This window comes from Homo sapiens, chromosome 2 (genome assembly GCF_000001405.40).
Source record: "Homo sapiens chromosome 2, GRCh38.p14 Primary Assembly".
In the NCBI taxonomy this organism is placed as follows: Eukaryota; Metazoa; Chordata; class Mammalia; order Primates; family Hominidae; genus Homo; species Homo sapiens.
In genome coordinates, this window is record NC_000002.12 from 101,395,948 (window position 1) to 101,540,126 (window position 144,179).

General features: G+C 44.3%; 1 protein-coding gene, 1 long non-coding RNA gene and 2 pseudogenes across 17 annotated transcripts, besides 5 other annotated features; 1 reads left to right on the plus strand and 3 right to left on the minus strand.

Annotated features, from left to right (window-relative positions):
• Positions 1–1,411: 1,411 nt before the first annotated feature.
• RFX8 (regulatory factor X8) lies at positions 1,412–79,165 on the minus strand. Of its 16 annotated transcripts, none has more exons than XM_047445739.1 (15): positions 78,691–78,769; positions 70,830–70,953; positions 56,438–56,499; positions 54,647–54,733; positions 33,009–33,072; positions 26,415–26,525; positions 25,777–25,830; positions 22,904–23,017; positions 21,587–21,737; positions 18,907–18,965; positions 16,968–17,124; positions 14,672–14,766; positions 9,996–10,110; positions 6,489–6,805; positions 1,412–1,777 (listed from the first exon to the last, which is right to left on the minus strand). In XM_047445739.1, the coding sequence occupies exons 2-15, from the start codon at positions 70,899–70,901 to the stop codon at positions 1,601–1,603; spliced, it is 1,635 nt and encodes a 544-aa protein (XP_047301695.1). In that variant the 5' UTR covers positions 70,902–70,953; positions 78,691–78,769; the 3' UTR covers positions 1,412–1,600. The 16 variants fall into 16 exon arrangements, with proteins under 16 accessions (XP_047301695.1, XP_016860340.1, NP_001354438.1 ...); XM_017004851.2 differs by lacking the exon at positions 78,691–78,769 and adding an exon at positions 78,255–78,331; NM_001367509.1 differs by lacking the exon at positions 18,907–18,965 and having other exon boundaries at positions 25,753–25,830; positions 78,689–79,165.
• Positions 23,218–23,287: a silencer, noted in NCBI's record as "silent region_11826". NCBI's record gives its function as "represses an Ori minimal core promoter by ATAC-STARR-seq in GM12878 lymphoblastoid cells {active_cell/tissue: GM12878}" and the evidence as "EXISTENCE:reporter gene assay evidence [ECO:0000049][PMID:35858748]".
• Positions 63,342–63,935: an enhancer, noted in NCBI's record as "H3K27ac-H3K4me1 hESC enhancer chr2:102075751-102076344 (GRCh37/hg19 assembly coordinates)". NCBI's record gives its function as "activates a minimal SCP1, AML or CMV promoter by ChIP-STARR-seq in naive H9 embryonic stem cells {active_cell/tissue: H9 hESC(naive)}" and the evidence as "EXISTENCE:reporter gene assay evidence [ECO:0000049][PMID:30033119]".
• Positions 67,939–69,138: an enhancer, noted in NCBI's record as "BRD4-independent group 4 enhancer chr2:102080348-102081547 (GRCh37/hg19 assembly coordinates)". NCBI's record gives its function as "activates an origin of replication core promoter dependent on BRD2, P300/CBP, MED14 and CDK7 cofactors, and independent of BRD4, by STARR-seq in HCT116 cells {active_cell/tissue: HCT116}" and the evidence as "EXISTENCE:reporter gene assay evidence [ECO:0000049][PMID:35650434]".
• Positions 71,249–71,836: an enhancer, noted in NCBI's record as "NANOG hESC enhancer chr2:102083658-102084245 (GRCh37/hg19 assembly coordinates)". NCBI's record gives its function as "activates a minimal SCP1, AML or CMV promoter by ChIP-STARR-seq in naive and primed H9 embryonic stem cells {active_cell/tissue: H9 hESC(naive and primed)}" and the evidence as "EXISTENCE:reporter gene assay evidence [ECO:0000049][PMID:30033119]".
• A 10,305-nt stretch (positions 79,166–89,470) lies between the features above and the next one.
• LINC01870 (long intergenic non-protein coding RNA 1870) lies at positions 89,471–92,604 on the plus strand. Its single transcript, XR_001739614.2, has 3 exons — positions 89,471–89,668; positions 90,787–90,877; positions 91,284–92,604. It is a non-coding gene; the product is annotated as a long intergenic non-protein coding RNA 1870 (long non-coding RNA).
• Positions 113,574–114,396, minus strand: RPS6P3 (ribosomal protein S6 pseudogene 3; annotated as a pseudogene).
• On the minus strand, positions 124,689–126,087 carry PRCPP1 (PRCP pseudogene 1; annotated as a pseudogene).
• Positions 138,032–138,821: an enhancer, noted in NCBI's record as "OCT4-NANOG-H3K27ac-H3K4me1 hESC enhancer chr2:102150441-102151230 (GRCh37/hg19 assembly coordinates)". NCBI's record gives its function as "activates a minimal SCP1, AML or CMV promoter by ChIP-STARR-seq in naive H9 embryonic stem cells {active_cell/tissue: H9 hESC(naive)}" and the evidence as "EXISTENCE:reporter gene assay evidence [ECO:0000049][PMID:30033119]".

A 144,179-nucleotide genomic window follows, 5' to 3' on the forward strand; every position in this document is an offset into this window, starting at 1 on the left:
GTACCCTGGGCCTTAATAAAGGCAGGTCCCGCAGGCTCAACCACAGGCTGGTTGAGCTCCCTGCTGCCTCCAGACTCCTCCTGGCCCTCCTAGTGATTCGGTGCCCCAACCTCTCTGGGTCTGTGAGCAATAAACTTCTGCTTCTTGCATTTTAGTTTCACCAACACACCCAAACCTTACTCTCTCCCCCACCCACCCAATCAGGGCTCTCCTAGACAGGCCCCAAGATCAACTAAGAAAGAAACCATACTAATACAAATCGCAACAGTCCCAGAAGTCCCTCCTCCTCTCTGTTACTACCCATCCTCATCCCCTATCCTAACGTCTAATGCTACAGAGAAACAATGAAAATTGTTTTCTTTGGTAAACTTGGGCATTCAAGGACAGAATGCCCAGAATGACTTCTGCTAGCTCTTAGCTAATCAGTTTATCCCAAAACATGCAAACAAAATTCACCATTCCCAGACTTACAGATCCTGTTGTTGCCTGTGTTCCGTGACTCAGTCCACCAACTGTCTACTTACTTATGAGCAAACACATGACATGCAAAGTCACTGAGCAGTGAGCAAAAGAATAAATGTCTCTCTGACTCATTCTTCGACAAAGAACAACTCCTCCCAGATAGCTTGAGATAATATATTAAATGTAGTTGAAAAGGGCTCTTAAATATGATTACTTTTTTATCCATAAAGATGAGTAATTCTTAATGAATCTACAGACATATAGCTCCTGTGGTTTTTTAAAAAATTTCCAAGCATTTGGGGAAATGTAATTCATTTCATAAGTAAATTTAATTCATTCCCTATGTAAAGATACAGGAAATTTAGTTCATTTCATATGTAATATGAGATCAATAAAATATTATCTATTTTTTCCATGTATACCGGAAATCATGTGAAGCACGAATTTTAAAATTCCTTTTAAATATTATAATCAGTTACATAAAAGTGGATTTTCTGTAACAATGATCTATTCCTAGTTTCAGCAGTTTTTAGGATTTTGCTACAAAAAGAGAACTAAAGAGTGATTCAAAGCAGGACATTAGCCTCTGCTGCAGACATTGTTGCATCCAAAATTCTCTCATTAAGGAAATCGGGATAGTGAACCAAAGGTGTTTAATGGACCAGTGAATGAGTTTAACAGTGATATCATATTGATTTTTTTTCTGTTCCTCACTGCCTGAGGGGATCTATCTACAAATTCTATTTCGATTGAGGCACCACCAAGGGGAGGAAAAATATTACCACTGGCATTTTACTGCTTGCACCAGTTGGTATTCTTTGAACTTTTTCTTTCTCTGGAGCCTTAACCATTTATTTACTCCCAAAAAGCATTCTCAAATTTCTTTTCTGCCATGTCTCAAAATAGAAATACTCAGACAGCCCCAAAAGAAAAGCAACAGAGGCAAAAATTATTCTCCAAATCAGTTTACATATTTTATCGAAACCACCTCCTTGAAATACATATAAACATAAAATAGACAATGCTACATCTATTATATACATAACATCATCTTTCGTCAATAGAAAAACTTTAGTATTTAATATTTTTAAGAATGCAAGTCTATCAGTTTTCTTATTCTCTATTCAAATAAATAATCTCACACATTAGCATTGTTTTCTCTGAAATAAATATCTTCAGAGCTTTGGGGTACATCTGATATCTGAATCACAAATTGTTGTCCATCTTTTAGGGTTATGAGGGCTTCTTGTCCCATAGGAAGGCTGAGTTTAACTGCGCTTTCAGTGGTTTCATCTTCCAACAGCACCTGGATGAGCTGCAAGAGGGAAATGTTTTAAGGGAAAAGATAAAAAGAGACAGATACTATTCCTTGTTGCAGGAACTACCATTTGAATTCTTCTACCAAGCCCGTGCTCCCACCCTGGGATGTAAAGGAGAAGTTCATGCATTTATTCCTTTTTTTTTTTGAGACGGAGTTCCACTCTTGTTACCCAGGCTGGAGTGCCATGGCGCCATCTCAGCTCACTGCAACCTCCGCCTCCTGGGTTCAAGCGATTCTCCTGCCTCAGCCTCCCAAGTTGCTGGGATTACAGGCATGTGCCACCATGCCCAGCTAATTTTGTATTTTTAGTAGAGACAGGGTTTCACTACGTTGGCCAGGCTGGTTTCGAACTCCTGACCTCAGGTGATCCACCTGCCTCAGCCTCCCAAAGTGCTGAGATTACAGGCGTGAGCCACAGCACCCAGCCCATGCATTTATTCTAAGAGAACTCCTGATTTCTCAGGAAAACACTCAGGGTCCAGTGAGGACTCAGTGGGAGGCTTTGCAAGGCAGGGATGGTGCAGGGGCGGGGAGCTGATGGGCTCTCTTTAGGGAAAGGCAGTTTGTGAGAAATGTCCTCGTGAGAGCAAACCAACACTCTTCCTTAACAGACACTGGAGAAAGAAGATGAGTCATGAAAGTCGGGAGGGAGCCTGTGAAAGGCACCCACGGTCTCCATGTAGCTGGAGACCCCCCATCAATTTGGGAGTCTCCAGACGGGTACTAATCCCCACATTCTCAACAAGTCTCTGGAGCTGACATAGTCAGTTCAAATTCCCACACAGGCTCTCCTTCCCCCATCCGTCAAATAAACCACTAAATGGGGGAAAAAACCTATGAAAACAGCAATCTGGTATTGGTGACTCAATTGGGAAGTAACAGATTCGAGAGGTGGGGAGGTTCTAAGTTAGCTGAAGCTCTCCTCAGCCACTTCACCTGACGAGCAAGTCTTCCTATCAGAGAAAGGCGAATGTACCATCCCTCCCTTAGCTCCAGGAAACTTGGTCATGACTACTTTAAAACCAATAGAAATGTATTCACTTGGTCTGATTTCATCAATAAACCTCCTATAAGCTAGTATACTTTGACAGAGATGTGTGCACCATAACTTCAAATGCAAGGTTCATGAAAGCATGTCTCACTCTTTCTCTAAATTCGACAAAAACCATCACCACCCAGTGAAAAGGTGTTTTTCTTCTTTTTCAAAAAATTGTTTTCACCTTTATCTTAGAGGTGAAGAGACACTTAAAAAAATTTGTTTTGCTCTGCTGTAATCCTGGAGTACATGACCTAAATTCGTTATTTAATATCAGTATAGTTTTTCACTTTGTTCTTAAACACGCCTTGGCATCTGACTATTTTGAACGCCGCTAGAATGTAGAAGAGGGACAGATGGGTATGGCAATCCGGAATGCTGACTTCAGTTGTTACCGGAGGTGCAGGCCAGCGCTAAATTGTTCAGGGAATGAGGCTGCCACAGCTGTGCAGCTGAATGGGTGTTAAACGGTGGCAGATGAATGCAGATGGGACATGCAGGGTGTGCTTTTTTGTTGATGATGAGTGCAAGTGCTGAATAATGGATGCAATGAAAATCAGATGAGCGTAACTTTTTGGTGTGATTGTTTAAGTCATTATAGCTAATTCAGCAGGCATGAATGAACAGAAGCAGGTTTAATTAATCTCTAATGTGTATTACCTTGGATTACCTGACATTTGTCTGCTTGTATTGCTTTATTCTGTAGTTCAATTAAGTATGTAATATCTTCTCTATTGTTTCCAACCATTAAATATAGGTCAAACCTCTTTGCAAGGAACTTCAGAGGAGCTAAGGGATTGGGCCAACAGTGTTAAGAGGAAGTGCTCAGCTTAGGAGGCCGTGGTGGAGAAATAATAACGATGACCAGTGGTTATTGGGTACTTACTACATTCTAGGAAATAGTCTAAGCATTTTACAACAATTAACTCATTTAAACCTCATAATGTTCCTGTAGAATTAGACATGAGTATCCCCATAAGTTAAGCAATTTGTCCAGTGTTCTATCTAATAAGGGGAAGAAGTAGAATTTGAACCCAGAAATGTATGTACCAGGATTGCCCTTATCAGATTTGAAGGTATTTTTAGTAATTAGTCCCAAGAGACCAATTTTGGAATTAAAGCAGATGGTAGAAAACACTGTTGGGGAGAGAGAGAATGCTGAGAAGGACAGTCTTGGAAGGATCTGTGGAGGTGTAAATTCCTGTTCTCCCACTGATTAGTGAGGTGACCTTGGGAAAATTACCCAACCCCTTCAAGATCCTCAGTTATGCCAGCTGTAAAATGAGGTTGATGATAACACCTATTTCATTGAGATGAAAAGATGCATTTAAACGCTCAGCTCCGGGAGACTGTCAGCGTCTGCTCTTCACGCCTTCTAACTGTGGCTGAAGACGTAAAAGCTTACTCCTGGTTACCTTGCTGACTAGGAAGCATGTGTATATAATTTGACTAACATTCTCCGCTTGGCTGAACTTTAGTCTGGCTCCTGAACCTTCTCCTTCGCCCACTTCCTTATAAAATCCAGTTTTAGCAAGAACCCTGCTGAGTCACTTTAGCGAGAATGCCCCATCTCCATATGTGATCAGTTTCCTCATCCTCTGCCAGCCTCCAGGTGATGTCTGGTCACCCCAGCTGGCTGGACTTCTACAAGAATCCTCTTAGGTGGGTTCAGCAGAATCCCCCTTACCTCTGACATTTCTTCTTAGTAAATTCCCATCCATTGACCCCCACCTGGCTCCTAGGCTATAAATTCTGCACCCGCCACCCTGTCCCTTCTGTACTCAGAGTTAAGCCCAATCTCCCTCCCCGGTTGCAAAAGCCCTGTGGAGATGGTACTGAATAAAGCCTTCCTTACAGATAAAGCCTCCCTTACGGTGCTTTAACGAGTGTCACTGCAAGATGTTTTTGTTTTTCCTTTCACAAGTTGTCATGCTACACTCCGACCTCTTGCTCCAGCCGGTGAGCGCAAAGAATTTGCTTTCACTTGGAGCTGAACACTGCAGCCCAGCATGAATGCTGGCCCTGCTAGGGCTCTACAGAATGCTCCAGAGTACACTCAGGCGCTTTCCACTGGTGGCCCTTGGAGGGCTCTGCCGCCAGGTACAGCAGCAGGGAGAGCCATCCTCCTAGGTATAGCCTAGCCAAGCCATCGCCTCTTCAGATCTAACTGGGCCTTCTTTCTGCCAACTGTCTGGAAACACCTGCTTCCTGAAAGCGCCTTAGCTGCTGCCAGCTAAGGAGGCCCAGCTCTCATCAGCACCCCCAAGTTGGGGTCAGTGTTTCGCTGCTGCATCCTTCATCGACCATGTCTGCTTTTTTCACATGGACACTCGTGGAGGAGGTGAGTTTCTCATTTACAGACAAACGTTGGAATCTACCTCACAGAGAGCACCGAATGCAGCTGGATACGTGACTTACTATCTCAAAGTGAGAAACAAAGACCAAATACAGATAGAGAACTGGTAAACCTGAGAGATGCATTTCCCCGGCTCCTGTTTTGTTTTGTTTTGTTTTGTTTTTTTGGTCTAGGGAGGTGTCTTGTCCAAGCATTGCTCAGTAACAGGTGTGCAGGATCTCTGCAATCGGAGAACTCGCAATGAGAGTCTGCTCAAGAAGGAAAGGGCCCTGGAAGGTTCCTGTTATTCTGCGGACTCTAAGGCATGAAGAGTTTTAGGCTGTGACTCACTGCCACAACTTGCTTCAGGTTGAATGATCGCACCTGCCTCAATTTCCTACTAAGCACAACTCATCTGTGCGAGAGGGGGAACTTGTGGGCACAAAAAGAAGAAGGCGGATAGCGGCTAAACATCAAATATGTGCAGAGAAATTAGCCCTAAGACAATCGCTGTCAGTTTTTTTTAACCAGCCCACTCCCCACTCCTCAATGGAGGCATTTCAGTTGTTCCTCCATCAGTCCAGCTCTGCTTCATGGTACTGAGGTCCATGTCCGACCTCTACAACCTGCGTCCTGCACTCCTCAGGGCATAAAACAACCTCCTGTCTAGGGTTGTAGGTGAAGAATGGACTTGAGATCAGGCAGGCTGGGGCTCCAATCTCTGTTCCACTATTTCCTCGCATTTCCTTGCTGTGTGACTTTGTGCAAGTCACTCAGCTTCTGTGAGCCTCAGTTTCCTCATCCATCAAATGACAATGACAAGAACAAATATTCTATAGGATGGCATGGCTTCGAGATAACATACATAAGGGCTATATAGTAGGTGTTAGGTAAATAGTAACTCTAATTTTTGTATCTTTCAACAGGTATCCCAATGTAATCTTTTCAAAATCCTCTGTTCAGACTATTCGACGTTTCCGTCTTTGAACACTAGGGGAATTTTCAGTGCATGCCACTCAGACGTTAGTGGTGTGCTACTGCTGAGTTAGTCTAACCAGGCCAGGCACACTCTGGGAAGGCAAGAAATACCCAGGCCATCAGATGGTCACACTTCTAATCATGCCAGGCATCTATCAATGTCCCACAAACCTGAGCTGACCAGTAATCAACAGATAGTGAATTAAACTCACCCCTGGCAAAATCACCTAGGGTAAAGATGACTGTAGAATCGTTTATCATTGTTTGGACAAAGTGATCTTGAGGGTTTTACTAATCACCTGTGGCTCTTATTCCCCTTGAAACAGCTGTGTGGAAGGGGGTCCTGGTGTCCCTACCTTATTGCCCATGGCAGTGTCCACCAGGAAGCCCAGGATCCTGAGGACCATGTTGCTCACACCCACGGGATATCGGCCCTGGCCCATGTGTGTGGGCATCACCCCCAGTGGCTCCATGCTGGGGCTGGCACACGCCTGCGACAGTGAGGAATTCAGAGAATGGAAAAGTGCCTGGTCTGGCTGGCCGAGAGTCGGGTCATCTGGTAGCATTTCCTTGACAGTCCCCATGTCCTCCTCCTCCTCTTCCTCCTCTAGGCATGACTGAAGTATATGAATCATATATTCCAAAAGCAACAAGTGAAACAGATGCCAGGAGCCTACATTTAGATAATAACCAAAAATGAATACATTTGATCGACAGACAATAAACAAATCATTGTGAAACTAACAACTTTTCTGGGGCTAACACCTGTGTACGTGAGCCTCGTTCCAATAGCTTACCCAGAAGAGGCCTGGGTCGGCCTCTTACGTAGCATCCATCAGTAGAAAACCCCTGGCAGGGCAGCTTTTGGACAGAAAGGACCAAGAGCTAAATAGCCTAAGTCATGAAAAGGAACTTAAAATCCATCCGGTGTGAGATGGGAGAAAAGCAAACCCTACAGGGAACTGGGTGCTGCTCCCAGAGCTGGAGAGGGTACCCCTCAACCTCATCGTGCCCCATGTATGATCCACAGGAATGTCCAGAAGGGGTGGGAGGAAACGGGGGCAGTGTGCAGAGGGAACCCTGCTGCTGTTTTGTGGTGTTTGAAACGTAGCGCCTTGCCCCTCTTGCAGACCCTGTGGCTGCAGCTCTTTGTGTGGGAAGTGGGTAAGGAGGCCAGCTGGCATTCCACCTGTGAGAGGCGTCTTCTCAGGTGGGCCTGCAAGTGCTGTCATCAGAGACAGGAGGGTATGTGACTTAGCTGAATGCTCCAAATCCCAAGGCCTTTGTGCTCCCAGAAAGGAAAACAATCATTAATGTTTGCTTGAGAAACAGAGGGGGAAATCTGGCCTATTGCAATTGTTAAAAGATAAGTTTTAAATAAAGGTAAAACCATGACTCTTATACAGATATAAAATGGACACATCAGGCTGGGCACAGCGGCTCACGCCTGTAATCCCAGCACTTTTGGAGGCCGAGGCGGGCAGATCACGAAGTCAGGAGATCGAGACCATCCCAGCTAACAAGGCGAAACCTTGTCTTCACTAAAAAATACAAAAAATTAGCCGGGCAGGGTGGCACGTGCCTGTAGTCCCAGCTACTCGGGAGACTGAGGCGGGAGAATCGCTTGAACCCAGGAGGCGGAGGTTGCAATGAGCCAAGATCGCACCATTGCATTCCAGCCTGGGTGACAGAGCGAGACTCCATCTCAAGAAGAAAAAAGAAAAAAGGACATATCAAAGGTTTTATTTAACTCATTAATTAAATGATGTATTACATCTTATTGCTACATCAGTAAGATGTTGCCACTGGTTCAAAAGAGAATTCAAAGTACTAACTATATACTATAGACAGAAAATAATGCTGACAGTGACAAATAGATGCAAAAGGGATCTGTCCTCAGGGTAGTATCAATCACAACCACCTGACACAACTAGCTTGTATTTCTGTGGATGAGGGTCATCTGCATTATCAGTTTGCTGCAACTTACAGGGCTGTAAAAATAACTCAAAGACAATGGAAGGTAGAGATAACCCAGAAGGCTGTGCCAACCTTTTGTCCATTTCAAAGCCTTTTGTCCATTTCAAGTAATCTTTTCATCCATTTCAAAAGCCCTTCACAGTTTTTTCCCTGAGTAGTGTTCTATTCCTCCACGGATCTGGGTGAGAGATCATTGCCCCCGTGGAAGGCATGACCTTGCCTGAAGTGAGCCTGACAACATCGTCTTTCCTATTTAACCTTGAAAAATCATAGTCCAAGTCCTGAAACCATTGTTCAAACTACTGGTGTGAATACATTGATTTCATATGGAGGTACAGAGAAGGTAGACTGGGAAAAGTAACAACTACAGACTAGATTTCTTTTCTTTTTTTGAGACAGAGTCTGGCTCTGTTGCCCAGGCTGGAGTGCAGTGGCACAATCTCAGCTCACTGCAACCTCTGCCTCCCTGGCTCAAGCAATCCTCCCACCTCAGCCTCCCAAGTAGCTGGAACTACTGGGCCACCACACCTGGCTAATTTTTTTTTTTTTTCGTAGTGACAGGGTTTCACCATATTGCCCAGGCTGGCCTTAAACTCCCAGGCTCAAGAGATCTGTGTCCCTCAGTCTCCCAAACTGCTGGGATTACAGGTGTGAGCCACCACACCCGGCTCAGGGCTAGATTTCTTCCCATGATGCATGTGAACTCTGCTGTCTCTCTGCTCTGAAAGAGCAGGAGCATAAAGCAGAGTCAGTTTGGACTTCAGTGAAGGGAAGAGTCCCACTATAAGTGAGTGTCACCTATATGGCAGCTGATAGCAGCAGCCCTCAGGAGCTCCAGGGTGTCTGCAAAGCTGGTCTAGAATAGGGCTTGCTTTCTCTTCCTTCTTGCTGTGAGAGTATCTGGCAGCTCTCTATGCAGGGATCACTTGCCATAACTACTGTGCAAACTCACAGGAGTGGAGACTTTATCTTTCCACTGCTGTATGCCCAGTGCCCAGGAAGGTGCCTGGGAAACAAGAAATACCTTTTGAAGGAATGATCCATTCCATGAAGCTGGTGGGCTGAGTGGTGAACTTCCCTTCCTATAATCCTTTTTTTTTTTTTCTTGAGGTGAAGTTTCGTTCTTGTCACCCAGGCTGGAGTGCGTTGGTGCAATCTCAGCTCGCCACAACTTCTGCCTCCCAGGTTCAAGTGATTCTCCTGCCTCAAGCTCCTGAGTTGCTGGGATTACAAGCGTCCGCCACCGCGCCCGGCTAATTTTTGTATTTTTAGTAGAGACAGGGTTTCACCATGTTGGTCAGGCTGGTCTCGAACTCCTGACCTCAGGTGATCCATCTGCCCCAACCTCCCAAAGTGCTGGGATTACAGGTGTGAGCCACAGCACCCAACCCCTACAACCCTTTTTATAAGGCAATTGCATCAAAGATGTGACCTTCCCCAACAGAGGAAGTGATTTGACCAGGAAGTTTGCAAAATGAACATTACTTCACTCTCTCTACCATCGCATACAATGGCAACTTAATCATTATTCCTGAGAGTTAAGTATGAGTGCTTCAAAGAACCCATTTTGTTCTCCATCTCAGTTGTCTCTCTCGGTGCTTTTCTCTAAATGTCACAAAGCTCATAATTCAAGAACAAGGAGAGTGTGTCTAACGATGATGAAACAGGAAGGAAAAGCATGGTCCATCTGTTTGACAGACTATCACACTGACACTAAAAATAAAAATTACTATCGTGTTGTATGGTTTGCTGTATCTATGTTATATTTTACATAGAAAGGTTAAAAGAAGACGGCTGGATTCTACATAGCAATACGCAAAATACTTATGCCATAATGACATTTTTAAAAGGTAGAATACAAAATACTTTCTTATTCTCTGACTTACCAAAACTATCTCTGTGGCAGAGGGTCATGGCTTTGCTTACAGCAGTGAGAAGAAGATTCCATCTCAGCTGGAAGCTGGCGGCCAATTTGGTAAACTCTTCTTTGCTTCTGCTTGTCTGTTAAGTTTTTGTGAGAAAAAAGGCTGCAGTTTGTAATAAAATCAAGAAGCATAGTATGTTTTCAAATGCACACATTTGTCATGCACACGCATTTTTAAAGAGCCAAAGAAGAGGAAGATGAAATAACAAAAGCGGGAACTGAGGCAGCGGGGCAAATGTCTGGTCTTTCTCTGTCTTCCATGGAGACGGTTCCAGGGCAGAGCCCTTTAAAGTTGGTGGAGAGAAGGAGGGAGGTAGGAAATTGGCTCACTTTTTCTCTTAAAATAAAAAAAAAGCAAATTTTTTTTTTTTGAGACATGGTCTTCCTGTTCCCCAGGCTGGAGTGCAGTGGCACGATCTTGGCCCACTGCAGCCTTGAACTCCTGGGCTTAAGCGATCTTCCCATCTCAGCCTCCTGAGTAGCTGGGACTACAGGCATGCACCACTGCACATGACTAATTTAATTTTGGGGGGGAGGGTGGGTAGAGATAAGGGTCTCACTATGTTGCTCAAGCTGGCCTTAACTTCTAGGCTCAAGTGATCCTCCTGTCTCGGCCTCCCAAAGGCACTGGGATTAGAGGCATAAGCCACCATGCCCAGCACCACACAGTTTTTAAAAAAGAGGTCACTTGTGATGTGTGACACAGAAACACCGTAGGGACAGCCTCATTGAAGTCCACTTTGGAATGGCCATCAAGAGGGGCAGGGGCTGTTTTATTCCTGCACTTCTGCATGTCAAATCTGATTGTGGAAAAGGGGCACAGAATCCCATAATAATGAAAAGCAGTGGTGCCTATTTGGAAAAGCTGGTCGTCATGCTTGCTGTGTAACCAAGCTCCAAACTGCAAAGTCCCAGCCCCTAAACCCAGTGGAACCAAGGTCATCTGACAGCCTCATTGGCACTAAACTGTGTACCAATAAGATGCTGCTGCATGCAGACTAAGAGATTCCCTCTACCCAGACAGAGAGCAGCCTTGGGCCACACTTGAAGCCATCTGTAAGCCATGAGTCATGGATTTCAAATGCATCTGTTGATATGCATGCTCCAAGCCTCTTCTCATCCTCAGTCACATGCCTGTGGACCCACCACAGCTCCACCACATGTCTTTGAGGAAGAAATAGAGAACTTGGCTACAAACAAAGAATGCCCTTTCTTGTCATTGCTTCTTTTCCCTTCTGCCCCAGTGAAATCCTTGGCACACCAGAAGGTGGCCCTGAGCTTCAGGGGACGTGAGGTCCTTTCAGTAGCATCCTCCTCCTCAGTGCTCCTCACCATCTGAGATGGACTCTTGGGAGGAGCTCTTCCCATCAGTGTTCAGCAGAGGGTTTTATGTTGAAGGGACAATGAGAGTACAAAAGCACAGGGATCCTGCTGGGCACGGTGGCTCACGCCTATAATCCCAGCACTTTGAGAGGCAGACGCAGGTGGATCATTTGAGGTCAGGAGTTCGAGACCAGCCTGGCCAACATGGCAAAACCCCGTCTTTACTAAAAATACAAAAATTAGCTGGGCAGGGTGGCACACGCCTGTAATCCCAGCTACTCCGGAGGCTGAGGCAGGAGAATCGCTTGAACCTGGGAGGCGGAGGTTGCAGTGAGCTGAGATTGCGCCGCTGCACTCCAGCCTGGGTGACAGAGCAAGACTCCATCTCAATTAAAAAAAAAAACAAAACACAGGGATACTTCCTAAAAGCATCGAGGGATGCAGCTCTGAGTGACCAGGGCTTTCTCTGCACAAATGTTTGAAAGTCAGCCATGAACACCATTGAGCTTTCTTCCCGTCACGTCCACAGTGTGGCACTTCATGTCCCCCAACGTAGAAGCTCCTCCAGGGCCCGAACTGCCCTCTGCTCGCTGACTGCCAGATGCTAACTGAAGCCATGGGGCATCTCTGACAAGCCCAAAGGTGTGCATCTTAATAGTCTGAGCACTTGATTGACAATAATCTGGTTTTGTAAAGATCAGCCAAGCTATTTTACAAAAACAAGTCCTTCAAAGGCACGCAGTTACAAAAACACCATTTTTCTAATTTGCCTCCTTTGTGAGGGCTGAAGGCACAACGATGGAGACTTGGGAAACACATAGCGCTCTGTGGTTTACAATGTAGGACGACAGGGTTGGTAGTGATGATCTCAGTGGGTTCATCTGATTAAAGCTGGAGGCTGGCCGGGCGCGGTGGCTCACGCCTGTAATCCCAGCACTTTGGGAGGCTGAGGCGGGCGGATCACGAGGTCAGGAGATGGAGACCATCCTGGCTAACACGGTGAAACCCCGTCTCTACTAAAAATACAAAAAATTAGCTGGGCGAGGTGGCGGGCACCTGTAGTCTCAGCTACTCGGGAGGCTGAGGCAGGAGAATGGCGTGAACCCTGGGGGCGGAGCCTGCAGTGAGCCGAGATCGCGCCACTGCACTCCAGCCTGGGCGACAGCGAGACTCCGTCTCAAAAAAAAAAAACAAAAAAAACGCTGGAGGCTGAGTTCCAGTTTCCACTTAACGAACAGACAATGGACAGCGCCTGTCTGTGAGGATGTATAATATAAGCCTTCAGCTAGCAAATGAATAAATGTCTCAGTAGCCATCCAGCTCTGGACATGGTCACTGCTGTTAAAAATAAGCTTTGCCTAAGATCAACAGGAGGAATAAAAACCATACAGAATCTGGGATAATTATTTTCAAGAAGCAAATGAGACCAGGCACCTGCCAAGGGTTGGAACTGGCTTTCCAGCTCCTTCCTGAGGATTTTTCTGGTTCATGTCTAGGAGGTTGAAGATCCCAAAGTCCCCTGCAGTCTTCTTGGTCTCAGTGATTATTTCTCCTCTTTCTTCTCAACTGAGAGTTCAGGGATACAGACAAGGCCAGGCAGGTGGCACAAGGGAGTGGCCACAACACGGCCAGAAGCTTAAAGAGAAAGCCCAGAGCCACGCTTCCAGCCCCAGGCCCTCGGAGTCTTTGCTCTCTCCACCAGTGTGGACTGCTCCTTCCTTCCTGGGTAAACTCACTCCTGCTCTTGAATGCCCGATCCCCCTCTCTCAGCTTATTTTAATCCTGCACATGCTTCATATCCCAGTTTTAAGTCCCACCTTCTCTTCAAAGCCCTTCACAACCACTTCAGCCTTGGCAAGCACAAAGTCTCAAGAGGTGGGGCCCGGGCTGCCTCATTTCCCTCTAGGTGTTTTTGTTTGTTTGTTTGTTTGTTTTTTGAGACAGAGTGTTGCTCTGCCGCCCAGGCTGGAGTGCAGTGGTGTGATCTCAGCTCACTGCAACCTCCAGTTCCCAGGTTCAAGTGATTCTCGTGCCTCAGCCTCCCGAGTAGCTGGGACTACAGGCGCATGACATCACGCCCAGCTAATTTTTTTGTATTTTTTTTAGTAGAGACGGGGTTTCACCGTGTTAGCCAGAATGGTCTCCATCTCCTGACCTTGTGATCTGCCTGCCTCGGCCACCCAAAGTGCTGGGATTACAGGAGTGAGCCACCATGCCCGGCCAGACGGAGTCTTTTGTTGCCCAGGCTGGAGTGCAGTGGCTCTCAGCTCACTGCAACCTCCGCCTGCTGGGTTCAAGCGATTCTCCTGCCTCAACCTCCCGAGTAGCTGGGATTACAGGTGCGTGCCACCATGCCCAGCTAATTTTTGTATTTTTAGGAGAGACAGGGTTTCACTATGTTGGACAGGCTGGTCTTGAACTCCTGACCTCATGTGATCCTCCTGCCTGGGCCTCCCAAAGTGCTGGAATTATAGGCATGAGCCACCGTGCCTGGCCTCCCTGTAGGTTTTAACCTGCAGCCCCTAGCTCTCCCCACCTGCCCTGAGCCCATGGAGTGAAGGGCCGTGGCCTCTCTCAAGGCATTCTCAGCTCTCCACTGCCCCCATGGAGGATGATGAAAATCAAGCCCAGGATCCCACTGAAGCAACTCCCAAGAGCCACATTGGTCGAAAGGATCAAACCTGCCCATATCGACAACGAAACCATCTTTGGGCTTTTGAAATCAAGCCAGACATTTTACTGGAACATGTCTGCAAAACATGGGCTGCTCTCCCCCTGAAATAGACAAAACCCCTCCTCCTTTTCCACACTCCCTTTGCTGCAATACACACCTGCAGACGCAGTCACCCACACCCACTTACACACATGCTCACACACACTGTCACACACATGCTCACCTGTACACACACTCATCCATGCATGCTCACCCACACATACATACTGCACACGCTCATGCACACCCACTCACCTGTACACCACGCTCACCACACTCACATACACACATGCTCACACACACCCTGACACACATGCTCATCACAGGCTCGCCCCTCCACACACACTCCCACACACCCAAACATATGCCCACACTCACACACACACACACACACACACACACTTATGTGATGTGCTCCACCAGACCCCCATTCTCCACCTGCTACAGAGTTCGAGGCCATCCCCTGCCCTCACACCCAGGCCAGCTTTGACACATTTCCGACCAGAGCCTAAGAAGCCTCTTTCCCATCCCTTAGGCAATGGGCACTCATTTATCTAGAATGGTCAACACACTTTTTTTTTTTTTAAGTCACAGCTTCCTACCTGGAACACAAATGCTTGGAGATGTGAAGACAGACAGCTGAGGAATACCCTGAGATCTGTTGATGTTCCCAGCAAAGAAATTAAGTTTCTTAAACCTACAAAGACACAAAATAAACAAACAAAAGATTGCATGCAGCAGAGCAGAATTTCTCTTAGGTATTTGTGTACTGGGTAACCTGGAAACATCACTGAACAATAGCTCGAAGGGACTCCCCAGGGCCTCATGCTCATTGTGAACACAGAGGATGTCCTGAGGCTGGCTTTGTCACTTCTGCGGTCATCTATTCAGAATTACATGGACATACCTGTTGTGAGCCACCTCTGCCACTTGTTGAAACAGAAATATTTTGAAACCATAACTACACCTTGCAATTATCCAGACCTTGTCTTCAGATGAGCTCATTGCACGATACAGACATGACCTCACCTATCCTTGCCATCTTCATCAAAGGGCTGGTTTATTAATGTCATTGAAGTGATGGCAGACATACGTCAAAGCTGCTGAGAGAGGGTGAGCGCCTTGCCTGCGGTTATGCACTCAGTTAGGTGGAGCCTGGTGTGACATCAGATTCTGGGTCCTCCACCTGCACAGGTAGCACTGACAGGGAAAGAACAGCCTTTGGCCTTCCCAGCTTTTTGAGTGCTTCTGCATACCAAGCAGAGTTTGGAAAACTGAGTCGGTTGCAGTGGCCCCTCTGAGGCTTGGTGGAGGTGCGCTTGGACTTGGAACTGGAATCATTTGCCTGCAGGTATCAGCAGTGGCTGGCAGTCTGCTATCTCCCTGCAGAACTCTGCATCTTCCTGTTGGGACTCACAAAGATGCCAGTAGGAGCACAGGAGCCCTGGCCAGACCAGTGGGCAGTCTGGAAGGCACCGGGCGGGGGAGGGGGTGTCTCATGCCCTCCTGGGACTCCCTGTGATCCAGCTGGGGGCAAGAGGAGGTTTTGGTTAGCCAGAGTGTTGGGAAGGGGACCTTTTGGGTTCCTACTAGTCAGAACTGCAGAATTACTAATCAGAATTAGTAATCCTACTAATAGTTCTGAAGCCTGCCAGATTAGGTGTTAACCTTTTAGTTGCTGGATTGGTGGGAAAAAAAAGTGCCCTATGGGAGGATCTGGAATTGGGGTCAGCCAAGGGACACTATCAAGGGACAGGACAGTAGAGGGGAGCAGAGGTCATTTACCAACAACTAGGGATATATTTTAGTATTTTAATAACTGGCACAACCCTACCAAGGCCAGCCCTACTTCAGGGTGAAAGAAAGAGGATGGGCTAATTTACAGGTGGTGCTTTTGTGTACTCCTGAATTCTGTATCCGTCAAGTCACGAAACACTGAAGTGCTCCTGTGGGCCAGTGCAATGCTGGGTGGCCCAGGGTGAATAAGACACAGTTGATAGCCTGAAGGGGTTCATAGGAACTGAGCGGGCAGCTGTAGACACAGCTGAGAGTACTACCAAGGAGTTATGCCCATAGAGGGAGAGGCCATTCGACTTACCTGGGGCATCTTGGCAGCGAGTGTTTGGAAAGGACACACACAGGGGAGCCTGGCACCCTCCCTGTAGCCATCATAGGAGGGCCTAGAGATGCCCATAATTCATAATCGGTAACCATCCTGCAGCTTCCTGCCTCCCAGGTCCTCCCTGAGTCTGGAGAGCTCCTGCTGCCACTATGTTCGCTCCCCAAGGACGCAACAACACACACCAGCCAGCAACGCAAGCTCTTTATGGAAGGGGGATTTTTTTCTTGAAAAACAATGACAATGATCAATAGCAAATGGCAAGAATATCCACCTGCTTCCTGTCACTTGTTTGGAAAGTAATGAAATATGGTAAAAGCACCATTGTTAAACTTCACATTGCAAGTAACAAGAGTGATGGGAGAATGTGTCGACGCAGACATCTAGCTCAAGGCAGTTTAGCATGATTGAGGAGACACAGGAGTCTGTGTGTGTACAACACAGATGCAGAAACTAAGCTTTTCCCCCACAGGAGATATTCTGGAGATAAATACTGTCAAGCAGCAAGCACACTCATCTGATCGTTTATGGACTCAACTAACAGGTATCAGCACTGCTGCCCTGTCTGGCCCTGGGGTAGGTCCTGGGAGCACAGGGACAGGGCGTCCCCTGGGGTGTTCATCACCCCACTACAGGAAGAGAAGTGTGAGCAGACAACTTAGAACATCGGAGTTATAAAGTTCTACCCCTATTAAGAAATTCATGAGTTAACGATGGCCATGCTAGCCCCAAATCTATGCCCAACACGCCAATAAAGCAAGCTGCAGAAGGAAGATTACATTTCATCTCTGGGTTGTTCTCCAGTTCATCTGCGCCACTCCGGTCACTTGCCAGGGCTTTCTTAGAAGTAGCCAAAGTGCCTTGATTGATGATGGCCTGTAGATCTGACTTCAAAACGCTGACACGCCTCTTACTTTTCAATACCATTCGCATAGTCTAAAGATAACAGGGAGGCATAATACTTAATTCAATCTGGTCATTTTATTTTTGCCTAACTCTCCCCCAAATTGCCAAGATTTTTGTTGTGGGGGAGAAAGAAACATTGATGTGGATATTACCCATTAAAAATGAATCTTAAACAAGAATGAAAAGGTTAAAATTGCACACATTCTGGAACTGCCCTTCTGGAAGGAGAAAGAACGCATCTCTAGGAAGATGCGTTCAGGGCTGTCTGGCACTGCTGCTGCTGCTTCTCTGCACCACAATCGCCCCACGCCCAAATGACTCTAGCGAGGGATCCCGGGGATTGAGCCTCTGCAAGGAAGGTGTAGGTAGAGCCTGCACCGATCCTGAGGGAGCGGCTGCGGGATTCGGAAGCTGGCTGTCCCTTCCTCGTGGGAGCCTTGGCCATGAGGAATTTGGCCTCTGGGAGGTGATATCCTCAGCTGTCAAATGGGGACTATCTAGTCCCCAACACTGTCCGACTGCCTGGGATGCACCTGGTTGTCCTCACAGCAGTCCTGGGAGAAGGCACGAGTTACCCCTCCCTTTTACAGAGGACACAGAGGGCTCTTGGGGCGTGAAGTAACTTTCCTGAGGGGCAGTAAGTGGGAAGATAAGGCTCAGAGCAGGGGCAGGCTTCAGAACCCATGCTTACTGCTCTGGTTGTGTTGAGAGGAAGAGCACACTGCCAGGTCATTTCCAGACTGACCGAGTCAGGACTGTGAGAGCCCTGGAGAACAGGACTGGCTGTGACTGACAGTGGGACACAACCCCGCTGAGCTCAGATTCTGGGGAGGGCTCTGCACTGGGAGGATGGGGCCCAGCTCGGGGTCATGGAAGCCACAGTTGGGATCCTCCCAGTGGAGACTGATTTGGAGCACAGTGATGGTCCCCAGGCTCTATCCCAATAGGGTGCTCACAGGACTTGAGAGAGGACTCCTGGTAGCCCACGAGCCGGGTGCCAGCATCATAGAATCTTTTCTTCAGCCCTTCTCAACCTTTCTCTAAATCACCCCAGGATTGAAAAGGTCAGAGCTGAAGTAACTGGTGGCCTGGCCACACTGAGTCCACAGGGCCCCACACACGGGTGAAGGGTGTGTCTGTCTGTCTGTCATAGGCTCTGCTATGACGCCCTGTTACCTCTGACACTGGCACCTCTGTGTGGGGCCTCCCTCTGGCATCTTTTAATTTTATTTTTTTATTTTTTTGAGATGGAGTCTCGTTTTGTTGTTCAGGCTGGAGTACAGTGGCACAATCTTAGCTCACTGCAACTTCCACTTCCCAGGTTCAAGAGATTCTCCTGCCTGTCTCCTGAGTAGCTGGGACTCCAGGCACACACCACCATGCCCAGCTAGTTTTTGTATTTTTTTTTTTTTGATAGAGACAGGGTTTTGCCATGTTGGCCAGGCTGGTCTCGAACTCCTGACATCAAGTAATCTGCCTGCCTCGGACTTCCAAAGTGCCGCGATTACAGGTACGAGCCCCCCACGCCTGGCCATCGGGCATCTTTTAAGTGTTGACCTGCCTTCCCTCCTGCCCTGAGAGAGCCAGGAGATTGGAGCCTTCCTGAGGATGGGTGGAAAGGGGGCAGGCTTCTAGCTTTGAGTCACGGGGGCCCACCTGGACTCCTCTGCCAATGGCCAGGCAAGGCCACCCTGCCTGCCCTCTGCCCTCCAGATGGACAGAGCAACCACTCACTCTTAACAGGGACTTAGAGCTTTCACCTCTTTTCAGGAAACTGCTTTGTTCCCTCCTATCTGCTTGGCTGAAGCCTACCTTAGCCATGTTGGAAAGGTACGTCTTTCTTCTTAGTCTTTTGACAAATAGAGTAACTTCTGTTAAGAACAACACACGTGGCCATTAATACAATAACTTCAAGTTCTCATGTGGGCAGTGGGGAAGAGAAGGTGCATGTTTGGGGTAGGAAGGCACAGCTGGCTAAACTGCAACTTCCCCCACCCCCGTGTCTGCTGGCCCTCTCTGAGTGGCTAGAAGATCCTGGCAGGGGACGCTTGGCTGAAATGTCCTCATGTGCCAGAAAAATTAAGTAACCCCAGCATCTGACATGCGTGCTACTATGATCTGAATGTGTCCCACACCCCAAATTTCATATGTTGAACCTCACCCCCATTGTGATGGTGTTAGGAAGTGGGGCCTTGGGGAGGTGATGAGGCCCCGAGTGTACAGTTCCCATGAAGAGGATTAGAGGCCCCAGAGAGACCCCTTGCCTCTTTCACCATGTGAAGACAAAGCAAAAAGACAGCCATCTGTGAACTAGTAAGCAGACCTTCCCCAGACACCCATCTGCTGGTGCCTTGATCTTGGACTTCCCAGCCTCCAGAACTATAAGCAATAAATTTCAGTTGTTTATATACTGCCACCTAGTTGGTGGCATTTTACTACAGCAGCCAGATTGGACTAAGACCAGTACTCAAAGGAACAACCCCAACTTTCTCATCCTACACTGCTTTCCTTGGAAAATAATCAAAGGAAAGGAAAGGATGAAAAGGGAACGCATAGAAACAGGTGTTCTCCTCTTGAACGCATTCATTCATTTGACAAATATATGGGAGAACACTCGTGCAGTGTTTGCTCAATAACTATTTGCTGGATGGCTGCTGAGCTGATGGACGGAAGAGGACAGCCCTTCCCTACAAAGGGCTCATGCTCCAGAGGGTGGGTCACCAGATATGCAAACACATCCCAAAAGCAGGCTAAGTGCTCCCATGCGATGTGCGAGCACAAGGAAGAAAGGGAGGCTGTCTGGAAGAAGGTATTGAGGAAAGCTTCACTGCGAAGGTGACATTTAATCTGGGCTTTGACGCATAGGTAGGAGATAGCCAGGAGTAATGGGGCAGGAGGCAGTCCAAGCATAGAAAATGGCAGGAATAAGGGCCTTTTCTGGGGACAGCCTGTCTAGTGTTGCTGAAGAGCACTGTTGGGTCATGGGAGTCCCTTGGGAGATGGAGACAGGGATGGGGCCAGAGGCCAAACTGTGAATGACTGCACAGCAGTGGAGGAGAGTGGGCCATCTGGGCAGTGGAGGCCAGGGAAGGTTGGTAATTGATTAATTGCTGCTTTAGAATGATCACTGGGGGTGGAGGGAGTGTGGCTGGGGAGGGGGGTGGAAGAAGGATGACCAACTAGGAAACCGCTGAAGTAGCCTACAGAATGAAGAGACAGAGGCTTGAATTCGGGCAGATGTTAAAGGAGCACAGGAAAACTGGAGGGAGGCTCTGCTCCCCACTCCTTGGACCGCTTTTGCAGCAAGTCCCAGTCTCACCTTCTGCAACGTCCCTAAAATTTCCAAGTGGGACAAACTGGATCAGGGTACCCAGTGTTAGTAGTGAACACAGCTGGGGGCGTGGGGTCGGGAGGAGTGGCGATTAGACATGGTCCTATGCTGTAGGCACTTTGAGAAGTCCCCTATCTGCACTACCTAGGAGATAATTGCAAAGGAAGCAAGACTCATAGAAATGTGGGGAAATAACTGGTGCCAGCTTGGTGACAAAATGACCCTGACCTGGCAAGGAGGGTGGGACCCCGTAGGGAGTTCGAGAGCTGCAGGCAATGATAGCAAAACTTCACAAAGGCAAGAGGGAGAAAATGGGTATTTCCAGGATGATCCGACAGGGCATGGCAGGTGCAGGCTGGCCTTTGAAGGAGCATGGAGCTGCAGGGACACAAAGAGGATAGATTTATAGGGAACTGGACCAGCTGACAGAGCAGTTCAGGCTCGCGCTTGGAAGCCACTGCAGGCCTTGAACAGATAAATAGCCTGGTGGAAGCAGCATTCAGAGACTGCTGCCTGGCAGCCAGACAGAAGGGGAAAGCATTCTAGAAACTCAGCAGAGAGATGGTGCAATTCAGGTGTGAGAATGCCCTGGTGAATATCCACACCTAGAACACCTTGACCTGCCAAAAGTCCATGTTATTATTCAAAAGAGAAATAGCTTAAAAGGGTGTGGCTGGATCAGCACAAAAATCCATCACCAGCACTAAAAGCCAGAAACCCTGAGCAGGCTGGGCCTTCCGGACTGTAGCTGAGTGCATGGGGCAGCAGCTGAAAGCTACCACCCAGGGTGAAAGTCAGATGCTTCATCTACGCTTACAGAATTTATTTATTTATGTATTTCTTTACTTTAAAAACAGGGTCTTGCTCCATCACCCAGGCTGGAGTGCAGTGACATGATCATGGCTCACTGTAGCCTTGACCTCCTGGGCTCAAGTGATCTTCCCGCCTCAGCCTTCTGAGTAGCTAAGACCACAGGTGTGTGCCACCACACTCAGCTAATTTTTAAAACTTTTTTGTGAGACAGGATCTCACTATGTTGCCCGGGCTGGTCTCAAACTCCTGGCCTCAAGCGATCCTCCTGCCTCGGCCTTCCAAAGTGCTGGGATTACAGGCATGAGCCACTGTGCCAGCCCAGAATTTATTTTTTTCATCGAAACCTACCTTTGAGTTTGGAGATCTGCAAGAGGGCTGGAACACCTTCCAAAGCATTAAGGAGCCACAGCTTAAATTTCTTACTAAATAACTGCACAGATTTCAGGTACTGAATAGAAACATCTTCCAAGAAGTCATGAAGGAGAACATCCTCAATTCCCTACAACAAAAGTAACAAGACACTATGATTCTGCTGATGGTGCAGGTGTGGCTGAAGCTTATGCATGCCACAGGGACAGGGCGGGTCTCAAGAAGTCTGAGAGCGGGTCCCCACCCAGGTTGAAGGGGCAGCACCATGCAACGTGGCCACTGCTTCCCATGCAGGATGTCAGGCTGGTGCAGCCACAGTTGGAATTTTTTTCCAATATTTTTGTTTATTTATTTGAGACGGAGTCTTGTTCTGTCACCCAGGCTGGAGTGCAGTGGCATGATCTCGGCTCACTGCAACCTCCGCCTCCCGGGTTCAAGCGATTCCCTACCTCAGCCTCCCAAGTAGCTGGGATTACAGGTGCATGCCACCACACCTGGCTCATTTTTTTGTATTTTTAGTAGAGACGGGGTTTAACCATCTTGGCCAGGCTGGTCTCGAACTCCTGACCTCGTGATCCACCCGCCTCAGCCTCCCAAAGTGCTGGGATTACAAGCATGAGCCACTGCTCCCGGCCTCAAATATTTTTAAAAGATTGATAACTGATTCAAGTATTTTTTTAAAAAATCACACAATGCTGGCCAATATTAGGTGGGTCAAACCAAATATATTTAAGGGCTGAACCCAGCTTCTAGTTTTCAAACTTTGTGTTAAAAACTTGGAAGTACTAGATGGTTTCCTTAAAAATAATAAAATAAAAGGTAAGGCTTGTGACACGCTGAAGGAGAACACCTTTTTAATCCAGAGAAGATATAAACCTGACCCTCCAAATACAACCCTCCAAATACAATCACTTTAGAGATAGAGCTTCAACCAAAGCAAAGCAAAACAAAACAAAACAAAAGCCCTGGCAGTTATGCATATTACAATTCCAATTATTCATTTTAGAATGTCTTCTTTTACAGAAATTCCCAGAGAAAGAACTTCGACTCAATTCGGACTTCACTGATATGGAACCAGAGGTTACTATGTGCATTGGCTTTTGGTTTCCATGAGGTAATTCACAAAGGAAAACTGAGTGTTAGGCAGAGATCAGAGGGCTCCTGGTCCATACACCCCACTATTCACTCCTCAGAGGACCATGGAGACTGCAGAGAGGTGGAGCTGTGGGTCCAAACCCAGCATTTGCTGCCAATTTCTGCAAAGGATATACTCTAGAGACTCACGCGTCCTCCTACCTTGTACAGCTGGACGTCGTAGCATTTAAAGAGCTGGCACACGTCAGGCAATGACATCAGCATGACTGTGTCTTGCTGCAGAGACTTCCAGAAGGAAGTAAGCAAGTCCTCCACCTGGGGTAAGTAACAGAGCATATCGCCAAAACTCGTTTTCCACCTCGCAAGACTAACCCCCCGCCACAGATACTTCCTTAGCCCCAGATGACAATGGGATGAATTTTGTTCCAGTGCGTGTAAAGCTTTGCCTCTCAGCTTTTCCAAGCTGTATTTTGATAGAATTCTTTCCAACAACCCATCTGAGAGCACCTGCCAGTTGGATGGGATAATGTAGAACATTATTAATATTTTCTTGAGGCAGTTTCTAGAAGGGAAGCTGTTTCTGACCACAAGGGGGCTCCAGTTGATTATACTAGGATGAGGACTGGGCCACAGGGCACAGCCCAGAGAGAATAAATGTTCATTGACTGACTGACTGACTGCCTCAATCATTTTTCAGCTCAGAGAAAGGTGTGATAGTACTTAATCTAAGAGACCCCCTCCTTGCCATCAAGTTAGAAGTCACCTAACGACTGTGGAAGGAAAAGGAGACTGGCGTGGTTCTACACAGGAGCCTTCTCTAAAGACTTATGTGGACTACTTCGTGGAGGATCAAAATGGCGGCTCCTCTTTTCTGTTTTTTCCCACGTTGACTTTTCAGTTTCCGTTCTTTAACCAGGTGACCGATCTGCTTCGCCGCCAATAAAGACTCTTGCCTGTTTGGGATTTCCACAGGCTCAGATACTGTGAGGCATCACAACCTTGTCGTATCTCCCCTGGTCCTGGTGCTAGGACCTGCCAGTGACACCAGACAAGGCGCTGGCCCCATGCCTAGGTCATCATGGAAGTTAGGGTCAACTCCCGAATTACATGGCCACAGGCGCTGATTTAAAATCCCGTTATCAGGGCATTCATTCTAGAGAGGACTTCTCCAAAGAGACTCTGAAAAATACAACACAGGGTGTAGCAATCCCTTTTCTCTCAGGCTGGGAACCTCGGAGCAAGGAGCTTTGGGGAAGGGGGGTCTGGGTGGAGCCACCACCACAGACCCGTCTCTGCTCACCCCTCACCACCCGCGTCCAAGTCACCAAACCCTGTTGCGCTTGCCTCTGAAATATTTCTCTAACCTGCCCTGTTTATCTCTGATATCACTGTCACTGCCCCAGAACCCACCCTTGTCGCTTCTCACCTCAACTGTGACAAAACCTCCTCGCTGCCTCTCTGTTCCACGACGGCCAAGCCCTATTGTCACTGCTCCCCCACTGTCTTCTCAACAAGTCAGAGTTCTTCTGGGGCATCCGAGGCCCCTTCTGGCATCAGCCTACTTTCCCACCTCCCCTCTGGCTTCTCTTCTTTAGTAATAATAAAATCTAGGCTGGGCGCGGTGGTTCACGGCTGTAATCCCAGCACTTTGGGAGGCCGAGGTGGGCAGATCACCTGAGGTCAGGAGTTTGAGAACAGCCTGGCCAGCATGGTAAAAACCCCGTCTCTACTAAAAATACAAAAAATTAGCCGGGCATGGTGGTGGGCGCCTGTGATCCCAGCTACTCGGTAGGCTGAGGCAGGAGAATCGCTTGAACTCAGGAGGTGGAGGTACAGTGAGCCGAGATCGCACCACTGAACTCCAGCCTCGGTGACAGAGCAAGACTGCGTCTCACACACACACACAAAAAAGAAAACAAAAGAAAAGAAAAAAAGAAATAATAAAATATAGTCATAGTGACCTTTTTGTCACATCATGCCCGTGAACATCATGCTGCCTTTACCTGCACCATGGGTCCTACCTGGAATCCCTCTCCTACCCCATTTTCTGTCTATTGCACCTCTGCCTTTCCTACTAGAGTCAGCAGCAACGTGGCCTGCTTTGGAAGCACTCCCTGGCCTTCTCTGTTACCCTTCTCTGGGCACCCAGAATAGTCTAATCATGCAGCTATTCTAGAACTTTCCACATTGCATCATATTTATTGGGTAATATTGCTCCTTTCATTACCAACTACTAACTTCTCAAGCCTTATGGAGAATACTTTCCTAGTCCTGGTAACGGTGTCGGTCACAGGGTAGGAATTAAATATGTATTTGATGAATAAGTGAAGAAGGAAAGGAATAATGTCAGACATCCAGTGTGGATGGATATTTGTAACATTGCATCAATAGGACAGGGGCCATCCTGAAGACATCTTGGTCTCTCCCTCACTACAATGCTTTACGCCGAGTAGGTAGTAAATGCGCTCGTGCTGAATGAGCGTTATCACCCAAAGTTGAAGTGCTTAGAATATACTAAAGCATCAGGAAAAAAATCTCATTTGAATGTGCACTTGTTTCCTTGGATTTTCATCTCACACTGCAGAAGATGAAACTCAGAATAGCTGAAAGATTTATTCATGTTTTCCACAGCCAATTCTAGGATTAAATCCAATCGTGACAATACCCATGCCAGATCACTCAGCTGCGAAGTCCTGCTCCATCTTCAGTTAGCGCGTATCAATCAAATGGCTCTTCGGCACCATTGAAAATTCCAGGGTGAATTTTATTACCAACACTTTATTCAAAATGAGCAGAATTAGGATCTAAAAAATAGCTGAATTTGTATTTAGAGCCTAAAGTTATCTGTATTAGCACCTTGGAGAATTTCCAACTGATTACACTGAATATCGATCTCACCTTCCAGAACTCAATGACTACAACATAGGTACATAGCATGTAAGCACTTCAGTGCAGTGGGTTACCATTGGACATCTGTTGACGGGGTCTCTTCAAATAAAAATGATTAATAAGGAGTCATAAATGCTTGTATTTTATAGATAAAACCCTACCCTCTCAAGTTCTCAGTTCCTCACATTTCGTAAAATGTCTCGACAATAGTTGCAGTATTCGTCAGCAAGGAAGGCCATCTAGGAAGAATATGGAAAATTATTTCAGCATGTGGGCCTTTTCAATAATGAACTGATCTTCACAGACTTTTCTGAAGCTCTCAGAGGCCGCTCTTGTTGCAATTCTCAAATGACAATAGCTGCGCTCTTCACTTGGGCCACAGCATTTTTTTTGTTTCTATGAACTAATGCAGACCTTGTAGGCTGATAGTTCATGTAGCTTTCATTTCAATGTCATAACTCATATTTGCAGATTTATTCTACCACTACAAAGGCCACCAAACTTTGACACCTTTTTTTCTAAACTTCAATTTTCCCCCTCCATAATCCCCAGCCCTAATTTCTAGAAAATCCATATATCTGTTTCTTTCTTTGTCTTGGGGAAGAGGCAGTCCCAGCGGGAGCCTTGCCATAGGATGTGATAGGGAACCCTGAACTTGCTGAGCACCATCAAGCCAGGGAAGGTTGCTGGTCCTCACGGGTCCAGCAAAGGCAAACATTATTCCATGTGACACAATCATGACCACAGGCACAAAAGGAAGCTATTTACTGCCCTAAGCATCATACAGCGTGAAAGGCTAATCTCCCCATGAGTGCAAACCTACCATATTACAGGAGTATTTCTTTGCCTGTTCTTGCTCCAGAAATGGACATCTCCTGAATTCAGACAAAGGGGATCCAACTGGGTCTGTCTTCATCGGTGAATGATCTTCACACTAAAAATCATTTGTGCAATGGATTATGTCTTTAAAATACAATACTTTTTTTGGCATATAAATCTTCTTATGATCACACTACTATAAGTTAATATTGTGTATAACCTTTTAGCCACACCTCTGCACACATTACTGATTCCAGCAGCTTTCCTCTCATATTGTATTCCAAATGCTGCTAATTTTTGTCTGTAATTCTATGAACGATGGCCATCAGGGAAGGGATAGGATTTAATATATTACCAAATGTATCTCTCTTGGGATCATCTATTTACAAATCCTCTATAGGAATGTACAATAAGACTATTATCTATGAATTATTTAATATCACAAATACACTTCTACAACCCTTGTCCATGTAATTGTTCCTCCTTGAAATAAAATCATCCCTGTTTGGGTCATTCTGCCTATATCATAACAACCGTTGGTTGTATCAGAAATCTCAGGGCCATTGCCAACAAGGAAAATGAGGAGCATGGACTTTCCTTTAGAAGAACCAATTACAGGCCCGGGCATGGTGGCTCATGCCTATAATCCCAGCACTTTGGGAGGGCGAGGCGGGTGGATCACTTGAAGTCAGTAGTTCAAGACCAGCCTAGCCAACATGGTGAAACCCTGTCTCTACTAAAAATACAAAAATTAGCCGGGTGTGGTGGCAGACACCTGTAATCCCAGCTATTTGGGAGGCTAAAGTGGGAGAATTGCTTGAGCCCGGGAAATGGAGGTTGCAGTGAGCCAAGATCACGCCACTGCACTCTAGCCTTGGCGACAAAGAGCAAAACTCCATCTCAAAAAAAAAAAAAAAAAGAAGCAATTACAGGATGGGAAGGAGGAAGAAAGGTGGCATGGCAGAAAGCAAGTGCGACATTCCTCCCTGCCTCCCTGTGTCACTCATGCTGCTGTCCCCTCTGGGCATGGGGAGGCATGAGGGCTCCTCCTGGTCTGAATAAAGGGTATCAATTTTATTTGAAATGATTTCTTCAGCATTGTCATAGACTGCTTTTGAATAATTTCCCTTACAATAAAGTAGGATGAAAGAATTCCTCCAAGTTGAAAATTGAGCAGCCAACCCTGCTACGCCAGACTGTGACTTTTCATTTTCTCTCAAACCTCATGACCCGCTCTCTGACCCTATAGTTCCAAGGTCAGCATTCCATCCTTAGCCTGCCCAGTCTTTAAGCACCCTAAGCCTCACTAAGCTACTCACTTATAGAATTGCTTATGTGGGTTTTGGTATGTTCCTGTCTATAAGACATCTGAGGGCAGGGCAGCTTCTCTAACCACCTGTGCCCACCCTTTAGCAGAGGAGTGAGCTCAGACACCATCCCACACAGTGCTGCACACACCGGAAACAGGCACCACTGTGTTTTCCTCCTCTCCGATGCCCCAGTATCAACCAGTACTGCATTGAGGATCACAGAAGTTTAGAGAGCATGTTTAACTGTCCTCTCAGTGCCCTAAAATCTATACTTCATAACTCTGTTGTGATTCTGAACCTCTTTGAGAATCTGATGAAAGCAACTGACTCTCTCCCTGGAGAAAATGCATACTACGCACACAATATTATGAAGATGCCACGTTAAAACTTCCCCCGTTAATACTGTTGGAATGATGTAGGGGTATAGATGTCTAAATAAATACATAAAGCAGGAACACAGAGGGGACAGCTCAAAGGGGTCTCTCTATTGGGTGCTGTCTAAACCTCATTCACACCACACTTTACAATATTGGCTTTATTCAGAGTCATCAGAAGATGGGTCTTCTTGACATTTATGCAGCCAACAGACACATGAAAAAATGCTCATCATCACTGGTCATCAAAGAAATGCAAATGACAACCACAATGAGATATCATCTCACACCAGTTAGAATGGTGATCATTAAAAAGTCAGGAAACAACAGGTGCTGGAGAGGATGTGGAGAAATAGGAATGCTTTTACACTGTTGGTGGAGTGTAAACTAGTTCAACCATTGTGGAAGACAATGTGGCGATTCCTCAAGGATCTAGAACTAGAAATACCATTTGACCCAGTGATCCCATTACTGGGTATATACCCAAAGGACTATAAATCATGCTGCTATAAAGACACATGCACACGTATGTTTATTGCGGCACTATTCACAATAGCAAAGACTTGGAACCAACCTAAATGTCCATCAATGACAGACTGGGTAAAGAAAATGTGGCACATATACACCACGGAATACTATGCAGCCATAAAAAGGATGAGTTAATGTCCTTTATAGTGACATGGATGAAGCTGGGAACCATCATTCTGAGCAAACTATCGCAAGGACAGAAAACCAAACACTGCATGTTCTCACTCATAGGTGAGAATTGAACAATGAGAACACTTGGACACAGGGCGGGGAACATCACACACCAGGGCCCGTCAGGGGGTCGGGGCCTGGGGGAGGGATAGCATTAGGAGAAATACCTAATGTAAATGACGAGTTGATGGGTGCAGCAAACCAACATGGCACATGTATACCTATGTAACAAACCTGCACGTTGTGCACATGTACCCTATAACTTAAAGTATAATTTAAAAAATAATAATTTGAAACAGAAAAAAAAAAGAAGATGGGTTTTCTTGTATGTGGGTATGGGTGATGCTCACGTTGATCATACTAAAGGATGGAGCTATTCCATGAAGCTCATTGGCCTGATCATAGGCGCTCTGTTAGAGAACTGAGGAATCCTCAATTTCAGCTCTGGGCTAATGTCTCATAATGAAAGACCCCAACTACATCCATATTTTCCAGAGCACTCACACCCTGGTTATGTCAATGTTCTCTGGGTGTTACTGCTGATATTCCCAAAGCAGCATTCTCAAACACATCAGAATCCCTTGGGGCCCTTGAGATCCATGTTCCTAGGCCTCTAGTGAATCTGATGAGACAAGAACTCTAGATGTATAACCAGCTTCCCTACTGAGCCTTCTGCATGCCCATGTTGAGAACTGCAGCTTTAGGCAGACAGTTCTTTATCGAATGCTACAGAAATGTCTACATTTCACCATGGCACATACAACACAGTTTCGCCTGTTCAGAAGAAAACATCTGACAATGTACTGTTAAGATATTCAAGAAACAATTACAAGGAGAATATAAAAGTGTTTTATTACACAACATAATAAAGAGCAAATTCATGATTTCCTGAAGTCAATCCCTGAGGTCTCTTCCTCCATAGACATTACTTATAGGCATAAACCTTTCATTAAAAACTGTGAAAAGAATTGTTCTTTCACAAACAATATTTTTAAAATCATAAATGGAAATATTTCCTTTACAACATAAACAATCAGAAACCTAAAGTAAAAGTAGCGTACAGAGCCACTAACGTGTGGACCCTGCAGGAGATTCGCTACAGCAGAAGGCATTCAGGAAGCATGCTGAGGAATTCCAGTGTGGAAACAATAATTCAGCAAAGCAAAGAAGAGGATGGAGAGAAGTTGATCAATGGGTACAAACAGACAGAAGAAATGAGACCTAGGCTTTGATCAATCTAGTAGAGTGACTATAGTTCACAAAAATCTAGTTGATATTTTCAAATACCCAGATAAGAATCATTTGGCTGCCTCCAGAAAAAGAAAAGATACCTGTTTAAGGCAATAAGTATCCCAATTATACTGATTTGATCTTTACACAGTATAGAAATGTGTCAAAATATCACGCATATCCAGAAAATATATACATCTATTATATATCAGTCTTTAAAAATCCACCAACTTTTAAATAATAACTGTGTTGAGTGTGGTGGCTCATGCTTGTAATCCCAGAACTTTTGGAGGCTGAGGCAGGACGATTGCCTCGGGCCAGGAGTTCATGACCAGCATGGGCAACATAGTAAGAGCCTGTCTCTACAAAAAATTAAAAAAAAACAAAAACACAAAAAACATTTCTGGGCATGGTGACATACGCCTGTAGTCCTAAATACTCAGGAGGCTGAGGTGAGAAGTTGGCTTGAGCCTAGAAGTTGGAGACTCCAGTGAGCTGTGATCGTGCCACTGCTCTCCAGCCTGGGCAAAAGAGCAAGACCTCGTCTCTAAAAAATAAAATAAATAAATAAATACTGCATAATGACAAATATGTATAAACAAAAGCTATATCTAAAAAATGACCATTGAGAAATTCTACGTGGATTCTTTAGGTATATTAAATGCAGTTTGAGATTTTGACAGACCCAAGAAATGTCACTGGAGTTACATGCTACCATTCATCTACTCATTCTTTAGTGAGCATGCACTAGGTGTCAGCCCCTGGGAGTCTGATGTGTGCCACCTTTCCACCATCACCTGCTCCATCAGGCACCATCTGCCTCCCCTGGGTTACTCCATCAATTCTCCTGAATGACTTTGATCCTTCCTGAATCCTTGAAGACACTGTTCCCAGAATTATCACCCCCCAAAGCAAATGTATCCTGTCACTCTCCTTCTGAAGATGCCTTGATGGTGCCCCACGGTCTCCTGGGTCAAATCCAAGTTCTCTGCCTAGCATCGACAAGCTCTGTGCCCTCTGGTCCTCTCCACCCACCTCGCCCAGTGTGCTGCTCCCCAGCATATGCACGCTGGGTTCCACACACGTTTGTCATCACCTCCCGGCTCCAATGCAGGCTACACCCTCAAAATGAACACCCTCCTAAGAGAGAAGCCAGTGACCCCTTCCAGGACTAGCTCAAGGATAATATGACAGGCAGAATCAGGCCCCTCCACCCCAAAAATGTCCACGTCCTAATCCCTGGAACCTATGAATATGTTCCCTTGCATGGCAAAGGGACCTTGCAGATGTGATTAAGATTAAAGACCTTGAGATGGGAGGTTTTCCTGCCTTATCCAAGTGGCCTCATGTCATCACAAAGGTGCTTTAGAAAAGGCCACCTTTCCCAGCTGCAGGGAGCCAGAGAGACTGCAGCGTGAGAAGGATCCGGCCTGCCTTTGCTGGCTTTGAAGATGGGGTGGAGGCCGTGAGCCAAGGAATGGGAGGGACCTCTAGAAGCTGGAAAAGGGAAGGAATGGATTCTTCCCTAGAATGTCCGGGAGGAACACGGCTCTGCGAACATGTTGATCTTAGTCTGGTAAGAATGGTGTTGAAATTATGACTTCCAGGGCGTGTGATAACAGATTTGTGTTGTTTTAAGTCACTGACTTTGTGCTAATTTGTCACAACAACAGTGGGAACCGCACTCTTCAGTGCAGCCCTCTCTAATCACTCTTGCCTCCCACAGCCCCTCTCCCGGACCCCCAATTTGGAGTTCCCAAACCACCCATGGCCTGCACTGCCCGCTCGACATGGTACCCATTGTTCCACGTCTATCTTAGCTTCCCGACTACAAAACTGTGTCCTACTTAAGTAGAGGGACTTTGTTTGTTTTTAGCGGTTCTTTCACAACCCATTCAGCCCTCAAGAAGGCTGGTCACTAAACACGTTTATAAAAGGTTATCTGTTCAATGACACTTGTCAACAAGACAGTATCTGTTACGGACAGAATGTTGTTATCCCCCCCGCCCCCCGCAGGGTCATGTGTTAAAACCCTAATCCCGGCTGAGCGTGGTGGCTCACTCCTGTAATCCCAGCATTTTGGGAGGCCAAGGGGGGCAGATCTCTTGGGGTCAGGAGTTCGAGACCAGCCTGGCCAACTTGATGAAACCCTGTCTCTACGAAAAATACAAAAATTAGCCGGCGTGGTTGCAGGCACCTGTAATCCCAACTACTTGGGAGGCTGAGGCAGGAGAATCGCTTGAACCAGCCTGGGCAACAAAACGAGATTCCATCTCAAAACAACAACAACAAAAAACCTCTAATCCCATGTGATGGTATTTGGAGGTGGGGCCTCTGGGAGTAATTAGGTCACGAAAGTGGAGCTCTCATGAATGAGATTAGTGCTTGCTCCCTCTCTTTCCACCACGTGAGACACGATGAGGAGTCGTCTGCAACCTGAAAGAGGGCCCTCCGGTAACCTGGCCACGCTGGCACCTGGGACTTCCAGCCTCTGGAACTGTGAGAAATAAATGTTTGTTGTTGAAGCCATCCTGTCAATGGTAATTTGCAGCTCGCACTAAGACAGTATCCAAGTACTATCATATCGTTTTGGCCCACTAAAATAAAATCAACTCATGATGTCATACATTAGTTATTCATAGTTCTGGTGTCCTAATTCAAAGAGCTGTAACTGTAATAGGGAGACACTTCAGACACATTTATTGCCAACAGCCTATATATCCTTTTTAATTTTAGCTGAAGAAACACAGTTAAGCAGGGAATGTGCAGCCAAACAGTACGTTCCTTAAGGACAGAGACTATGTCTGTCTTGGCACGGCATGTGGAAAGTGGTGGCACTGAACATTCATGGTCAGATGGGTGAATGGTTAGGGGCTACCTAGAGTCAGAAGAGTACGCACAGAAAAACAGCTGGATCGAATTAAGCAATCACTGGTATTGCTAGGTCTGGGTCTGTTATAGTAAATCTGTTTGATTAACACTCACTGTTGCTTCTTGTTGGATAATGCTGTTATAATTAGTAGATTTTTCAAAGGCAATGGCATCTCCACTGTGAAGGAACAGAAAACAGAGAAGTAATTTTAGCAAGACACCTGTCTCTGAGCAGAAGCACGAAGTTTCTTTTGCAGCAAGGTTATTTGTTTAGGGGTATAACTTTTATTGAAAAACCCTCTGCCATGTTTCTATCCACGAATGGTAATTATCACAAGCTTGGGCTTTAAAAAATTCATTTCTGTAACTGGGACAACCACGCATTTATTTTTAAAGGTTTCTTTCCTTCAGAAGCAAGAATATGATATCGTCATGGGTAGAATTCGCTCCTGTGGGAAAAGAAAAATCATCATGAACGTGAATTCTTATTACTTTTTTATTTTGGTGCATTTTAAATGATTGATACAGAAATGATAATATCCTCTAAATTGATGGATGTAGAAGAACACCTTTACAGAGCAAAGAAACTGGTAATTAATAATAGAGATGTAAATTTCATTTCACCATGCCTCTTGGATTCATATAAGATAATGGAGAAATTTATACATAATGGAGAACAGACTGGGTCCTATCTATGCAGTACGGTGCATTTTTTCTTTAATCATGGGCATTCGAGAAGCTGTGAGCCCAGTTCACTTGCACCAGGGAATGTCCATTCTCAAGATGCCAGAGGTGGTGGTGTCTCCTCCCACGTCCCCGTCACTCAGCTCCAGAGTTATGGCTGAGCCAAGGGCAGACATGACTTTGATGGGTCCGTCCACTCCAAGTCAGCACACATCCTCATGCCTGATGGTTTCAGCTCTACCTGAACATAAAAAAGAGAAGAGGAAGCCAGCAGCCTCTTGCTGTGCTTCTGGAAGCCGGGCAATTGTCATCCAGGTAAGGAGGACCTGGGAGGAGGTGGGAGTCAGAGGGGAGGTAGAGGAAAATGGCTTTCCTTCCAAATAGGATGGTTCTACGTCCTCCCCAGCCTCTTGAAAGCCCCAGGGGCTCTCTTCTGAAGGTTTGGGTCAGTCCATTCTCCAAACCAAGTCATAGAAAACTGGGCAGAATGCTTGATACCCATCTGATAAATGTTTCCACATAATGTTATATTTCAAAACAGGGCACATAGATTCAGGGTCTGGACACGAACCCACTAGAAAGGCACTCTTCATCTTTTAATAAGAGTTGTTATCAAAATAGAAATTTTACCTCAGACTTTCCAGTGGCTGCAGGACACAGCATCTGTTCAACCTGAAAGGGTATATGGATAAGCCCTGCACATGCACATAGGGTGATGGGCAATGCTAGAGGAGCCAAAGGCAAATAATTTGGAGTGTCTTAGGAATTCCATTTGTCATGTGTTATGGACTGAGTTGCCTTCTCCTCAAATTCCTACATTGAAGCCCTAGCCCTCTATGTGACAGTATTTGTAAATAAGATCCTTAAGGAGATAATTAAGGTTAAATGAGATCATAAGAATAGGGCCTTAATCCAATCCAGGACTGGTGTCCTTATAAGAAGACCAGAGAACTTGCTCTCTTTCTCTCTCTCTCCATGTGAACAAAGAAAAGAACATGTGAAGACACAGCGAGAAGGCGGCTGACTGCAAGCCAGGAAGACAGCCCTCACCAGAAACCAAATTTTGGGGTACCTTGATCTTGGACTTCCAGCTTCCAGAACTGTGAGAAAATAAATTTCTGTTGCTTAAGCCACCCAGTCGGTGGTATTTTGTTATGACAGCCCATGAGAATGCATCATATCTCAATGATATCTTGGGTAGGTGTGACAATTATGCAGTTTCTTCAGGTAAAATTTATAAACAGCCCATTGCCACAGATTTTGGGACATTACAGCAACAAAAACAACAAATAATAAATCAAACTTAGAATAAAGACTAGAATGAAATAAGACAGAAGAAAATATCAGAAGTGAAATTTCACTAAATAAAGGGCTCACAGAAAAGAAATTTAATCAGCAAAATATGGTCATCACTCTTTAGAGATGTCTAAAAATTAGTTGTGAGACTTTCTTCAACTAAATTGGAGGAAGGGCAATTTCTCCCCAATTCCACATTGTGTCAGCATGCTACTCCTAATATGTTTTCTTTGGAAAATGAATGCAAGACCACAATATGAATACACTGAGCTCCATCCATCCATTCATTCATCCATCCATCCATCCAACCAACCATCCATCCATCCAACCATCATCAATCCATCTCTCATTCATTCATCAGTGCCTACTGAATGTCAGGCATTGTGCCAGGCCTTGGTGGATATAGCTGTGATCCAGGGAGACAAGGTCTGTTTTCACAGAGGTTATAGCCTATTGGGGAGGAAAAATGTCACACAAATCATCACTAATCACAAAGATGTTGGGTGAGGGTTATGACAGCTGAAGTGTCGGGTGCTAGGAAAACGTACATCAGGGGGCCATCCTATTCTCTTGTTAGTCCAACAGTGCACATCTCTGTCAATTGGCAGCTTGATGAGCTCAGGAGAGCTGCATTGGTGATCAGTTTACCCTGATCTGGTTGGTGTTCATCACATCACCATATAAGGATAGCTTATTAAACAATTTTGAATGGTGACATTGATCCTCATGGGGCATTCCTATAGGTACTCAGAAACAGATATTTCAAAGCTAGAATGTCTGGTTTCAGACTTAAAGGAACGACAAGGAAAACTCTCAACTTTATCACTCATCCCTCTCCCTCCACCCTGACTCTGGGAGCTTTGGACTAATGAGTAATGCTCATTACGACTGAGTAATGTTCTCAATTATTTTGAGTTCCTAAATGGTACTCCCAAGTTTCTGCCTCTGTTCAATGCAGAATATGGGCTTAATTCAGCAGCAATCGAAAAGAAGGTGGCATCACCCTCCTCATCTTTATAGGGAAGCCTGAAGGGACGTGCCTGCCATCACCCTCCTCATCTTTATAGGGAAGCCTGAAGGGACGTGCCTGCCATGTAGGGGCCTGTGTATAGCAGGAATCCTCACTGGGAGAGCTATGTTACCTTTTAGCATTTAATTGGGAGACTTTATGTATTAACCTAATGGGGAGAAAGAGAAAATATTTCAACCTTATGGAGAGATGGGGTCATCTATGAAAAAGTCCCCATCTCTACCTGGCCGGACAAAGACATGCATTTGTTCAAACGAATGGCAAGGCTGTCTCTTTCCACCTCTGGAATGCCCTAATTTAAGAGACTGGCTTACAACACGGGTCAACATGTAGGTTTAATGAGACCATATTTATTTTCTAAAATCACCTAGTTTCTGAGGCCTCTGCAAACAAAGAACCACAAAAATATTCAGGTGACAGGGGATTAGGAGGCAATAACATAGTTGGGCTACAAGGCAGGTGAGCAGAGTTGCTGGAGACCAGCAAGTGGGGATTCATGAGGGTCCACGTTCAGGTCACCAGCACCCTGAGTGTCTGGCAGATTCAGAGGAGTGAACACCGCAGGCATTGCCGGGCTTTCGTCTGGCAGGCAAGGCTGGACTAGGCTAGAGAGGAAGGTTGTGGTAGACCAGCGCTCCACCAGGGTGCAGTTCCCAATATGGGGCCACTACCCAAGAGCAGGTGCAGGGAGCGTGAGGCCGGAGCAGGCCTGGAGGTGGCCGTTTCAGACAGAAGCCCTGAGTGCCCACCGGGACAGCTTTGTGTCTTTGGGCTCACTGCCCCCTGCGTCATTTCCAGAGTGTGGCTCTGAGTCAGGCCTTTGGGACATTTATCAGGCTGTGATCAAAAGCACAGTCATTGCTAAAATACAGCGCCAAGGAAACCACACACAACATCCAGAGCTGGCCTTGTTGTGAAGGAAGGGCTTCCAGTCCAAAAGGCGTCTTCTCCACTTGCTCTCCGAGGCCTGTGATGCTTTAGCAATGCCAAATCACCGAGTTAGAGAAAAACAACAGAGCACAAGGCAGATCATGACACAGGAGTGACTCCCAGGCGAGTCCGTCCTCAGGTCATTTGCATTCCTTGGGAGCTGCCCCCTTTAGTGACTGCTCCTCAGGGCCCAAGCCAACCCTTACCTAGGATGTTAGGATTTAATAACCACTGGAGGGAAGGGCGGGGTCAGCTGGGGATGGAGGGAGAAGAGCCCAGATGGGGAAGACCGGGGAGGGAGGAGGGCTGAGAATTCCCGCAGCACAGTGGAACCGGCCTCCTTGTTCAGCTCTGCAGCTAGCTGGCTATATTGCTTTAAGCAAGTCACATGAAGCGACAGGGCCTCAATTTTGCACCCTGTAAAGGGAAGGATTGGGATTTGGTGACCGCCCCCCAAGACCTTTTCCAGCTCTCACTGGAACACGGGGACTCAGAGGTCCCCCAGGTCTTACACAATGGTCTGAGGGTTCCTTCTGGGCTTCATGCAGGGACAATGGAGGAGGGCCTGGTTTCTTCTGGGCACTGGCAAATTGCCCACTTCACTCAGTACAGTGAAGACACAGACTGAGAACCATGATTTACTTTAATTTTTATGATCAATTTGTCTAAAAAAAGTCAGGCATAGAGAGGACTGAGACACAATTATATAGCACATAACTCATCTTGTTTCTTTAATTTTTCCCATAAAATCTTTCAAATGTAGTGTTAGCTTAATATGCTTTTTGGCATTAACTTTTTTTAGTCTAACTACAATTTGCATTTACATTCTCAGGTTTTGACATCATCTGTCATTACTCCAGACTTTCATTGACATCATTTTGGCATCATAAATTGCCCTCGCAAATCACTCTAACCAGTGGTGAAACAACTTGAAGCAATTACAAAGGTAAGAGGATAAAAATGTAATAAAACCTAATTCATGTACCATACTTGTTCCGTGTCAGATTTCAGAGCAAAGGCACTTCATCTTCCAATCATTAAAGGTTCTCATCGTAACTCTTCCTCAAAGCACATGAAGTAATTATTTTGGTTTTGATTAAGAGAAGATATCTTTGACTTGATGAATATTTTTACATATGTTAAAATAGTAAATATATATATTCACATTGAGACATATGTCATTATAATTTTGAAAAACTAATATAATTTTGATTATACCAATAATATTAATCATTAAAATACACTCAGCACTTACTCATCCTAAATGTGTTACTTGTTTTACCCTAGTTCTCATGAACACCTGTTAGTAAGGTAGATAAGAATTATCCCCAACTTGCAGATGAAGAAGGACAAACAGAATTCACAGAGCTGGAGACCTCGCTCTGACTTCAGAGTAGAATATTACCTATTCTATGATTCTGTCTTTTAAGATGGAATCACATGTGTGACAAAAAAAAATGTACACAAGAAGCAAAAAGTAAGATATCAATTTTTTGAAACTGAAAATTAACAAGAACAATCTTTCTTTAAAATCTGGTCTTCTGTGTGTTGTGGTTTAGCTGTTTTCTGCATTGGGGCCATTACTGTTATATTACTTAACTGTATCCTGACCCATTCGATTTTATGAACAGCTTAACTGCAAAATGATGACCGAGGGGGAGACCTGTGGAAGTGTGGGAAGTATAAGACATCCACGATCACCTTCTTGAGGCAAAACTCAGCCACTGGGGGTCAAGCTTCACTGGCAGACAGCAAATAGCAATGCAACAGACGTTGCATTGCACGGGCGTCTGTCTGTTGGAGATGGGCAAGTGAGCGATAAAATGATAACAGTTCCCGATGTGAGAGGTATTCTGAGCGGTACCTCCTTTTAAAACCTTTCCCAAGCAAGGAAGGGTGCAGTCCAGGCTGTTATTCTCCACACATGTATTTTAAGCTGCCAGACAGCAACCAAGGTAATACATATTTTTTAGCATTAGCAAGTTCCAACCAGCCTTGAAAACCATAGGGTGGACAAGGCCAAAAAGCGGGTTGCAACTTGGACACCTTATTAGTACCTGAGAGGGAGGTCCTCTGGGGCTCATCGGAGGCCTTGTTGGGGGGCCCTGGCCCCAGGAAGACTCAGCCCCGACTCTCAGCCCCTCCAGGGGCCTTGGCTGCACACACAGAAGGAAAACAGCTTCCTGCTTGGGGCTGGAGAGACCCCTCTGAAAGAACCACTGGTGTCTGACATCACCAGGCTGTGGTACCACCGCCGCCGGCTCCCTGTGAACCCGCTCGCCGCCAGCGCGGTGCAGCCTGGAAGACGAACCTCTCCCTCTTCTGCTCCGCCGTCTGCACAGCCGCTGTGGACCCGAGGCCCTGCATTCCCCAGGCTCAGGCCCGCCAGGCAGCCCCCTGAGCTCATGGCTGGCAAAAGAACAAAGGCGTGGAAGAACAAAGGCACGGCGTGTTGAAGGCACAGTTTTAGAGGCTTTTTAAAGGCCTTTAATAAAGCCGAGCTGAAAAAGCTGACACGGTGAGAGAGGAAAGTGTGTGTGTTTCGGGAGGGATGAGGGCGAGGCTTAGTTTCCACATATCCCCAAGGGAAACCTGAGCCTCCCAATGGCTGATTGCAGACTTTACATGACATAGAATGGGGATTCATGTTTGGAAAATGACAACAAATTTATCCTTGAAACAAAACCCAGGGATTTTGCCTAAGAGGTAGAGAATAAAGGTTAATTACAAAGAGCTGTTTCTCCAGATGTGATATAATGCACGCACATATACACACGTACTCACACATACACACACACATTCTCCACTCCCCTGTTCCCCTAGACAATAATAAAATATTTTATACTTTGGCTTGGATTCTTCCCTGAATTTCTGAGTCAGCAATTATACCCAGGTCCAAGCCTCAATCTGGTTGCCAACTAAACGGGATTGGAATCTGGGGAGGCCATTCTGCCCTGATAGGGGAGCAGGAAGGGAGGGGGAATGTGCTGGACTTTGTGAGGTGGTCTTGTTCATATGGCACACATTGCACATTTATGGTCATTTTCATTTAAAAAAATAGCCTCAAGCTGTTCATTTGTTTTAAAAATCAAACCTTGGTCTCTCCTTGGTGAGGACGGATGCTGCCTCTGCATTTTTCAGCACGATTCACCACAATTCCCATCCCACCCCAGTGAAAACGAACGCCCCCACCCGCTGCTCAGCCACCTCTCCAGGTGTCCAGTTAAGTGGGCCACCAGCGCCCTGGTTCCCGGCTCTGTCACGACCCCCCTGCTGCATCTGTGGGCACCCTCTTCTCCCCTCCCCAGCAGACGGGTGTGGAGGGAGGAGCGGGATGTGCAGGTTCAGGGACCTGGGAATCAGAATTTCTAAATTTACAGGGCTTAGGGGGCAATATAGAAGCAATAGGGAGGAGATAAGGGCTTATCTTGAGACTACATTTATTTTAATTAGATTCTATGCTTCTTTGGAGTACTTGGTGGTAGTGAGAGAAGTCGCCCCTTTGCTACAATCCTGGTTCATGGCCAAATCTCTCTACGACAATGCTCTTATTGGTGTTTCCATTCCTTTCCTTAACACGAGGTCCAGAAAGAAGAGATAAAGACAATTGAGATGCCCTTGAACAGCCTGTGCACAGCTCAGTGACTCTGAGAACTGATTTGGGAGAGCTTGTATGTTCTACTCTAAGATGGTCCTAGCAAGGCGTGCTCTTTTTAACCACCCTCACCCCCAACCAAAATGAAATTCCAGTTCCTCCCTTAGGCAAATACTAGTAGGAGAGTTTTTGTAAATCACTCCTCAATTGCTGCACACATAGAGAAATGGCTGCTTCACCCAGGCATAAAACATTGGGGAAAGACCAACATACTCATCATAGGTTTGCTAGAGAGCTCGCTTCTGGGTTTTAAACACAATAGAGATGGCATTCGTAAAAGTCGTGTGTGAGAACGCACCCTGAGCACACACAGCTGCACACCATGGGGACTGACCACCTCCAGGGGGGCAGCGCTCTGGTCCTCTGTTGGCCGCTGACCTCCTTCTGCTAAGGAGCCCTGCTCTGGTTCTGTTAAAGGCAACGATGCCTGTGCGTCCAGAGGAAAAGCAACTGTGTGCACAGATGAAAATGCCAGGAGAGTGCTTTGAAAGAAAGGAAGGAGTCGCACTCCAACCATGAGAAGAGAGAATGGGTGTCAGCGGAAGAAACCCTGAGACCTCGGACCCTCCAAGAAATGGGCAGGAAAGGGCTGTGGGATACTTCATGGGGCCTGTCATGATGTCTTTTCCTGAATTATAGGATTCTCCTTGATTTATTATTTTTAATTGAAATTCTTATGAAGATAATTGTAGATTTACATGCAGTTGTAAGAAATAATTCAGGCTGGGTGCAGTGGCTCACGCCTGTAATCTCAGCACTTTGGGAGGCTGAGGCAGGAGCATCACTTAAGCCCAGGAGTTGCCCAGCCTGGGCAACACAATAAGACCCGTCTCTTACAAAAAAAATAAAAATAATTAGCCAAGTGCAGTGACTCCCAACTGTCGCCAGCTACTTGGGAGACTGAGGCAGGAGGATCCCTTGAGGCCAGGAGTTCAAGACCAGTGTGGACAACACAACAAGACCCTGTCTCTACAAAAAAACAAAACAAAAAAATAGCCAGGTATGATGGTGCCTGCCTGTGATCTCAGCTACTCAGGAGGCTGAGGCGGGAGGATCATTTGAGCCTAGGCGGTCAAGGCTGCAGTGAGCCATGATCATGCCACGTGACCACACTCCAGCCTGGGCAACAGGTGTTTCAAAAAAAAGAAAAGAAAAAAAGGAAAAAAAAGAGAAAGGAAGAGAAAAGAAAAGAAAGAAGGAAGGAAGGAAAGAAATAATTCAGAGAGATCTCTTTTACACCCTGTTTAGTTTCCCCCGATGGTTACATTTTACAAAAACTGTGGTATAATATCACAACCCAGATACTGACGTTGATACACTCTGCTGATCTTAAATTTCCCAAGTTTTACTTAAATTCCCCAAGTTTTACTTAAATTCATTTGTGTGTATATTTATTTCTACACAATCGTATCACCTGTGCAGGTTCATGTATCCACCACCACAAACAACCACATTCATCTCTTGCTTCCCCCATCCCTACGTCATTTCAAAATATTTTATAAATGGACTCATATGCTATATAACTTTTTGGGATTGGAGTTTTTTCCACTCAGCAAAATTCCCTGGAGATTCATTCAAGTTGTGTGTCAATAGTTTGTTCCTCTTTTTTTTTAATTTTAATTTTTGTGGGTACATAGTAGGTGTATATATTTATGGAGTTCATAAGATATTTTGATATAGGCAATGTGTAATAATCACATTGGGATAAATGGGGTATCGACCACTTCAAGCATTTATCATTTGTGTTACAAACAATACCATTATACTTTTATTTTTTTAATATACAATTAAATTATTATTGACTATCATCAGCTGTTGTGCTAGTGAATATTAGATCTTATTCATTATGTATGTTGTTGCAAATGACAGGATCTCATTCTATTTTACAGCTGAATAGTACTCCACTGTGTATATGTACCACATTTTCTTTATCCATTCATCAGTTGATAGACACTTAGATTGCTTCCAAATAATAGTTTATACCTCTTTATTGTTGAGTAGTGTTCCACAGTATGGATGGATCATAGTTTATTTACAGTCACCTAATGAAGGACATCTAGGCTGATTCCAGTTTTGGGCTATTACACTTAAACTTGCTATGAATGTTTGTGTGCAAGTTTCTGTGTGGATATAAGTTCTCATGCCTCTGGAATAAATGCCCAAGGTGCAGTTGCTGGTTTGGGTGGTAAATTGTATGTTTGGTTTAATAAGAAACTGCCAAACTGTATTTCAGAGTGGCTAGACCATTTTACCTTCCCATTGTGTGAGTGACCTAGCTTCTCTACATCCTTGCTGGCATTGGGTGCTGTCACTACTTTTTATTTTAGTCAATCTGGTAGGTGTGTAGTGACATCTCATTGTGGTTTTATGTTTTATTTATTTCTTTCTTTTTGAGACGGAGTTTCGCTCTTGTTGCCCAGGCTGGAGTGCAATGGCGTAATCTTGGCTCACTGCAACTTCTGCCTCCTGGGTTCAAGCGATTCTCCTGGCTCAGCCTCCAGAGTAGCTGGGATTACAGGCGCCCGCCACCATGCCAGGCTAATTTTTTATATTTTTAGTAGAGACAGGGTTTCACTATGTTGGTCAGGCTGGTCTTGAACTCCTGACCTCAGGTGATCCACCTGCCTCAGTCTCCCAAAGTGCTGGGATTACAGGTGTGAGCCACCACGCCCGGCCTCATTGTGGTTTTAATTTGTATTTCCACAGTGACTAATGGACTGAGTGTCCCTTCATGTGCTTATTTACAATTGCTTTATCGTATGTTTATGTCTTTTGCCCATTTTCTAATTGGATTGTTTGTTTCTTTTACTGTTGACTTTTGAGCCTTCTTTCTATATTCTAGATACTAGTCCTTGGTCAGTTATGTGGTTTGCAAATGTTTTCTTCCCATTTGTAGCTTGTCTTTCCCTCCTCTTCACATGGGCTTTCTAAGAGCAAAAGTTTTGATTTTGATGTGGTCCAACTTTACATTTTCTTTTTATGGATCATACTTCTGGTGTCTGGTCTGAGACCTTTTGTGTGCAAGTCCCAGTGATTTTGTCCAAGGTTTTTAAAGTTTAATATTATGTTTTAAATTTAAGTCTACGATCCATTTTGAGTTAATTTTCATATACATTATGAGTTAATTTTCATATACATTATGAAGATTAGATTGAAGTTCATTTTTTTTTTTTTGCCTGTGGGTTTCTAATTGTTCCAGCACCAGTTGTTGAAAAGCAGCCCCTTTCATGGAATTAATTTTGTACCTTTGTCAAAAATCAGTGGAACATATTTAAGTAGATTTTTTTTTTTTTGAGATGGAGTTTCACTTTTGTCACCCAGGCTGGAGTTCAATGGCACAATCTTGGCTTACTGCAACCTCCACCTCCTGGGTTCAAGCGATTCTCCTGTCGGCCTCCCGACATGCTAGAATGACAGGTGTGAGCCACCGCGCATAGCCGAGCGGATCTATTTCTGTATCCTCCACTCAGTTCCAGTGATCGGTGTGTCCATGCCGTCACCAGTACCACCCCATCCTGATTGCTGTGGCTATACAGTGAGCCTTAATATAAGGGAGAGTGTTCTCCTCCCATTTTATTCCTTTTCATCAAGTTTGTTTGAGCAATTTGCTTTTCCATATAACTTTTTAGAAGACGCTTGTCTATGTCTACAAGAAAATCTTGCTGAGATTTTAAAAAAAAACTCATTGAGAGATAATTCATATACCATACAATTCACCCGTTTAAAGAGTCCAAGTCAATGTTTTTTTTAAAGCATATCCACAGGGTTATGCAGCTGTGCAGAAAAGAGATAACACTGCAGGCCTGAGACTGCTCTCGTAGAAAGCTCTGCTGCCAAGTTTGGCCCTCGGCTAGGGTCTGGGAACTTGGCTCTTGGAGTGTTCCCAGTCAACCGTTAGCTGATAAGAGTGGCTCCCTGTGCCTAGACTGTACAAACAATATGGTTTATGCTGAACACCTGCTTTCCTTTTAGGAGTCTATAATGTTGGCATGTGCTAGACATAGGGTGCTTATGTGACCAGCTTTCAATAAAAACTTTAGGTGCCGAGTCGCTAACGGGCTTCCCTGGGAAGAAACCTCAAACACATGTTGCTGCATTTCATTGCTGGGGGAGGAGTGAACTTTGTATGATCCCTCATGGGGGAGGGGAGAGCACACAGGAAGCCTCACAAGGGTTCCACCAGACTCTGCCTCTTTTTCCATCATGATCCTGGGTATCTTTACTGTGTCACTGTCATAAATCTTAGCCATGCGTACAATTAAATGCTAAGTCCTGTGAGTCCTTCTACTGGATCTCTGCAAGTGGAGGTGGTCTTGGAGATCCCTAGCGCAGTGGTGAGATTTGCTAGAATAACCTGAATTCACTGAAGTACGGCTCCAGCGTTACTCGAGAAAAAGAAAGGGCAGTTTGATTGTTCAGTGTGCATACATTTAGGATGGTTATGTCTTCCTGGGGGATTGATCCTTTTATCCTTATATAAGGTCCTTGTTATGGTTTGAATATTTGTCCCCTCTGAAACCCATGTTGAAATTTTTTTTTTTTTTTTTTGAGACAGAGTCTTGCTCTGTCGCCCAGGCTGGAGTGCAGTGGCACGATCTTGGCTCACTGCAAGCTCTGCCTCCCAGGTTCATGCCATTCTCCTGCCTCAGCCTTCCGAGTAGCCGGGACTACAGGCGCCCGCCACCACGGCCGGCTAATTTTGTTTTTGTATTTTTAGTACAGACGGGGTTTCACCGTGTTAGCCAGGATGGTCTTGATCTTCTGACCTCATGATCCGCCTGCCTCGGCCTCCCAAAGTGCTGGGATTACAGGCGTGAGCCACTGCGCCCAGCCCTTGTGTTGAAATTTAATCCTCAATGTGGCAGTATTGAGAGGTGAGGCCTTTAAGAGGTAGGTGATTTGGTCTTGAGGGCCCTGCCCTTAAGAATTCATGGATTCATGGATTAATGGGTTATCATGGGAATGAGACTGGTGGCTTTGTAAAAGAGGAAGAGACCTGAGCCAGCACACTCAGCCCCCTTGCCATGTGATGTCTTGGGCCACCTCGGGACTCTGTAGAGGGTCCCTGTCAGCAAGAAGGCCCTCACTGGATGTGGCCCCTTGAACTTAGACTTCTCAGCCTTCATAACTGTAAGAAATAAATTCATTTTCCTCATAAATTACCTAGTTTCAGGTATCCTGTTATAAGCAACAGAAAATGGACTAAGTCAGTCCCTTTTTGTCCCTAGTAATTTTCTTTGCTCTGAAGTCTGCTTTATTAGATATGAACATAGCCACTCCTGCTATCTGTGGATTAATGTTTGCATGTTACATCTTTTCCATCCATTTACTTTCAACCTGCCTATGTCACTGAATTTGAAGTGAGTTTCTTGGCAAAAGTACATACTTGAGTCATTTTTTTCTTTTTAAATTCACTCTGCCAGTCTTGTCTTTTGGCTGATTATATAAGATAATTTACATTTAAGGGAATTCTTGGTATGTTAGCACTTAAGTCTGCCATTTTATTACTTGTTTTCTATTTGTTTCCTTTGGTTCTTCTTCTTCTATTTCTCTTTTCTTGCCTTTCTGAGGATTAAACAACGTTGAGGACTCTATCTTGATTTAATTGTAGTATTTTTGAGTACATCTCTTGGTATAGTTCTCATAGTGGTCACATGAGTATTACAATAGACACACGTGACTTACCACAGTCTGTTGGTGGTGATGTTTCACTACTTTGAGTGAGGTGTGGAAATCTTTTTTCCATTTAGGCCTCTTTACCTTCCCCACTTTTAAATATCATTGTCTCAAGTACCAGATGGAGGCCTGATTTTTGTTTCATCAAACATGATTCATAGAACTTGTGATGCAAAGGACAGTGTATTGTATGTATCCCATATTTCTGCTCTTCCCATTGTTTTTTCTCTTCTGATACTCCAACATTCCTTCTATTATCATTTCCTTTCTCTTTGAAAAACTTTCTTTAGCTGATCTCTAAGGGTGAGTCAGCTAGTGGCAAATTTTTTTGGTTTTTCTTTGCCTGGGAATATTTTTATTTCCCTTTCATTCCTGAAAATAAATTTGCTGGATGTAGAAATTGTGGTTGACAGTTCTTATCTCAGCCCTTGAAACCTTTTGTGCCACTTCCTTCTGGCTTTCTTGGTGGTTTCAATGATAAATGTGTTGCCATTCAAATCACTGTTATAGGTAATGTGTTATTTTTCTGCCTGCTTCCAGGGTTTTATTTTTCCTTTGTTTTTTGTTTTCAAAAGCTTAATTTTCAGAGCCTTTGTGGTGTTGTTTCAGCCTGCTTGGTTTTTCTGGTGCCTCTGGGCCTCCCACTGGTTCCTGCTGGTGCTACCTGAGGAGGGAGAAGGGTTTCCCCAGGCTAGACCTTGGGACTTCTCTCCATGAGGGAGGTGCTCCTCCTACTGATGCTCCTGGCGGCCTCTGGGGAGCGGAAGAGTGTCAGTCAGGCTGCAGAACAAAGAGGCTTCCTGGACCAAGAGGCTTGTTGAAGCTGGGTCTCTCTAGGCAGATCGGCTCACACCCTCAGTATCTCTTGGTAGAAAAGGGGTGTCTCAGACCCAGGAAGGAAGGAGAGTATTTTCTCTATTAACCACCCCCAAAATTATTTTGCCTGATATTATTAGAGCAACTCAAGGAAGGAAGAATGAATCTACCTGGGTTGCCTTCTTTTCCTACGTCAGGCTTGGGAAACATTGAGTCTGGGTTTCAGGGTGCAGGGCGGGGGATGCAAGATGCTCTGCTGCGGTGCTGATTGTACAGTCCTGGGTCCCAAACCAGCTCACTCTCTTATCACCACCTTTCGGAGTTTTCCTTTGGTTGCCTCTTGCATTATTTCCAGGGTTTACAGTTGTGCTTAGTGTGGAGGGGCATGGAGAAATAGGTTCATCTTGTCCCAACCAGAAGTCTCCACCATCGTATTTTGACTGATCATATTTTGAAGTATTAGGCACAATCATATAATCAGGCATTCCACTCACTAGTAATATTGGTTCCTAATGTATATATGGTTTGTTTTCAAAAAGTATCTGTGGTAGCTTGTATTACAAATCATGTACAGGGAACAAGGTGGTGTAGATTCACCTTCCTTTCCTGCCTCTAATACAACTACATATTTGGAAATTATTCTACAGACAAGGATAGAAGAGCTCTGAAAGCGGGAAAGAAGAAGGTAGACTGGGTAGAGACGACAGGAGTAGAGAAATGACAATGTGGTGGGTTCCCTGGGTTTTCTTTTTGTCTTCCACACACCCCTGGACTGAGCACTGGAGAAATGTGCAACACAGTCTGTTACGTCAATAGGTGTAGGCATAAAATCCAAAGAAAAGCCTGCACTCTGGCCAAAGGACTAGGAAAGGGAAGGGAAGTCCAGTGGAGACCTAGTAGGGGGCTGCAACCCTCTTTCCACAACCAGGGCATGCACTGGTGACCCATCTGCCCACAGTAGCAGCTTCAGAGTTCTGGTAGACTGACCTCCACGCTCCATACACCCACACCCAGAGCACTGGCAGTCCGGATCAGGATCAGCCTGCCTGCCAGTGCTCTGGGTATGTGTATGTAGCGTCACTACTCTCCACCTGCATGCACAGTAGTGAAGCCGTGGGTCAATTCAATGCCCATTCCATGTGTGGAGCACTGAAATGGCAGGTCATGCTCCCCACATGACAACATTGGCAGAGCCTGATGCCTCCCTCCTTACACCAAGGGGCATAAGGAGACCCAGGCCCAGACACTCTGGCTCTCCCCACTCTCCACAGAAAGTGGTCCATGGAAGTGGGTTGAGCCCCTGCAGGTGGCACCACTAGGGATTAATCAGAAATCTCAGCAGTGCCAGAAGAATGAAGCAGACAAGAATAGCATGCAAAGGCTCAGGAAACTGAGCTGGCATTGGACCCACAGCCCATAAAAGTAGGCCAGAACCTACACACTAAACCTAAACAGGGCAACTGCCTTCTGTCTAAAACAGAAGATTTAAATAGGATCAAGAGTCTCCTAACATAACCAAAATTCCCAGGATACAATGGAAACTCACCCATAATCCCAAAGACCAGGTAAGTCACCATTTGAATGAGAAAAGACAATCAACTGATGCCAAGACTGAGGCGAATCAGATGTTGAATTATCTGACAAGGATTTTCAAGCAGTCATTATAAAAATGCTCCAACAAATAATTGTGAATTCTCTTGAAACAAATGAAAAAATTGAAAACCTCAGCAAAGTCATATAAGTCATACAAAAGAATCAAGTGGAAATTATGCAACTGAAAAATACAATAACTAGAGTAAAAATAATATATGAATACCATGAAAAAATCATGCAGACTTGATAAAATAAATACATCAAAGTACAGATCAATATGCTTAGAAGCCCTACTGAATGTTTACTGTGTGCCAGATGCTGCACTAAGCATTTTCCCTGTATTAATTAATGTAATCTCACAACAGTCCCATGAAGTAGATACTGTTATCCTTAATTAATGGATGAGGAAACTGAGACACAGAGAGATTGAGTGACCTGCCTAAGATCACACAGCTTACTAGTGGTAGAGCCAGGCAGTCTGTTCCAGTATCTGCTCTTATCCACATGTAGTATTGCATAGTGTGCTGCTGCTTCTTGGGAGAATTAAAGTTATTTAAGTCATTCATCTCAATGGGCTGTTTCTTCCAGGGCTGCCACAAAAGCCTCTCCCTAGTCTCTCTAACCTCTACCTCACCTCTGTGTTCAGGTTCCTCTCCTCCCACCCTCCTGCTCACCCACTGAAGTCCACCCTCAGACTTTCTTGCTCCTTGAACTAATCTCTGCCTCAGGCCTTTTGCACAGCCCTTTCCTCTGCCTGGAATGCTTGTTCCAGATCTTCACTTGGCTCCTTGACTGGCACTCTGTTCAAATGGTGTTGTCTCAGGGAGGCCTCTCCATGACTCCATTGTATTGTCTTCAGGCCACATCTCGCGATTGTTCCTTTTTTTTTGAGACAGGGTCTTGCTCTGTAGCCCAGGCTGGAGTGCAGTGGCGTGATCATAGCTCACTGCAGCCTTGACCTCCCGGGCTCAGGTTACTCTCCCACCTCAGCTTCCTGAATAGCTGGGACCGCAAGTGCACCACCATGCCCAGCTAATAGTTATATATAAATATATATTAAATATAAAATTTTTAATTTTATATTTTTTGAAGAGATGAGGGTCTTGCTTTATTGCCCAGGCTGGTCTCGAACTCCTGAACTCAAACAATCTGCCCATGTTGGCCTCCCAAAGTGCTGGGATTACAGGCAGGAGCCACTATGCCTGGTCTATTGTCCTTTTTTATTCTTTTTTCCTAACTAAGCTAATAAAAGGAGAGACCTTGTTTATCTTATTCACTGCTATATCACCAGTAGCTAGAACAGGCCTGACTTATTGTAGGAACTCAAATGAATGAACAAATAAGTAAATGGCAGATGAGTTATAGAGTTTTCATTACCTGAAAACCAGAGAGATAAACTTATTTATTTTGAGACCTAATTTTTAAGAGGAATTTGTCACACAGGTCCTTATATAATAAAATAGACACTTTTCATCAGTACAGCTCATTAACAACAGTGTACCATTTCTTACACTTGTGCTTTCTAAAATACACTTTTGTATGTTCTGAACGTGGCATTGGCAGTGAAGTTATCCTTAAATCTTAATGCTTTAAAAAAAAAATTTCTTAGTTGGCCAAGACTTTAAAGTTGATCTATTACTTTTGTTTGTTTTTGTTTTTTGTTATTCTTTTTGAGATGGTGTCTCACTCTGTCACCCAGGCTGGAGTGCAGTGGCGTGATCTCAGCTCATTGCAGCCTCCACCTCCCAGGTTCAAGCGATTCTGCTGCCTCAGCCTCCCAAGTAGCTGGGACTACAGGCACGTGCCACCACACCTGGCTAATTTTTGTATTTGTGGTAGAGATGGGGCTTCAGTATGTTGGCCAGGCTGGTCTCGATCTCCTGACCTCGTGATCCACTCGCCTTGGTCTCCCAAAGTGCTGGGATTACAGGCCTGAGCCACCGCTCCCAGCCAAGTTGATCAATTATTAAGTATATGCTGAGCATAGAGTACATGAAAAGCACCTGTTGCTGGCCTTATCTCATGACCAGCCGATGTCACTCTTGCCTTTATCTTTGTCCTCTAGCAGTCCTCCTCTTCCTCACCGATGATAAAGCCTATCTTCCTTCCCCCACAAAGGACACTCCTAGCCCCTCTCTCTGTGACATCGGAAACAAACAGAGTCCCCGGGACGCTAATGGTCTCTCCCCTCTGAGTGCCGAGTGCCTGCCTAGTTACTTGTTTTCCTGGAGCATGCAGGGCTCTCCAAATTGTCTGTTAGTTAACTGACTGCTAGGTGCCAGGGGGTGGGGGTGGGGGGGCACACAATGGAATGCAGGATCTACACCCAGCCTTTCAGGAGCCTACAGATCAGCAAGTGAGAGAACAAATTCGCACCAGGGACATTCTAACAGTCACTAAAATAAATCTCTCATTATAGCTATTCCTTTTCCTAGCTTCTCTATTTTTGCCAATGTAACTTTTCCATCCCCGTGACTAAGAGATGAATAAGAGATGTAAGAGGAAGAGCTGGTTTGGCGCAGAGCACAGTGACTTTATTTGAGGTTGAGTTTGAGGTTTAGGTGGGACAGGCTTGACTGAATCATCTCTGCTCCCTTCTACTACACTGACTCAACCAACTGCCAGATCCTGAAGACCCTGCCTCTAAGAGGTCTCTCAGACCTGCCTCCTGTCTGATTCCAGTGCAAATCTGAACAACGGCAGCAGCCCTGGGGCCATCTCCAGGCTCATCACCCTCTCCTTTCCCAACTATTCTTAAACCGCAAGGCTGAATTTTCAGTTCTCCAATAGCTATTTCAGTGCCCACTCTGGGAATATGTCCTTGTTCCTGCAGCTGTAACAAAATACCTTAGACTGGGTACTTTATAAACAAAAGAAGTTTATTTCTCACAGTTCTGGAGAATGAGAAGTCCAAGATCATGGTGCGGGCAGATTTGGTGTCTGGTAAAAGTTTGCTCTTTGCTGCTTCTTCTTCTTTTTTAACATACTAATTGTATACATTTATGGGGTACATGTGATATTGTGATACATGCATCAGGGTGTTTAGCATATCCGTTACCTTAAACACTTATTATTTCTTTGTGTTGGGAACATTTCAAATCTTCTAGATATTTTGAAATACATAATATATCACATAATATATCATTAACTATAGTCACCCTACTGGGCTATCAAATACTAGAACTTATTCTTTCTGTCTAACCATATGTTGATATCCATTAATCATTAACCCATCTTTCATTCCTCCCTATTCTCTCCAGCCTCTGGTAACCACTATTCTACTCTTGCCTCCACAAGATAAACTTATTTTAGCTCTCTCCTATGAGTGAGAACACGCAATATTTGTCTTTCGTGTCTGGCTTATTTAACTTAACATAACAACCTCCAGTTCTTGCTCTTGGCTTCTAAGATGGTACCTTGTTGCTACATCCTCACATGGCAGAAGGCAGAAGGATGACAGAGATGAACACTGTGCCCTCACATGGCAGAAGAGACGAAAGGGCCAGCTAGCTCTCTGAAGCCTCTTTTATAAGGTTATTAATCCCATTCATGAGGGTGGAGGCTTCATGGCCTAATCATCTTGGAAAGGCCCCACCTCTTAAGATTGTTGCATTGGGGATCAGGTTCAGTGTGAATTTTGGAAGGACACAAACATTCAAACCACAGCAGGACAGAAACAAACAAAGCTCCATGGTTTCTGCCCTTGTGGATATTCCACCCTATTTCTCAAAGGAAGCCTCCAAAGGACTTGTGGACACCCTCCACTGCCCAGCCTGGTAATCTAGGCCCCCTGAACTTTCCCTCCAGATTCATATTCTTCTACTAGAGCTCCATGCATGCCTGTACAGGACGAAGCCCATGCCTTCATGTACTTTTATCTTTGCTCCCCTAAGCCTGGATGTCCTCTGCACTCCTGCCTCCTTCTCCGACACCACCTGTCAAAATTCTAATCTGTTCTTCATTGCTTCACTCAAAGCCCAACGCCCTTGTAGGCCCTTCATGATCCCCTACCCAAAATGTGTGCTGCACATCTTTGAGTTCTTATGGTACCTTTTGTACATTTCTGACACTCGTCATATTATATTTGAGGATCAAAGTAAATGGACATCTTAGCCTCCCTCTTCAGCTATCAGAGAAAAGGGTCCCTGTCTTACCCATACTGGAGGCTCCTCATCTCTCTACCACAGCAGCTGCCTCATACATAGGATGCTTTATACCAAAGGTGACCATATAATTCATTTTAATTTATTGTTCAAACTAGAACACCTTTGAGAGTGAAAGAAGCACAATTAATAATTATGCAGGGCTCCAAGTGAAATTGATATTGTCCTTGGCTATTTGGACATATGGTCATCTTTTTATGCCAAAGAAGGCTCAAAGAGCAGGAATGCTGGTTGTATGGATGGACAGTGGTCAGCATGAAGAAGTGGAAGAAAGAACTTTCCTGTAGCTGGCATTGTTGGGGATGGTCCCATGGGGCAGGTGGTCTCTGAGGTATGTCCAGAAGGTATGGATGGTATTCAGGAAGGTCCCATTAGACAGAGACAAGAAGAAATGGCACTATGGAAGGTTGGATGGTGGGAGCAAAGGTGGACTGCATTTGATATGTTCAGGGAAAAGTGAGTGTGGCTTAAATTATGGTTGATATTGGGGAGAAATAGGCAACACACGGTTGGAAAGTGGAGTCAGAAGAAACTTGGCTAACACCAGCCTAGGGTTGGCCTTTATCCAGGAGGTAAGAACAAGCACTCACGTGTTTCTGAGCAGGAAAGAGACAAAGCAAATGTAGAATTTTAGGAGGATTCATCTGGTAGCTGTGTTTAGAGCAGGGAGAGGCTGAGGAGGGGAAGGCCATATGGGATCACTGGAAATAATTTCAGTGTAAGATGACAAAGGATTAAAGGAGATATGGGTTACCAAAAAGAGTGAGTTCAGGAGAACTTAAAGAGAAAAGTTAACAAGGCTTTGTGACCCACGGGGGTCAGGGGTGGCTTTGGGGTGACACTTTGTATAGGTTCTATCTGTTGGTATCAAGATTGAACTAAGAAAATCAAGGGGCAGAGACAATCTGGAGGAAGAGGCTAAATTTAGATTTCCATATGTTGAGTGTGAGGTACCAGTGGGTCATCGAAGTGGAAATGTCCAGTAGAGAGCCAGGGAGGAATGCCTAGGAGGTGGGCAAGGTCAGGACCAGTGAGAAGGATTCAGGAGTCATCCACCTGCAGGAGGCCATAGGTGAAAGACAAAAAAGGATGAGATGTCTGGGGCCAAACAGTAGGAAGAGTAATGGCGATTATCAAGATGAGATCTCGGGGAGAGCCTAAGCTTAATGGAGAAGGGAAAGAGCAGGAGACCAAGGATTCAGGGCTGGTGGGGGTTGGATGACACAGTCCTGAGGGCTAAAGGAAGCTTTGAGAGAGGTGCCCAATTGTGTCAAATTTTGCAGAAAGGTTGAGAAGGATAGACTCAGCGAAAAATGGCTTTGGCAACTGGATGACACTCAAAATGAGAAATGTCTAAGGAAATGAACCAGAAATGGATTTCTCTGGCCAATGACATTGCCAGAGGCTGACAAAGGGACATTGGTTAAATGTTGATGTGATATGTGTGTTTCCTTAAGGAGGACTTAAAGACAGAACAACCAAAAAGTCAGTTAGATACAACTAAAATATGAATGGTTCTTTTATTTATTAATTTATTATTATTATTACTATTTTGAGACAGGGTCTCACTCTGTCACCCAGGCTGGAATGCAGTGACGCAATCACGGCTCACTGCAGCCTGGACCTTGTCAGGCTCAGGTGATCCTCCCACCTCAGCCTCTCGAGTAGCTGACACTACCGGTGCACAACACCATGCCTGGCTAACTTTTGTATTTTTTAGTAGAGATGGAGATTTGCCATGTTGCCCAGGCTGGTCTTGAACTACTGAACTCAACTCAAGCGGTTCTTGTGCCCCAGCCTCCCAAAGTGTTGGGATTACAGGCGTGAGCCACCACACTTGGCCTGAATGGTTCTAACATTCACCAGGCTTGTGACCCAAGACCAAAGTGCCAAAATGATAGCTACTAACCTGTGATACCTTTTTTCACCTATCAGGTAGCAATACTGGGCATAGAAGAAAGAGCTTTTCTTGATACAGATTCCATCATAATGATACCTGGAAAAATAAAGGTTGTCTTTAAATTTATGTCTAACTACTGACATGCTTTATGGAAGGCAGAGAATAGGCGAACTAATGAAGACTTGGAGTTCTTCTCCAGGTTTTAGCATTGGCTGCATTTCTCTGGAAAAGCTAATCCTTCAGTCTGACCAAGCTCTGTTATGTAGACAGGCAACTTCATACACTTTCACACATATCAGCCTTGAAATAGGCTTGTGGAGGCTCTCCTCTGCTTGCCTGATGCAGCACACACTAATCTTAGAGAGATGTGATAGGGAAAGCCTCCTGTTCCCTGCCCTGTGCCCTCAACCACTGCCCCCCGACCCCCCAGCACCCATTAACCTTTTTCAGGTGAAGGGAAAATGATACCAAGGCTCCCTCCACTGAAGTTGTCAGAAACCCAGGAGGGAAGCCAAGAGCCTTCTCTGCAGCCCACACCTTCCTCCGCTAAGCCCAGGGGACTATAGCAGCTTGTCCCGGCTTCAGACAAAATTTTTTCTAGTTAATTATTGCCCAATATTAGGTTTGGCAAACACTTCCACTGTCTTCAATTCCTTGGTGAGTGGCAGCCCCCTTTCCTAATTTGGCTTCAATGTCTTCTCGCTGATTTCCCCTCGCAATTTAAAACAAGCAACAAATAGCAATAATAATTGAGTGACAATTATGACACAAGGCACTCGATAATACTGGAATTTCTTTTCACGTTAGAAATACAACCTTGGGGCTGGGCGCGGTGGCTCACGCCTGTAATCTCAGCACTTTGGGAGGCTGAGACGGGTGGATCATCTGAGGTCAGGAGTTTGAGACCAGCCTGGCCAACATGATAAAATCCTGTATCTACTAAAAATACAAAAAATAAGCCGGGCGTGGTGGCAGGCGCCTGTAATCCCAGCTACTCGGGAGGCTGAGGCAGGAGAATCGCTTGAATCTGGGAGGCGGAGGTTGCAGTGAGCCATGATCACGCCATTGCACTCCAGCCTGGGCGACAAGGGTGAAACTCCGTCTCAAAAAAAAAAAAAAAAAGAAAAGTAATATAGCCTCGGGACCGCACCTCCGGAATATAATTCAAATATGCTAATTTTGTGAACACAGAAACTTTAGTTCAAAGGGTAATTAAAACAGCTCCAAGGCCGGACGTGGTGGCTCACGCCCGTAATCCCAGTGCTTTGGGAGGCCAAAGTGGGAGGATCATTTGAGCCCAGGAGTTTGAGACCCACCTGGGCAATTTAGGAAAACCTCGTCTCTAAAAAACATGAAAAACTAGCCAGGCCTGGTGGGACACACCTGCAGTCCTAGCTACTCAGGAGGCTGAAGTGGAAGGACTGCTTGAGCCCAGGGGCTTCAGGCTGCAGTGAGCAACGATTGCAGCATTGCACTCCAGCCTGGGCAACAGTTGCATTATTTGATGTGTGTTAATTATTTAAATATTTCAAGAATGAGACATTTACCTAACTGTAGAACAATAAAAATATATTGTAACCTTCATATTTTAACAAAATTCCGAAGAAAATAGAGGCCAGTGTTTGGTTCTAGCACCAACTCAATGATTTCAGGCACTGGGAATTAATGCGAATTGTGGACACTCTTTGGTAAGAGTTGTTATTTATAGTTTGTTTTGTTTTGCATTTTTTATCATTCATTTTGTGATTTTCCAAATCCTTGTTTTTAACATTTGAAATAAAACAAAAATTCTAAACCTACCTGGCACTTCCTCTAGTGCCCAGCCTCCGGGTGCCAAGGTCCGGAAAAACCAATCTCACAAGCTAAAAGAATAAGCCAGATTTAAAGTTGCAACTTGAAAACTTAGAAACAAACTTCCAATTTTTTATCTTACAATATTTAAATGATATTCCTTTTCCTCTTTTCTAATAAGCAAACAATAAAGAAAATAAATATAATAATAAAGTAATAAGGTAACAATAAAGAAAATAAATGTAAATGAAATTTTGGGGGAAAAAAATTAGACAGGTGTCAAAAAGAAAACATACCACTTGGAGGCCAGGCACGGTGGCTCCTGCCTGTAATGCCAACACTTTGGGAGGCTGAGGCAGGCCAATCACTTGAGGTCAGGAGTTCAAAACCAGCCTGGCCAACATGGTGAAACCCTGTCTCTACAACCTGGTCTCTACTACAAATACAAAGGCTGGGCATGGTGGCTCACGCCTGTAATCCCAGCACTTTGGGAGGCTGAGGCAGGCGAATCATGAGGTCAAGAGATTGAGACCATCCTGGCCAACATGGTGAAACCCCGTCTCTGCTAAAAATACAAAAATTAGCTGGGCGTGGTAACATGTGCCTGTAGTCCCAGCTACTCAGGAGGCTGAGGCAGGAAGCTACTAGGGAGGCTGAACCTGGGAGGTGGAGGTTGCAGTGAGCCGAGATCGCACCACTGCACTCCATCCTGGTGACAGAGCGAGACTCCATCTCAAAACAAACAAACAAACTTAGCCAGGCATGGTGGCACACACCTGTAGTCCCAGCTACTCTGGAGGCTGAGGCAGGAGAATCACTGGAACCAAGGAGGTGGAGGTTGCAGTGAGCCAAGATCATGCCACTGCACTCCAGCCTGGGTGACAGAGCAAGACTCTGTCTCAAAAAAAAATAAATAAATAAAAAGAGAGAAAAAAAGAAAACATATCACTTGGAGAAAATGCCATTTAAATCTCGATGTTGGCCAGGCATGGTGACTCATGCCTGTAATCCCAGCACTTTGGGAGGCCACGATGGACAGATCACCTGAGGTCAGGAGTTTGAGATCAGCCTGGTCAACATGGTGAAAACCCGTCTCTACTAAAAATACAAAAATTAGCCGGGCATGAACCCAGGAGGCAGAGGTTGCAGTGAGCTGAGAGTGCATCGCACTCTAGCCTAGGTGACAAGGGTGAAACTCGGTCTCAAAAACAAAACAAAACAAAAAACCCTCAATGTAATTTCTTCCAGTCTTTTTTTCAAAGCCCCAATATGTGTAAGCGTTCTCTGTGTTTCATATTTAATACCTGGCATCACACAACTTGCATGTCTACAGTTTTGCATTCTACTTTCTTCCCTCAACATTATGCCACGGATATTTCCCCTTGTCATAAAAAATTCTCTGGAAGCAGAGAATTATGAAACATAGTTATAATTGGGCTCACAGGTTGGCATCATAGTCCAACCTGTGAGAATGCTATAATTTTACCATTTTCCTCTTTTTCTAATGTGATAGTCATTTTCACTTTTTAAATTATTATTGTACTTTAAGTTCTAGGGTACATGTGCACAACATGCAGGTTTGTTACGTACGTATACATGTGCCATGTTGGTTTGCTGCACCCATCAACTTGTCATTTACATTAGGTATTTCTCCTAATGCTATCACTGCCCCAGCCCCCCACCCCCGACAGGCCCCGGTGTGTGATGTTCCCCTCCCTGTGTTCATGTGCTCTCATTGTTCAATTCCCACCTATGAGTGAGAACATGCAGTGTTTGGTTTTCTGTCCTTGTGATAGTTTGCTGAGAATGATGGTTTCCAGCATCATCCATGTCCCTGCAAAGGACATGAACTCATCTTTTTTATGGCTGCATAGTATTCCATGGTGTATATGTGTCACATTTTCCTAATCCAGTCTATCATTGATGGTCATATGGGTTGGTTTCAAGTCTTTGCTATTGTGAATAGTGCTATAATAAACATATGTGTGCATGTGTCTTTATAGTAGAATGATTTATAATCCTTTGGGTATATACCCAGTAATGGGATCGCTGGGTCAAATGGTATTTCTAGTTCTAGAACCTTGAGGAAGCACCACACTGTCTTCCACAATGGTTGAACTAATATACACTCCCACCAACAGTGTAAAAGCATTCCTATTTCTCCACATCCTCTCCAGCATCTGCTGTTTCCTGACTTTTTAATGATCGTTATTCTAACCAGCGTAAGATGATATCTCATTGTGGTTTTGATTTGCATTTCTCTGATAACCAGTGATGATGAGCATTTTTTCATGTGTCTGTTGGCTGCATAAATGTCTTCTTTTGAGAAGAGTCTGTTCATACCCTTTACCCACTTTTTGATGGGGTTGTTTGTTTTTTTCTTGTAAATTTGTTTAAGTTATTTGTAGATTCTGGATATTAGCCCTTTGTCAGATGGGTAGATTGTAAAAATTTTCTCCCATTCTGTAGATTGCTTGTTCACTCTGATGATAGTTTCTTTTGCTGTGCAGAAGCTCTTTAGTTTAATTAGATCCCATTTGTCAATTTTGGCTTTTGTTGCCATTGCTTTTGGTGTTTTAGTCATGAAGTCTTTGCCCATGCCTATGTCCTGAGTGGTATTGCCTAGGTTTTCTTTTTCTTTTTTCTTTTTTTTTTTGAGACAGAGTTTCACTCTTGTTGCCGTGGAGTGCAATGGCACAATCTCAGCTCATTGCTACCTCCGCCTCCCAGGTTCAAGCGATTCTGCTGCCTCAGCTTCCTGAGTAGCTGGGATTATAGGCACCCGCCACCACACTCAGCTAATTTTTTGTATTTTTTAGTAGAGACGGGGTTTCACTATGTTGGCCAGGCTGTTCTCGAACTCCTGACCTCAGACGATCCACCCACCTCAGCCTCCTAAAGTGCTGGGATTACAGGTGTGAGCCACCATGCCTGGCTTGCCTAGGTTTTCTTCTATGGTTTTTATCGTTTTAGGTCTTACATATAAGTCTTTAATCCATCTTGAGTTAATTTTTGTATAAGGTGTAAGGAAGGGATCCAGCTTCAGCTTTCTACATATGGTTAGCCAGTTTTCATAGCAACATTTATTAAATAGGGAATGCTTTCCCCATTGCTTGTTTTTGTCAGGTTTGTCAAAGATCAGATGGTTGTAGATGTGTGGTGTTATTTCTGAGGCCTCTGTTCTGGTCCATTGGTCTATATCTCTGTTTTGGTACCAGTACCATGCTGTTTTGGTTACTGTAGCCTTGTAGTATAGTTTGAAGTCAGGTAGTGTGATGCCTCCAGCTTTGTTCTTTTGGCCTAGGATTATCTTGGCTATGCAGGCTCCTTTATGGTTCCATATGAACTTTAAAGTAGTTTTTTCCAATTCTGTGAAGAAAGTCATTGGTAGCTTGATGGGGATGGCATTGAATCTATAAATTACCTTGGGCAGTATGGCCATTTTCACGATATTGATTCTTCCTATCTATGAGCATAGAACGTTCTTCCATTTGTTTGTGTCCTCTTTTATTTCCTAGAGCAGTGGTTTGTAGTTCTCCTTGAAGAGGTCCTTCACATCCCTTATAAGTTGTATTCCTAGGTATTTTATTCTCTTTGTAGCAATTGTGTATGGGAGTTCACTCATGATTTGGCTCTCTGTCTGTAATTGGTGTATAGGAATGCTTGTAATTTTTGTACATTGATTTTGTATCCTGAGACTTTGCTGAAGTTGCTTATCAGCTTAAGGAGATTTTGGGCTGAGAAGATGGGGTTTTCTAAATATACAATCATGTCATCTGCAAACAGGGATAATTTGACTTCCTCTTTTCCTAATTGAATACCCTTTATTTCTTTCTCTTGCCTGATTGTCCTAGCCAGAACTTCCAACACTATGTTGAATAGGAGTGGTGAGAGAGGGCATCCTTGTCTTGTGCCGCTTTTCAAAGGGAATGCTTCCACTTTTTGCCCATTCAGTATGATATTGGCTGTGGATTTGTCATAAATAGCTCTTCTTATTTTGAGATACGTTCCATCAATACCTAGTTTATTGAGAGTTTTTAGCATGAATGGCTGTTGAATTTTGCCAAAGGCCTTTTCTGCATCTATTGAGATAATCATGTGGTTTTGTCGTTGGTTCTGTTTATGTGATGGGTTACATTTATTGATTTGCGTATGTTGAACCAGCCTTGCAGCCCAGGGATGAAGCCGACTTGATCATAGTGGATAAGCTTTTTGATGTGCTACTGGATTCGGTTTGCCAGTATTTTATTGAGGATTTTCGTATCGATGTTCATCAGGGATATTGGTCTAAAATTCTCTTTTTTTTTGTTATGTCTCTGCCAGGCTTTGGTATCAGGATGATGATGGCCTCATAAAATGAGTTAGGGAAGATTCCCTTTTTCTATTGATTGGAATAGTTTCAGAAGGAATGGTACCAGCTCCTTTTTGTACCTCTGGTAGAATTTGGCTGTAGAATCCATCTGGTTCTGGACTTTTTTTGGTTGGTAGGCCAATAATTATTGCCTCAATTTCAGAACCTATTATTCAGAGATTCAACTTCTTCCTGGTTTAGTCTTGGGAGGGGGTATGTGTCCAGGAATTTATCCATTTCTTCTAGATTTTCTAGTTTATTTGCGTAGAGGTGTTTATACTATTCTCTGACGGTAGTTTGTATTTCTGTGGGATCGGTGATGATATCCCCTTTATCATTGTTTATTGCATCTATTTGATTCTTCTCTCCTTTCTTCTTTATTAGTCTTGCTAGCGGTCTATCAATTTTGTTGATCTTTTCAAAAAACCAGCTCTTGGATTCATTGATTTTTTTGAAGGGTTTTTTGTGTCTCTATCTCCTTCAGTTCTGCTCTGATCTTAGATATTTCTTGCCTTTTGCTAGCTTTTGAATTTGTTTACTCTTGCTTCTCTAGTTCTTTTAATTGTGATGTTAGGGTGTCGATTTTAGATCTTTCCTGCTTTCTCTTGTGGGCATTTAGTGCTATAAATTTCCCTCTACGCACACTTTAAATGTGTCCCAGAGATTCTGGTACATTGTGTCTTTGTTCTCATTGGTTTCAAAAAGAACATCTCTATTTCTGCCTTCATTTTTTTATTTATCCAGTAGTCATTCAGGAGCAGGTTGTTCAGTTTCCATGTAGCTGTGCAATTTTGAGTGAGTTTCTTATTCCTGAGTTCTAATTTGATTGCACTGTGGTCTGAGAGACAGTTTGTTATGATTTCTGTTCTTTTACATTTGCTGAGGAGTGCTTTACTTCCAATTATGTGATCAATTTTAGAATAAGTGTGATGTGGTGCTGAGAAGAATGTATATTCTGTTGATTTGGGCTGGAGAGTTCTGTAGATGTCTATTAGGTCTGCTTGGTGCAGAGCTGAGTTTAGGTCCCAGATATCCTTGTTAACCTTCTAGCTCATTGATCTGTCTAAAGTTGACAGTGGGGTGTTAAAAGTCTCCCATTATTAGTGTGTGGGAGTCTAAGTCTCTTTGTAGGTCTCTAAGGACTTGCTTTATGAATCTGGGTGCTCCTGTATTGGGTGCATATATATTTAAGACAGTTAGCTCTTCTTGTTGAATTGATCCCTTTACCATTATGTAATGGCCTTCTTTGTCTCTTTTGATCTTTGTTGGTTTAAAGTCTGTTTTCTCAGAGACAAGGATTGCAACCCCTGCTTTTTTTTCGCTTTGCATTTGCTTGGTAGATCTTCCTCCATCCCCTTATTTTGAGCCTACCTGTGTCTCTGCACATGAGATGGGTCTCCTGAATACAGCACACTGATGGGCCATGATTCTTTATCCAATTTGCCAGTCTGTGTCCTTTAATGGGGGCATTTAGTCCATTTACATTTAAGGTTAATATTGTTATGTGTGAATTTGATCCTGTCATTATGACGTTAGCTGGTTATTTTGCCCACTAATTGATGCAGTTTCTACATGGCATTGATGGTCTTTACAATTTGGCAAGTTTTTGCAGTGACTGGTATCGGCTGTTTGTTTCCAAGTTTATGCTTCCTTCAGGAGCTCTTGTAAGACAGGCCTCGTGGTGACAAAATCTCTCAGCATTTGCTTGTCTGTAAAGGATTTTATTTCTCCTTCACTTATGAAGCTGAGTTTGGCTGGATATGAAATTCTGGGTTGAAAATTCTTTCCTTTAAGAATGTTTAATATTGGCCCCCACTCTCTTCTGGCTTGTAGGGTTTCTCCCGAGAGATCTGCTGTTAGTCTGATGGGCTTCCCTTTGTGGGTAACTCGACCTTTCTCTCTGTCTGCCCTTAACACTTTTTCCTTCATTTCAACCTTGGTGAATCTGACAATTAAGTGTCTTGGGTTGCTCTTTTTGAGAAGTATCTTTGTGGTATTCTCTGTATTTCCTGAATTTGAATGTTGGCCTGCCTTGCTGGGTTGGAGAAGTTCTCCTGGATAATATCCTGAAGAGTGTTTTCTAACTTGGTTCCCCATTCTCTCCATCACTTTCAGGTACATCAATCAACACAGATTTTATCTTTTCACATAGTCCCATATTTCTTGGCGGCTTTGTTCATTTCTTGTTACTCTTTTTTCTCTAATCTTGTCTTTTCACTTTATTTCATTAATTTGATCTTCAATCATTGATATCCTTTCTTCCACTTGATCGAATTGGCTATTGAAGCTTGTGTATGCATCACAAAGTTCTCGTGCCACGGTTTTCAGCTCCATCAGGTCCCTTATGGCCTTCTCTACACTGTTTATTCTAGTTAGCCATTCGTCTAACCTTTTTTCAAGGTTTTTAGCTTCCTAGCAATGGGTTCAAACATCCTCCTTTAGCTTGGAGAAGTTTGTTATTACCGACCTTCTGAAGCCTATTTCTGTCAAATCGTCAAAGTCATTCTCCGTCCAGTTTTGTTCCGTTGCTGGCGAGGAGCTGCAATCCTTTGGAGGAGAAGAGGCACTCTGGTTTTCGGAATTTTCAGCTTTTCTGCTCTGGTTTCTCCCCATCTTTGTGATTTTATCTACCTTTGGTCTTTGATGTTGGTGACCTACAGATGGGGTTTTGGTGTGGATGTCCTTTTTGTTGATGTTCATGTTATTCCTTTCTGTTTGTTAGTTTTCCTTCTAACAGTCAGGCCCCTCAGCTGCAGGTCTGTTGGAGTTTGCTGGAGGTCCACTCCAGACCCCGTTTGCCAGGGTATCACCAGCAGAGGCTGCAGAACAGCAAATATCACAGAATAGCAAATATTGCTGCCTAATCCTTCCTCTGGAAGCTTTGTCCCAGAGGGGCACCCACCATATGAGGTGTCTGTTGGATGCAACTGGGAGGTGTCTCCCAGTCAGGCTACGTGGGGGTCAGGGATCCACTTAAGGAGGCAGTCTGTCCGTTCTCAGAGCTTGAATGCTGTGCTGGGAGAACCACGGCTTTCTTCAGAGCTGTCAGACAGGGACGTTTAAGTCTGCAGAAGTTGTCTGCTGCCTTTTGTTCAGCTATGCCCTGCCCACAGAGGTGGAGTCCATAGAGGCAGTAGGGCTTGTTGCACTGCAGTGGGCTGCATCCAGTTCGAGCTTCCCAGCTACTTTGTTTACGTACTCAAGCCTCAGCAATGGCCGATGCCCCGCCCCACCCCCCACCTGGCCGCATCCTCGCAGGTCGATCTCAGACTGCTGCTGCACTAGCAGGGAGCAAGGCTCCATGGGCATGGGACCCACTGAGCCAGGCACAGGAGGGAATCTCCTGGTCTGACAGTTGCTAAGACCTTGGGAGAAGTGCAGTATTTGGGCAGGAGTGAACTGTTTTTCCAGGTACAGTCTGTCATGGCTTCCCTTGGCTAGGAAAGGGATATCCCCCGACATCTTGAGCTTCCTGGTGAGGCGACACCCCACCCTGCTTCAGCTTGCCCTCGGTGGGCTGCACCCACTGTCCAACCAGTCCCAACAAGATGAACCAGGAACCTCAGTTGGATATGCAGAAATCACCTGTCTTTCTGCGTCGATCTCACTGAGAGCTGCAGATAGGAGCTGTTCCTATTCGGCCATCTTGGAAGCCAGACCCCATTTTCACTTTTTATTATCCATTTGTTTGCCTAATTTGTTTTCACTTTCTGGGTTTGATTAGTGAAATGCTATCTTGTTTATCAGCACTTTGTTAGAGAGCCATGACATTACACTTATGACCAATAGAAGTCTGGTCTAGTTTCCGAATCAGCGAGGTTCATGACAAGCGTGGCATCCATGACATGCATGTTGAGAGTGGAAATCCTGGATCATCAAGAAATTACAAAACACAGAGCAGGGAAGCCACGGTATTTGGAGCTGTCAAGTAATTACTTCTGTTCTTTCTCTACACCCTGTCCGTAATCATTCAGCCCTTGCTTCTGCTTGGTTTCATGTTGCATCCCTCTTTCTTTCTTTTTTTTTTTTTAATTAGCTCCCAAGCAGTGGGATTTGATGGAAATGTGAACCATTTTTCCTCTTTTCTGGCTCCAGGTTCTACCTCTTCCTGCAGGAAGTCCACACAAGCTGGGATGAGGGGGAGGCAAGACAAAAGAGCAGGGCAAGTTTGACACAATTAACACCTCGATCATGCCTCCAAATGCAGAGGGTCTTTCAGGGAAGGAGAATCAAAATGTACGGGAGAAAAATGACAGGAGACGACAGGCACGGTGGCTCACGCCTGTAATCCCAGCACTTTGGGAGGCCGAGGTGGGCAGATCACGAGGTCAGGAGATCGAGACCATCCTGGTTAACATGGTAAAATCCCATCTCTACTAAAATACAAAAAAAAATTGCCGGGCATGGTAGCGGGCACCTGTAGTCCCAGCTACTCCAGAGGCTGGAGAATGGCGTGAACCCAGGAGGTGGAGGTTGCAGTGAGCCGAGATCACGCCACTGCACCCCAGCCCGGGCGACAGAGTGAGACTCCATCTCAAAAAAAAAAAAAAAAAAAAGAAAGAAAAAGAAAAAGAAAAGAAAAATGACAGGAGACAAAAGGAAAAGTCAGCCAAATCTAAATGCAGTATTAGAGGCTAGAAATTCCTATTGTCAACAACAGATTCTGACAACTTCATCTCCTCTAACTTAAGAAAATCATTGAAAAGCCTTCCTATATGTTTAGTTGCAAAGCAAAATCCAGATGCACGTCTTAAGTACCTATAGAAATTATGAGAAAGTATGCAGCAGGCTCAGATTCTAGCCCTGAGAAATAATCTGGTGTTTGGGAAAGAAAAGCAGAAGTAAAGTGCCTGATTGTCCGGCAACATAATACTCTGTACATTTGATAATACTGAGTCACCCCAACCCCAGACTATCCTGTGATTTCATTTTAATATAGAGAGCAAATACAACACAGTTAAAATGAAAAAATCAACTGGGATAACTTGCAGAAAATATAATTAAGTTAAAAATTATACCCTGAATATAGAGAGAACTGAAACAAATCAATAGGAAATACGCCGCAATAGAAAATGGTCTGGTGGTAATATGTACACACACAACATACACATGACCAAAGCGCACGCAAAAGTCCTCACCTTATAACCCAATAAATGCAAGTAGAAACAGCTCATTCTAATTTTTACCCAGCAAGTTTTCTGGGGTAGGAATGTTATGAATTTGTCTAAGAATACCATGAATTATCATCAGGGATGGGAACTGACTGCAATTGTTTACAGTTGGTTGCAAAAAGCAATTCGGCAGGCCACATATGGGGATCTATCCTAAAAAAATGACCAGATATGGATGGGGACTTATGGTGTTTAAAATGAAGGAAAATTACAAACAACCTATATTTCCAATAAGGGATATGGTTAGGCTGGGCGCGGTGGCTCACACCTGTAATCCCAGCACTTTGGGAGGCGGAGACGCAGGTGCATTGCTTAAGCCCAGGGGTCCAAGACCAGCCTGGGCAACTTGGCAAAACCCTGTCTCTGCAAACAAAACAAAACAAAATTAACCAGGTGTGGTGGCACACGTGTAGTCCCAGCTACTTGGGAGACTGAAGTGGGAGGCTTGCTGGAGCCCAGGAGGCAGAGGTTGCAGTGAGCCGAGATCATGTCGCTGTATTCCAGCCTAAGTGACAGAGCAACACTCTGCCTCAAAAAAAGGGGGGATATGGTTAAATAAATTATGGTACAACTCCCAAAATATTTCACAGCTATTATACAAGATGCACTTGAAAATATCTTAATGTAAAAATGTTTATGATATTTGAGGCAAAAAGAATGATAAAAGTTAGTATTTCTTGGGTGCTTTCCACATCCCAGGACTGTTTTATTCTCTTTACATGTGTTTTCTCATTCATTTCTTAAAAGAACCTCATGAAATAGGTACTATTATTAATATTACTATTATTAATATCCTCACTTTATATATGATGAAGTGGAAACAAGATGGTTATCTTACCCAGGGTTACAATCTAAGAAGTTCCATTCCAGGCTTGATGCTGTTAAAAATTTTACCATGTTACCTGATGGCTATCTGTCTGTCTGCCTGTGTGTCTGTCTATCTACCTATTTATCTTTATCAGTTAGGGTCCCAATAGGAAACAGCACACTCAAGTGAAAATAACCGAAGAAGAGTTTCTCAAAAGGATTCTTTATAATAGATGTGGCCAGGAGGTAAGGAAGCAATAAGAGGCCATGCAGTACTCATGGCCCAAAGAGGAGACAAAAATCAAATCAGGAAGAAGAAAGTCTTCTGAAGGGTCCTCTTGTCTAATTATTATCTGTCCGTCCATCACCCATCCACACATCGATCTTTCAATCCATCTAGCCTTGCAGCCTCTGTATGACAGGATGAGGCAAAAAGACAGCAGATAACATGCCATAAAGTGAATTGTGAGATACATACCCTAGGGGACTTGTGTCTTCAGGCATTTAGCTGAAATGTGGTTATAGAATGCTACAGAAGCCCTTAACACTAATCCCCCACAACGAGGTAGAGAGGAGAGGACACATAAGGGGCTTTCCAGCTTTAAGACCACCCTCTTCCCTGGTGTGGGAGGGGTGTGGGCCCCCTCAGGCCTGAGTCACTCAAAGAGAGGCCTCAGACTCCTGGTGGGCAGTGAGGGCAGGGCTCTGGCAGGAGAGTGGAAGAGATGGGTGCAGCTGTGGGTTCAGCCGGCTCATCCACCCTCTGTGCAGGCTGAGAATGGCTGCGACCTCTCCATGAAAGAGCTGGCATGTGGGAGAGCCCAGACTCTGCCTTGCGAGGCCCCCTGGACAGGCGGTCAGCCACAGCAGCCCTGGGAGACAGCCTGCCGGGCAGGCAGCACGTGACCACTGAAAAGGGTGTTTCACCAAGCCTGGGGATGCACACTGGGACAGTCCCAAGGGGGCCCTGAACACCACCACCGGGAGACAGGGTCCGCCTGCCCCCAGAGCCTGCAGCCATGAAATAAGAACTATACAGCCACTTACCTCCTTCTCTCCCTCCCAGAGGGGTCAGGCCACACCTGGTGAGCTGTGGGAGGAGGCAGAGGGAGGGAAGAAGCCCAGGCCTAGTTCTCTGTGGCAAGATACCAAGCTGGAGGGGATGGGGAAACAGCTCTACTTTAAATCAAGTTCAGAGTTTTGATATTATCTGGGACTGGATACTCTAAGCATCAGACTGATGACAATGTTGGGTATTTACAGTGACAACAAGACTTGGTGTCATCCAAGAGTTTCCAGCAAGGTCATGCTGATTGCTCAAATGCTCACTCAGGAGCTGAGGAAGAACCAGCCACTGGACACCTTCAGACACAGAACAGGAAGATGAAGTCGCCATGTGGTTACTTCTCCAGCTCCTGCCGGTCCCATATGTGTGCATGAGTGAGTGTGCATGTCTGCAAATGAACTACACACACGGGCCTATATCTCTGGACAGGGAAGTGATAGCCGGCATTCATTTTCTTCTTTTTACACATTCTCCTCTAATTTCCACATTTCCTACAAAGGGGATGTAGTCCGTTTATAATCAGAAAAACATCAGCAAATGTTATTTCAAAAGAGGAAGTCAGCCTTCCGGAAATTCCCTAATCCATGTAAAATATCACTTGTACCAGGAATGAGTCTTACCCATCACATGCCCAGTACCGCCACAAAGAGCAAGAAACATTCCAACATCTGCACAGGAACTTGGTGAGAAACCGACTCTATTCCCAGGGGAGGAGGGAGGAAGTGAGAATTGCGGATTTTGTTGTTTCTCTTGTAAACATACGTTGGGATCATATCCTTTTCCCTTCCCCTCCCTTCTCCATTTAGTCACAAATTCAGCAGCACAGAGACCTTTCCCAATACCAGCTCAACTGATGTGGCCCGTTTTTCAGGCAAATTTCCAATGAGAGCTGAAAGTTAGTACCTTGGCACCTTGAGGAATTCTAAAGGAATCCGAGAGTATTGAGATAAAAAATGCCTCCTAGCTGCATGTAGTCACACACTGGAGTCTCTTTAACTTTTTTTTCTAATGCTTTGCAGTAGAATTACCATGAAGGTGAAACAGCCTTATAAAAAGATCTTTAAAAGTTCGTGGAAAAGAGTTTTTGCTATGTTAGAAAAGGAGGTAGGCATCCCATGGAGCTAAAACATGTCAAGCCAAAGTCACCCACTTCCCTCTGATAAGGGTGGTAGATGGCTGGATGGGAAAAGGCTGCAGGGCCAGGATACCCAGCACTCAGCTCAGCCTTGGATGATGTTTGCCAATATTTGGAGTGATGAAATGGCAAAATATGACCTGGATGATAGCAGCTGGGGGAATTCCCAGCTACTGGGAAAAGCTTAGAGTCACCTAGCAAGATGACTTGATAAAAGACACACTTTTCAAACATAGCCACTTCAGCAGGTTGGGAAGACTGGATGAACCACCTGTGATTCAAGAATATGGTGAGAAATAGAACTGCAGGTCAAAACTGAATAGGTGGCCGGGCACACTGGCTTACCCCTATAATCCCAGCACTTAGGGAGGCGGGCAGATCACGAGGTCGGGAGATCGAGACCATCCTGGCCAACATAGTGAAACCCAGTCTCTACTAAAATAAAATACAAAAAATTAGCTGGGCGTGGTGGTGCACGCCTGTAGTCCCAGATACTTGGGAGACTGAGGCACGGGAATCGCTTGAACTCGGGAGGCGGAGGTTGCAGTGAGCCAAGATCGTGCCACTGCACTTCAGCCTGGCGACAGGGCAAGACTCTGTCTCAAAAAAGCAAAAAACAAAAACAAACAAACAAAAAAACACAAAAAACTGAGGTAAAATACAATAGGAATAAGAGAATAACTACTCTTGGGTTCAAATAGTTAATTACATGATGATAACAGTATGATAACAACAACATTTTGTATTTATATAGAGTATTAATATTTTACACTTTACAAGACTGTTTTGGGAGGCTTACCTTAATTTCAACTCTTTAGAAAAAAATACTTAAGGTTGTTTCTGTTGACTACAAGCTTAAACTGAACAGATACAGAAAAATAAAAGCCAACAGTAGCCAAAAAAAGGTAAGCGCTCTTGACCTTTGAGCACATCTGAGGGACTGCGTTGCACCCTTGGGGCCACCTTTAAGGGAAACGTCAATAATTGAAGTCATAACGAAACAGGTGGGCAGGGAGGCAAAGGGAAGACAGGGAGAGGTGAACAGTTGTTTCAAATATGTGAGCAGCCTCCATATTAGAAGATTCTGTGATTATCAAAAGTGTAGAACTTCCACAAATGAACAGAAGTTTCAAAGACGAAGACTGTGTTTGGAAGAACGGATCTAATCATTTCAATGTTTTGTAAGTAAAATTGAAATCCACACGATTGCTGTGGGGAGGGTAATGGTTTGGCCACATCCCTTGATGTCACTCAGCCATGCACCCCCTGACACTGCAAGTTCACTCCTGGACATACAGATGCAAGAGGCAGGAGGCTCATTTGAACCTGGGAGGTGGAGGTTGCAGTGAGCCAAGATCACGCCATTGCTGTAGCCTGGGCAACAAGAGGGAAATTCTATCTCGGAAAAAAAAAAAAAAAAAGATCTTAACCTCCAGAGATCTTTTAAGAGCCAATGAGTTCTCTCAGCGCAACCAAATTGTGAGAAACATCAGTTGTCTGACATCACAAAGTGGCTCTCAGCTTGTGTGGTGCCAAAGCGGCTCTCAGAGCTTGGCACTTCTATGCAGGGAATACCATGCCAGCAAACCTGGCTCCCTGAGGAGTGCTTGGAGCTGCCATAATTACATTCCCTTAGGTGCTACCCATTCCTCATCCTTCCTGGCCCCTCACTATGAAGTGTGGACAAAGGGAAGTGGCTAACAGGATGGCTCTTCAATTAGCTGAAGGATGTTGACCAGCTGGTGGGAAGGAAGCCAAAGATACCCACTGAAAATCCATTAGACTCAAATACATTGCAACATTTCCTCCAATAACTTGCTTCCCTTTTTTGCACTCAGTGAATAGAGCGTTCTTAATCTTCAACAACTTACCTTCCCAAAGGTGGCCGGGTTGACTTGGTTCTCAGTGTTTTGCCCACAGGTCTCCACGTAAATCTCATACATGAGACAGCGAGGGACGCTGCACTCTTCGCAAATGCAGAAGTTGTCGACCAACCTGGAGGAGAGGAGGACAAGGAGGAGGAAATTGGCATTTGTTTTTCTAGAGCAAAATATTTTGACAAAATCAATGGTCAAGATGTGTATGAGGTTCCAATAAATGAAACATGTCTAATTTATTGGATGAATCCCTGCGAAGGCTCACAACTGGCATCACTATGTACCCGTTTGTCCTTAGGCCAGTGTTAAGTATATTGACTGTGGCTTTTAGAAGATCAGAAGCCCATAACGTGTTTCTGTTTTTGTTTGTTTCCTGGCAGGTTGGCATGCTAAAAAGAAGTTCAAATTAGGACTTCAGCAGACGCTGTTTCATAGACCTTTACAAAGGTTACAGCCAAGAGCTACATAACTACAAAGTGGAGAATTATTTATTCCACTTTATGAATAAGACACAAAACAATACCCAGGTAAGTCCTATCACCCCTGCAGGTGACCGCAGGGGCCAGCCTGGCTTCCCAGGGCCCGTTTTCACATCCTTCCCTCTCTGATCCCTGTTCCTCTGAAGCAGTTGCTTGCATGGTTCTTAAACCCCTGTGGTTTAGGGCAGGCCATTATGTTTGGATTCTTTGAATTGCAATGAGGTGTAAAATGCAAGACATCAAGAGACACCAAGAGAGGCAGAGTGCTTTTGCTCTGCTTTCTTCCCTATTGGTACAGAGCCAGAGCAGCACAGAGCGAATGCAGCAGTGCCTGTGAACGCACCTGCAGTGCCTGTGACCTCTGCTCAAAGTGGGACCTTCAACTACCCAAATGCTCCTGGTCTGGAGGCAGAGTGTATTCCTTACCAATGAGAGGCTCTGGCTGAGGTTCACAGACCAGCCCCGGCCCCTGGGGACAGCCAGGCGCCTATTCCAGCAGCAGTATGTGAGCGTGGAGGTGAGTGGTGAAGGTGGCCTGGGTCAGAAAGTGTCCGTAGTGACATCCAGCCACTACCTTCCTTTCCCGGTGGGACAGACCATCGTTCTTTAAAAAAAATATACAAAGCAAGCCAGTATAATTTTTAAACAAAGAGGAATATTTATTTAGCAGAGACTTTACAGACAATACGTCTCCTTGGCATTTGTTTTTCTAGAGAAAAATATGGGTATTTTGCTCTAGATGGGTATATGGGTAGTATACAGCTTATCTTCTGGAATGAGGCACACTGAGGCCCAAACTTACTTTCCTTGGGAACTAAAGGACATAGTCACAATTGTTAACCCCACCGGCTTCCCAGAAAAAAAGACACATGGACATAAGGAATAGGGGAATCTCTGGCCCTGCAATGCTTCCTTGGGGTAACAAATTACCACAGGCCCAGTGGCCTCAAACAACAGAAATGTATTCTCACAGTTCTGGAAGCTGGAAGCTTAAAAATCCAAGTGCCAGCAAGGTCGGTTCCTTCCAGAGGCTCTGAGGGAGACCCTGCTCGATACTTTTCTCCTTGTTTCTGGTGATTGCTGGAAATCCTCGGTGTTCCTCAGTGTTCCTCGGCTTCACTCCAGTCCCTGCCTGTGTCTTACACAGCCTTCTCCCTGTGTGTCCGTATCTCTGAGAATTTTATTGTTTTTCTTTTTTGCATTTTTTTAGTAGAGACGGGGTTTTGCCATGTTGGCCAGGCTGGTCTTGAACTCCTGGGCTCGAGCGCTCCACCCACCTCAGCCTCCCAAAGTGCTGGGATTACAGGCATGAGTCACCGTGCATGGCTAGTATCTCTGTGAATTTTCTTATCAACATACCAGTGACTGGATTTAGAGCCCATCCTAATTCAGGATGACTTCAATTTAACTAATTACATCTACAAAGATCCTATTTCCAAATAAGGTTACATTCTGAGGTTCCGGGTGGACATGAGTTTTTTTTGGGGGGATGCTATTCAACCCAGTACAGGCATCAAGGAAGTAGATTTTTCTGGGATGCTTCCCAAAATCATTGTGGGAGCCTGACACTTCAGATACTTCACAATGGCTTAAATGCAGCTGCTACTGCATCAATTATTTGGCTCAAGGCTGAGTACAGGGTGATACCTATCGATGGGATGGTGGCATGGGGGAGTGGCAGATTCATATATATAGCCAGCATATATATATATGTAAGTATATATATATAAGTATATATATACGTATATATATATAGGTATATATATATACGTATATATATGTATATATATATACGTATATATATGTATATATATATAAGTGTATATATATAAGTATATATATATAAGTGTATATATATATAAGTATATATATATAAGTATATATATATATATACACACACACACACACATATACATGGAGAGAGAGAGAGAGACTCCCTCTGGAATGCAGTGGTGCAATCATAGCTCATTGCATCCTCAAACTCCTGGGCTCAAGGGATCCTCCTGCCTTAGCCTCCTGAATAGCTGCGACTACAGGCGTGTGACCATGTCCAGATACTTAAAAAAAAATTTTTGTAGAGACGGTCTCACTATGTTGCCCAAGCTAGTGCTGACCTCCTGTTGTCGAGCAATCCTCCCACCTTGGCCTTCCAAAGTGCTGGGATTACAGGCACAAACCACTGCACCTGGCTTATATTTCTTTTGTTAAGACACTACTTGTTGATATATGAAAAACTCACTATTGGAAGTTATCACAGAAAAATGTTGGCTAAATCCGGGAAACTGTGGCAAAATGTGATGTGCATTCAATTCAAACTCACTTCTGTTTATTCATAGTTACTCCAGATTTAGTTAGGGAATTATCTCCTTAAAAAAGAAGTGTAAAAAATACAAACTCCTTAAAATGAACTCTAGTTTTCCATGTTTGCTGATTGTTCTTTCCTGTGACAGACGCTCATTTGTTCTAAGTCTCTATGAATTGCTGTCCTCCCAATTTCAAAATGATACTACCGAGCCTGCCTGTTACCTAAGTGGAATAGGAAGGCCAAATAATACTCTTAATAAGAATAATAGTAAAGGTCTGTGGCCAAGAGTCCTTTCTATGCCACACATGGAAAGAAAGGGCTGCCTTCGGATGTGAGCCCTGTGTGGCTGCCTTGATCCTGGCAGTTCCAAGAGATTCATTCTGTTTCTGACCATGTGTCTGTGGTCATTTGCCCAATATTCTAAGCCAAATCGCAGAGACTGACCAGTGGCAGCCAGTCAGCATACAGTAACTGGACAAGCAGAAGGTTTGAAAGTGGACTTTGTCACCCAGTAGTTGCCTCAGCCTTCAGTGTCACCCAGTAGTTGCCTCAGCCTTCAGTGTCCACACACATACCCCGGGCTTTGAACCTCAAAGACCTAAGTTTCCATTCTGACTCTGAGACACCTGAGAGTTTTTGTGATCAGAAAACAAGCACATGACCTGCCTACTACCGTGGCTTGCACACAGAAGCTCTTATTATTATCATTTTTATGTCTACCATCAAAATCTGGAATGGAAGCAAGAAAGATGCTGATGTTGGCAGAGTGGCTACACAGAGCACCTGCTGTAGGTGAGCCTGACTTCCAACCACCTGGGGCTCCAAGGAGAGACCGATTGGGGACTGGCAGAACTGCCGGCAGGTGACATTGGTTAAGGGTTTTATACTCTGCCACCAAAATGTCCTTTGGTGATACACCTGGAAATAAAGCCTGTCTACATTTGAAGTGAATCAGATCACTAGATTCCTTGCTTAGCTTCGTAATAACACTATTTTCCTGGTCTTGCCATCAGACAAGGTGGATTATTAAGATCTTGAGACCGTTCATGATGTTCTCCTCGCTTTGAGTGATGAACAATCTGATGATTACTGACCTCAGAGCACAAATACTTAGCCAGTGCTTCACACGTTTTCTGAGTACTCTTTTTTTTTTTTTTTTTTTTTTTTTTTTGAGATGGAGTCTCACTCTGTCACCCAGGCTGGAGTGCAGTGGCGCGATCTCGGCTTAATGCAAGCTCCGCCTCCCAGGTTCATGTCATTCTCCTACCTCAGCCTCCCAAGTAGCTGGGACTACAGGCGCCTGCCACCTCGCCCGGCTAATTTTTTGTATATTTAGTAGAGATGGGGTTTCACCGTGTTAGCCAGGATGGTCTTGATCTCCTGACCTCGTGATCCACCTGCCTTGGCCTCCCAAAGTGCTGGGATTACAGGCGTGAGCCACCGCGCCCGGCCTCTGAGTACTCTTTAAAGAAAAATGTCATGAGCAACTGGGCGCGGTGGCTCATGCCTGTAATCCCAGCACTTTGGGAGGCTGAGATGGGCAGATCACCTGAGGTCAGGAGTTCAAGGCCAGCGTGGCTAACATGGCGAAACCCCGTCTCTACGAAAAATACAAAAATTAGCTGGGCGCAGTGGTGCGTGCCTGTAATCCCAGCTACTCAGGAGGCTGAGGTAGGAGAATCACTTGAACCTGGGAGGCAGAGGTTGCAGTGAGCCGAGATTGTGCCACTGCACTCCAGGCTGGGAGACAAAGCGAGACTCCATCTCAGAACAAACAAACAAACAAAAAAACAAAGAAAAATGTCATGAGCCCCCCACACTAGGAACTATAGTACCTTTTCGATACGGCTGATCAAAAGCTACCATGAATTCTGCACCTTTCCAAATAAATTTGTATTTTTAAAATTTCAACAGAGTCTGCAGAAATTTGTAAAAGTCTATGTGGGAGATAGTTATGTAGTCTACAACCAGGGCTCAGCATGCATTGGGATTAGATAATGCTTAGGTTTTGCCTGGTCTGAAACCAGGGGTCAGACCTGCTAGGTCTGCATCCCAGCAAGGAAGTCAGATCACTGTTCTTCATTCCTTTGTGCTCCCCAGAGCTTTAACCCCACCTCTCCCCGTTTCTGCAGTCTTTCCTGTCCATGAAACAGAAACCTTCTATTACCTCTGGCCCCTGAGACTTGGCCAAGCTCTCTTGGGGCCTTTCTCCTGGGAGAATTTATCCAATATGGATGACAGTGGCACTGATGTCTCTAAGACATGTTGGGGTCCTAACAAGCGACTGATTAGAAGACAAAACAATGAAGTAATGTGGAAAATGGCAGGTTTCCTCCACAGGGCAACAGTTGGGCCCCTCCCTGGTCTTTCACTCAGACACTGGCTAATGGAGATGTCTCCAGGCGTTCAGACCCCTCGCCCTGCACTACCCACCACTGCTCCTCCAGCATTGGTAACACCTTCCAGGCTTTGGAATACCAGAGGCTGTTCTTGATGTTGACGTTAAAACCACTAGTACCAACGATCTGTTTTGGGTTTTTTATTTTGTTTTGAGAGGGAGTTTCACTCTTGTCGCCCACGCTGAAGCAGAGTGGCGCAATCTTGGTTCACTACAACCTCCACCTCCCAGGTTCAAGCGATTCTTCTGCCTCAGCCTTCAGAGTAGCTGGGATTTACAGGCGCCCGCCACCACACCCAGCTAATTTTTGTATTTTTAGTAGAGATGGGGTTTCACCATGTTAGCCAGGCTGGTCTCAAACTCCTGAGCTCAAGTGATCCACCTGCCTCGGCCTCCCAAAGTGCTGGGATTACAGGCCTGAGCCACCGCACCCGGCCTCAACGATCTGTTAAACATACCACCTCATCAACTGGATGATTTCTAAAGAAAAGTCCTCCCCAATGAAAAGGTGACCCCTCCCTTATTTCCATTGCCTCCACCCCCCAACCTTGAAGAGTGGCCTATAGGGATAGGAACTTGTAATATGGGACTTGAGTAAGTCAGACTGTCTGCTAAAATGGTCTACACCAGGGGTGTCCAATCTTTTCTTCCCTGGGCTACACTGTAAGAAGAATTGTCTTGGGTCACATATAAAATACACTAACACTAATGATAGCTGATGAGCCAAAACAAACAAAAAAAATCTCATAATGTTTTAACAAAGTTTATGAAGGCCCAGCGTGGTGGCTCACACCTGTAATCCCAGCACTTTGGGAGGCCGAGGGAAGTGGATCACTTGAGGTCAGGACTTCCAGACCAGCCTGGCTAACATGGTGAAACCTTGTCTCTAATAAAAATACAAAAATTAGCAAGGCATGGTGGTGCAGGCTTGTAATCCCAGCTACTACGGAAGGATAAGGCAGGAGAATCACTTGAACTCAGGAGGCGGAGGTCACAGTGAACCAAGATCGTGCCACTGCACTCCAGACTGGGCAACAGAGCAAGACTCTGTCACAAAAAAAAAAGAGAGAAAAGAAAGAAAGGAAAAGAAAGTTTACAAATCTGTGTTGGGCCTCATGCAGCCCTTAGGCCAAGGGTTGGACAAGCTTGGTCTAGACCATCATAAGCCCCCTGGTTACCATTTGAAGTGAGTTCACAAGCGGTCTTAGGAGGATGTTCAGGTATTTTTTAATCAGTCTCATCATTCTTTCAAGTCTCTGGAGCATAATTTAAACCCTGGAAACTCTAATTTACTAAATGGCGAACTGAAGTCATTGAAAGGCATCCTGAGTCCTTTCTTCTAAGAACGATGCATGAGGGGCCTGGGTCGGTGAGTGTAGCAGAAACCTAGCCCGGCTGTGTAACACTGAAAAACGCTGTGTACTTCAGTATTTATTCATTTGATTTTTTTTCCTCTCATTGAAGATAAGACATGTCAAAAATGTTCTTTTGGAGGAAAGTGGTAACTGTTTAGGCCTGCCAGGGTTATAATCACAAACACGCCCTTCATTTTTGTTTCACTCACATGACTTTTTCAAAAGTCTTCCCTGAGAAATATGCTTTGAAACTTAAAAAGAGAAAAATGTACTCTGTTATATAACAGTTATTCACCTTGTAAAACTAAAGGTCCTAGAACTGGTTTCAATTATTTTTCTATTTAAGAAGATCTGCAACCCCATGAGTTTCTCAGTCCCAAGGGCTGAGGATATTTTTCTTTCCCTTTTTTCCTGCTTCGACTTAAATAGCTGGAAGTGAATTTCACAATGCGGAATGCATTGCTAAAGCTAAAAACTCCTAAGCTTTAAATTAGGAAACATCCCATCCTGGATCTAGGGAGAGAAAGCTTTTCCTCCCCTGGCAAGGCCCAGGAGCTTTTGGATGTACATGGAAGCAGGGTCCAACCAACGGGTCCCCGCGGGGCAGACCGGATGGCTTTCCGCGGGAAGGGTGACAACGGGGAAGTCACAGATGGGAAGCCCGGCCCCATCGCCGATTCGGGCCCGGGGCTTTTACGCGTGTGCGTGCATGGCAGGTCCCTCCGCGCTGCGGCGGGCGAGCATCAGAAAGCGCTGGGCCTGGGGCCGCTCCTCACACCCGGCTTTGACCCGGCGTCCCGAGGGCAGCCGTAGCGGGAACCACGCTTCCCCTCCCCGGCCCCACCTCCTCCATCCCAGCGTCCCAGGCGCCTGGCGGCTCACCACTGGATGACGCCGCTGTGCGGGCCCCGGCTACCCTCGCCGCTCGACGGCGAGGCCGGCACCCCCTCGGCCATGGCTCGGCCCCGGGCCTGCAGCACCGAGGCAGGCAGCGAGCGGCGGCCGTGGGCGGCGCTGGGTTGCACCGGTCCTGCTACCGCCGCTCCTCGGTGTTTACTTTAGAAAGGAGCGCGCGGGGGGCGCGCGGGGCGCGGGGCGGGAGCCCAGTCCTCCAGGCCCGAGCCCGGGGGCGCGGAAGGCGCGCGGCGAGTACGGGAGGCCACAGCTCCCCAACCCCCGCGCCCCGCCGAGGATGCGCGGACCCCGCCCTGCATCCTGCGGTGTGGGCTGGAGCTGCCTCCCGCTCTCACCCAGCGCCCTTCCCACCGGCGTAGCAACCAGTCAAACAGGGACGCGAACAACAAGCACCAACTTACACCTTTTCCAATCTGGTCGCGGTGTTGAGTCCGTGGGTGTCCTTGACTTGCTTGAGCGTTGGAGTTATTCAGGCAGTTTTCAAAAATATTGATACCCCGGCTGCCGCTCCCCATCCCAGCCCCGCCCCACCCCACCCCAAGAGGTTCTGATGAATTGGTCTGGGCGAGGGCCGCCTGGGCCAACCGGCTTTTTCAGGGTCCCGGGTGATGCTAATGTGCCCGCCGTTGCTGAAAACCACTGTCTCTAGGAGTTTTGAAAAATCTCGGAGCTCTCTGGCAGGCGGGCGCATCTGGACTTCTAGGAGGCTGGTCCCAGGTGACTCCAGTGTGCTGCTCCAGGTGAGCAGTGCCACCTCAACGTGAGTCCCCATATCTGTAGCCAGGTCCTGCCAGTCCTTGCTCTCAAGAGCCATTTATGTCAGTGTCATTGCTGTGTGACATGGAGCTGCTGGCCATCTCCAAGTTCACTTCCTTTGTGGGGAACTGTGTGGGTTGTTGTGAGTATTAAGCGACATTCACTTGCAAGGCTGTGTTGTAGTCAGAGCTCAGTCATGCAGCCGTTACTGTGGCTGCTAACCGCTTCAGAGTCTCCGGGTAAGGATTTCTCAATCTAGATCAAAAACACATTTGCCGACTTGACAGCAACAAAAACCAAACCGCCCAGTTTAAAAATGGGCAAAGGACTTGAATAGACATTTATCCAAAGAAGATACATAAATGCCTACTAAGCACATGAAAAGATGCTCGACATCATTAATCATTAGGAAACGCAAATAAAAACCATACCCAAGAGGATGGCTATTATTTAAAACACAGAAACTAACGAGTGTTGGTGAGGATGTAGAGAAATTGGAACTCTTGTTCACTGAGGGTAGGACATTTAAAGTGGTGCAGCTGGCCGGGGGCGGCGGCCCACGCCTGTAATCCCAGCACTTTGGGAGGCCGAGACGGGCAGATAACCTGAGGTCTGGAGTTCGAGACCAGCCTGGCCAACATGGTGAAACCCCCGTCTCTACTAAAAATACAAAAATTAGCCGGACGTGGCGGCAGGCGCCTGTAATCCCAGCTACTCGGGAGGCTGAGGCACAAGAATCGCTTGAACCTGGGAGGTGGAGGTTGCAGTGAGCCAAGATCGTGCCACTGCACTCCAGCCTGGGTGACAGGGTGAGACTCTGTCTCAAAAAATATGTATAATATTAAAGTGGTGCAGCTGCTATGGAAAACAGTACGGCCTCAAAAATTAAACATAGAATTACCTTATGATCCAGCAGTCCCAATTCTGAGTGTATACCCAAAAAGAATTGAAAGCAGGAACAAAAACAAATATGTACAGCAATGTTCATAGCAGCATTATTCACAATAGCCAGAAGGTAGAAGTAACCCAAGTGTCTATGGACAGATGAATGGATAAACAAAATGTGGTACATATACATACACTAGAACATTATTTACCCTTAAAAAGGAATGAAATTCTGATACATGCTACAACACAGATACACTGAAAACATTAGCACACAGAAAAGCATGATTCCACTTACATGAGGTCCCTAGAGAAGTCAAATTCATAGCGACAGAAAGTAGAATGGGGGTTGCCAGGGGCTGGGGGTTGGGGGATTAGTGTTTTAATAGGGACTGAGTTTCAGTTGGGGAAGATGAAAAGTTCTGGAAATAGATGCTGATGGTTGCAAAACAATACCAATGTACTTAATACCACACCACTGAATTGTGTGCTTATAAATTGTTAAAATGGTAAATTTTGTGTTATATATATATTACCACAGTTTTAAAAAAAGTCTGCCCCCAAAACATATGCACACACACACACACACGTTTGAGAACCACTTCTGGAAGCAGGAAAGACATCGATTCAACAAAGGAAACAACTGCCGACTGCCTCCCACGTGCCAGCCCTGGAAGGTAGTTGCTGGGGCCCACCAGAGATCTCCATGGCCAGCATCCTCCCTTCCACAGGGACACCATCACCAGGGTGAAGCTCCAAGGTCAGTTCCAGAGAGATAGCAGGACATTCAGAACCTGGACCCTGAAGTTCAACCAGGTCACTGGAGCTGACCCGGGATGGCATCTGACTCTCCTTTGGGGCACTGCCCCATGAATCAGCCTGGTCCTGAAGCCTGGGGCATTTGGAGTGTAGGGGTAGGATAGGCAAGGGAGTGGGAATGACGTAATCAATAAGTGAATGGGGCCACTGTTAGTCCTATTTATCTTCTCAGCTGAGTTTCCTTGCTCAGGGCCGGCTGCTTTAAAACGCCACCCAGTAGAGGACAGTTCACTCCACATCATCCTCTCTCAACCTCACCTCATGTATTAAGAGCATCCATATCAGGATGGGAGGCCAAGTATATGAGTAACAAACAGAGTCAGGAGACTGCTGAATGGCAACCACGATGAAGAACCCACAGGAAAAAAGAAGATGAAGCAATGAGGTGAGGCGATATGGCAGAGCTCTCCAAGGCCTCACTCTGCAGGTCAGCCTGTCTCTAGGAGAGGTAACACATCCCTTTGGACTCGGAGGGGGAGCCCCGTGAGGTTCCTTCATCTGATTTGCTTTGCCCTGAGTGCTAAGTCCTGTACTCTTGCAGTGGGACAGGCAGGTCCTTGTCAATGGCTGGGGGAAACATGGTTCCTTCCCCTTCTCATACTGGTCCTACAGCAGCTCCTTCCACCCAGGAAACTTCCCAAGATGCCTGCTTATGTCCACAGAGACTGGAAATAACCAAGGGAAGAGTCTGCTGTTATTTAGGGCCTTATTATGTCACTGCTGGTGCCATAATATTTGCACATTTACTGAGCGTCAACCAGTACCAGGCACTGGAACAGACCTTGGAAATACGATGGGGACACCATGACCATCTGGTTGACCAGTGGTCTCTTTGCTAGCTATTGCATTGAATGTTAGATGCTATGAAAAGCAAACATCTTCTTATCTTGGCTCAGAGCTCTTGAGGCTTGTTGATTAGAAGACTTTAGAAATGAGGCCATGTGATCAATTTTACACCCTCCACCCAGAGGGCCTATTAATTTCATCTATTACAGGTGACAGCTGGTGTCCCTAGTTTGACCAGCCATCTTATAGATCAGACTCTGAGTAGTTTTGTGCTAACACAGCGACACTCTCCGAAGATTTATTCCCAGTGTATGCCTTTCTAATGTGCTAAATATGCAAAGGACATTTACCTCTGCACACAACTCCATTACTAGCAGCATAATTAAGGCTTTCAGTTGAGTTGACCACATAGCCACATAATTTGCTCAGTAGAAATTAGGTATAAAATCCATTTTCTTTTCAAAGAATGTTTAACTGGAAGTGACATCACAAAAAACTTCATTCTGTGGCGTTCACTGAGAAGACTGCTAGACCCATGCATGTGCTGTCTTGTACCTGAAAATCTAGTCTCTCTCTAACTCCAGGTTGAGTATCTTTGCTCTAATATCTAAACCGTGACAAGGAAAATAAATTCTAAGGTTTATATCAAGTAGAATTCCAGTTTCTTATGTCACATTTTATGTACACAAAGCTGGAGAACCACATCTCTTCTATCTAAACAGTAACTTATTTTACCTACTTCCATCTAATTGGTTTCTAGCTTATCTAATTAGTCTCATTTCACCTTCTAAAAGGGCACCAGCTGTGTCTTCTCCTTGCACAAAACCATTTCTGATCTAGGGTGCTTAATTTCATTCAGTTCTTGCAATTATTCACTTTCTGTGGATGTACCCAGGTGTCTTCAGGCAATAGATGTATTTTTAAATAAAGCTAATGAGCATAGTGGATTTGGTCCAGAATGCACAATGTAGCTGCATCTGCACAGACAGAGCATTACAGAGAACAGACAACTGCATGTTCCATTTAGCCTGGAAGAGACTCCTTAAGATCCCTGGGCTCTAAACCAGCAAGCTATGGAGACTTTCAAACTATACTAGAGCAAAACAGTCTCATTGGAGAGATTCCAAATCACTATCATATGTTGCAATTTTCCTTGGTCTACACTCACCTTTTGAATATCTGGCTTTTACCCCAGTTGAAATCAATGGGAACATTGCATTCAGGAGAATGTATGTAATGAGAAAACCTAACTCCAAATATAAAACACTTCTCTGCCATTTCTTTATCTAAAATCCATGATTCAGAGGACCATGACGATATCCCATTGCTATAGATGTTTTTTCCCCAATGCGGTGTTCCTGTTTCCCTTTTTGCAGAGAGGTGCTGGCCACATAAGGTATAACAAATAGCAATATCTGCAGAGGAACTCTGAGAATGTGTGGAATGAAAAGAAACAGCCTTCATTACAAGTCACAGAGTGCTTGTAAATTGTAATTTGCAAAGTAATGCATTTGAATTCTTTTGTTACATTAAAAGTGGGACTTTTCTGGAAGTCTCATAGAAAACCAAGCAAAAACAAAATGAAAAGTGGTTTCCTTTTCTGCAGATGATTAGTAGGAATTTAATAAGTCATCTTATTAAAGCCATCATGGAAGCAAGGCAGACACTTTTCCAAATCATAATTATGAGCAAAATCATACATCTTACCCCAATTTATTAAATAATTTTCCAAAAGAATGAGAAAAGGCACACTAAGTCAATTACTTTGGATTTGTGTAAATACTATTTTAAAGCTTTTTACAAGCATGAAATAATTATTTTTGAAAAGCAGTTTTAAACGATAGCATTAGCTGATTTTGGGTGTGATAAACCTTCATCTGTCCTCATGGTTCATATTATTCTTTGGTAGAAATGTACTGGAACAGCTGCCTGCTCCCTGCTGTTCTGCATGGAATTATTTCCTGGTACTATCCCCACCGTGAAACGAATTTCACTACAGCATCTCCAGACAAAGTACGTGTTTGACACATCTTTCTAAAGGACAGCAGACTGCCTTTCAATTGGTCATATGACGCTCCTTCTGCTAATTACCCATTGGAATTCCCCAGCAGAGAGAAGCAGGAAAGATGCTTTACAAAGAGCATCTGCCTGTGAGCTTTGCTGGAGAACAAAGGTAAACACATCCCAATAGATGTGTAAAGATTGTTAAAGCTCACTTTATGAAACAAAGCCTGGCTTTAAAAACCACTAATCTTAAGACCCCGCAAAGCCAGTCTAAGATGCAAATAGTTGTCAAGATGGTCTTTTGCAAATATTATTTTCACGTTATCGCTGTGCCGGAACCGTAAACACTTACCCAGTGCCTCTCAGCGCATCTGTGTGGAGGTGAACTGAGAGGCAGGGACCTCTCCCACCTGCCTCTGCTTGTTCCTCAACCAGCCCACTCCATTTAATAATGTCTTAGAACCTTGCACAGGAAGCAGGCAAGGCGAGAGATGCTGAAGAGAGAGGCCACAGGCACCCGAGTCGGAAGAGCTGGAGGGCGCAGACCCATGAGAATTTCCTGCCTCTCATGTGGTCCAGGAGCTCCTCTGTGTCCTCCGACAAATTACCTTTTCCCTTGAGCCATTTAGAGCAGGTTTCTTTTTCTTATCACAAGTTCATGAGGGTTTTTTTGTTTGTGTTTTGTTTTTTTGGGATGGAGTCTCATTCTGTCACTCAGGCTGGAGTGCAGTGGCACAATCTTCGCTCACTGCAACCTCTCCTTCCTGGGTTCGAGCAATTTTCCTGCCTCAGCCTCCCAAGTAGCTGGGATTACAGGCGCCTGACACCCTGCCTGGCTAATTTTGCATTTTTAGTAGAGACACGGTTTCACCCTGTTGGCCAGGCTGGTCTCGAACTCCGGACCTCAGATGACCCACTTGCCTCAGCCTCTCAAAATGCTGGCATTACAGGTGTGAGCCACTGCGCCCCACCAAGTTCATGAGTTTCTAATACCTGTCATTTGTCTTCTCGGTAAGGATCTGGGAGAAGGAGGTGGTTCCCACACCCTTCCAGAGGTGACCATTTTGAAGGACACTTGGTGCCCCATGGCTAAGCTAAGGGGGAGCTGGAGTTGAGTCATTCACTGGACAGATATTTAGGGAGAACCCACATGAGCCTCTTGTGTGCTAGGCGCTGGGGAGACCTCAGGAAGGATACGTTGCAGTGGTCCCTGCCCTCGGGGTATCCACGGTAATCACCATCTCTAACAAAGACACAAGAGTGAAAGTAGGGCTACCCCCAAAACTTCTGTCCAGCAGAACCCATTAGACAGTAGTTGGAGGTCTGGCTGGGGACCTTGTTAACACGGTCATGCAGCTGAGGACCACCGCATGGGCCCCTTGGCAGGGATCACAGGAGTCACAGCCAGACCACGGGGCCCACAGAGCCCACGGGAGGAAGCAGAAACAAGTCCCTCAGGGAGAGTGACTCAGGTGCAGCCACACATTGGCCGTGGCTGCCGTCAGTGTGACTAGCACCCAGAGGACAAGGGCACTGCCTTAGAGTCCATGGTCCTGCGATGAGGAGGGACCCGTATGGGTGGGGCCTGCCTGCCACTTTTAGCTGCTGCTGCTAGCTCTCTTTCCCACTGTGAAGAATGCTCTGGCTTGAGCCATGAGTTACAGCATCCTCCCACCAGGTGAGCCACCCCTCTTCCCCATAGACCCTGGGGCCATCTTGGAGAAAGCCAGAGAAGAAAATAAACTGAGAGATAAGTCATGTTTACCTGAGGAGACTAGGCATGATCTCAGAGGCCTGACTGAGTCCGTGACAGTGGGCTAAGTCTAAGATCAGACCAAAACTTAGACCCCTCCAGCCCTAGTACCCAGCATATGCAGAAGAACCAATCAGTACCTGCTTAAGATCTTTTTTTTTTTTTTTTTTTTTTTTTTTTTTTTTGAGACGGAGTCTCGCTCTGTCGCCCAGGCTGGAGTGCAGTGGCGCGATCTCGGCTCACTGCAAGCTCCGCCTCCCGGGTTCACGCCATTCTCCTGCCTCAGCCTCCCGAGTAGCTGGGACTACAGGCGCCCGCTACCACGCCCGGCTAATTTTTTGTATTTTTAGTAGAGACGGGGTTTCACCGTGTTAGCCAGGATGGTCTCGATCTCCTGACCTCGTGATCCGCCCGCCTCGGCCTCCCAAAGTGCTGGGATTACAGGCGTGAGCCACCGCGCCCGGCCCCTGCTTAAGATCTTATGCGTGAGTTCGTGAATCCAGTAGAGTGGACTCATTTCACAGGGAGGAAAAGGAGACTTGCAGGGAATTGAAGACACTTGAAGTGAGTTTGCACAAGGTTGTGTAGCCAATGAGTGACAGAGCACATAGGGCCACGGATTTAACCGTTCTGCCTGGGGGACCTCTGAGGGGCCGTTTCCTGGATTGTAAAGTGCCTCCTGCAGAGTGTAGCTGTGAGAACTAAAAGAAAGCAAGCTGAGCTGGGCATGGTGGTTCACGCCTGTAATCCCAGCACTTTGGGAGGCTGAGGCGGGTGGACCGCCTGAGGTCAGGAGCTCGAGACTAGCCTGGCCAACATAGTGAAGCCCCTTCTCTACTAAAAACACAAAAAATTAGCTGGGCGTGGTGGCGGGCACCTGTAATCCCAGCTACTAGGGAGGCTGAGGCAGGAGAATCACTTGAACCCGGGAGGTGGAGGTTGCAGTTAGCCAAGATTGCGCCATTGCACTCCAGCCTGGGTAACAAGAGCGAAACTCCATCTCAAATAAATAAATAAATAAATAATAAGTAAATAAAAGAAAGCATGCTGATAAAGCTTTTATCCTGGCACGTCGTAAGTGCTCAATAAACTTTTGACTGTTGCCTATTTGACAGTTTCCCTTGCAGAGAAATACTTAAAATGATTTCAGTTATTTCAAAATTGTTGGTGTAGTAATAGTATTATGGTTATATATTTAAAGAGAATTTGTATCCCTTTTAGAGATACACCTTGAAATATTTATAGATGAAATAAAATGATGTCTGAGATTTTCTTCAAAATAACCCAGCTGGCAGGAGTGGGGGATTGGGGGAGCAGGTGAGTCAAAGTTGGCAGGTCCAACGCTTGCCGAGACAGGGAGCTCATCGCACTCTGCTCTCCACTTTTGTGTGTGTTTGAAATAGTCCATAAGAAAAAGTTTTTATGTGTACATTTGAAGCTGTGTCCTGGGGGAGGATGCACATAAGACATTTATACTCACACACCGTAGTTTCAGACTTGCCTAAAAGCCTTTTTCAACATGCAGAGCACTCAAACACAGTATGTGATTAACAGTATAATTAGCACTAGGTTTATGTTTTGTTTTTTAAAATCAGTACGGCATTGTTAGCACTGTGGTTTAGTGTTCTGCAGAATACTCCTGCAACTTTAGCTGGGCATAGTGGCATGTGCCTGTAGTCCCAGCCACTATGGAGGCTGAGGTGGGAGGATGGCTTGAGCCTGGGAGGCAGAGATTGCAGGGAGGCAGATGTTGCAGTGAGCCAAGATTGCACCACTGCACTCCAGCCTGGGCAATAGAGCCAGACCTTGTCTCAAAAAAAAAAAAAAAAAAGAAAAAAATGTTTCTTTCTTAAAAACTCCCAGGGCCAGGCAAAGGTGGCTCACGCCTGCAATCCCAGCACTTTGGGAGGCCGAGGTGGGCAGATCACTTGAGCCCAGGCATTTGAGACCACCCTGGCCAACATGGCGAAACCCTGTCTCCACTAAAAATATAAAAATTAGCTGGGCATGATGGCGCATGCCTGTAGTCCCAGCTAGTCGGGAGACTGAGGTTCAGGGGATCACTTGAGCCTGGGAGGCAGAGGTTGCAGTGAGCTGAGATTACGCCACTGCACTCCAGCCTGGGCAACGGAGCGAGACTCTGTCTCAAAAACAACAACAACAAAAAAAACCCAGAAAGAAACTCCCAAATATTATACCTCTGTCTTGGTGATTCACAGACAAATTATTATATTAAAGAACCTGAGAGAGATCCTGTAGTAAATAAGGTTGTTTAACTTTATTTAACTTAGTATTTCCAAGTTTAATTGTCTATAGAAGCCCACCACCCCCCCATGTGCTTTTTTTTAATAACATTGTTTATTGCTTATAAACATCTTGAAGGATACTAAGGGTCCATGGTTCCCAGTTTGAGAAACACTGGTATGAGCTACATCATAGAATCAGACTTTGTGGGCTGTTCTGGGAGTTTAGGCTGTTGTTAAACAGGGTTTCTAGAGGTTTGACAAAAAGAAAATTTAGTGCCAGCTATGTGCCTGAATGTGTCCCCTCCAAAATTCATGTTGGAACTTAATCGCCATTGTGGTAGTATTAAGAGGTGTGGCCTTCTGGAAAGTGATTAAGTCATGAGGGCCGTGCCCTCATGAATGGATTAGTGCCCTGTAAAGGTGCTGCAGTGAACTAGCTGAGGCCCTTTTTCCCTTCCACCTTCTGTCCCTTATGCCATGTGAGGACGCAGCATTCAAGGGACTATCTTGGAAGCAGAGACTGGGGCCCTCATCAGACACAAAACCTGCCAGCAGCTTGATCTTGGACATCCCAGCCTCCGGAACTTTGAGAAATAAATTTCTATTACTGATTAATTACCCAGTCTCAGGTAGTTTGTTATAGCAGCAGAAACAGGTCAAGACAGTGCCTTTGTCTCATGCTCCCCTTGTCCACTCTCCTTCCCCCTTCTCCTTCCCTAGCGGCTCCCACCCACACCTGCCATACACCTTGAGGAGAGAAAAGGGCAGGCAGCCTGGTGAGTATGACTTGCTCACCTCCCCACAGGAGCAGCGTGTCTGGCTATGGGTATAGAAACATTTCTGGCTACAGGGGCTCAGGGTGAAGGCTCAGCCCTGCCCTTTCCTCTCCACAATTGTCAGATGTGACTTAAGACAGGTATTCCTAAATTAGTGCTTGGCTTTATTTAATTGGGGTTGATACATACAGTTAAAACTATGTATTGGCTGGGCATGGTGGTTCATGCCTGTAATCCCAGCACTTTGGGAGGCTGAAGCGGGAAGATCATCTGAAGTCAGGAGTTCGAGACCAGCCTGGCCAAAATGGTGAAACACCGTTTCTACTAAAAATACAAAAAAAACCAAAAAACAAACCCAAAAATATAGCTGGGTGTGGTGGTGGGCACCTGTAATCCCAGCTACTCGGGAGGCTGAGGCAGGAGAATCGCTTAAACCAGGGAGGCGGAGGTAGCAGTGAGCCAAGATCGAGCCACTGCACTCCAGCCTGGGCGACAAGAGTGAAACTCCTTCTCAAAAACAAAAACAAAAACAAACAAAAAAACTGTGTATTTAGCCATGCTTTGCACATTCAGCATTTTGAAATGATGCAAATACATTGCTTCTGGTTTTCCTTTTAGCTAGCACTTGAACTCAGGCGTTAGTGCATTGAAAAGGACTATGAAACCTGAAAGTTAGGATTTCCTTGCTCCAGAAGCTTTATTTTAAAAAACCAGAAGAGTGTGATTATAACTGAGAGTCATAGAATATTGATTCACAAAGACTTTTTTATTTATCTGCCCACCTCACAACTGGCCACATCCCCTTCCCTCCCCGTCTGCAGCTCAGCCAAATGCCCCCCATCTTCCTCTTCATTCTCCAAGCTGGCTTTCCCCTGTCAATGGTCCCCAGAAGCTCTGGGATTTAGGAGCCCTCTGCTCACTCCCTTCCATTCCTATCTATTTCTCTATTCTTTCCTTTCTATTTCTCCTCCTCTCCTCATGTGGAGGGTTGGGAAGAGTTACTAACCTTGTAGGGATGATGCAGATTAGGGTGATAATGATGCTAATACTAAACACTGATACAAGTGTTATTAGCATTCCATCACATATGCTCACAAAACTCATAAAACACTGCTATGGTCATAAACCTATGGAATCGATATTTTTTATTGTTTTATAGATAAAGAAATGGAGCCCTCGAGAAGTTAAGCAGTTTGCCCAAGATCATACAGCTGCAATTTGTATTGCAACAAAATTTGTGACCTGCCTAAATTTTCACCATCATTCATATTTCTGTCACACTCTGGATCCTCCATCTACCAAAAATGAATATAGTGACATGGCCACGCACCTGAGGAATCCTTTTACTTCCCACAGGTATGGGGCTATAGTTTCAAATATTTGCACAAAAAATATTTAGGCCAGGCACAGTGGTTCATGCCTGTAATCCCAGCACTTTGGGAGGCCGAAGTGGGTGGATCACTTGAGATCAGGAGTTTGAGACCAGCATGGCCAACACACAAAACCCCATCTCTACTAAAAATACAAAAATTAGCCGGTTGTGGTGGCACACGCATGTAGTTCTGGCTACTCAGGAGGCTGAGGCAGGGGGATCATTTGGGCCCAGGAGGCGGAGGTTGTAGTGAGCCAAGATCACTCCACTGTACTCCAGCCTGGGTGACGGGAGTGAAACATTGTCTCAAAAAAAAGAAAAGAAATTATTTAGATTTGCACATCTGTTTATCCAACCTCATCTCATTCATCTCCCCTCTAGGCTCCCTGAAGCCCAGGACCGGCAGTTCCTTAAGGAACTGTGTGTTGGCATGCCTCAGTGCCTTTGCACAAGCTGCTGTTTCTGTCTGGAATCTCTAGACTCCTTCTAATCTTCCTCAGCTGAATGCTGCCCAGCCCACTTCAGCTTAATCATGCTCCCTTTGTCCTGAAGGCTTCCCGGAGAAGCCCTCCATCTTCTTCAGCCAGCCTGAGTGCAGGCTCCCCTGTGCCCTCCCATACCCACTGGGCTCACCTCTGTCACAGTGTTGCTCGTGCTCGGCTGTCCTTCCTCTGTAAAGTGAGCTCCTTAAAGGGGACACTGACTAGCAGAGTCCTCAGCAGATACTGGGAGCTGCTGAGTCAATGTTCGCTGAATGACTGGAAAAATGAGAATTGTCATCTTAGAGGAGGTGATAGGAATTGAATTCTGTGTTTCTCAAAGGTAGTTTCTTGCACCTTTTGCTCTTGCATAATAGTTTCCATTTCTTGAGGAGGCGGGGGTGGTGTTTTTGTTTGGACCATCCTAGGAGCCATCACTTGAACTTCCTGCCACACCAGATTCAGCCCACTGCAAAGAGGCTGGCTGCATTTGATTTCCTCTGCAAGGAAGAAAAACAAAACAAAACAAAAGTCTTGATTTATCACAAAACTCAGCACAGGAAAGCTTAAACAATGGCTCCCAAACTCAGCTCTCATGTTGCTAAAAATTATTTGTCTTATAGGAGGAAGAGAATTCCTCAAATCCCACAAAGGCAACTCTTCTTCCTGAAGACAGCAGCTTTGCCAGTAATGAGGGCAACATTCCCAATACAGGTTGGTGGTCAAGTGACTTTTGTGAACCCATAAGCTAGTCAAGGGAGGAGGGGCTCTCAGGGTGTCACTGGGGAGTGGGTCCAGTTAGTTTTGAGCATAAGATGGGCGACAGCTATGAATTACAACCTCATTGGACAACATCCATGTTAAAAGCACATAATGAAACATCAAATGTTGTGGAGGATGCTGGGAGCCCATTGAGTGGCACATGGCTGTTCCTATGGGGAAACAGAGTCTACCTCTGTTCTCATCTTGCACCTTCCTCTGATAATTGCCTCCAGGAGCACCTGCTTTAACTTCTTCCAATACTGACCTCCTATCGTGAGGTCTGTGTTACTAGTTTCACTATCTGTTGAGCACTCTTTGATTTTATGATTAACTTTGGTTTGTTTGTTTTTTGAGACAGGGTCTCATTCTGTCACCCAGGCTGGAGTGCAATGGCGAGATCTCGGCTCACAGCTCACTGCAGCCTCTGCCTCCTGGGTTCAAGCAATTCTCCTGCCTCAGCCTTCCGAGTAGCTGGAACTACAGGTGCCCATGATGACGCCAGGCTAATTTTTGTAATTTTTTGACTCCTCATTCTTGAACATGGTTATAGTATGCTAAGTTGGCAAGCACATTGAAAACTTCTCATCTTTGGTTCCTGACTTTTGTTGTCCCTGCTGAGAAGTTAGCTGGGTTTTTGTTTTTTTTGAAAATAAGCTGTTTTTCATTCTCTGTGGCTGCTTTTAAGATTTTCTTATTGCTTTTAGTGTTACTTTTTACTGTGAGGTGTCTGGACCTAGATTTCTTTTTATTTATCTTATGTCAAATTTATAGGACTTTTTTTTTTTTGAGACAGAGTCTTGCTCTGTCTCCCAGGCTGGAGTGCAGTGGCCCGATCTTGGCTCACTACAACCTCTGCCTCCCGGGTTCAAGCGATTCCCCTGCCTCAGCCTCCCGAGTAGCTGGGACTACAGGTGTCTGCCACCACTCCTGGCTAATTTTTGTATTTTTAGTAGAGACGGGGTTTCACCATATTGGCCAGGATGGTCTCAAACTCCTGATCTTGGGATCCGCCTGCCTCAGCCTCCCGAAGTGCTGGGATTACAGGTGTGAGCCACTGCGCCCGGCCAATATAGGACTTTTGAGTTTTGGGATTGATGTTTTTCATCAATTTTAGAAGATTCCATTACTATTTTACTTTCTTTATTTTTATTTATTTATTTATTTATTGAGACAGAGTCTCACTCTGTTGCCCAGGCTGGGGTGCAGTGGCACAATCTCAGCTCACTGCAAACTCCACCTCCCAGGTTCAAGCAATTCTCCTGCCTCAGCCTCCCGAGTAGCTGGGACTACAGGCACGTGCCACCACACCCAGCTAATTTTTGTATTTTTGGTAGACATGGAGTTTCACCATGTTGGCCAGGCTGGTCTCAAACTCCTGACCTCAAGTGATCCACCTGCTTTGGCCTCCCAAAGTGCTGGGATTACAGGCGGGAGTGGTTTTACTTTCTTTAGATTTAATTTTGCCCCATTATTATTCTCTTTTCTTTCAGGGATGCCAGTTCAATGTATGTAAGACCTTCTCACTTTATTCTTTATGCCAGTAATTCTCTCCTTTTGTGTTTTTCATCCCTTTCACATTCTATGCTTCATTCTGGATAGCAATTTTTAGGCTGGCCTATCTTGCAATAGGTTTTCATTTCATCCATTTCTAATTAGCTGTTAATCCCAACTGTGGGACTACTTTGTTATATTGTATTTTTTCATTTCTAAACTTTCTATTTGGTCCTTTTTCATACTGATGATTTTACTTTTTAAAAATCGGTAGACTTTATTTCTTATAATGATTTTATTTTATTTTATTTTTTCTTACCTTGACTTGAAGCTCATGATTTCAGATTTATCAAAAAATTAAGCCAATAATACAGAATGTTCCATATGTGCTCCTCCCACACACAGTTTCTCCTATTGCTAACATTTTGCATCAGCGTGGCATGTTTATTGCAATTAATGAATCAATATTAATACATGTTCACTAACTAAAAGTCCCACAGTTTACAGTGAGGTTCACTCTTTGTGTTGTACAGTTCTGTGTGTTTTGACACTTGCATAATGTCATGTAGCCACCGTTACAGAATTACAAAGAATCGTTTCACTGTCCTAAAATGCCCCTATACTTCACCTATTCATCCGTTCACCCACTCCCCCTGAACCATGGGCAACCACTTGATTTTGCTTTTTTGCAATTCAGATGTTGCCAAGGTGATTACGTTAAGTGAGGGTGTCTTTAATAAGTGATTAGGCTATGATGATTTCTTTTTTAAAGTTTCCAATTTCCTGCCAAAATTTGTGAGTTTTTATTTCTTTGACCATATTCAGCATGGTGGTTTGACAGTCTGTGTCTGACACTTCCAATATCTGGAGTCCATGCTGCTAATGATTTTTTTTTCCTGCTATTTCTCATTAACATCATCTATCTTGTATGTCTGGTAATTCTTTCAAATATTTTTTCAAATTTTTTTATTCTGGTAAAATACACCTAACATAAATTAGCCATCTTAATCATTTTCAAGTATACCATTCAGTGGTATTAAATATATTCATATTGTTGTACAACATCACCATCATCCATCTTTAGAACTCTTTTCATCTTGCAAAACTCACACCCAATACCCATTAAATATTAACTCATCATTGCACCCTTCCCCCAGCCCCTGGCAACCACCATTCTACTTTCTGTCTCTATGAATTTGACTACTCTAGGTACTTCACATAAGTGAAATCATACAGTATTTGTCTTTTTGTTACTGTATGATTTTTGTCCATCACTTACCATAATGTCCTCAATGTTCTATTTTATGTATATGCCACATTTTGCATGTGCATTTTATGGTCAATGGAAACTTGGGTTGCTTCCGTGTTTTAGCTTCTGTGAATAATGCTGCTGTGAGCATGCTATAAAGATAGGCATAGCTGTATCTCTTGGAGACCTTGCTTTCAATTCTTCTGGGCATATATCCAGAAGTAGAACTGCTGGATCATATAGTAATTCTATTTTGAATTTTGAGTGGAACCACCATCCTGTTTTCCACAGTGGTTGCACCATTTTCTATTTTCACTAACAGTGCATAAGGGTCCCAGCTTCTCCACATCCTCATCAACATTTGTTATTTTCTGTTTGTTTTAATAGTAGCCATCCTAATGAGTAGGAGCTGGTACCTAGTTATTTTTTATTATTTGCTTGACATCATGTTTGAGAAGTTATTTGTAGGAATAATTTGAAGTTTAGGATAATGTTATTTTCTCCTATAAAAAATTTTTCATTTGTTTCTGTCAGGTACTTTGGTGCACTACCAATAGAGTGTCACCTTAATCTATCTTCAGGGCTAGAGATTTTCTAAGTAACCAAAGGGACTCAAAATTTGGTTGTAGTCCATGCTAACACTGATTTCTTTTTTATTTCCTCTTACTTCTCAGGAGCAAACATTTGTGGCTTCTGCCTAAGCAGGGGATTAATTAGCAGGGGACCCAAACTTAGCCAGCCCTGGACTCTGACATTTGACCCCCATTTTCATAAGGCTCTCAAAAGTGCAGCTCAGCCTCTGAACCGCTAATCCCATCTCAGACACCCTCATACCCTCCAAATGTATGGTTCATTGCTAGGATGTAAATGCTTCCCCTTGGCCAGGCGTGTGGCTCACGCTTGTAATTCCAGCACTTTGGGAGGCGGGTGAATCACTTGAGCCCTGGAGTTCAAGACCAGCGTGGGCAACATAGCAAAACTCCATCTCTACAAAAAATGCAAAAATTAACCAGACATGGTGGCGCATGCCTGTAGCCCAAACTACCTGGGATGCTGAGGCAAGAGAATCACTTGAGACCTAGAGGCAGAGGTTGCAGTGAGCCACGACTGAGCCACTGCACTCCAGCCTGGACAACAGAGGGAGACCCCGTCTCAAAGCAAAACAAAAACAAAAAACAAAACAAAATAAAAAAAGCTTTCTTTTCAAAATTCATGAGGGTTTCGGATTACAGCCATTACAAAACAGCCTTCATACAGCTTTTGGTAGCTTCTCCTTCTGCCTTCTACATGTGAGGACACAGTGCACCACCCCTCCAGAGGATATACAATTAGAGGATATAAAATTAGGCACCATTTTGGAAGCTGAGAGCACCCCTCACTAGACAACCCAAACTGCTTGTTTCTTGATCTTGGATTTCCCAGCTTCCAGAACTGTGAGAATATAAATTTCTGTTTTTTAAAAAGTACCCATTCTGTGGTATTCTGTTATAGTAGCAAAGAAGAGACAAAGAAAATTAGTACCAGAGAAGTGAGGCACCAACTCACTGGCAGCAAATGCCTAAAACTGTGAAAGTAGCTTTGGAACTGGGTAATGGGTAGAGCTGGAACAGTTTTGAAGTGAATGCCGTAAAAAGCCTAGAGTGCTATGAATGGAGCATCTAGGGCGACTGGGGAAGGCTCGGAAGAGGAGAGCTGCAGGGAAAGTCTGGAACTTCTGGAGATTACTCAAGTGGCTGTGTGCAGAATGTTGGTAGAAATAGGAACAGGGGGCTGGGCATGGTGGCTCACGCCTGTAATCCTGGCACTGTGGGAGGCCGAGGCGGGCGGATCACTTGAGGTCAGGAGTTCAAGATCAGCCTGGCCAACATGGTGAAGCTCCATGTCTACTAAAAATACAAAAAATTAGCTGGGCGTGGTGGTGGGCCTCTGTAGTCCCAGCTACTCAGGAGGCTGAGGTGGGAGAATCACTTGGACCCGGGAGGCGGAGGTTGCAGTAAGCCGAGATCGTGCCATTGCACTCCAGCCTGGGTGACAGAGCAAGACTCTGTCTCAAAAAGAAAAGAAAAAGAAAAAAAAAAAAAGAAATTTGAACAGGAAAGACCATCTTGAGGAGGTTTCTGATGAAAGTAAGAAACAAGGTATTGGACACTAGAGGAAAGGCCATCCTTGTTACAAAGTGACAAATAACTTGGTAGAATTATGTTGATGTCCCAGGAGTCTGTGGAAGGCAGAATTCAAGAGCAATGAACTAGGATATTTGGTGGAAGAAATCTCCAAGCAGCAAAATGTTGAAGGGGCTGTATGTGTTCTCTAAACTGCTTACAGTAGAGTGCAAAAAGAGAAAAAGGATTTAAAGATGGGATTGATAATTAAAAGGGAAGAAGATGTAAAGATCTAGAAAGCTGTCAGCCTGGCCATGTAAAGAATAAAAAAGCGTGGCCTGGCGACCTTTGCTAAGGAGATTAGTAGGGATAGAAGGAAGCCAGACACTATTCATCAAGATAATAGGAGAACAACCTTGAAGGCATTGTGGAGACCTAAAATGTCGCCTGCCCATCGTAGGCCTAGAGTGCCAGGCTCTTGAGGGCAGAAAGATTTCAAGGGAGGGGCCCAGGGCGCCTGTGGGACCTCAGGGCTCACGACCCAGGGGCACCTTGGGACCCCATGCTCCATGTTTCTACGCAGCACTCCTCAACTGACCCAGTTGTGTTCAAGTGGGTCCAGGTGTGGCTTGAGTCACCGCTCTCGAAGGCTGAGGCCATAACCCTTTGCAACATCCACGTGGCACTAACTCCACAAGTGCACAGATGCAAGAGCTGTGGAGGCATGATTTCTCCCACCAGATTTCAAAGGATGTCATGGACAGCCTTGGGCACCAAGCTGAAAGTTGCTGCAGGGTGGGCTCACTGCAGAGAATCTCCACTAGTGCAATGCTCAGTGGACGCAATGGAGGCAGGGCTGTTCCCAAGACCCCAGACATGTAGAGCTGCCAGTGTGCAAAGCCAGCCTGGGAGTCACAAGTACCCAACTCCAACTGCTGAGAGCTGCATTGTGGGCTGCTCCCAGCAAAACCTTGAGGCTAGGGTCCTGTGGAGCCTTGGAAGCCCTACAGCCATCCCACACTGTATCTAGAAGGCATGACATCGAGTCAGGGAGGATTGTTCTCAGGCCTCAAGATTTAATGTTGTGGCTGGGTGCGGTGGCTCACGCCTATAATCCCAGCACTTTGGGAGGCTGAGGCAGGTGGATCACCTGAAGTCAGGGGTTCAAGACCAGCCTGGCCAACATGGTGAAACCCTGTCTCTCCTAAAAATACAAAAAAAAATTTGCTAAGGTTAATTTGCTATTGAAGAAAAAAATTTAGAATACATTTAGTGTAGGCTAAGTGCACAGTGTTTCTAAAGTCTACAGTAGTAAACAGCAATGTCCTAGGCCTTCACATTCACTCACCATTCACTCACTGACTCACCCAGACTAACTTCTAATCCTGCATGCTCCATTCGTGGAAAGTGCAGTATGCAATGCACTATGTTTTAATCTCTTATCTCATATTTTTACCGTAACTTTTCTATGTTTAGTTGTTTAGATACACAAATATTTGCCATGGTGTTACAGTTGCCTGCAGTATGCAGTACAGTAGCACGTTGTGCAGGCTTGTAGCCTAGGAGCAGTCGGCCATACCACATGGCCTAGCTGTGTGGTAGGCTGTACTATCTAGGTCTGTGTAAGCACGCTCTATGATGTCCACTCAGTGGTGAAATGGCCTAACAGTGTGTTTCTCAGAACATATCCCCATCATTACATGACATGTGGTTGTGTTTTGTATGTGAGAAGGACACAAATTTTGGAGGGCCAAGGGCGGAATACCATGATTTGAATGTGTTCCCTCCAAAATTCAGGAGTTGCCAATGTGACAGTATTAAGAGGCAGGGCCTTTAAGAGGTGACAGACCATGAACGTTCTTGCTCATGAGATTAGTGCTCTTATAAAGAGGCTTCACACAGCATTCAGCTGCTTGCCTGTCAGCCTCCAATCTGTGAGGACACAATGCTCCTCCCCTCAAGAGGAGGCAACACTAAGGCGCCATCTTGGAAGCAGACAGCCGCCTTCACCAGACCACCAAACCTGCCAGCACCTTCATCTTGGGCTTCTCAGCTTCCCACACTGTAAGAAATAAATGCCTATTTTTTTAATAAATTGCACAGTCTCAGGTATTTTGTTATAGCACCACAAAATCATCTAAGATACTCAGTTCTCTGGATCTTGGCCTGGTAACATTTCAGTGTCATATTAACTCCTGGATGTTCGTAAGTTTTCTAAAAAAAAAAAAAAAAAAAAAAAAAATTTATGTTACTTAGTTGCTATCAGCTGGATTTCAATTTGTTTACTTCTCTTTCCTTACCAGATCTGAAGCTTATTAAGCTCAAGGACTGTGTGTGTGTTTTTTTTTTTTTGTTTTTTTTTTTTTTTTTTTTGAGACAGGGTCTCACTCTGTTGCCCAGGCTGGAGTGTAGTGGCATGATCATGGCTCACTGCAGCCTCAACCTCCTGTGCTCAAGTGATCCTCCCACCTCAGCCTCCCAAGTAGCTGGGACTACAGGTGCGCACCACTATACCTGGCTATTTTTGTATTTATTGTAGAGATGGGTGTCTCACCATGTTGCCCAAGCTGGTCTCAAACTCCTGGGCTCAAGTGATCCTCCCCACTCAGCCTCCCAAAGTGTTGGGATTCCAGGTGTGAGCCACTGAGCCTAGTCTATGTTCCTTTTTATATTCTCAGAACTGACGCCTTATTGTTAGTGCCTGATGTGCTTTTTAGGAACTCACTAAATATTAGTTGATGAATGCGTTCTTAGTAGGGAGTCATTCCACCTGATCTGGGGAAGATATTAGAAGAACACTCAACATTACACAATGTCAAAATCAAGTTTGTATAGTGCAGCAAAGGTAGAGTTTCAGAGGCATGGCCAGGGTCAAGAAGCAAAATAACTCCAAGAAACACCCATATAGGAAAAAACGAAAACAAATAACAAATGAAATGTTTGCAAATGAAAGCAAACAGACAGGAAGAAGGCATAGGCTGTAAGATAGTAAGGTAGGGATAACATTGGTTGTCCTTCAAATTTCAATGACAGGTTTTTGTTGCTTATGATTTTTAAAAATGCTATGTAATCATTGTTACAATATTGTTGCCTATGAGATAAATTAGACAGTTAAGAAAAATGCCTGTTGTTTCCAGGACACACATCATTCATCTGAGGATGCATATTAGACTTACTGGTGCCTGTATGGCATGAACTTTGGGAGTCAACTTGAAATTTTGTACCTGACTTGGCCTCTAAATAATTGTGAGCAGAGTTCTTAACTCTGTGAGCTTTACTTCCTCCCCTCCAAAGGGAGATGACGTAGCTTCTCTTCAGGGCTGTTGGTGAAGGTTCCATAAGGTGAGATACTGCCGGTCAGTGCCTGGCATGAGCAGGTGGTCAGCGCACATACAGCTTGTCCATTCTCATGATCCCGAGCCATAAGCTCAGCAATGAGCTGTGCCGGCTGCCACCACTCTTGGACAGTAGACAGCACAACATCTTCCAGACAAAGGTATGTAACATATTTATTGATTGACCTTCTGCTGGCAAGGATGAAAATAAAAAATAACACATTTATTGAATATTTATTTCTACTTGGGGATTAAAGAAAATAAAGGTGATAATTTCTCTGCTTCTGTTCCCAGGACCTGTGCACTTGGGGCCAGGGCTGTAGTCTTCAAACTGACTCCCACTTTCCTCATGCACTCCCAACCAGCCTCTCCATGAGTATCCACTCATTATTCGTTCATTATCTTAATTACTTATTAAATTTTAAGTTAATTATTTCATTCACTATTGATTAATTATTCCAAACACCCTGATGTCATTTTCTTCACTGGGCGAAGTGTTTCCTTATTGGTGCCTAGTGTCTTGAATAAGCTAATACATGTTTGCCTTACAGAAAATCACCTAACGTTTTTTTTTTCTTTTTCCTTTCTGAGACGTTGTCACACTCTGTCACCAGGCTGGCGTCCAGTGGTGCGATCTCAGCTCACTGCAACTTCCACCTCTTGGGTTCAAGTGATTGTCCTGCCTCAGCCTCCCTAGTAGCTGGGACTACAGGCATGCGCCACTACTCCCAGCTAATTTTTGTATTTTTAGTAGAGATGGGGTTTCACCACGTTGGCCAGGATGGTCTCGATCTCTTGATCTCACGATCCGGCCGCCTTGGTCTCCCAAAGTGCTAAGATTACAGGCATGAGTCACTGTGCCCGCCATGTTTTTCTTTTCTTTTCTTTTTTTTTTTTGAGATAGAGTCTCCCTCTGTTGCCAGGCTGGAGTGCAGTGGCTCGATCTCGGCTCACTGCAACCTCTGCCTCCCAGGTTCAAGCGATTCTCCTGCCTCAGCCTCCCGAGTAGCTGGGACTACAGGCATGTGCCACCATGCCCAGCTAATTTTTGTATTTTTAGTAGTGATGGGGTTTCACCATGCTGGCCAGGATGGTCTTGATCTCTTGACCTCATGATCTGCCCGCTTCAGCCCCTCAAAGTGCTGGGATTACAGGGGTGAGCCACCGTGCCCGACAGGGCCATGTTTTTCTTAATAAAAACAACTACCTCCCATCTCGTTGCAGAGAGAGGGCCTGTTCTCTTTCTTTGGTAAATGGAAGAGATTTGATCCACTCTGGTGATGGGGAATAGCTGTTTTAGTATATAAATAGCTTGCTGTGACTAAAGTGTCAGACTCTGGTGAGATTAAAGATACGGTCCCAGATGAATTGCAAATGGGTTATATTAGATTTTATGTCTGCTAATATCGTGGAATGATGCTGGTACAGGGTACTTAATGCCACAACCCCCTCCACCCTGCAGAGGCCCAAGCAGTTTCTCTCCAGGCACTTCCCTGAAGCCTGGAAACACCTCCCTTTCTTCTGCCTGCCTGCCCCCTTTCATCCAGAAAGCTTTTCGAGGCTTGGGCCCTTCACTGACGAAACTCTGAGAGCTCCCTTTGACCAAGATAACATCAAGAAGGAAGGAGAATTATCTAAGTAAGTTGGAAGGTAACTAGCCATAGAGTACTGTAACTGAAGTCCCTGTGGGATGCTAAAAACAAAAGAAGATCAAATTAAAGCTGATGAGCATTGTTGGCTCACAACATATTGATTGATATCCCAGATAGCAAAAGAATTAACAAAAGAACATTTGGAAATGTGTACTCAGATTTAATAAATGTCCAATACGAGGAAAACAAGATTTAAAAAAATTTTTTTTTTTTTGAGATGGAGTCTCACTCTCTTGCCCTGGCTGGAGTGCAGTGGCACCATCTCGGCTCACTGCAACCTCCGCCTCCCGGGTTCAAGTGATTCTCCTGCCTCAGCCTCCAGAGTAACTGGGACTACAGGCATGTGCTACCATGCCCGGCTAATTTTTGTATTTTTAGTAGAGACGGGGTTTCACCATGTTGGCCAGGCTGGTCTCAACCTACTGGGCCTCAAGTGATCCACCCACACTTTGGCCTCCCAAAGTGCTGGGAGTACAGGCGTGAGCCACCACGCCTGGCCTTAACATTTTTTTTCATGTCAAAGTTCAATGTTCAAAAGGCTAAAAACATGACTTACATACAAACACTAGTTGAGAGATTCAACAGGACATTAAAGCTGTTTCAAAGTAGAATTCAAGAATGTATTTAGTCAGGAAAGGCATGCTGAAATGACTTAGCTAAGAGTATTAGTTACTCGGGTTGCCATAACAAAGTACTGCAGTGAGTGATTTAAACAAGATAAATTTATTATCTCATAGTTCTAGAGGCTGGAAGTCTGAGATCATGGTGTTGGCAGAGTTGGTTCTTTCTGAAACTTCTTTCCTTGGCTTACAGATGTCTACCTTTTCCCTTTTTTATTGTTTTTGTTTTTATTTTGGGACAGGGTCTTGCCCTGTCACCCAGGCTAGAGTGCAGTGGCACAATCATAGCTCACTGCAGCCTCCACCTCCCGGGCTCAAGCAATCCTCCCACCTCAGTCTCTGGGGTAGCTGGGACTACAGGTGTATACCACCATGCCTGGGTAATTTTTTATTTTTAATTTTTTGTAAAGGCAGGGTCTCAGTATGGTGTCTCAACAGGTCTTGAACTCCTGGGCTCAAGCAATGCTCCCAAAGTGCTGGGATTACAGGCGTGAGCCACAGCACCTGGCCTCCCTTTTGTCTTCACGTGGTCTTCCCTCTGTGTGTGTCTGTGTCCTAGTCTCTTCTTATGAGGACAGCAGTCATATTGGATTAGGGCCCACCCTAATGACCCCATTTTAACTTAATCACCTCTTCAAAGGCCCTATTTCCAAATGCATTCTGAGGAAGTAAGGGTTAGGATTTCAACATATGAATTGTTTTTAGCAGGAGATGGTTACTGTCCAAAATTGATTAATGTCCTAAACAGGAAAAGAAAACTGTAAGCTTTAGGGTAACTTTCTTTACCAGAGAGAAATTGTTTTCTAATCTACTCTTGCAGTGAGCTGAGTCGCACAACAGCACTCCAAAAATGTAAAATTAAGTATGTAGGCTAGGCGCAGTGGCTCTCACCTGTAATCCCAGTACTTTGGGAGGCCAAGGCAGGCGGATCCCTTGAGGTCAGTAGTTCAAGACCAGCCTGACCAACATGGTGAAACCCTGTCTCTACTAAAAATAAAAAAATTAGCCAGGTGTGATGGTGGGCACCTGTAAGCCCAGCTTCTCAGGAGGCTGAGGCATGAGAATCTCTTGAACCCGGGAGGCAAAGGTTGCAGTGAGCCGAGATCTCACCACTGCCCTCCAGCCAGCGTGACAGAGTGCGAGACTCCATCTCAAAAAAAAAAAGAAAGAAAAAGATTCTGTCTTCTTTGACAATAGATCTAACTGAGGCTCAGCTTTCTTAGCTATTAACACTGTGCTGACTGAAAGTGATCTTTGTCTGACCTTAATGTTGGCTGGACACACTCCAGTGCTAAGTCATTTCCAGGTTCCCCAAATTATGTCAAATTCATAAGCTACTAGTGCTTTTCTCCATGGTATATAAAGGGAAAATATTCTATCGTCCATTTTTGGAAAACTTCAGTCATATCCTTCATGTTTCCCCTAATTGTAATAGCTTTATTATTATTATAAAGAAAATATATTTTGTTACTAAACAAACAGGAGATCTTATCCCTTTCCCCACTGTAAACAAGAGAGCAGTGGATAAAATTCTACAGAGTTCTCTGCACAAGTAGATGGTGATTTTCTTAGCAAAGTTTCCTTTTTTTTTTTTTGTTTTGAGACAGGGTCTCACTCTGTCGCACAAGCTAGAGTACAATGGTGTGATCTCAGCTCACTGCAACCTCCGCCTCTGGGGTTCAAGCAATTCTCCTGCTTCAGCCTCCCAATAGCTGTGAGTGCAGGCATGCGCCACCATGCCTGGCTAATTTTTGTATTTTTAGTAGAGACAGGGTTTCCCCATGTTGGCCAGGCTGGTCTTGAACTCCTGGCCTCAAGTGATCCACCTGCCTCGGCCTCCCACAGTGCTGGGATTACAGGCATGAGCCACTGCGCCCAGCCTTCTTAGCAAATTTTTCTAGAAATGAAATCACTGGTTAAAGCAGCATGTGTGTTTAAATTTTTAATAGATACTGTCAAGTTGCATTACAGAAAGGCTGTTTCTGTTTTTCCTGTCACACACAGTGTTTTCAAATACCTGCTTGTTTTCCCATAGACCAGTCAACACTAGTTGTTTGTGCTTTGTTTCTTAAACCAATTTTTAAAAAATTGTTGCTAATCTAATGAGTGAATTTTTATTTCGATTTCTTCGATTATTACTAAAATTGTTTATCTTTTCCATATGTTTTATACATTTTTAAATTTCTTTCGTGAATTCATTAATAATATTCTTTACCTTTCTTTTCTTGTTGGTTCACAAGAGCCCTTTCTTTTTTAAAATTTAGAGATGGTCTCTCCGTGTTGCCAAGGCTGGACTTGAACTCACAGGCTCAAGCAATCCACCGGTCTTGGCCTCCCAAGTGCTGGGATTACAGGCATGAACCATCACACCTGGCCCACAACAGCTCTTTCTGTAGTAAGGATTGTAATTTGGATATTAACAATTTCAATAGGATATTTTGCAAATATTTTCCCCTGCTTTTCCTTTGATCACTTGATTGTTTTATTTATTTATTTATTCATTCATTCATTCATTATTTGGGTGAATGTTTGCCATATACAAGTCTTACATGTTTTATGTAGTAATCTTTTAAAATACCATTTATGATCCTAATACAGGCTAAAATAATTGCATAGTTTAAAAAATAATTTCTTAAAAGATAGGGACTGATGGTACATCCTTATCTACATTCTGGAAGTTGGGTAATTATTAAACAGCAACAAATTTAGATTTGCAAAGAAAAATCAATTACATTGTAATAAGCAATGGTGAGCTAAGAAAAAAGAATGACCCTACCAGAGTAATTTCCAAGTAAGTATTTAGAAGAGAACTTAAAAAAATCTATGTGCTGCAGTGGGTGGTAGAAGCAACAGTTTTCATTCATTCTGGATTTTTCTGCGAGTGTAACTGATCTTTAAAAAGTTGAAGTCCCTGGAAAAAGAAAGGCTCTGGAAAGTAGGCTCACTTTGTTTAAAAATTCATGAAGCTCTTTGATAATACAGCATGGTTGGGGAAATGCCAGGAATTGAGATCTAGCCACAAGAACAAAGCTAAAGTATTTTATGTCATGAAATGAAATAAAAAATTTAAAAGGATAATTTCAGCAACTTTACGGCTATTTTCCAAGAGATCACTTACAACCACAGATCTGCAGCTGTGACCAGAAATTATCTGGGTTCCCCCCAGCATGGGATGAGAAGACAAAGACAATCCTGAGTTCATACAAATCCAAGTCTATAGCCAAGGATAATTTAAGAGGAACTCAAGTTGCTATAAAAGATTAGCAATCTGCCTTTAAAAGAGTGTGTCATGCAGTATGAGTTTGAAGTCTTAAAAAAAAATCAGCAGAACTGAAAACATAAAATATATTGTCACTGTTGTTGTCATATTCTCCAAAGCCAAGTGCAAATTCTGCAGGCATCTCAAATGTCAGGTGTTCAAACACAGCCTCTGCCTCCCTCCCAATCCTCCCCCTGAGGTCTTATTTTGTTCCAGTTTCACCTGCCCCCATATCCAAGCTAGAAAGCCTCCATTTCTGGGATTCCTCCCTCCTTTTCTCCTTGCCTTATGTCATTTCTTCCAAGGAACTTTCCCAACCCCTGGTAAAAGTCATTCCTTCAACTGTGCTTCTAAAAGGGAGGTGCTTTCAATGGGCGTGACTGAGCTTATCATGACCATTTTGTATTTCTCAGTCCATGTATATCCCTGGCACATAATGGGTGCTCGCAATGATTTCTCGGGTTGAAGTTAAATCCAGGAAGCCCAGTCACTCACATGATGCATTTCTGCAGCCAAAATTAGTCTGGCTGCTGTTTTATCATCGCTACTCCTTAATCCTTGCAGATTCCATTGCTGTAATTTTTATGATGACTCCACTTGGGACCAGGATTCACGGGGCTTTTTGCAGCTGTTGGTAACTGCCTACAAAATTCTAGACTGTATCCCCAGGCTTGAATTAGTCTCTGTAAATTAATAGGCCACTGTAATCACTTTTTATTACCAAAATCAAAGAGCCACCTTGGATGCAAGGCATATTGTACCCTTTGGAAAAAAATATTTCTGAAAGCCATTCTCATGCATCCGTAAGTGGCAAAATGAAAACGTATATTGCTTTTTAAAAGAGAGATTTCTCCTTTTTAGTCTATTTGCAGAAGTAGCTTTCACATTATTTCACAAAGTGCATTTCAAATGCTTCTGTGCTGCACCTACTGAAATCATGTCACTTGAGATAAGTTTGAAAATAATCTGCTTGGGCTAGGAGGCTATAGCTGTCTGTTAGCTCTCAAGAAAACGTGTCTCATTCAATGATCAGAGCCAAACAGTCAGGCTTGTGGTCAGGTGGATGGTAAGCTGATCTTACAGTCGTGGTTATGGAAAAAATGAACAGACAGGTGGTCATGACACATGACAGATCCACAGCCCAGTTCACATAGCTTCTGAGGGACAGGGACTTGATCCTAGCCACCATATTATTCCAGAATATTACCCACGAAAGGCCCTTGAAGCAGTTTAATGTTTTAGAACATTATGCAAAAATCCCCCTTCAAATAGAGGCTGTTCTGTGTGTGTTTCCCTGGGGATGGACTTGATTAGGCAATGGGAGACAAAGGAGTGTCCTGGTTTTGGGCACAGACAAAGTACTTGAGTAAAATAGCCAGAAGGAGAATAGGCTTTTATTGCCCCAAGGTTATGAGAAGCTCCAGCTCCAAGAGGCGTTGAGATGTCAAGGGTCTGGCAGTGGTGAGGAAGGATGTTAGGAAGATCCGCTGAAGGGCTGAGATGCTGCCCACACCCAGGAGCAGCCAGGGAGGACTCTACTCACTGCAACCTGTATTCCCAGTACCTCTCCAGCCCAGCCTGCCAACCACGTGGCCACAGGCTACCCGGTGCACCTTTAGGCATAGCTGAGTACCGAACCATCTTGCCTCATGTGTACATCCCTCTTATCTCCAGCCCCCTCCAGACAGGCCGCCAAATGCCTGTAAGCACAGGGGAAAGAAGCTGGGGCTTTGAAAATGAAAGTGCCCCATTTCCTGCCACCTTGTACTGTTAGCTCACTGGAAGAAGGGCCTGAATGCAGCCAGCCCGGGTCTCCACCCTCAGGTGGTCAGTTACTTTCTGCTGAAGAAATATTGGATGGAAGCAGAAGAGTGAAGGAGGGAAAGGAAGTCAGCTGGCCAGCCAGGTTGCAAATATTTAAGAGCGCCTGCTAGATCTTAAGTATTCTTCTAGATGCCGGGAATAGCACAGGGAGTTTCTGTCCTGGAAGAGAAGAGAGACAGGAAGGCCGGCAGGTAGGCAGGTAGGGTCAAGTGCGGGCTTCAAAATAACAAGCAATGGGTCTATCCAGGTGATAGAATACTACTCAGCCATGCAAAGGAATGGAGCGCTGACGCTCAGATTAACCTTAGAAACATTAAACCAAATGAAATAAGCCAGACATAAGAAGCCACATATTGTATGCTTCCTTGTATGTGATATATTCAGAAGAGATAAATCCATACAGACAGAAAGTAGGTGAATGGTTGTCAGAGGCTAGGGAAAGGGGGAATGGGAAGAAGCTACTTACTAAGTAAGTTTTACTTTGGAAAATGTTTTGGAACTAGATAGAGATGGTGGCTACGTAACATTGTGAATGCAATGTACTGAATATCACTGAATTGTACACGTTTTTTTTTCTTTTTTTTGAGATGGAGTCTCACTCTGTTGCCCAGGCTGGAGTGCAGTGGTGCAATCCTGGCTCATTGTAACCTCTGCCTCCTGGGTTCAAGCAATTCTCCTGCCTCAGTCTCCTGAGTAGCTGGGACTACAGGCACGTGCCACCTGGCCTGGCTAATTTTTGTATTTTTAGTGGAGACAAGTTTTCACCATGTTGGCCAGGCTGGTCTCGAACTCCTGACCTCAGGTAATTCACCCGCCTCAGCCTCCCAAAGTGCTGCGATTACAGGGGTGAGCCACTGCGCCCAGCAGAATTGTACACTTTTAAGGTGTACGATTTTAAGTGTACATTTTAAGTGGTTAAAATGGCACATTTTATTATTTTAATATAATACAAGTGCTCAAAGCTTGTATATATGGATTGAATCTTCAGCATTTAATGCAAACCATATAAAGCTTTGATGGGCAACTGCAAAAGTTTTATTTTGAATAAACAGAAACAGCTTCCTTCTCCAAAAAAAAAAAAAAAAATAATAAGTGCTGGTAAGTGCTGAACTAATGCTTGTTGCCCAGGGGGATGTTCTTAAACTGCTTCAGCCCCACCCCAAGAGCAGGTGGAGAAAGAGGGTTCTGTCCTCAACACTCCTTGAGATGCCCAGGAGAAGAGGCATAGAGATGTGAGGGGAGGTTCACATGGGTGATACGATGGGAACCAGGCAAAATCTGGTGGTCGAAACAGGTACACAGGCAACTGTGAGGTTGGGGAGCTGCAACATGGTTTTCAAAGTGTGCTCTTCATACCAGCAGCGTGACTATCACCAGGGACTTAAAAATGCACATTCTCAGGCATTTGAAATGCACGTTCTCGGCCGGGTGCGGTGGCTCATGCCTGTAATCCTAGCACTTTGGGAGGCTGAGGCGGGTGGATCACCTGAAGTCGAGAGAGTTCGAGATCAGCCTGACCAACGTAGAGAAACCCCATCTCTACTAAAAATACAAAAAAAATTAGCCAGGCGTGGTGGCACCTGCCTGTAATCCCAGCTACTTGGGAGGCTGAGGCAGGAGAATTGCTTGAACCTGGGAGGTGGTGATTGGGGTGACCCGAGATCACGCCATTGCACTCCAGCCTGGGCAACGAGAGCAAAACTCTGTCTCAAAAAAAAAAAAAAAAGAAAGAAAGAAAGAAAAGAAAAGAAAAAGAAAGAAATGCATATTCTCAGGCTGTATCTACTCCAGCTTGACTGGGACCCAACTACACCTGAGTTCAAAATTCTGGGGATTGCCTGGGTGTGGTGGCTCATGCCTGTAATCCCATAACTTTGGGAGGCCATGGTGGGCAGATCACCTGAGGTCAGGAGTTCAAGACCAGCCTGGCCAACATGGCGAAACCCCATCTCTACTAGAAATACAAAAAAATTAGCTGGGCATAGTGGCGCACGCCTGTAATCCCAGCTACTTGGGACAATTGGGAGGCTGAGGCAGGAGAATCACTTGAATCCAGGAGGTGGAGGTTGCAGTGAGCCAAGATAGCGACATTGCACTCCAGCCTCGGCATCACGAGTGAAACTCTGTCTCAAAATAAAAAAATAAAAATTCCGGGGTGTGGGGCCCAGCCCACTGTGTTTCAACAAACCCTTGCAGTGATTTTGATGCATGCTGAGGCTGGAGAAGTCCTGGGTGGGAGAATTCCTGGTGTGGGCTGGGGCTGGGGCTGGAAGCCTCGTTCCTGGGTCTGAGGTAGCTGTGTACACCTGGGGAAGGCCCTGCTGGACCGACTGACTCCCCGCATGGAGTGAGCCCTGCTCAGCCCACTGCCAGCATCAGGCACTCGGCTCCCCTCAGTAGCAGGCCACAGAGCCTCTCCCTCTCTCCCGAGTGGCCAGGGGCGCTCTGGTTTTCTCCCAGTTTCTCCTCCCACCTCCTCACCTCCTCACCTCCTTTTAATCCGAGGGAAAGGCTTCCTGTTCTTTTATTTATTTATTTATTTATTTATTTATTTATTTATTTATTTTTTTTTTTTAATTTTTTTTTTTTTATTATACTCTAAGTTTTAGGGTACATGTGCACATTGTGCAGGTTAGTTACATATGTATACATGTGCCATGCTGGTGCGCTGCACCCACTAACGTGTCATCTAGCATTAGGTATATCTCCCAATGCTATCCCTCCCCCCTCCCGTTTATTGCGGCACTATTCACAATAGCAAAGACTTGGAACCAACCCAAATGTCCAACAATGATAGACTGGATTAAGAAAATGTGGCACATATACACCATGGAATACTATGCAGCCATAAAAAATGATGAGTTCATGTCCTTTGTAGGGACATGGATGAAACTGTAAACCATCATTCTCAGTAAACTATCGCAAGAACAAAAAACCAAACACCGCATATTCTCACTCATAGGTGGGAATTGAACAATGAGATCACATGGACACAGGAAGGGGAATATCACACTCCTGTTCCCTTTTCTCGTTTCCCTTCATTTCCTTACTTCTGCATTATCCTCAGACCATGAAACTAGTGGCTTGAAGGGAAGCAGAAAGATTTGTGGTCCATCCTTCTTGAGATAATGATGAACAGCCTAGAGTACTACACTTCCTCCTCCAAAAAAATAATAATAACACTGGCCCTGGGGGTCCCACACCCACCACGCCTCATCTCCAGACTCTTTACTAATGAGCATCTCATCTTGCATCCTTTATTTATTTATTTATTTATATATTTATTTATTTTTGAGACAGAATCTCCCTCTCCCAGGCTGGAGTGCAGTCATGCAATCACCTCTCACCCAGTGGGCTCAAGCGATCCTCCCACCTCAGCCTCCTGAGTAGCTGGGACCACAAGTGTGTGCCACCATGCCCGGCTAATTATTGTTAATTTTTCTAGAGATGGGGCCTTGCTATATTGCCCAGGCTGGTCTCAGACGCCTGGGTTCAAGTGATCCTCCCACCTTGGCCTCCCAAAGTTCTAGGATTAGGCATGAGCCACCGCACCCAGCCTAACATTTTTTAAATGGAATTAAAAAAGGCACAGAGATGGTTGGGGGAGTTTAAAGTAAGTAATATGTAAGTTAAAATAAGCGTAAATAAATAAGTTTGCAAATAAACCTAGCTCTGAACTCATTTGACAAAGCTCCCTCAACAGCAACCCAATGAAAGCCAGCAATAAAGAAATGAATAACGTAAGTACCAAGGTTCTTTTTGGCCACTCAGACCTGCAGGAAAGGGGACTCAGAAGGTGCTACTTAAGGCCAGAGGCCTCTACTTGACCCTTGCTGTGTACTTTGGCAAAGGTGGGATAATGGAGCTCACCCCAGAATACAGTGGGCCCCGCCTCAAAGAGCGAAGACAGACATAACGTCCAAGTTCATCTGGGGCTTCACAGAGATGACAACTTTCAGGAAAGTAGATAGAGCAACATCCTTCAAGTTATAGGAACCACCAAAACATGTCATTTTAATCTGATTTGGGGGCATCTTTTATCACTGGGTGGAAGAGGAGGATGGGGAAGGAAGGCCTGGGGGCTCAGCTGGGCTTCATTCCCAGCACCCACTCGGCTTCACTCTGCCCCTGTGATGCAGAAGTGGGAGCCAAGGCCCACCTGGCCCTTATGAGGGAGGCAGATGTGTGCAAAAGCACAGACAGCCCCCCAACATCTGCATGGGGCCCCCAGGCCCTCCGATGGCTACCTGAGACACCATTTGCCCATCCAAGTGTCAGTTCCCTCGGACTGGGGTCCCAGCCTTCAGTGGCACTCGGTTCAGCCGTCTGGTTTTTATCATAAACGAGGAGGGGGAGTAGTGGGATGGGGAAATATTCTTTTATTTAAGCCACTATAAATTCAACCTCTTTCCCCTCATCTTTCTCAAATTCTTCTTATGATACAGATGTTTTCTGCATCATTATCTGCTCAAATCTTGCCTAGAACCTCCATGTGTAGGAACAGATGTTTTAATGACTTTGGCCTCAAAGAAGACAGGGCCAAAGCAAAATTCTTCATTTACTTTGTTTGCAGCAAAACCAACAGCACATTCACAATTTGGGGCACAGAAGTTATAAATTTTAATTTTGTGGTGTGCAACCAAGGGGAAAATGAGGCAGCCACTGATATTCTGTTCAGGTGATATTGACGCTAAGGCTGAGGCCTTCAAACAGGTGTGTTCCTCGTCGTTCAGTGGACATTGACTAAACACCTGCCATGTGCCAGGCACTGTGCACAGGGGTGCAGTGGTAAATTAGACTTGGGTCCTAGACTCCAGGGGCTGAAATGGGGGCCCATAGGTGAAGACGCAGTGAAATAACCACAAAGGGGAAACCCCCATCTCTCTCATATTTGCTCTTGGGTGCGTCCATGCATTATTCAATACTTATGGCCCCAGGCACTGTGTGACAGTCCAGCCAGGGTGGGGGAGACCAGTAGGCAAGAACAACGGGATGTGAGAGGCAGGGAACATGATAGGGGTACACACAGGGTACCCTGGGGGGATTTAATAGAGCAGTATTTTATTAGTCTTTTTTTTTTTTTTTTTTTTTGAGATGGAGTCTCGCTCTGTCGCCCAGGCTGGAGTGCAGTGGAGCAATCTCGGCTCACTGCAAGCTCTGCCTCCCAGGTTCACACCATTCTCCTGCCTCAGCCTTCCAAGTAGCTGGGACTACAGGCACCCGCCACCATGGCCAGCTAATTTTTTGTATTTTTTGTAGAGACAGGGTTTCACCGTATTAGCCAGGATGGTCTCGATCTCCTGACCTCGTCATCCGCCTGCCTCGGCCTCCCAGAGTGCTGGGATTACAGGCGTGAGCCACCGTGCCCGGCCCACCTGGCTAATTTTTGTATTCTTAGTAAAGACAGGGTTTTGCCATGTTGACCAGGCTGGTCTCAAACTCCTGACCTCAGGTGATCTGCCCGCCTGAGCCTCCCAAAGTGCTGGGATTATAGGCGTGAGCCACCATGTCCAACCCATTGTTTTATTAGGATTCAGACCACTTAGGGCTTAGCCTTTTGACAGAAAGGAAACTGATTAAATTGTTACCTCCCTTTTTCTCCCCTAAGGGAGTTCAATGTCTGCCTGCTCAGCTTCTACTCTGCTCTCCTCTCCTATATTTATTTATTAGAGTAAGGGCCTTGCTGTGTCGCCAAGGCTGGAGTGCAGTGGTGTGATCGCAGCTCACTGCAGCCTCTAACTCCTGGGCTCAATAGATCCTCCCACCTCAGCCTCCCAAGTAGCTGGGACTACAGATACGCACCACCACACCCAGCTAATTTTTTTTTCTATTTTTCGTAGAGACAGGGTCTCACTATGTTGCCCAAGCTGGTCGCAGGCTCTCAAAGTGTTGGGATTATAGGTTTGAGCCACCATCTCTGACCTCTCCTCTACTTTAAATAAAGAGCTGCCTTTTTCACCCAGTTTGTGGACTTTTTGTGACACAGAATGGGAGGAAAGATAAAGATGAGGGGACGGGAGAGGTGAATGGAAGTGGAGAAGGACTGGGTGACCATCTGAGTGATAGCAGAAGCACTAAATAAATAAATAAATAAAATAAGAAGAAGCCAGAAAAAGGCTAAGTAGAGTTTCTCAGTGCAGAGAGTGTGGGAGGATGTAGAGACATGAGAAAATATTGCCCCACTGGCTGTTGGATTGATGGAAGCATGGTCTCACAGTGAGAACCCCAGAGCGGTCTCAGAGGAGAGAGAATCAGAAAGAAAAGGAAAAGGCATTTGAAGAGAGGCTGGGTCAGTGGTTTTCAAGGTGTGTTGAAGATTGTGTGTCCCTGGGACCCTTCAGGGCACCTGCATGCCTGCAAGTATTTTCACCATGACAGGAAGCTATTATCTGCCTTTTTTACTCCCTCCCTCATACTCGCACAGTGGAGTGTACTAGAAACCATCCGATGTGTGATATTGCCACTGGCGGAGTACAGAAGCAGCTCGGAGAACCCAGCTGTCTTCTATTAAGCCAGACATTAAAAAGATTTGCAAAAATGTAAAACAAGTCTACTCTTCCTGTTAAAGTTTTTTTAATACAGCCTTTTTTCAATAAAAAGTGTCACTTATCTTAACCAATGGATTTATTGTTTTTAAAGTGAATTAATAAAGATAATTTTTAAATTCTCAGCTCTAATTTCTAACAGAGTATATTAGTCTGTTTTCACGCTGCTTTATCAAGACATACCAGAGACTAGTTAATTTATAAAGAAAAAGAGGTTTAATGGGCTCACAGTTCCACGTGGTAGAGGAGGTCTCACAATCGTGGTAGAAGGAAGGGACGTCTCACATGGCGGCAGGCAAGAGAGAAAGGGGAAAGCCCTTATAAAACATCAGATCTCATGAGACTTATCACTACCTCAAGAACAGTATGGGGGAAACTGCCCCTATGATTCATTTATCTCCCACTGGATCCCTCCCATAATTCCAACACGTGGAAATTACGGGAGCTACAATTCAAGATGAGATTTAGGTGGGGACACAGCCAAACCATATCATAAAGTAAATAGCATTAGATGGAGGGCACATACACAAAAACTCTCGAGTTCCTCAATTTTATTTTATTTTATTTTTGGGAGTCTAGTCTTATTTATTGGTTACTTAAAAGAATCCTAATTTTGGCTGGACTCAGAAGTTGAATCTCACAGAGAGGACAGTGTGCATCTCTTGGCAATCTGTTCCTGGAGTTTGTCTTTGGCCTCCTTCATTCTCTTGGCCAAAAGTTCAGCGTATTTTGCAGCCTCTTCCTCATTTTTCTTAGTACACTGTTTCTTCAGAGCAATACGCCAGCATTTGTGTTGCAAGACACATGGAGTAACAAGAAGCTGAATCTTGGGTGCTTTGGTCCCAGGTTTTTTGCCTTCTTTAAGGGCTTTCTTAACAACAGATTGGTGGACACTATCTTCTTTAGAGAAACTGAAAAGTTTGTGGATTCTGCTAGCTCTTTTGGGCCCCAGGCGATGATGCTCCACAGTATCAGTCAGTCCAGGAATATCCTTCTATCCTCTTTTTTTTTTTCATAATAACGAAGTTTAGAAAGCTTGGATTGGCATCCACAATGCAACTGCAAACAGCTTCGTGCTTCTTGCCCCAGTTCTCCTTGCTCTGTAACAGGAATGCCCCTTGCTCAGTAGTACACAGACCCAGCCATGAGTCAAACACCCTGCTTCATGGGAAAGCTTGTTTGTCGTTCCTGTCGCTGATTCCCATCACAGAACCTTTCCATTCTTCACTCAGAGTGTCAGCAACAACTTCTGTGGCTGTATACTTCTCATAAAAAAATACAAAGTTTGCATTCCTCATCCACTTCAAGGAGCTTCTGGCAGCCGACAGCTAGAAAGGAGACATTCAGCTTCATCTTGAAGTGGCTGATTGCCTCTGAGGTGCCTCTAAAAAGAGCCCTCAATAATTTTAAAGAGTGAGACCAAAACGTTTGAGAATTGTTGGTGTAGGTTATAAAATTGGACTCCTTTTTTGTGCTTTTTGAGGGATTCATATAAAAGCTGGGCCATGTGGGCTCTTCATTCTTTGGGATCAGCCATAAGAACCCAAAAGGGGAAAAACAGACACAAATGTTATCCATTATTATTATTGTTATATGGACAGTAATCACAAAAAGACTGAATACACAACATACTCAGGATTATTTGGAAAACCAGGCATTGCCCAAAGATTTCATTGACAGTTTGCATCTTTGTATGTTACTGGAACACGTTGGTACAGTTGTCACTGGGAGATACAGCACTTAACTTTTAACAAAGGGTCTCTCAAACTAGGAGTCCAGGGATATATCTCAGGGGTCACCAGTTTCACAGATTTGAGACACACATCTATAAACTAAATGGAAAATGCCTTCAAACTACATATAACTGACAAACCACAACTCTGCCTTGAAGCTGAATTGTGACAGAAATACCAATAAATGTGGCCACTGTATCTCTGAATACAAATGTGCTGTGGCCCTGTGCTGTGTGAGGGGTGGCGAGCTTGCCCCAGGCCCTCTGACACTCTGGAGCTTGCTCCATGGTCCCTGAAGCAAGTGGGAAAATGACCCTTGATTGTCCAGTGTGATTAGTTAATTAGAAGAAACACAGTGTATTAGCCTGTCCTCACACTGCTATAAAGAAATTCCTGAGACTGGGTAATTTACAAAGGAAAGAGGTTTAATTGACTCACAGATCCACGTGGCTTGGGAGGCCTCAGGAAACTTACAACCATGGCGGAAGGCGAAGCAAGGACCTTCTTCACATGGTGGCAGGAGAAAGAGAGAGTGAAAAGCCCAGGAAAAACCACCATTTATACAACCATCATATGTCGTGAGAACTCCCTCACTATAACGAGAACAGCCAGGGGGAAACTGCCCCCATGATCCAATCACCTCCCACCAGGTCTCTCCCTCAACACCTGGGGATTACATTTCAAGATGAGATTTGGGTGGGGACACAAAGCCTAACCATATCACACAGCAAGGAAGAATGTGCTCAGAATGGGAAACCCAAAGTGTGATATTGCCACTGGCAGAGTACAGAAGCAGCTCTGAGAACCCGGCTGTCTTGGAGACCTGTGAGATCTCCAAGGTCCTTTCCAGCTATGCAAGTCTAAAATAGTACATCTGCATTGGATAAAGAAAATGTGTTGTATACACCATGGAATACTACTCAGCCATACAAAAAAAAAACAATGAAATCATGTTCTTTGCAGCAACATGGATGCAGCTGGAGGCTATTACCCTAAGTGAATTAATACAGGAACAGAAAACCAAATAGCACATGTTCTCATTTATAAGTCACTGGGGACTACAGAGGGAGGAGGGATGGAGAGGAGTGAAAGTTGAAAAATTAGCTATCGGGTACTATGCTCACTACCTGGGTGATGGGATCAATCATGCCCCAAACATCAGCATCATGCAATATACCCATGTAACAATCCTGCATGTGTACCCCCTTAATCTAAAATAAAAGTTGAAATTTTTTAAAAAAAGCTCCTCTAAAAAATAAAATAAAAATAACACCTCCTTCAAAAGGTCTGAAATCACATGCCAGCCCAGAGGTAGATGACGGTGCTATGGACTGGATGCTTGTGTCCCCTCCAAATTCATAATCTTGAGGCTGGTGTCCTTATAAGAAGAGGAAGAGACCAGAGTGCACTCTTTCTCTGTCATGTAGAACATAGTGAGAAGACGGCCATCTGCAAGCCAGGAAGAGAGGCTTCACCAGCAACCCAATCAGCCAGCACTTTAATCTTGGACTTCCAGCCTCCAGAACTGTGAGAAATAAATTTCTGTTGTTTAAGCCACACAGTCTATAGTATTTGTTATAGCATCCTGAGCAGACTAAGACAGATGACAATCTCCATGGCCCCATTTTGGTTGAAGTAGTATTCAATCAATTAGGTGTTCATTTTAGACAAAACTTTGCAGCCTCTTGCTAGTGATTCCTAGTGGATTCTAGCTGGTTGTCTTACTAAGAATTTTATCAGAAAACCTATAGAAGACTTGGCACAACTCTGCCCCACATACGTGCAGCCTTAATTTAATGAAGGGCCACCTAATAAAGGAAGGGCTGGGAGTCAAAGGGCCTCGGATTAGGTTTCTGCTCTGCTACAAAATAGCTGCCTGGGCTAGAAGGTTCTTCCTCTCTTTGGGTTCCAGGAGCTTACCAAGGGCAGAGCAAAGGGAGCAGCCCTCAGCTGTAGGGAGTTGGGGCCACTGTCCATAAAGAATTTTAGAGTAATAATAAAACTGACTAAAAGTCCACTTTTAATTATCACTGTGCTTTGGCAATTCTAAACAAAGTCTGTGATAAAATTTTCCTCCCTATAAAAACATCTTTTTATTTTAAGTTCTATACAACGGCAATAGTTCATGTAGATTTTTAATCTATTTGCATTAACCTTAACATATTCATATTACTTCTCCATTGTATTCGTTTTCCGTGTCTGCATAACCCACTGCCACAAACTTAGTGGCTTAAAACAAACCCACCTGTTGCTTACAGGTCTGTGGGTCAGAAGTCTAGTGCAGTGTGGCACAGTGGGCTTTCTGCTCTGGGACACAGTGCTGAGGTTATGTGGTCAGCCAGGCTGAGTCCTCACCTGGAGGTTCTGGGGGAAAATTCACTTCCCAGCTCATCCTCGTTACTGGCAGAATTCAGATCCTTGCTGTTGTCTTAGTTCTGAAGTTCCCATTTCCTTGCTGGCTGTCTCCTGGCTGGGGCTACTGTTGGCTCCCAAGGCCACCCACATTCCTTGCCTCGTGACCCCTCCATCCTTGAGCCAGCCACATGTGTCAAGTAGTTCTCATGCTTCAGAGCTCTGATTTCCCATGTATCTGGTCTCTGCACCAGATCAGGAAGGCTTGTGGGATTTGGCCAAGCCCACCTGGATAATCTTCCTAAAACATCAACTGATTTCGGACCTTAATTACATCTGCAAAGTCCTTCAGAGCAGTCCCTATATTAATGTTTGATTCGATGATGGAGAAGATGCTTGTAGACCAGGAGCTGGAAATCTTGGGGACTGCCTTAGAATTCTGCCTGCCGCAATTCTTCATAGATGTTGTACACTACATGGAAGTTAATTCAGACAACTTGCAATTGTACAGTTGGCCCTGGATTAGCACGGACTCAGCTACATCTGTTCCTTAGGAGAGTAAGTTTGCTTTGCGTTCCTTTTGAGAAAGTTCACTGTGAGATCGTGTCTCATCTTCTGTGGAACTACATATTCCTGCATTTGAGTAGTAGGTTTGAAATGAACACTGATGATAGAGTGACTTTAAAGATAAAGAAACAGAATTTGAGTTACTGCAATTGTGCCTTTCTATGGAATCACTTGGAGTTTTGACTTACGTTTAAAATTTAAACTTTGCACGTAACAGAGATAGTATACTTTCTGTGAAACACAAAGCAACCTGAAAGTACAATATCTCTGTTATGTGCAAATTCTTCATATGTGAAATACATTATTAAATTTGAAAAATATTTGAAAATGTGAATATTTAAAATTTAAATGCGTTTTTTCTATTCATCTTGATTTTGTTCAATTGCTGTTCAACTATAATATTGTTCATGGCCATGAAAGACCAGTTTTGTTTTGTTTTTGTTTTTGTTTTGTTTTGCTTGAGACAGAGTTTCACTCTTTTTTCCCAGGCTGGAGTACAATGGTGTGATCTCGGCTCACTGCAACCTCTGCCCCCTGGTTCAAGCAATTTTCCTCTCTCAGCCTCCCGAGTAGCTGGGATTACAGGCATGCGCTACCACACCCAGCTAATTTTTGTATTTTTGTAGAGATGGGGGTTTCACTGTGTTGGCCAGACTGGTCTAGAACTCCTGACCTCAGGTGATCCACCCGCCTCTGCTTCCCAAAGTGCTGGGATTACAGGCATGAGCCACCGTGCCTGGCCGAAAGACCAGTTTTTAGGTACATAGTTGTCCTCATTATATATTTAAAAAATTAATGTAATTAAAAAGCTTGAATCCATTGCATCTTTCCTTTGTTGTAGTGGGTATTTATTTTATATTTTAAGTTTTACTCTCATGATTATATATACAAAGTTCAATAAAAGGGAACTTTAACTGCATTAGTCTGGCCATTATTATTAGTCATTGCATTTCTGATATGGTTTCGCTCTGTGTCCCCACCCAAATCTCATCTTAAACTGTACTCCCGTAACTCCCATGTGTTGTGTGAGGGACCAGGTGGGAGATAATTGAATCATGGAGGTGGTTTCCCCCATACTGTTCTCATGGTAGTGAATAAGTCTCACGAGATCTGATGGTTTGATAAGGGGAAACCCATTTCATGTGGCTCTCATTTTCTCTCTTGCCACTGCCATATGAGATGTGCCTTTCATTTTCCACCATGATCGTGAGGAACTGTAAGTCCAATAAACCTCTTTCTTTTGTAAATTGCCTAGTCTCAGGTATGTCTTTATCAGCAGTGTGAAAATGGACGAATACAATGATTATTACTAAAAACATTTTGTTGTAAATGGGGTATGTGTGATAAAAAGGAACCCACTCTGAGCGTGAAGTACATTGGGCACCCACTGCAGATGCTCAGACATGCCTCATGGATATCAGCAGAGGAAATGCTTCCTGGCTGCCTGCTACCTTCAGGGGACTGTGCTGAGTGACTTGCAGACATTGTCTCATCTAATCCTCAGAAAAACATCATTTTAGAAATGAGAAAACAGCTAAGAGAGCCATTCACTTGCAAGAGGAGAAGCTGAGACTTGAACCCATGCTAAGACCGTTCATTCACTGTCATCTCTCAGAAAGGCCTTGGTTTGTTGAAAGTGATGCGTTTTGATCCTGCCTGCCCAGAGCAGGCAAGGGCAAGATTCCTGGATGCAACTTCTCTGCTGAAGAGAACATTATCGGCTCCTGAGCTCGGACTGAGACACGCATGCTGACTCTCCCCACTGGCTCCCCTTGGATGCCTTCCTCCGGCCCCATCTGTACCCCTGCAAAGGCAAGACTTGCTTGGGAGGTTTTTGAATGTGCCTGCCTGCATGTTAGTATCAGAGCTCTTTCAGAGCTGGGACTGTGTGTGGTTAAAATGTATAACCCAGCAACTCTCAGGGTCCTTGGTACATAATATGGGCTTGAGAAATGTTTGTGGAACTTACCTGACTGGCTGAGTAAAAATTACAGGCTTAAGTGAGTGTTTGAGAATTCTCTGGGAATTTTGCTTAATAACATGACTCTCATCTCCCATGAATGATGATCGATTCCTTCCTCTGGCAGGAAGTAGTGGTTGGTTACTGCAGCCAGAGAGATTTTTTTTTCCCCCTGCAACCCGTGGGTGGATTAAAATGGAAGGAGCGAGCCAAGCTGAGCCAGGAAGGACAGCCAAGGTCAGCAGGGCTGATGGATCCCCGCACGCTGTCAGTAAGAGGAGAGGCTGTAGTCACTAAACCATCCACAACTATCCCGGTTCTTTTCTCCTTCTGGTTCATGGTAAAATTTTAATTCTCTGCATCCACTGAAATTAGCCCTGGCCACATGACTTGCTGTGGCCCTGAAATGTGAGCTCTGGGGGCTTGTGCGCAATTTGCCGCATTGCCTTCTTCTCGTGCCACAGTGATCAGGGACTCGGGTGTGGAGAAATCTTCATCAACCTGGGTCCTTAAGTGTTTGTAGAAATCCCCTGCCAACCCATGTTAGACATGTAGGACCAGCAAGAAATAAGCTTGACGCCATCCTCATATGATTGACAAGCATTTTGGATAGAAATATAATTATAATTAAGCATTAATCAGGATGCACTATTTTTTTTTCTGAGATAGGGTCTTGCTCTATTGCCCAGGCTGGAGTACAGTGATGTAATCATCACTCACTGCAGCCTCAACCTCCTGGGCTCATGTGATCCTTCTACTTCAGCCTCCCAAGAAACTAGGACCACAGGCAAATGCCACCACACTTGGCTAATTTTTTTTAAATTATTTTTTGTAGAGACAGGGTCTCACTATGTTGCCCAAGCTGGCCTCAAACTCCTGGGCTAAAGTGATCCACCCTCCTCAGCCTCTCAACATGCTGGGATTACAGGCGTGAGCCACTTCACCCAGTATCAGGCTGTCCTTTGACCCACTTCCTTATAAGGGAAAGTCACGCAGCAATGGATAGCGACCACTCACATCCCCGTTTTTCCTATACATAGGATCTCTGGTGTTAGAGTCAGAGGCTTTTGTTTAAGAATTCCTGAAGATGTTTTCCGATCCCAAATTTCAGTGGAACAACTGACACCAACCAGTCTGAAGACCCCCACAGAGAAGCAAAATCATCATGAGAATACAGCTTCTTCCTCTCCCTGTCCCATGACTTCACCTTGCACTTTTCTACCAATCAACTCTCTCCACACTTCAGCCCACTCTGAAACCCTTAAAAACACTAACTCCTCAGGGACATAGATTTGAGGGTTTCTCCCATCTCCTCATTCATCAGCCCTATAATTAAACCTCTTTCTCTGCTATGACCCAATGTCTTGGGGTATTGACTTGCTGCACACATGAGGCAATGGACCTGTGATGGTTACAAACTTATTGTATGAGGTCACTAACATTTGGGGGATGCTTGTTATTGCAGCAGCACCTAGCCTCTCCTGACTAGCTCAGAGGACCTGAGGCAGACATGAGGAGGCTGAGGAGGACATCAAGAAACTGAAGAGTTAAGGAAAAGAGAAACAGGAAATGTGGATTAGGGGGTCAGTGTGGACCCTGGAGCTGGGGTAGTTGCCTGTGGCTGGGCTGTCTACACTCTGTGCAGCAGGCTGGCTTCCTCTGAGGCTCCAGAAGGGGGAAGTAAGCACAGGCCATGAAGTGATGCCTTCCATGTGCGAAGGATGATTTTGTAGCATGTGCTGACTGTGGGTCACCACTGACTGGGGAAGAGGTGGAGGAAAAGGGTTGGGGAGAACGTGTATCATGCACCGAGCAGTATGATCCCAGAACGTTCTAATGCTCCTCAAGAACAAATGAGTCGGGCATCAACGAAGGAGGCCAACCTCAGACTTCCTGTGTGGGGAGCAGTGCTGAGCTGGCAGTGAGTTATCCGTTTATCCCTTGTGCACGGTGGCTAATGTACTTACTCTGCAGCCACTCCTACAATAGAAGACTTCCTCTAGGATGTTGGTCATTTGTTACTCATACATTCATTCTGCAAATATTTGAGCTCCTAGGCACTGAGCCTACCACAGTGAGTAGACAGGTTTCATGGACTTTATGGTCTGCATATGGCCAAATAATTAATAGCAATTTTCAATATGGATTGCTAAGTACTCTGACAGAGGTAAGTATAGGTTGCCTGGGAGAAGAGCATAGAAACTAGTCCAGAGGTCTACAAAGAATGAGGCTGTGAGTAACTGAATTGGGAGTTAAGTACATGCTTCTGCATAGCAAAAGCCCCCCACAATTACAGGTAAATAAATGCTACCCTTCCCAGCAAGGGCCAGGAAGTGCAGGAAAATATCAAGTTGCCTGAGGATCTGAATGCAATAGAAAAAGTTCTGAAAGTCAAAGGTCTTGCAATAGAACATTCAAGAGGTGAAGCCTTATGATTCATCAACTTGGGTTCACTCAGTGGTCAAACCAAAAAAAAAAAAAAAAAAAAAAGACAACTGAGGGAACCCAGGTGTCTGGAATGAATTAACTCTTTTTTTCCTCCTTTTTTTTTTCTTTTCTTTCTTTTTTTTTTTTTAAATGATGAAGGCTGCCAGAAACTCAAGGGACCTGAGGATATTAGAGAATTAGAATTTCACAATGATAATGGGACTGTGTCCATCTATAGTTAACTCTTCCCACTCCACAGAGTCCCAGCACATCATTCTTATCCCACTCCCTCCACTGACCAAATCTCATCCTTTAAGACCCAGTTTAAAATCCACCTCCTGGAATTAATTATACCAAGCCAACTCTAAACAGTGGTCACCTGTCGGGAATGGAAGTGCATAGGGGAATGAGGGAACTATTCATTTTTTACTTTTATCAATTTTTATAAGTATGTGTCATTTTGTTTAAATAAAGCCAAAATTAAGCTTATGAGGAAAAAGAAAATTCCACCTCCTCCACGGATACTTCTCTGCTTCTCTGTTGTACAGTGGCCCCACGCTCATCTCATTGCCATCTACCATTTACTGGTTTTTCACAACTAAGTCCTTTCCTCTACTTTGGACTCAGCCCCAGCTAGAGCCACCTGTAGAATGCACACAGCGTTGCTCGTATACAGGGGACTAAATGCATGGTTGGCGAAGGAATAAAAGCCTGTATCGTTGGCACCTCAGCTTACGGAAGTTGTGGGGAGTTTTCTGTGCTAGAAAGTCGTGCCTTTCACTGAGCCCCCAGCTTTAAGCAGTTTCATAAGTAGATGTTAACAACTGTGTTCCAGTCCCTGCTGGTTCCCACACACCCACGCCAGAAAGAGGCTGGCCAGATCATCTCCCCAGGAAACGTGGAATGATAGTACACGGGAGCTGCTGGGAGCTGGGGAAACTGCAACTCTTCCTCCTGTGAGGAAACAGGACCCTAAGTCGGCGTCCTGTGTCTAGAGAGCTTGCCCCAAATGTGCTCACCTGGAAAAATGGCTCCCCTCCCTCCCCTCCCTCCCCTCCCTCCCCTCCCTGGGCGCAGGGCATTTTTCCCACGTGGATCCACTAGATGGCCTGCAACGAACACGGTGACTTTGAGGAGGCCTGTGTTGGAAAAGGAAATACTTCCTTGCTTATCTGTTTGTTTGCTTTGTCATTCACCATTTGTCCTCATAAATCCTTTCAAGTGTAACTGATATTAAAAACCAATAACTTGCACATTCAAGAACAGGAAAAGGGCTGTGTCAGAATTGAATCTGTGGGTCTTCAGGCAGAGATTTCTGATAGTTGGCAAAATAATCAGAAATTGTTTTGCCAAATTGATTTCTGAGTGTTAGCATTTTGTTCATTACAACATAAACAACTCTGCATAGAAAGAAATGAATAAATAATTCTAGGGGCTTAATAAGTATCTTTTAAACTACTTCGAATAAAGAGAAATGACAAGACCTAGTACTGGTAAGTATGAGATAGAGCAGGCTCATATGCACATCACTGGTGCCCTACACATCACTGTGGTTTTTGCAAAGTAACATGGCCTTTGCTATAAGAGCAGTGAGATGGCTGGGAGTGGTGGCTCACACCTGTAATCCCAACATTTTGGGAGGCTGAGGCAGGTGGATCACTTGAGCTCAGGAATTAGAGACCAGCCTGGCCAACATGGCAAAACCCCGTCTCTACAAAAAAAATTTAAAAATTAGCCGAGTGTGGTGGTATTCACCTGTAGTCAGGAGGCTGAGGTGGGAGGATCGCTTGAACCTGGGAGGTGGAGGTTGCAGTGAGCTGAGATCATGCCACTGCACTCCAGCCTGGACAACAGAGCCAGACCCTGTGTCAAAAAAAAAAAAAAAAAAAAAAAGCCGTGAGATAACTCATACTCTTTAACCAGGAAACTTTCAGGAAATATCTAGAAGTTAGAGAAAAACAATCAGTATTAAAATGTGCAGATTGCTGCTATTTGTAGTAAGAAAAGCTTGGAAATAATTTGCAGAACAACAACAGGGGAATGACTTAGTCAACCGCAGTATATCCATATAATAGGTGAAATTAAAAAGGATGGTAAGTGTGAGCTCAGCCTGTACCTGTGCATGTAAAGCCATGTTTTTTTTTTAAAGGTCCAGGCTTATTATTTATTTAAAGCACAGGCCTGGCATGACTGCTCATGCCTGTAATCCCAGCACTTTGGGAGGCCCAGGTGGGCAGATCACTTGAGTCTCAGGAGTCTGAGACCAGCCTGGGCAACATGGTGAAACCCCTATCTCTACCAAAAAAAAGAAAAAAAATTACAGCACAGTTCAAAGTCACTAAATCATTAAATCTAGTACAAAAGAAATGGCTCCCATTTCCTGGATTGGCATCAGACATCCTACCAGCTGCAATTGCATCATTTTTACCTATCATCTGCTTTTCCTTTTGCGGGGGGGTAGGGTTGGGCTCTTATAAACGGGTCAAAGAGACTTCAACCTCAAAACCAAGGAGAAATCCCTGCTTGCAGAGAAACACAGGAAATGACTCTTTCTCTGTGAAAGGCAGTCAGGAACTCTGCTCCGGTGATGAGGGCTAACTGATGGTGTGGGAGAGTGATCAGGAAGAGAATCTTCCTGGAGGTGGCACAAAGTCAGCAAGAGCCCAGGAAATCACACTCCTGGGATGGCTGCTGTCACCACCATCACCCTCTCTTCTGTCTCCCCTCGGTGCCATCAAATTGAGTGAGGAACAAGGGAAAGTAACTACATGAAGAAAACCAAAGTGAACATGAATGTGGGTGATGTGAATATAAAAGGAGAAACTAAAAATGATCAAAAGTTTCTCCCGCCCTGTGGTGGAAATCTCTGATCCATGTCTTCATGTGTCTAACTTCCAAGGAGGGGGCTAACAGCACAGACATGGAACAAAAGGCCCATGTTGGCTCAGAGATCTAAACGGTGGGCCCCTCTGAGATGGTAACTGCAACCAAGGTGTCTGTGATGTCCTTGGTTACTCCACCTCCTGACCAGGGGTCTAGTTTGCCATTGCTGAAAATGATGTCCATGTGCGAACTCATGTTTTTGCCTCCACACACCGTAGTGATCCAGGAGGGCCTCTGTCTCACACCCCACTGTTTAAAACAGTTATCAGAAAACTCCTTCAAGTTCCACGAGTGAAGTTCAGACAAAAAACGCTATAAAAAGTTAGATGCATAAGGATAGCTCACCACTGCACGTCACCCAGTCTTCAGAGGTCTAGTCTTTCAAATGTCGAATGTCAGGAAGCCATTGCAAACTACCGTCCATATTTGAGAGTCGATTAATGGCATCTCAGGACCTACGGAGGTTCTCTGAACAATATGGACCACCTTTCTTAAAATCTGTAGTTACGATCTTCATAAATACACCACAAGGTACCAAATCCTTAAACTGCCAGATAAGGGCAGAAGTTGCAAGAGCTCCAACTACCATATGAGGGTATTTCATTCTGAACTAGGCTGCAAGCATGCCACCATAGGGGCCCTAGAGGGCCGTGACAGGGTGATTTTCAGCTCCTAGGACTGTTCTTTTCAAGTGTTTGATTAGCTCTGCAAAATCAGCCAGACCTTGCTCTGATGTCAGGAGATCCAAGTGTCCAGAATCCTTGAATGGGTCATCACAGGGCAGGGACTCTCCGCAGTATCGCTGTTCCGCATACACCAACATAGCTTTCAGTTCCTCAGCCCCATCCCACATGAACCACGTATTACTGCAGAACCAGATGATGTCCCCGTCATATTTCTTTCAGTATTTATTTGCTATTAGATACTGCTGTTAAACAGTTTTCACAGTATGAAATCCAAAATGATCAACCCTCTGTTGGAAGTGGAGAACCGAGTTGTTCTTGGCAACAGCCGGGTGGGACGTGGAGTTGGCTGGCGAGTGCAGGCTGCCGAGAGCCCTTAAGGCTGGCTGGAGGGCTGTGGTGGTCCAGGGCACCAGGAAAGCCAGGAGCAGGAGCAGGAGCAGGAGGCCCATGGCTCAGGCTGGTGGCTCTGGTGCAGGTCTAAAGCCATGTTAAATCAATGTTTTCTCTATTTAAAAAGTAATTTTCTAGTTTCGAGGCTGAGTTTAAGAGCAGAGTATTTTTCTCTGAGTAAGCCCTTAGACAACAAAGTATCACCAGATAAAAGTTAAACAAAAGCAAACTCAACAGCTGCCTTCCACCTAGAGCCAGGGAGGGAGTGGACAGCCCCTAGACTGGGGAGAATATAGGGCAGCTTTATGGAAAGCGGGGCTGGGAAATGTCTTAGATGGCTTGGGCTGCTATAACAAAATACCATAGACTGAGTGGCTTTAACAACAGAAATTTATTTCTCATAGTTCTAGAGGCGGAAGTCCAAGATGAAGGTTCTGGCTGATGTGGTTCCTGGAGAGGGACTGCTTCCTGGCTTGCAGATGGCCACCATCTCACTCTGTCCCCGCATGCAGAGGACAGGGGATCTGGTGTCTCTTACTCTTCTTATAAGAACACTAATACCATCCTCATGACCTCATCTAAACCTAATTACCTCCTAAAGGCCCCACCTCCTAATATTATCCCATTGGGAATTAGCGTTTCAACATATAAATTTGAGGGGGACACAAATATTTAGTCTATAGCAAGGGAGAATTCCACCAGCAGATGTTGGGCTGTGCACAAAAATAGTCCAGGCTGGGCCAGGTGCAGTGGCTCATGCCTGTAATCCCAGCACTTTGGGAGGCTGAGGCTGGTGGATCACCTGAGATCAGGAGTTCAAGACCAGCTGGGCCAACATGGTGAAACCCCATCTCTACTAAAAATACAAAAAATTAGCCGGGCATGGTGGCAGGTACCTGTAATTCCAGCTACTCTGGAGACTGAGGCAGGAGAATCACTTGAACCCAGGAGGCAAAGTTGCAGTAAGCCAAGATTGTGCCATTGCACTCCAGCCTGGGCAACAAGTGCAAAACTCCATCTCAAAAAAAAAAAAAAAAAGTCCAGGTTTGGGAGGCCCAAGAGCTGCTTCCTCTGCGAGTCTAGCTGGGAGCAGTCATGGCTGTGATGAGGAGAAGCTGGGCACTTGGGGCTGGCCCACACATGCACACATAAACCACAGTCAGATTGCATCACTAACAGCCATTCACACGCCTTTAATTCAGACCTAGCATTTGAACCTAAAATCAAACTACTGCACTATTACATGTTGCACCATCTTGTATACAAGGAGACTTCAAAAAGCTCATGGAAAACTACAATTAACAGATTAAAATAAAAAATATAAACTTTCTCAATATAGGCTCCATCAAGTTCAAGACACTTTTGTAAGTGATATTAGCCATCTAGTCAACCCTCAGAGAACTGAGGGTCCTGGGAATTTAACCATGTCAATACAGTCATTTTTACATTTATTAACTGAAGAAAAATGAGTGCCCTTTAAGAATTTTTTAAGATTAAGATATAAAATGGGGCCAAATCAGGACTATAAGGTGGATGCCTAATGATTTCCCACTGAAACACTCACCAAATTACCCTTGTTTGATGAGAGGAATGAGCAGGAGCATTGTTATGATGGAGAAGGACTCTCTAGTGAAGCTTTCCTGGGCATTTTTCTACTAAAGCTTTAGCTAACTTTCTCAAAACACATTCAAAATAAGCATATACTATTGTTCTTTGGCCCTCCAGAAAGTCAACTGACAAAATACCTTGAGCATCCCAAAAGACTGTTGCCATGATCCTTGCTCCTGACTGGTCCACTGTTGCTTTGACTGGACCACTTCCACTTCTTGGTAGCCAGTGCTTAGATTGTGCTTTGTCTTCAGGATCATACTGTAAAGCCACGTTCCATCTCCTGTTACAATTGTTACAATTCTTCAAAGAAATGCTTCAGGATCTTGATCCCCTTGTTTAAAATTTTCATTGAAAACTCTGCTTTTGTCTGCAGCTGATTTGGGTGCAACAGTTTCAGCAGCCATCAGTGGAAAGTTTTCTCAAGTTTAATTTTTCAGTCAGAATTATGTAAGCTGAACCAATTGAGATGTGTATGATGTTGGATACTTTTTCTGTTGTTAATCATTGGTCCTCCTCAATTAGGGCATGGATAAGATGAATTTTTTCCTCAAAAATTGATGTGGATGGTCTGCTGCTGTGGGCTTCATCTTCCATATCATCTTGTTCCTTCTTAAAATGAGCTATCTGTTCATAAACTGCTGACTTCTTCGGAGTATCATTCCTATAACGTTTTCATAAAGCATCAATGATTTCACCGTCCTTCCTACCCAAGAATCACCGTAAATTTGATGTTTGTTCTTGCTTCAGTTTTAGCAGAATTCATGTTGCTCTGATAGGGGTTCTTTTCAAAATGATGAAACCATTCTTAGTGCCTCAAACTAGATCCCGTTCAGACACGTTATAACAAGTTAGTACGAGTTTATTTTGGTGCAAAAAATGGAAACCATAGTTTCCATTTCCGTTTCCAATGCATAGTTCTTTCATTATATGCATTTTCCATGAGCTTTTTGAAGACCCCTCATATAGCTTGTGGCCTACAGTTAAGTTGAGCCACTTTAAGGGCTAGTCTGAAGACCAAAAGGAAGAAGTCATGAAATAAGGCAACATTTGATTGGATACTCAGGACTCACAAGGGGAATTTCCCTGGCATCCCCTTTGTCGTAGTAAAAATAGCAAAATATAAGACAGCACTAATTACTGCAACATGCTAATGTATATTCGAGGATAGATAAACATTGCAATTTTAAAAGGGTGACATAGAATATAAGATTTGTTTCCTTTCTCCTAGAAGATTGCAGACCCAAAAATAAAATTTTAGAAAGTGCTCCAGAAGAGTTCCTCGAATTCAAGGATAGCTTTCATGATCACATATTTAAAATATTTATTGACCACGTACTATGTTCTGGACCCTGTGGTAGTTTCTGAGGTTATGTCACTGAACAAGACAGACATTGTCTCTACCTTCACCATGCATAATCTAGTGGAGAAGGCACCAACACTTGCACAATTTATGCTGTCATACAAGTGCTGTGAAGGAGAATGTGACTGCTATGAGACTGAAATTGTCTTCGTTCGTTTAGTGTTGCTATAACAGAATATGGACTTTGTCTTAAGTCTGTTTAGTATTGCTATAACAGACTACCCAGGGCTGAGTTATTTATAAAGAAGAGAGATTTATTTGGTTCACAGTTGCAGTGGCTAGAAAGCCAGAGGGCTTGGCGCTGGCATCTGCTTGGCTTCTGGTGAGGCTTGTGTTGCATCACAGGATGGAAAAGAAGCAGAAGGGGAAGCAGGCATGTGCAGAGAGACAAAGCAAGAGAAGCAACATGGATTTGTAACAACCTATTCTTGCGAGAACTAATCCATTCCTGAGAAAACTCACCTGCTCTCTTGAGAAAGACATCAATTCATCTTAATGACTTAGTCACCTCTTAAAGGCACCATCTCCCAACATTATGATATTGGCAATTACATTTCAGCATGAGTTTTGCTGGGGACTCTCAAACCATAGCAAACATCATGGGGTCCTATGTAAATGGGAATGTGGTGTAGGAGTAGGGAATCAGAGATAATTTTTTAAATAAGTGATTTAATGGAGATTCAAAGGATAAAGAAGGGTTATCTGAATGTAGAGGAGAATAAAGAAGGATACTGGGGAGCAGAGGAAGCAGCAAGGGCAAAGGCCTATGGGCAAGGAGTGAAAGAATGCCCAAGGGGCTGGAATGGCAGGAACAAAAGCTAACCGGGGAAGAACTAGTTTACCCAGGGTCTTAGAGGCCAAGTTAAAGATTTTGTTCCCATCCTGGATGCAATAGAAAGTGCACCCACTGGAGTGTTTGAAACAGGGGGAGTGACAGTTGTTAGGAATAACGCTTAAAATCTTAAGGAAATTGAACACTCGAACAAAGGATTTTTAGCAAAGCAATTTTACTTTTGCGTAGAGGGGTGCCTCTTTGGCCAGTTGCCATGAGAGCACACTTGAACAAAGGGGCACAAGAGCCTTTACTTTTGACACAAGTCTTGCCCCTGTACCCTCTCCCCATTGGCTGGGGTCGGGTTGTATAATTTAAACTAATCTCGGTTGGCTAAACATTTGATTTTTTTTTTTTAGAAAGGGTGGGCACATAAAAGAAAGTGGAGATGAAGGGGAAAAGGGGTGTCTGTAATGAGCTAGAAGGTTGGTCTTTTTTTTAAATAAGGAAAGGAACGCGAGCTGGTATTGATAACTCCTGGTATTGTGGCATGCTTGGGCATTTAACAAAGGCAAAAAGGAAGAAAGGAGAAAAAAAAGAGAGGGTACTATGAATTAAAGAATAAAATATCGATCAGATTATTTTAAGAGAAACCTCATCATATCCCACATACTGAAGGGCAAGAATGAATATGAGGAAAGTCGTCAGGAGGCAAGAGACAACAGGGGCCTGGACTGGGGTGCTGGTCATGAAGATGGACAGAAAGAGATGGACTCGTGGTATGTTTTGAATATATAATCAACAGGACTTAGTAAAGACTTGGACGTGGGACATGAAGAAGGTGTCAAAGATGACTCTCCATGTGGTGTTCAACTTGAGCAACTCTACAGATATTGACCATTTACCACAGGGGCTTTGGAGGAAGGGTGAATTTGGAGGGGAAATGGTGAGTCCAGTTAGAATTCCAAGGATGACTTTGGACAAAAAGGAGAGGTCTGATTTGAAGGTACACATTTGGGAATCAAATGAATAGGATCCACTAAGGAGAGAGCACAGAGAAATAGAAAGCCCAGGACTGCACCCCGAAGAATGCCAGGATTTATAGGTTGGGTGGGGGAGGATGAGGCAGCAAAGGAAGCTGTGTAGTGGTCACTGAAACAGGAGACAAACTAGGAGAAGAGGATGTTTGTGGCAAGTGATGGAAGAGAATATTTTAGGAAGGTGATGATCAACACTATTGAATGTTGCTGCCAAGCTGAGAAGGACCAAGATGTCTCTGTTGTTGTTAGCAATTCCCATGCCCTTCCTTGGGTGAGGCAGATTTTCTGGGTTGTGAGATAGAAGATAGTATGCAGTGGGTTGAAATATAACTGGAAAGTGAGAAAATGTGACTTTAATGGGGAGAAGAAGTATGGTGTGGAGCTGGAGACAATGGGGCATTGAAGGACGGATACTAAAGATGGAAGTGACTTGATTGGGTTTCCACTGCTGATTAGAAGGATCTATTATTTGACAGGAGGAGATTCAAGATAGCTCCACTGGGAAGGTCAAATGGGATGGATTTAGAGCCATCTCTTAAAGGCGCCATCGCCCTGGGTTTAGAGCCCAGGAGTGAAAGGCTGACTGGACATTCTGTACTTGGGGAATGTGGTGGGGAGGTGGGTGGGAGTTGTTGACTGTTAACTTCTCAGTAGGGTAATCTGGCTGGGCCGTGTGCTGGGGGACCCCTGACATCAGTACTTTCAGGTTTCTCTTCCTGGGCCATCTAATTCCCCTGAGGAGAAGCTTCCAGCATCTTGCCTAGAGGGAGAAGATCTGCCTGCCTACATTCTGAGAGATGAGTGAGAGGAGGGGCTGCCCACCACAGCTTCCAGCAGACATAACTCATTTCATTCTCTTGTGCTTTTAGGAGCCTTACCTTCCGTTATACCTAATGTTCTCAGTCCTGAGACTCTCTGCTTTCTCCACAGACTTCATCTCCAGTCTCCTGATGGGGTTGGGGAGAAGCAGTGGTGGAGTGGGGTTGGGGAAACTGCAGAGCCAATTGCTTTACCTTCACTTCCAGAAGTGCCTTCTTGAGCTGTTTGCGCGTGCTGTGATGGAAATCACGTTAAGCTCAGCTTTCTGCACTGCCAGATTTGTTTTTCATCAGTTTTCCAACTTCCAGAACCTCCTTGTTCGCTCTCCTGTTCCCTCCTGTTCTCTCTTTACTGTGGTTTGGTAGGACTTCAGGAGAGGTCAGAATTAGATGCAGGTATTCAATCTGCCATCTTTATCCAGCAGTCAGTGTCAAAGCCTGTCTCGATTGTGGAGGAATATATAAGAAAGGAAAAGGCCCCAGTGTCCTGTCCCTTCTGATGCTGTGTGGATACCAACACCCCAAACAATGCCACCCACCCAGCTGTGTCAAACCAAACCAACCAAAACAATGAGCACACATAGATGGCAAACTGCAGGGTTTGCCGAGGCTCAGGCAATTCGTATTTGGAATTTGCCACATAGATGGCAAATTGCCGAGGCTCAGGCAATTCGTATTTGGAATTATTAATATATGGACCCAAAGCCTTCAACCCACTACATCGGCCACCAAAGACAAAATGAGATAAAATTAGGAACATGTTCATCTTCCTACTATAATGATTAATAAAAGGCCCTTTAAGTTCAGAGAAATGATTTCTTCTTTTTCGACGCCTACGAAGAAATTTCATTAAAAATATTAACAGAAATCCAAATAAAAGAGAAAAAGAACCTTATCGTAATCCTATCTGCTCAACACGTGGTTTGGTTTGATTTGGTTTGTTTTTTTCCAGGTTCTCAACCAGTTGTGGTCCATAGACATTCATAATTTGACAAAAAGGATCTATGTCAACTCTGATTAGTTTGTGAAAGTGGGCTTTTCCCCAAATCCTTCCAGTGCCTAAGCTGGGCCCCTTTGGGAAGAGCATTAACTGTTTTGGGTCACTAGCACACAGAACAGTGTTTTAATTGTCTAAAACCAGGGATAAGAGTATAATCCCCTCCTTATAAGGCACCCCGTGGTCAGGTGCTTAAGCACATGAGGGAGGCAGACACCGCTCTGGGGATGATTTGCAGGTTGGAGAGAACCTGGCTCCAGATTTTTCCTTTCAATCAGCCACAGGGCCTAGCTTCCCCCCGAGAAGTCTCTTTTTGGAAGTTGAAGACATTGTGTCTCATAGCAGTACTGACCCGGAGGGTTAGGAAGAATCTTCGAGGCCCTCTGGCCAGCACCCCTGATGAGTGGCTGTCTGTCCTCTGCTGCACACTTCCATGGCTTGGAAACTCACTACTGGAAGGCTCCAGTGACTTTCGGACACATATCTGGGACTAACTACAGTTGACACTTGAATACCATGGAGGTTAGGGGCACTGAACCTCCCCCACCCCTTGCACAGTCAGAAATCTCTGTATAACTTTTGGCTCTCCGAAAATATAACTACTAATAGCTTGCTGTTGACTGGAAGCCTTACTGATAACATAAACAGTTGATTGGTTAGCACATATTTTGTACGGTACACACACGCACACAGACACACACACACACAGAGTATTCTTACAATAAAGTCAGCTAGAGAAAAGAAAATGTTTCTAAGAAAATCCTAAGGAAGAGAAAATATATTAACTATCCATTAAGTGGAAGCAGATCATCATAAAGGTCTTCATCCTCATTTTCTTCACGTTGAGTAGGCTGAGGAGGAGGAGGGATTGGTCTTGCTTTCTCGGGGTGGCAAAGGTGGAAGAAAATCTGAGCATAAGCAGGCCTGTACAGTTCAAACCTGTGATGTTTAAGTGTCGGTTGTGATTCATTAAGCCCTTAGTCCCCCTCCCACCCCCCGCCTTTACAGTTTTGAGCAGGGAGCATGGCCAAGAGAGGCCAGGCTGGACTGGGCACTGCAGTGGGGATTGGGGATACCCAGATGGAGCTTGGGTTCCGAGTGGGCTTCTGGAACCAATCCCCCACAGATACCAAAGGAACAACACACATGCATATACACACACGTGTATATGTATACTTATATATACACACACATATATATCCATATATACACATACATATATGCATGCATACACATACATACATATATACATACATATATACCCACATATACACATACATATATATACACATACATATATACACATGCATATATGCACATACATGCCTATACATATATGCCCATACACATATGAACATACATGCCCATACATATATACACATACACATATGCACATTATATATACACATACATATATACCCATATATACAAACACATATATGCATACATATACATACATATATACATACATACCCATATATACACACATATATATGCATACATATACATACATATATACATACATATATACCCATATATACCCATACATATATACACATACCTATATATACCCATACATATCTACACATACATATATACACCCATACATATATACACATACATATATATACCCATATACGTATATATGCTACATCTTATCATATATTATATATTTTATATAACATAATATGTATTATACCCATATACACATATATATGTGTTATGTATTATACCCATATACACATATATACGGGTATAATACATATTATGCAATATAAAATATATATATGCCCATACATATATACACCCATACATATATACCCATACATATATACACATACATATATATACCCATACATATATACACATACATATATATATCCGTACATATATACCCATACATATATACCCATATATATACACATACATATATATACCCATACATATATACACATACATATATATACCCATATATATTATATACACATACATATATAATACCCATATATACATATATATTTTATATAACATAATATGTATTATACCCATATACACATATGTTATATACCCATATACACATATATGGGTATAATACACATACACATATGTTATATACCCATATACACATATGTTATATACCTATATACACATATATAGGTATAATACTTAGTATGTTATATAAAATATATATGTGTATATGGATATTATATATGTATGTGTATATAATATATATGGGTATATATATGTAGGTGTATATGGTTATATGTATGGGTATATATGTGTGGGTATATATATGTATGTGTATATATGTATGGGTGTATATATGTATGGGTATATATGTATGGCTATATAAGTATGAGTATATATTTATGGGTATATATGTATGTGTATATATGTATACATATACACATTTATTGTTTATGCATACATATGTGTGCATATGTGTATGCATATACACGTGTATATGCATACATATATATGTATGTGTATATGTATGCATATACACATGTGTATGTATATGTATGCATATACACATGTGTATGTATATGTATGCATATACACATGTGTATGTATATGTATGTGTATATGGGTTTATATATGGGTATATATATGTATGTGTATATATGTATACAAATACATACCCATATATACCCATACATATATAGGTGTATATATGTATATATATGTATATGTATATATGTATGGTGTATATATATGTATGTGTATATATATGTATATGTATGCATATATGTATGTGTATATATGGGTATATATGTACGTATATATAATGTGGATATATGCATGTGTATACATGTATGTGTGTATATACGTGTGTGTATGCATGTAAACACATATATACAAGTGTAAATACACATATGTACACATGTGTATTATACACATAGGTACACATGTGTATAATACACATATATCCACATTATATGTGTGTCTATATATGAACATATACGTGTATCCAGACAGTGTGTACATATATGTGTGTATATGCATATACAGTCATCACTTGGACTCGTGGGGGATTGGTTCCAGTAGCCTCCGCCCATGCCTAGATCCCACAGGATGAAGTCCCTGATATAAAATGTTATAGCATTTGCATACAAACTATGCACATCCTCCCAAATATCTTAAATACTTTAAATGATCTTTAGATTATTTATAATACCTTATACAATGTAAATAGTTGTTATACTGTATTGTTTAGAGAATAATGACAAGAAAAATATCTGTACATGTTCCATACAGACACTTTTTTTTTCAAACATTTTTGCTCCATGGTTGGTTGAATCCAGGCATGTGGAACCCATAGATAGAGAGGGGCTGGCCAGGCGCAGTGGCTCATGCCTGTAACCCCAGCATTTTGGGAGGCTGAGGTGGGCAGATCACTTGAGGTCAGGAATTCGAGACCAGCCTGGCCAACATGGTGAAACCCTGTCTCTACTAAAAATACAAAAAGTTAACTGTGTGTGGTGGCACGTGCCTGTAATACCGGCTACTCAGAGGCTGAGGCAGGAGAACTGCTTGAACTCGGGAGGCAGAGGTTGCAGTGAGCCGAGACCATGCACTGCACCCCAGCCTGGTGACAAAGCTACACTCCATCTGAAAAAAAAAAAAAAAAGATAGAGAGGGCCTAGTGAGCACGTTTGTGTGTATATGGTCTCAACATCAGAACAACCTCAGATCTAGCATTATTCTTACTTTGGAAACAGGTTGAGAGTCAGAGAATTGAACAACTTTCCCAAGGTTTTGTAGCCTGTAAATGGCAGAACCAGGATTGAATATAAAATTTCTAAATCCAGAGACTTTGTTCCTTTCTACACTGGCATCCAAGGTAGTCCTCTGAGACATATGTAACTGCTATGCTTGAAACCTGCATTTCCTTCCACATGGCATCACACTCTCCTTAGACACTAGGCTTCACGTCACGTCCAGTTTCTAAGATCCTCACGGTTCTATGTCTGTTTGGCAGCAGGGTCATCTGAGAAGGCCTGCAGTGTGGGCCAGCACTTCACAAACCTTCATGTGCGTGTGAAGCCTGTGGTCTGAATGCAGATTCTGATTCAGGAGTCTGGGGTGGGGCCTGGGACTCTGCCTTTCTCACAATTGCCCAGGTGATGCCACAGCTGCTACGGGTCCCCGGACCACTCTTTGAGTAGCAGGGGCGGGGCAGTGTGGCATCTCACTCTTGGTTTTGAATTTCATCTCAGCACAATCTGGGGTCACTTATTTAACTAACGTAACTTCTCTGGGGCTCAGAATCCTCATCTGTGAAATGGGAACAATAATATCAGCCCCACTGAGGAATTTAAATGAAAGGAGATGATACATAACACAGATCAGCTTCTCACTTGTTTTGGTTAGAATTGGAGGTGATTCCTTCATTGACATAAAACACGAGGCTGTTATCCAGACAGAGCTGTTAAACTTTGGGTTGGGTTCCAAATCATTTGGGTTATAATGTCAGCTCTCCGCATCACTCCAGAAAAGTGATCTTAGTAAGATCCTTCTAGTCATTTTGGTTGAGACTTGTTTCAGGTGGTCTAGAAGGCCTATTTATTTATGGCTATAGTTTTTTTGTTTGTTTGTTTGTTTGGAGACGAGTCTCACTCTGTCCATGCTGAAGTGTAGTGGCACAATCTCAGCTCACTGCAACCTCCACCTCCTGGATTCAAAAGATTCTTATGCCTCAGCCTCCCGAGTAGCTGGGATTACAGCTACCCGCCACCACACTCAGCTAATTTTTATGTTTTTAGTAGAGATGGGGTTTCGCCATGTTGGCCAGGCTGTTCTCGAACTCCTGACCTCAGGTGATCTGCCCACCTCAACTCTACCAAAGTGCTAGGATTCCAGGCGTGAGCCACCGGCCCGGCTGTGGCTATAGTTTTAAATGCTGCCTAGACTCCAAATTGCTGCACACAACCTGTCCCCAAGTCCGTGTGTGCACATCCATTATCTGGGGTTTCAGATGTCTGGGGTTTCTATGTCTTAGGAGTTGCCCCCTAAGTGTGGGAGTCCAAACTTTCCCTACGACAGAACTGGAAAAAAACAAAAGCAAAAACAAAAGAAAGCTAGTTCCACTTTTATCCAGAGAGAACCGAAAGATAGGATCACATTTCCTCAAACTTCTAGTAAAGAAGTCAGGCACGGGTCTGGGCTCTGGAGCCTGGAGCCAGCTGTAGGGCCGGCCGGTGGCCTGGAAACAAACAGTCCCACATAGGCCGGGAGGAATATGCGCGCACTGCCTGCCTCCATTGTTTTCTTTCCTGGAATAGCTGCTTGTTCTCATCAGCTAGTGTGGTCAGCATTTCCATTCAAGATCATATTGTCAGGGCTTTATTTTTAAGTCAGGCATGAAAATGGGCCTTGAGCTGAAACTTGGAAGCTGGGCAATTAGCATATTTGAAAGGAAGCCAACTGGTCTTTTGTTATTCCGTGGGGCAGAAGGGGCTTTTCCATGCTCTTCTAAATGACAAAAAGGGTTTGTGTTTGGGGCATTTTAAAACGAAGCAGTAGGCATGGACTTGGCTGTTTACACACAGAAGCTCACAAGAACATTGTCTCTGGGCTGCCTGGATGATGTCTGTAGGGGCTGCGAGACCCCAAGGATGTTCTCTGCTGACCAGAGGAACTGGAGCACTTTAATGTAGAAATTGGAAGCCAAGGAACTTTGTGTTTAAAGTAGAACTGCTGGAAGTGGCCAAGTCCACGGCTGCTTTCCAGAATGCCCTTAAAGAAAATGCTGACCCGCCAACTGGCAAATACGTCCTGAGTGCCTTCTCCCCACGAGGCACTAGTTTGGCAGAAATTTGGAGCTGGGCTGGGCAGTGATATGGAAAGAAGTATGCAGTCTAAGTAGGAGGGTCATCTGTATCTAGAGAGATAAAAACACAAGGTTAGTTAATGCCTCTTGCTGCAAGAGGAACCAGACGTGAAAGGGATAGGGAAGCCCAGGAGGGGAGGGACCATGAAGGATTGAGAAAGATTGCTGCGTACGTGTTAGGGGGGTAGGGAGGGCAGGTGGAAAGAACGATGGCTTTGGAACCCCTGACTCACTGTGTGACACTGGCAAATTTCTGGGCCTTGGGGAAGTACCAGAAATTATAAGAAAACTAGGAAAAATAGTACCAGGACAGAGCTGCTGTGGAATTGTTTAATGAGATAATGCATGTCAAGTGTTCAGCACATAGCAAATGGTAATTACCGTGTTTAAATGATGGGTATATTGGTTTTTGGAGTTAAATAATCTGAGCAAACGGATCTGGTCAGAAATCCTTGAAGGTCCGGGGAGCCGGTGGGATGAGTCTGGTGCACTGATTCCATAGCACAGGGGCAGGACCCTCTGTAATCCCCCCGCCCCCCATTTTGTGCACACTAAACACATAATTGCTGGCTAAGTTTTTCATAATGTACATAAACAGGACAAACGTATTTTCCCTATATTTCAGATGTAGAGATCAATATAAGTAGTGGTGTCAGATGAATCATAGGCTGTCCCAATGGGGCATATTTTTATTAAAAATTATTTATACTAAAAAGTTGTTGGTTTTTATCTGAAATTCAATTTAACCGGGTGTCCTGTAGAGAGAGAGAGAGTGTGTGTGTATGTGTGTTTGTGCGTGTATGTGTGTGTGTGCATCCACGCACGCCCTAAGTCTAGAGACCCTATTCCTAACACCTATGTACCCAACACTCAGAGTTAATAAGTATCAATACTTTGCTATCTTACCTTGAGTTTTTTAATGTTTTAAAGAGAAAGTTACAGACCACAGTTGGAATCTCCTTGTCACACACATACCAACATCATTCTTCTCCAAAAATGCCCAAAATTGATTCTATTCGTGTGTATCCTTATGTGGCTGTTCTACTTTTTCTATATGTGTATGTTTCCAGAAACAAAATACACTCTTGTTTTCTGTGCTTTATAGATTTACATAAATGATATCTTAGTGTATTTTTCTTTCAGCCATATAATTTTATTTTAAACATGAAATTTTTGATAAAAAATATTATATGTGATATACACATTGTCATCACCATAATACAGCCAACGCCTGTGCATCCATTACCCAGCAGAAGTGCCGTCCATTACCCAGCTGATGTGCTGTCCATTACCCAGTGGAAGTGCCGTCCATTACCCAGCAGAAGTAGAACGTCGCCAACGCTTTTGAAGTCTCTGTGCCTCCTTCTGAATTGCATTCCCCCTGACCCCACATAGAAGGTAACTGCCTCCATGAGTGGAGTGCTTATTCTTTATATTTCTTTGTATTTATTTATTGATTTTTATTTATTTATTTTTGAGACAGGATCTCACTCTGTCGCCCAGGCTGGAGTGCAGTGGCACAAGCTCTGCCCACTGCACCCTCGACCTCCCAGGCTCAGGCAGTCCTCCCACCTCAGCCTCCCCAGCAGCTGGGACTACAGGAGTGTGCCAGCATACCCGGCTAATTTTTGTATTTCGTGTAGACACAGGGTTTCACCACGTTTCCCAGGCTGGTCTTGAATTCCTGGGCTCAAGCGATCCATCTGCCTCAGCCTCGGCCTCCCAGAGTGCTGGGATTACGGATGTGAGCCACCGTGCCTGGCCTTTCTTTATAGTTTATCATAATATATGTAATTCTGAATGACAGTGCTCAGTTTTGAGTGAGTTTAAACCATGAACGGAAGAGAACATTGTGCTGTTTATGTTCTTCTGGAGCTATGCTCTCTTGACTTCATATATTTAAGAGGTTCATTTCGTGTTGGTGAGTGTAACTATGGTTCATTGTTTCTTTTCACTGCTGTTTACTATTCTATTGGATAAACACACTGCATCTTGTATTGCTACGGGACATTTGAGTTGTTTCAAGTTTTTGCTACTACAAACACAGCTGTTATGAACATTATTATACTTTTTTCTGGTATATATATATATATATATATATATATATATATATATATATATATAAAATAATTTGTCTGTGGTAAAAATACCTGAGTGGGATCTCTGGGTCCTTGTATTATTACCATCATTTCTCAAAGTGGTTCTACAAGTTTATACCCTCACCAGAGTCTTGACCAGTTTCTACCTCTACCAGAAGCGTATAAGTGTCTTGGGTGTTTCACAGTCCCTCCCACACCTGCCAAGCTCCTGGGGACAAAATGATGTCTTGCTATGGCCTAAATTGTCTTTGCCAGATTATTAATGATATTGATCATCTTTTCATATAAGTATTGGCCACTTTCAGCTCCTTTTCTGTGAAGAGACTGTTCCGGTCATCTGTTTATTTTTCTATTGGGTTTGTCTTTTTTCTTATAGATTTGTAAGAACTCTTCATATATTCTTGTTACTAACCCTTTGTTGGTTACATATGTTGAAAATATTGACTTTTAGTTTGTGGCCTGCCTTTTCATTTTTTATGATATCTTTTGAGGAAGAAACAGTCTTAATTTTAATGTTGTCAAATGTATCAGTCATTTGCTTTTCTGGTTACCACTTTGGGTGTTAAGAAAATTTCCTTCTTTCCTTCCTTCCTTCCTTCCTTCCTTCCTTCCTTCCTTCCTTCCTTCCTTCCTTCCTTCCTTTCTTCTTTCTTTTCCTTCCTTCCTTCCTTCCTTCCTTTCTTCTTTCTTTTCCTTCTTTCCTTCCTTTCTTTCTTTCCTTCTTTCTTTTTCAAGGTCTTACTCTATCACCCAGGCTGGAGTGCAGTGGCACAACCACGGCTCGCTGTAGGCTCCAACTCCTGGGCTCAAGTGATCCTCCTGCCTCAGCCTCCTGAGCAGCTGGGACTACAGGCATGTGCCACCATGCCTAGCCAATTTTAAAATTTTTTCGTAGAGATAAATTGTTTTTGCTATGTAGCCCAGGCTTGTCTTGAACTCCTAGCCTTAAGCAATCTCCCTGGCTTGGCCTCCCAAAGTGTTGAGATTACAGGAGTGAGCCACAGTACCCAGCCAAGAAAACTTTCTTTATGCTGGCATTATAAAAATATTCTTTTATATTTTTCTCTTAGAGTTATAAAGGTCAGCTTTGTTATTTAAGCATTTAATCTACCTGAAATTGATTGTTGTATATGGAGTAAGGCAGTGATCCAGTTCTGTTCTTTTACCTTATGGATAACCAATTGTTCCAGTGTCATTTACTGGGAAGTCTATCTTTTTCATCGATCTACAGTGCCATTCTTTTCCATACATGCATGGCTTTATTTCTAGGTTTCTTTTGTTCCATCAGTCTGTCTGTCTATCCCTGAGAGTTCCATACTGTCTTAATGACTATAGCTTTATAACAAGTTTTAATGTCTGGAGAAACAAGAGTTACTAACTTCTTCACAGCATCTTATCTATTCTCAGTTTTTAACTTACAATATAATTTTTGATGCAACAAACTTTTATAGGATTTGTCTATGTAAGTATATATTATTTGTCATTAATTTAACTGCCATTTATTTGTATTTACATTATACATATGTATTCCATTTATAAATGCCACAGTTGACTGTCCATTGCCCCACTAATGGACATTAAGTGGTTTCCCACTTTTTCCTTAGCACCTATTAGAGGAATTGTTGGATTATAGAGTATGTGCATCTTCAAATTTACTATATAATGCAAAATTGCTTTCCAAAGTGTTTAAACCAGTTACACTCCCACCAGCTGCGTAAGAATTGAAGTTAATCTGTCTCTGCTGAAACACTTTTTATTTTTTTAAAAAAAGGAAGGATGTGCAATGTTATCTCAGTGATGTTATATTTTCCTCTTTCCATATGCGTTTTTCATATGTGTTTATTAGCTATTTAATTTCCTGTTCATATCATTTGCTCATCTTCCTGTTGGATTGTCTCTATTCTTACTGATTTGCTCATAAGTCATTTTATATTCTAATTACTAAACCTTTGTTGTTTATAGTGGTTGAAATTATCTTCTCGAATACTGTGGATCAGGGGTTGGCAAACTATGGTCCTTGTTTATGGCCTATTTTTGCACATCCCAAACTAATTTTAATGTAATCTAATGTCTTTACATTTTTAAAGATTGCAAAGAAAGAAGAAAGCAGCAGCAGCAGCAGTGGCAACAGAGATGCATGTGGCCTGCAAAGCCGAAAATATTTATCATCTGGCTATTCACAAAAAATTGCTAACCACCCCCCGCAACCCGCTATGACTGTTTTCTAACTTAGTTTCTATTTTTGTTGTCATTGAAATGTTTCATTTCAATGTAGTATAATGTATCATTTTAAAGATTATAATATTATAGATTATATGACTCTGCTTCTAGCTCTCTGATTTCATTGTTCTATTCATATATCAAAATGCCAATACCACTTTTAAATTTACTAGTGTTCCAAAATAAGTCTGATATCTGGTAGGGCAAATCTGTCCCCTTCCAACCCATTTTCTCTCTTAAACAGTTCTGATCCAACAACCTCCCCACTTGGTCACAATGACCAAAGTTGATTCAATGCATGCATTAATTTTATATTTATACCTTTCAACTGCCAGTATATAAAATTCAAAGTTGTTTCCGCCCCTACCCCCCGCCAGCTGATTATTGTTATTGCTATTCCTGAAAGGGGGTATTTTTCAATCCATGGCACTTGTGTGCATTAGCAATAATTAGATAACTTTGCTCAAAAAATCCAACTCATTTTGAAGACATCTGTTTGACTTTCTTTGCCCTTCTGCTGGCTTCTGGTGCAGGAGCTGAGCTCTTAATTAATTATTGCTTATATCGGGTAGTAATACCCCCTGAAAAGTGAAGCAAGCTTGCGCTAAAGGAAGCATAGAAAACAGTACATTTCTGTAAACAGACGACAATGTTTACTGAATGCTTATTTCTTTAAATGTCATTGGGTATATAAAACCAAGCTTCTTGGAGTTCTATCCACTAAACTCACCGAATCATTCCAAATTCTAACTTAATTTCAGCAGTAGAGATGATTCATAGCAAAGCAGAACCAAATGGGCTGCAGTTGGATTTTTAGGTTTCTGTAGTTCGTGTTTTCAAGTTTTTAAACAGCTTTATTAATAAATTTCTTTATTTGTTTGTCTGTTTATCGGGCAGACTCCCAAGCCAGAATAGGCTCAGGGAGACTCCTTAAACAGCTTTACTAAGGCATAATCTACCGACTTTTAAATTCGCTCATTGTAAGTGTTCAATTCAATGATTTTTCACAAATTTACAGAGTTGTGCAGCTATCACCATGACCCAGTTCTAGATCATTCCCTTTAACCCAAAAAGTTCCTTCAGACTGGTTTGTAGTCAATTCTCCCCACCCCTTGGCAATTGCTAATCTGCTCTCTGTCTCTGTCAATTTACCCTTTCTGGATATTTAATATAAATGGAATCATACAATATGTAGCCTTTGTGTCTGGCTTCTTTCACTCTGTTTTAGCAGACTATTTTTGAGGTTCATCTATGTATCAGTAGTTTTTTTTCTTCCTTTTTATTGCTGAAAAGTGTTGAAGTCAAATAAAATATAGAGAGATGAATTTCTTTTCTTTTTTTCTTTTCTTTTTTTTTTGAGACAGAGTCTCACTGTGTCGCCTAGGCTGGTGTGCAGTGGAGCAATCTCGGCTCACTGCAAGCTCCGCCT

What these genes read in the sequence shown, in the direction of transcription:
- RFX8 (XM_017004851.2), bottom strand. Translation starts at nt 78,328, where the DNA reads ATGGCCGAGGGGGTGCCGGCCTCGCCGTCGAGCGGCGAGGGTAGCCGG. An exon ending in GGCACTAGAGGAAGTGCCAG is followed by an intron (nt 54,734 to 56,437) that starts GTAGGTTTAGAA and finishes TTATTTTTCCAG; the next exon opens with GTATCATTATGATGGAATCT. An exon ending in TTATCCAACAAGAAGCAACA is followed by an intron (nt 26,526 to 33,008) that starts GTGAGTGTTAAT and finishes AATGATTTTTAG; the next exon opens with TGTGAAGATCATTCACCGAT.